Source organism: Panthera tigris, chromosome A2, assembly GCF_018350195.1.
Source record: "Panthera tigris isolate Pti1 chromosome A2, P.tigris_Pti1_mat1.1, whole genome shotgun sequence".
Taxonomy (NCBI): Eukaryota; Metazoa; Chordata; class Mammalia; order Carnivora; family Felidae; genus Panthera; species Panthera tigris.
In genome coordinates this window covers 99156637-99284729 of record NC_056661.1, presented here as the reverse complement: position 1 = coordinate 99284729, position 128093 = coordinate 99156637, and the positions used below count along the sequence as shown (strand labels likewise).

Here is a 128093-nt window from a genome sequence, read left to right as displayed (position 1 = left end):
TATTTAGAGTGGGCACCTGTTGTATTTTTTAAAATCCAACAACATACTTAAAAGTGAAATGACCTTTTTTTTTTTTTAAACAAGGCCCAATAAACCATATGTTGGGGGCGGAGAGGTCAAGAATGATGCTATACATTCATATAAACCTTACCCAATCAAAATATACAATCTTGCCACCCAGGATCCCTGAAGACCTCACGTATCCATTCCCAATCCTAACTTTTCTGCTCCCCTAGACATAACCATCCTCCTAATTTTTGTAACTATTATTTTCTTGATTTTCTTTATAGTTTTACCACTAATATCAGCATTCCTTATAATATTGTTTCACTTTGCCTAGTTTTGAACTTGGTGCCAATGGATTCATACTGCCCATGTTTGGATTTGACTTATTTCTTTCCATTGGTATTATAGTTATGAAGAACTATAGTTCACTCAGTTTCTTTGCTGTATGATTATACGATACCTTTTTATACATTCTACAGTTTGAGGGACATTGGGATTGTTTCTGGTTTGGGGCTGCTAAAATAATTCTTATATGAGCAGTCTTGTATAGAAACCCAATCTACAAACGCACAAGATTACCTAATGTACATACATTGGAGCATTTTGTGGGTTGTAAAATAATATTACTAACAGTAATAGCAATAACAATGATAAAAAACACTTTATATTATTTATTACATTCCAGATACTGTTCTGAGCATTTCAGATAGATTAACTCATGTAATCCTCACAAAATAAATCCCATGAGGGCAAAATTTAGCTCTTGGGGCAGGAGTTAAGGGTAAGACAGAAAAACATCTTACTCTTTTTATTTGTGAAGTTGTATACTCCAGGTCATAGAAGTAAAAAGATGGGATTCCAATCCATGTACTTGGCAGCACTACGTCATAATGCAATAATATACAGTAGAAACATCTTCAAAGTTGTTAGAGAAGGTCAAACTGTTTTCCAAAGAAGTTATACTAAGTAACACTCTCATTAGCAGAATGAGAGAGTTTCCATTACTTCCCATCTTTTGCAACACCTGTTATTGTCAGCTTCCTTATGTTAGTCAATCTGAAACTTGTGTGATGCAACCTCACTGTGATTTATACTTGCATTTCTCTCTTACAAATGAAGCAAAGGATCTTTTAGTTTTGTTTACTGACCATGTGAATTTCCTTATTTGTGAATTTCTCGTTCAGGTTTTCCCCCATTTTCTATTGTATTTTACATCTTTCTTATTGCTATATGGAGTTCTTTGGATGTTCTGTATACTATTTTTTTGAGCATTGTCCGTGATGGAACTGTCTCTTCATACTCTGAGGTTTGCATTTGCACTCTTTATTGCTTTTGATGGAAAAAGTAACTTGTTAATGTATTTAGATATATTCACAGTTTTCCTTTATAGCCAGAGCTGGTTGTGTCTTTAAAAAATCATCTCCAATATTTTGAAGATATTCTTTATATTGTGTTCTTATAGTGCTATAATTTTGTCTTCAACATTTTGATCTTGAAGAAACATACAACCAATTCTAGGTACCCAAGATTCTTTTCCCGCTAAATGTCCCAGAGCCATTTGTTGAAAAGCAGTCCTTTCTGCCCTGTAGGATGGTACCACCATTGTCATAAGCTAATGTATATAAGCCATGTAATAAAATGCTGCATTATCTTCATAACTGTAGTTATAATGTATTTCAATATTTGGCAGGCAGGGTGAGTTCTATTACATTCTTCTTAGTGCATTAGCTATTGTTTGCACTTCCATATAAATTTTAAAATATGCTTTTCAATTAAAAAACCATTTCAGGGTATCTGGGTGGCTTAGTCAGTTAAGCATCCGACTCTTGGTTTTGGCTCAGGTCACGATCTCATGGTTGGTGGGATCGTGACCCACGTGGGGCTTTGTTCTGCCAATGTGGACCCTGCTTAGGATTCTTTCTCTCCTTCTCTCTCTGTCCCTCCCCCATTCTCGCTCACTTTCTCTCTCTCTCTGAAAATAAGTAAACCTTAAAAAAAAATTTGGAATTTGGATGAAGATTGCATTGAAACTATAAAGCATTTGGGAATAATTATGATACAATTCAAAAATCTGCCAATCTTTGAGCATGGAGTCCCACTTTTTTAATAGTTCTTTATTCATAAACATGATACAAGTTTACAAAATTTACTGTATATTTCTAAATCTGCAATGAGAAATTTTAAAAGAAGTAATGAAGTATGCCGATGTGAAGATGTTGATATGCTACCCATCAGGATATTTATTAATGAATTCAATAATGTATTCAAGATTTAGCCTTAGGAAAAGGAACTTCAATGTTTTAAAGAATTCTGCCTTGGGGCGCCTGGGTGGCGCAGTCGGTTAAGCGTCCGACTTCAGCCAGGTCACGATCTCGCGGTCCGTGAGTTCGAGCCCCGCGTCAGGTTCTGGGCTGATGGCTCGGAGCCTGGAGCCTGTTTCCGATTCTGTGTCTCTCTCTCTGCCCCTCCCCCGTTCATGCTCTGTCTCTCTCTCTGTCCCAAAAATAAATAAAAAACGTTGAAAAAAAAAATTAAAAAAAAGAATTCTGCCTTGTCACTTGTTACCTGAGAACCTGGCAATCGGAACTTTATACAAATATAACCAAGTGAACAAGAGAATACCACAAGAGAGGTCCACATCTTCAGTGTCTTTAAGTTAAATTTCAGAATTTTCTCTAGAGAGTTTTGAACATCTTCTGTGAAATGGCTTTGTAAATGTTTAATATTTGTTGGTATTATTTTGATAATATTTTCATAATTTTTCACATTCTGTTGCCGCTATATAGAAATGCAATTGATTTTTGAATAGCAATTTTGGCATCCAACAAACTTGTTAAACTCTTACTCATTTTAATTATTTGTAGTTTCTTTTGGATGTTCAACATATACATTAATATTATCTCAGACTAAGTTTTGACTTGAAAAGCAGTGATGACAGACATTCTTGTCTTTTTCCTAATCTCAAAGAGAAAGCTTTCAAGGATTCATCATTTATGTTTGCTGCAGATGTTTGGTAGAAACCCTTTAATTAGATTGATAAAGTGCCCTTCATATCTAGTTTGTTAAGAGCATCTTTATCATGAATAGATGTTGAATGCTTGGCAAATGCTGTTTTTTTTTTTTTTTTAAGTTTATTTATTTTGAGAGAGAGAGAGAGGGAGGGAACAGAGAAAGGGCCGAGAGGGGGAAAGAATCCCAGACAGACTCTGCACTTCAGCCTAGAGCCCGATGCAGGGCTTGAACTTCCAGACTGCAAAAAAATGACCTGAGCCAAAATCAAGAATTGGACGCTTAACTGACAGAGCCATCCAGGCACCCTGCAAATTTTTTTTATACATCTAATGAGATGATCACAATAAAATCTCCTTAAATTTAATTATGTAGTGGATCATAGTAATTGATTTTTTAATGTAAAAAAAACTTTGTATTTCTAAGATAAATCTGACCAAATCATGCTGCGTCATCCTTTGCTGTATTTGTTTTACTAATACTTAGCTTAGAATTGTGCATCTGTATCATAAATGAAAGTGGCCTGTAATTCCCTTTCTCATGCCATCATCTGGTGTCAGATATTTGCTGGTCTCATGAATTACAAGCTATCCCTCTCTTTCTCTTCTCTGGAAAAGCTTGTTTAGGTCCTTGAATATTTGGCAGTACTCACCAAAGAATTATTTATTTCTCAAATATTTGTCTATACTCACCAAAGAAGGTGTTCCGGGCTGGAATTTTCTTTCAATGAATATTGATACAATTAATTTAAGAGCTATAGAACCACTTTTTTTTTTTTTGTCTATTTTGGTAACGATATATTTCTAAAAATTAACCCATTTCTTCTATGTTACTAATTTATTTGCTTTGGGTTGTTCAGAATGCCACATCTATTTAATGTCACAAAAGAAATGGTTATGTCCTCTTTTACACACCTGGTATCACTCCTCTTTCTTTCTCGATCCACTTTGCCAGAGACCTGTCACTGAAGAAAGTTTTTCTCAAAGAATAAACTTGATTTTTTTTATTACTTTCCACTCTGATCTTTATATCCTTTGAGATTATTTTGTGCTATTTTTCTAACTTCCTAAAATAGATGCTAGATGCTTCTCATTAATATTCAGTCTTTCTTTCTGCTAGACACATTTAAAGCTATCACTTTCCTCCAGCCACTGTTTCTACTACAGACTATAGTTTTATCAAGTATTTCACTAGTGTTCAGTTCCACATATATTTTAAGATCCATTAGAATTTCTTTTATTTATTTATTTATTTATTTATTTATTTAAATTGTAGTTAGTTAACATACGGTGCAATATTGGTTTCAGGAGTAGACTTCAGGGAGTCATCACTTCCATTCAACACCCGGTGCTCATCATAACAAGTGCCCTCCTTAATGCCCATCACCCATCTACCTCATCCCCCACCAGCATCCCTCTGTAAACCTTCAGTTTGTTCTCTATTGTTAGGAGACTCTTATGTTTTGTTTCCCTCTTTTCTCTGTTTCCCCCCCTTCCCATATGTTGATCTGTTTTGTTTCTCAAATTTCACGTATGAGTGAAATCATACGGTATTTGTCTTTCTCTGGTTGACTTATTTCACTTAACATAATACATTCTAGCTCCATCCACTTCATTGCAAATGGCAAAATTTCATTCTTTTTATGACTGAGTAATATTCCATTATATATATTTATATTATTTGTTCTAGTTCTGTGAAAAATACTATTGATATGTTGATAGGGATTACATTGAATCTGTAGATTACTTTGGGTAGTATGTATCTTTCCATTTATTTCATTTATTTGTGTTGTTTTTAGTTTATTTAGTCAATGTCTTATAGTTTTCAGAGTACAGGTCTTTCATCTCCTTGGTTAAATTTATTTCTAGGTATTTTGTTTTTTCTCACATGATTGTAAATGGGATCGGTTTCTTAATTTCACTTTCTGCCAGCTCAATTTTAGTTTATAAAAATGCAAGAGATTTCTGTCTGTAAATTTTGTATACTGCAACTTTACTGAATTCATTTATTGGTTCTAATAGTTTTTGTTGGCCTCTTTAGGGTTTTGTGTATATAAAATTAAGTCATCTGCAAATAGAGATGGTTTTGCTTCCTCATTATCACTTTGGATGCCTTTTCTTATTTTTTTTCTTGCCTGAAAAGTCCCGTCTGGGACTTTTAGTTCTGTGTTAAATAAAAGTGGTGAGAATAGACATCCTTATTTTGATCCTGCTCTCAGAAAAAACAACTTTCAGCTTTTTTTTTTTTTTTTTTGACCATTGTGTATGCTATTAGCTATGGGTTTTTTATACATGGCCTTTATTATGTTGAGGTAGGTTCCCTCTCAACCCACTTAGTTGAGAATTTTATCATGAATAAACATTGGATTTTGTCACATGCTTTTTCTGCATCTATTGAAATGATCATATGATTTTTATCCTTCCTTTTGTCCAAGTGATATATTATGTTGATTGATTTACAGATATTCAACCATCCTGTATTCCTGAAATAAATCTCACTTCATCATGGTGAATGATTCTCTTAATATATTTTTAAATTTGGTTTGCTAACATTTTGTTGAAGATTATTGCAGCTGTGTTCATCTGGGATATTAGTCTGTAATTCTTTTTCTTTTTTTTTTTTTTTTTTTTTTTGGTAGTATTTTTATCTGGCTTTGGTGTCAGGGTAATCCTGACCTCTTAGAATGATTTGGAAGCATTCCTATCACTTCTATTTTCGGAATAAGTTGAGGATAGTATTAACTCTTCTTTAAGGTAACATTCAGCAGTAATGCTTTTAGGTCCTGGACTTTTGTTTGTTGGGAGTTGATTGATTCCATTTTGTTATCAGTAATTGATCTATTAGGGTTTGTTATTTTTTCCTGATTCATTTTTGGAAGACTGTATGTTTTTAGAAATTTGTCCATTTCTTCAAAATTGTTCAATTTGTTGGCATATTGTTTTTGTTTGTTTGTTTGCTTTGTAGTAGTAGTCTCTTATACTCATTTGTATTTTTGTGGTTTCTGTTGTAACCTCCATTTCATTTTGATTTTCTTTGAGTCTTCTCTTTTTTCCTAATGAGTCTAGTGAAAGGTTTATCAATTTTGTTGATCTTTTCAAAAAATCAGCTCTTCATTTTGTTGATCCTTTCTGTTGATTTTTTTTTTTAATTTTTTTTTTAACGTTTATTTATTTTTGAGACAGAGAGAGACAGAGCATGAACGGGGGAGGGGCAGAGAGAGAGGGAGACACAGAATTGGAAACAGGCTCCAGGCTCTGAGCCATCAGCCCAGAGCCTGACGCGGGGCTCAAACTCACAGACTGCGAGATGGTGACCTGAGCCGAAGTCGGACGCTTAACCGACTGAGCCACCCAGGCGCCCCTGTTGATTTTTTTTTAGTCTCATATTGATAACCACTACAATCTTTATAATTTCCTAACTTCTAACTTTGGGCTTTGATTTTCTTTTTCTAGTTCCTTTAGATGTAAGGTTACATTGTTTATTTGAGATTTTTCTTTCTTGAGGTAGGCCCATTACTATAAACTTCCCTCTAAAAACACTTTTGTTGTGTCCAAAACATTTTGGACTATTGTGTTTCCATTTCCGTTTGTCTACAGTTATTTTTTATATTCTCCTTGTTTTCTTCATTGACCATTGGTTGTTTTATAGCATGCTGTTTAGCCTCCATGTATTTGTGGTTTTTGCAGTTTCCTTCTTGAAATTTATTTTTAGTTATATACCAGGGTGATTGGAAAAAAATGCATATGATTTTAGTCTTCTAAAATTTGTTGAGACTTGTTTTGTGGCCTAACATGTGCTGTATCCTGCAAAATGTTCCATGGGCCCTTGAAAAACTGTATTCTGCTGGCTTAGGGGTGGAATGTTCTGTGTATATTGGTTAAGTCCATCTAGTGTAATGTGTCATTCAAAGCCATTGTTTTCTTAATGACTTCTGTCTGGATGACCTATTCGTTGACGTAAGTACAGTGTTAAAGTCCTCTACTGTAATTGTATTATTCTCAATTTGTCCCTTGATGTCTTTCAATATTTGCTTTATGTATTTAGGTGCTCTTATTTTGTGTGCATATTTATGATGGTTAGATCCTGTTGTTGGATGATTGTTGTATCATTATGTGGTGCCCTTGTCTCTTGTTACAGCCTCAGCTTTAAAGTCTATTTCGTCTAATATAATTATTGCTACCCCAGACTTTTGTTTTTGTTTGCTTTTGTGTGGAATATCTTTTTTTATCCTTTCACTTTCAGTCCTTATGTGTCTTCAGCTCTGAAGTGAGTCTTTTTTAGGCAGCATATAGACAGGTCTTGTTTTTTTAACCATTCAATCATCCTATGTCTTTTGGTGCATTTAGACCATTTACATTTTAATTTCTAACAGGTGTTTGCCATTTTGTTAACAGTTTTCTGGTTGTTTTTGTAGTTTTTCTCTCTTCTTCTTTTGCTCTCTTCCCTTGTGATTCGATGATTTTATTTAGTGTTATGCTTGTCTTCCTTTCTCTTTGTTTTTTGTGTATCAATTATAGATTTTTAGTCTGTTACCAGAAAGTTTATGTAAAACCTCCCACATATATAGCAGTCTATATTAAGTTGATGGTGCTTAAGTTGGAACACATTCTGAAAGCACTACATTTTTACTCCCCCCTCTACTTTTTATGCATATGATGTCATGTATTACATCTTTTTATTTTGTATATTCCTTGACTGATTTTTATAGATGAAATGGGTTTTCTATTTTTGTGTTTTAACTTTCAGACTAACTTTATAAGTGATTGATCTACTACATTTACTGTAAGTTTAATTATACAGTAAAAACTTTTTCCTTTTTTTAATTTTCTTCTCGTTACGGCCTTTTATTTTCCCCTTAAAGAGGGTGCTTTAACATTTCTTGTAAAGCCAGTTTAGTGGTGATGAACTTCTTAAACTTTTGCTTGTCTGGGAAACTCTCTCTCTTTTTCAATTCTTAATGTTAATCTTACTGGGTGGAGTATTCTTTATTACAGGCTTTTTTCTTTCAGCCCTTCTGGTCTGCAAAGTTTCTACTGAAAAATGGGGTTCCCCTTGTATTTAACTGTTTGCTTTTCTCTTGCTGCTTTTAAGATTCTCTCTCTGTATTTTTAATTTTGCCATTTTAATTGTTATGTGTCTTGGTGTGGACCACCATGGGCTCATCTAGCTTGCGACTCTCTTTGCTCCCTACACGTAAATTATCTATTTCCTTTCTCAGGTTAGGGAAGCTTTTTTGACTATTATTTCTTCAAATAAGTTTTCTGTCCCTTTCTCTCTCTCTTCTCCTTCTGCAGTGCCTGTAATGCAAATGTTATTACAATTGATGTTATTGTAGAGGTTCCTTAACCTACCCTCATTTGTATGTATGTATGTGTGTGTGTATGTATGTATGTAAGTGTCATTTAGTTACTTACTTACTTGTTATTTTGCTGCTCAGTTTGGTTGCTTTGCACTATCTTGTTTTACAGATGAGTGATCAATGCTTCGTCCTCTAATTTGCTGTTGATTCCCTCTAGCATCTTCTTTATTTCAGTTATTGTATTTTTTTTATTTTTAGTTTTTTTAATGTTTATTTACTTTTGAGAGAGAGAGAGAGAGAGAGCATAAGCAAGTGGGGGAGGGGCAGAGAGAGAGGGAGACACAGAATCCAAAGGAGTCTCCAGGCTCTGAGCTGTCAGCACAGAGCCCAACACAAGGCTCAAACTCCCAAGCTGTGAGATCATGACCTGAGCTGAAGCCAGACGTTTAACCAACTGAGCCACCCAGGCACCCCAGTTATTGTATATTTAAACTCTGACTTGGTCATTTTAATATGTTCTCTCTGTTGAAGTTCTCATAGAGTTCATCTACTCTTAAGTTCAATGAGTATCTTTATGACCATTCCTTTGAACTCTTAATCAGGTAGACTTATTTCCATTTCATTAGCTCTCTTTCTAGAGTTTTGTCTTGCTATTTTGTTTGGGTTACATTCCTCTTTATGCTAATTGTGTCTGACTTTCTGCGTTTGTCACTACGTTTTAGGTAGGTCAGCCGCATCTCCTGGTCTTGAAATCAGTAATCTTATGTAGAAACCATCCTGTGGTGTCCAGGATTGCAGTCTCACCCTGTTCACTAGAACCAAGCATTCCGGGGGTGTCCTCTGCATAGGCTGTATGTGCCTTCCTGTTGTGGCTGGGCCTAGGCTGCTGCAGGTGGTCAGTGGGCAAGGCTGGCCTTCAGCCCAGCTGTTAGTAACAAGCTATGACTACTGCTGGTATACTTGTGGGCAGGGCTTGCCCTGGCATGGCTGCCTGAGAGGCTCAACTGCAGCAACTTCAGGCTTGCTGGTGGGGGTTAGGCTCACTCCTGGCACAGCTCAGTGAGAGGTCCAGTTATACCTACTGCATGTGCAGATTGTGGGGCTAGCTCTCCCCTCCCTGGAGCAGGAGTCGCTTTAGAGCAGTGCTTATCCCAAATGGGGCTGCCTGCCAGGTGTGGCAGCATGGCAGTTGCTCTGGGAGAACACTGCAGGCTGCCCACTGCGTGTGGCAGGAGAGGTAACTGCCAGGCCTGGTGGGTTGGGTGTGGTGGACCCTCAGTGAATTGCTGGTGTGGGGCAAGTGGTGCTAACAAGGTAGATAGACAGTATTAGAATTGGGTTCCACAAACATGTGGCTAGCTAGCCAAAGGAGGGCAAGGAATATGGTGCCAGCTAACACCTTCATTCCTGGAGAAAGCTCTTAAAGGTCCCTACCTCTCCAGCACATGCCCTAAAATTAGTCAATAAATCTTCATGTATACCCCAGGTGCTTTTCAAATTGCTGCTTTAATGCTAGGTTTCAGGCCAAGTGATATACTCCTGTGGCCCTCTGATTCTCCCAGAGTTAAGCCCCACTGCGTTTCAAAGTCAGACATTATGGGGGCTCATCTTCTTGGTGCAGGTCCCCAGGGCCAGGGGTGTCCAATTTAAAGCTTGACCCCTTCACTCATCTACACCTATGATATTCCTCTCTTTCATGGGTCACCGCTGCACCAGAAGTTTGGTTCCATACCTTGTGTTTTCCCTGCCTGCTCTTCCTGATGTACCTCTCTCTTTATGCCTTTAGCTGTGGAAGATCTGTTCTGCTAGTGTCAGGTCATTTTCAAGGAGTTGAATTACATGTAGTTGCCTCAGTGTGCCTGTGGGAAGATGTGAGCTCAGGATCCTCCTCTCTGCCATCTTCCCCTCTCTCCATCAGACCACCCACACTTAGAGCACATATAGCAATCACTAACCTACCAACTTATTCTTGGGTATTTTAAATCTCTCATTTTTTTAATCCTATGAAAGATCACTATTGTGATGTGAATTCATATTTACAACCATCTTGTTTTTTCTTATACTCTCTTTTATCACTTTCCTACTATATAAAGCACACCCTTAGAATTTCCTTTAGTAAAAACCTGCAGGTGGGAACCTTGCTCACATTCTGTTGCCTGAAACTGTCTTTATTCCACCATGATTTTTGAAACATATTTGCTGAGTATAGAATTTTAAGTTGGAAGTTATTTTCTCTCACACATCAGTGATAGTCATTCAACAGGTTTCTGACTTCCGTTATTAATGTTGAGAAATCAGCTAAAGAAAAGTCTAGGTTAACTGTGACTTTTGTTTTGGCTGCTTTGATACATTTCCGTCTTTAGTAGTCCATGGCTTCACGATGGTTTATCCAAATAAGGATTTTATATTATCCTGCTAGGGATAAATCTGTAGACTGGTATTTTTCATTGATTTGAAAAAAATCTCAGCAAATTTCACTTCAAATATTCTTCTGCTCTGTTATCTATTTGAAACTATTATTAGCTATACATTAGATCATTCTGGTTGATCCTCCACTCTTTCATATTTTCAAGCTCCTTTTCTATGCTACATTCTGAATTGTTATTCTGTCCTATTTTGCAGTCATTCTCTTTTCAGGCCCATCCTATCTTCTGTTAAGCCTCCCACTGATTTTTAATTTTAGTCATCCTATTCTCCATTTCTAGAACTTCTTTTTCAAATACACTAGTGAGTTTTTTTATGTTGCCATGTTTTCTGTAGATATCTTCAAACTTTTAATTTTAAAAAACTAATATAAACATAGATGTCTGATATTATACATGTACTAATTCCAAAGTTGTTTTCTGATGGTCTTTGTTGACTTTCATTCACAGTGTTAGTCTTACTGGTGGAGTTCGTTTATTTAAGCTTGAGATGTTCAAGGAAAAAAATTTGTGACTGTAGCATTCCCCAAAGATTTTACATCAACCAGGCATTCATTCTGGAGCTACTAAATTCACTTGTATTCACTTATGTGTTTTACCACTCAGATGGCTTGAATTTGGGGTAGCCTGCAACTTTGCACCAATATTGGGGCAGGTTTGTTTCTGGCTCACTCTTACTCTAAGACTATAATTCTTAAGGGCTAGCTTTCTTCACTTCAGGTGGGCTCTCTGCTTTGTTTGCTGCACACTGGGTTCCAAAGGACCATTAAAACCAGAGCTGAAATTCACCCACAGGCCAAAGAGTCTTCAGCAATTTCACTTAGTTATTAACCTTGGAATTATTTAATCTCATAGGACATTGCCAATTTCTAGATGCTTCTCAAAAATTTTTTGTTTTGTATTCTAAGTTTTTGTTTTCAGTGACAGAATTGCTCAGATTAATATACTATCCCACATTACCGAAAAGGCAATCTAACATCTTTGTAAAAGTGTTGGTATATTGTGTAGCATTGTTTTCTCAGTTATCAATATCAGGACATTTCTCATGTCATTAAAAATTCTTTGTAAACCTAAATTTAAATTTCTGAGCTATACATATTATCACAAATCACTTTAATCTTTCTGATGTTTATGGAATTTTTCTGTTCTTAAGTTTTCACTCTTAAAAACCAATTCTAATAACATGTTTATATCAAAAATTTTGCCCACATTTCTGAAATTTTTTTGATAGAATCCTAGAAATAGAGATAATGGGTCCAAAAGGTATAATTTTTAAAGTTCTTAATACATGCCAAAGACATGACACATATAGGAAGGAAACTGCACATAGGTTACTACAGGGGCAATAAAAAATTCTAAGTGTAAAATATCAGACTAATAAGTGGAGAAAAAGGAATGGTTTTGGGTAGAGTGTATCACCTTTAATTATACAACAAGCCACCAAAAAACATAATGATTTTAAAGAACTACCATTTGTTTAGATAATCACTGACAATTTGGGCTGGAATTTGCTGGGCAGTTTTTTCTGGTTTTTGGCTAGACTTATTCATGTATCTGCAGTTGGCTAAGAGCTGGCTAATATAGGATTGCTTCAGTTAGAGTGGTTCACCTCCTCCACTTGATCTCTCAATCTCTAGCAGGCCAATCCAAGCTTATTCACATGGTAGATGGGTAGATTACCAATAATGCAGGTAGAGTGTACAGGGCTCTGAGTCCCAGACTGTAAGATGTCACTATCCACACTCTTTTGAGCAAATCAAGAAATAAAGCCAGTCCAGGTTTGAAGCATTGGAAAGTAGATGGAAATCTTAATGGGAGGAACTGCAAAGTCACATTGCAAAGGGCATGGGTACCAGGCAGTAGAGAACTATGGCCATTTTGCAATCCACTATATGAAGCTGTCAGAAATGCTGTATAATGAGAAGGAGGTCACTAGAGAAATGGTGAAATCTAGTCTGAATTACAGAATTTTGAAGTGGTAAACTTTTTATTAATATTCATTTACTGATAAGGGAAGGAAGTTTGTTTTCTTTTAAATTTTTATTTATTTTTGAGAGAGCATGTGAGCAGGGAAAGGACGGGGGCAGATTGGGAGGGGTTGGGCAGAAATCCCAAGCAGGCTCTGCACTGTCAGTACAGAGTCCAATGTGGGGCTCTGCACTGTCAGTACAGAGTCCAATGAGTCCATGTGAGATCATGACCCGAGCTGAAACCAAGAGCTGGACACTAAACCTACTGAGCCACCCAGACTTCCTGAAAGTAAGTTCGTCTTTAAATGAGTTGGAAATGCCAAATAGAATTTCAAATACAGATCTGAAGTTCAAAAATGAGATTTAGGTTGGTGTTATAGATTTAAGAGTACAGCTAGTATTTGTAGCAATGGATGTGTGAAGAGTCCTAAAGATGAAATCTCAGAGAACATCATTATTAGAAAAGAAAAAATGAAAGAAAAATTACAACCATAAAGGAGAGTTAGGCAGTATACAAACCAAGCAGTAGTAGCTTATTAAGTTTTTACATTTCAGTATAGTTAACATGTAATGTTATTAGTTTCAGGTGTACAATATAGTGATTCAACAACTCTATACATTACTCTGTGCTCATCATAAGTGTACTCTTTAATCCCCATCATTTATTTTACCCATCCCCACACCCACTTCTCCTCTAGTAACAGTTTGTTTTCCATAGTTAAGAGTCTGGTTTGTCTTTTCTTTGCTCTTTTGTTTTCTTTCTTAAATTCCACAAATGAGTGAAATCATATGGGTATTTGTCTTCCTTGACTTACTTTTGTGTAGCACTGTACTCTCTGATGAGGTTTTTGGGGGGTGGTGACAGTGGGGTTTGTGAGGTCCAGAGTCAATGACCAACAAAGAATTCTTGAAGACGTCTTTGGTGCAAAAAGGTGATTTTATTGAAGCACGGGGACAGGACCCGTGGGTAGGAAGAGGTGCCTGGAGACCATGAGGAAAGACTGGTTTTATACTGTGGTGTTGGGGGGAGGTAAAGTCCAGGGGAAGTTTCCAGTGAGACTTTCATATACTAAAGACTCACAGGATACTGGAGGCCTAGCTATTGTCAAGCTAGCATTGTTTTTTCCTCTAGCAAAGCATTAGTATTAAGACATTAGGGAGTTCCTGGAGAAACGTTTTACTCTGCCAGCCTCAAATGTTTGTCAATAGGCGGCAAGTTATAAGGAAATTTAGTTCTGCCATTTCCTTCTGCCTTTGTTTCCCACATCACTATGGAGAGATGATAGAGAGGTCCTGCAGGACTATGAACTCTATCAGTTAACCATTTGTTTTTCCCCTTTTCTTTGTTCTTGGGCAGCCAGGAGTGTCTGAGGAATATCACACATATCCCACCTGGTGGGGGGTGGGGGGAGCTGTAACCTGCCAGCTTGTCTTATGCTCCCTCATCACTCTCTAGCTCCATCTATGTTGTTGCAAGAGGCAAGATTTCATTCCTTTTTATGGCTGAATAATATTCCTGTGTGTGTATTAACAACCACATCTTTATCCATTCATCTATCAATAGGCACTTTGGCTGCTTCCACTTTGGCTGTTGTAAACAGTGCTGCAATAAACATAGGGGTACGTGTATCCCTTTGAATTAGTGTTTTTGTATTGGGGTGGGGGGATACTCAGTAGTGGGATTACTGTATCGTAGGATAGTTCTATTTTTGACTTTTTGAGGAAACTCCATACTGTTTTCCACAGTGGCTGGACTACTTTACATTCCCACCAACAGTGCAAGAACATTCCTTTTACTCCACATCCTTGCCAATACTTGTTGGTTTTTGCATTTTTTATTTTAGTCATTCTGACAGGTGTGAGGATCATATCTCATTGTAGTTCTGATTTTCCTGATGACGAGTGATGTTAAGCATCTTTTCATGTGTCTGTTGGCCATCTGGATGTCATCTTTGAAGGAATGTCTGTTCATGTCTTCTGTCCATTTTATAATTGGATTATTCATTTTGGGGGTGTTGAGTTTTATCAGTTCTTTATAGATTTTAGATACTAGCTCTTTATCAGATGTCATTTGCAAATATCTTCCCCCATTCAGTAGGTTGCTTTTTAGTTTTGTTATTTCCTTCACTGTGCAGCTTTTTTTTTTTTTTAAGGTAGTCTGAATTGTTTATTTTTGCCTTTGCTTCCCTTACCTCAAGAGTCACATCTAGGAAAATGTTGCTATAGCCAATGCCAGAGAAATTACTGCCTGTGCTCTCCTTAAGGATTTTTATGGTTTCAGGTCTTACATTTAGGTCTTCAATCCACTTTGTTTATTGTTGTGTATGGAGTAAGAAAGTGGTCCAGTTTCACATATCTGTCTTTTGCATGTAGCTGTAGTTTCTCCCCACCATTTGTTGAAGAGATTATCTTTTTTCCATTGAATATTCTTTACTCCTTTGTTATATATTAATTGCCCATATGATCATGGGTTTTTTTCTGGGTTTTCTGTTCCATTGATCTGTGTCTATTTTTGTGCCAGTACCATACTGTTTTGATTGTATAATTACATAATACAACTTGAATTCTAGAATTGTGGTACCTATAGTTTTGTTTTTCAAGATTGCTTTGACTATTCAGGGTCTTCTATGTTACCATACCAATTTTAGGATATTTTTAGTTCTACAAAAAATGCTGTTCATATTTTGACAGAGATTGCATTCAATCTATAGCTTGCTTTGAGTAGTATGAACATTTTAACAATATTCCTCCAATCCAAGCATGGAGTGTCTTTGCATGTCTTTGTGTCATCTTCAATTTCTTTTATCAGTATTTTATAGTTTTCAGAGTACACATCTTTCACCTCTTTGTTTAGGTTTATTCCTAAGTATTTTATCATTTTTGGTGTAGCTGTAAGTGGGATTGCTTTCTTTTTTTAATAATTTATTTTTTAATTTACATCCAAGTTAGCATATAGTGCAACAATAATTTCAGGAGTAGATTCCTTAATGCCCCTTACCCATTCAGCCCATCCCCCCTCCTACAACCCCTCCAGCAACCCTCTGTTCTCTATACTTAAGAGTCTCTTATGTTTTGTCCGCCTCCCTGTTTTTAAATTATTTTTGCTTCTCTTTCCTTATGTTCATCTGTTTTGTAGCTTAAATTCCTCATGAGTGAAGTCACATGATACTTGTCTTTAATTTCGCTTAGAATACCCTCTAGTTCCATCCACATAGTGCCATCCACTTGCAAATGGCAAGATTTCATCCTTTTTGGTTGCCAAGTAATACTTGTGTACACACACACACACACACACACACCCCACATATTCTTTATCCATTCATCTGTTGATGGACATTTGTGCCCTTTCCATAGTTTGGCTATTATCAATAGTGCAGCTATAAACATTGGGGTGAATATGCCCCTTCAAAACAGCACACCTGTATCCCTTGGATAAATACCTAGTAGTGCAATTGCTGGGTCGTAAGATAGTTCTATTTTTAATTTTTTGAGGAACCTCCATCCTTTTTTCCAGAGTGGCTGCACCAGTTTGCATTACCACTAGCAGTGCAAAAGAGATCCTCTTTCTCTGCATCCTTGCCAACATCTGTTGTTGCCTGAGTTGTTAATGTTAGCCATTCTGACAGGTGTGAGGTTGTATCTCATTGTGGTTTTGATTTGTATTTCCCTGATGATGAGTGAGTGATCTTGAGCATTTTTTCATGTGTTGGTTGGCCATCTGGATGTCTTCTTTGGAGAAGTATCTATTCATGTCTTTTGCCTATTTCTTCACTGGATTGTTTTTTGGATGTTGCATTTGGTAAGTTCTTTATAGATTTTGGATACTAACCCTTACCTGATATGTCGTTTGCACATATCTTCTCCCATTCTGTCGGTTGCCTTTTAGTTTTGCTGATTGTTTCCTTTGCTGTGCAACAGATTTTTATTTTGATGAGATTCTAATAGTTCATTTTTGCTTTTGTTTCCCTTGCCTCTGGAGACGTGTTAAGTAAGAAGTTGCTGTGGCTGAGGTCAAAGAGTTTTTGCCTGCTTTCTCCTCTAGGAGTTTGATGGCTTCCTGTCTTATGTTTAGGTCTTTCATCCATTTTATTTCTGCATATGGTGTAAGAAAGTAGTCCAGGTTCATTTTTCTGCATGTCACTGTCCAGTTTTCCCAGCACCATTTGCTGAAGAGACTGTCTTTATTCCACTGGATATTCTTTCCTGCTTTGTCAAAGATGAGTTGGCCATACCTTTGTGGTTCCATTTCTGGGTTCTCTATTCTGTTCCATTGATCTGTCTGTTTTTGTGCCAGTACCATGCTTTCTTGATGATTTCAGCTTCACAACACAGCTTGAAGTTTGGGATTGTGATGCCTCCAGCTTTGGTTTTCTTTTTCAAGATTGCTTTGGCTGTTCAGGGTCTTTTCTGCCTCCATACAAATTTTAGGATTGTTTGTTCTAGCTCTGTGAAAAATGCTGGTGTTATTTTGATAGGGATTGCTTAATTTCTCTTTCTACTGCTTCATTATTAGAATATAGAAATGCAACAGATTTCTGTACATTGATTTTATACTCTGCAACTTTACTGAATTCACTTATCAGCTCTAATAGTTTTTTGGTAGAGTCTTTAGTGTTTTCTGTATACAGTATCATGTCATCCAAGCAGGAGTGATTTAAAAGCAGTAGGGAATAGTTAACACTATCAAGACTCAGGATAATACATCTGTCTTGTACTGATTAGTATCCTATTGATTTTAGCAAGTGAGTGGTTACATTGGTGAGAGCAGTAGATGAGGTTAAAGAAAAAGGAGACAATGACATTGAGGGTACTGCTAAATGGTTGAAGGAAGTGAAAGATCACAGAAACGAGGTCAGACTGAGATAGAAATGAAGTAAAAGAACATTGAACAAATTGAATGGTCAAAACACTAATGAGTTCACAGTTAACACTGCTTTTTGCACCACTTCCCAGACTTTCTCAATTTACACACTCTTAGTGTTTTAGTATTTACACAGCATACATACAGCAAAAACTAACAGAAACAAACAAAAAACACTGCAGTTTCATTTATTACATAGTCCAAACAACTTAGGTTTTATGCCCTAAAAATTTAGCACCTACTAGACAATTTGTGTGATGGCCAATAAATATGGCTGTGATTTCCCAAAAATTTTTTATGGGTGGTGAATAATGAATCATCAGAGACCAATTAGGTACTAGATATGTCAGCCATACGGATTATAGTGTTAAGGTCACCAAAATGATAGCAAAACTTGAGATGGAGAAGTATGAGCCAGTTGCCAAAGAAAATGAATAGGGAAGTATAACCAGAAAGAAAACACTACAAATGAAAAAGAATTCTTATGTGAGGGTAGCCCAGTGATGGGTTGAAAGAGACATTAGGAGGGGATTATACATTACAGTGAATGTAAAATGACCCATAACCCCCACTTCACAAAACACAGAGAAGCAGTGTCCTTATGGGTATTAGATTCTATAAGCTAGGAAGACAAAAAAAGATTGAAAGAGTTTGAGGATGTGATATATTTGTTCATGATGAAATGGTTCCTAAGCTGTGGTTCTAGCACAGCTAGATTTTAAACTCCTGGAGGGCAAGAGCTTTTATCTTATTCATTTCTTATTCCTAGAGCCTACAATGTAGAGCCTAGATTCATTACTGATTGACCACCTATCTTTCAATGAAAAAAGACAAGCATCAACCTCCAGACTGATTCAATGAGGAATATTAAAAAGGACTGAGTAGTCTGGCAGCCATACACAAAGAAAAAGCCTAATCCAGCAAAAGAGAGTAAGTATGAGTCAATTTTTAAATAGTTGAATAAATGCAATAGCATCTGAAAAATGATCATTTCAGAATCTCAAAGGAGACATACAAAACTAAAGTTACAAGTGTGTAATTTTTATTTACTTTTTAAAACACTTATTTATGAGAGACAGAGAGTGTGAGCAAGGGGTGGGGGGGGGGGGGCAGAGAAAGAGGGAGACACAATCCAGGCTCCGAGCTGTCAGCACAGAGTGTGACACAGGGCCCGAACCCATGAACCGTGAAATCATAACCTGAGCCAAAGTTGGACACTTAACTGACTGACCCACCCAGGCGCCCCACAAGTGTGTAATTTTTAAAAAATTAAACATTTTAAACACATGAATGGGATTACCACTTGATTATTTCAGTTTATAACTTACGACAAATTTATGAAAGTGTTTTTATCTCCCCAATGATGAGGCAATAAATGAGATTCTCAAGGTAACTATAAATTACATAATTTAAGGGGTCATTTGTTACTACCAAACACTGTACAGACATTATACTATCATTTGCATGATAGATTATACAGTGTATAATACTGACTCTTTAAGCTTCTTTTTAATCTTTCATTGTATATAGTGACTCAGGGAGAAGGCATATTTACATGAATAATCATACCTGTATTATTAAAAGAGAAAGGAAGAAACTTTCAGGATGACAATCCATGTATGTAAATAATAACCTTGTTGGAACTCCACATCTGTCATTATCATAACATACTTGTCTGTTGAAGCTAAAGCCATGAGGCTAATGGTTGAACAAGAACAGCATTAAATTTACATACAAAAAAACCTTTTGGCAAAATTCCACAGCTTTGTCCATTTTAAAGTCATTCCTTCTTATGTACTTAAAAAATCAAATCCCATCCAGCAAGTACTGTTACTTCAATCATATAAAGCTTTGTTTACTAGCCATATTGATCTACATATTGTAGACGACATTAATAACAATCCCAAATTAAAGAATATTTCATGAACACCAGGCATTCACAAAGCCTAAAAGCTGAAGAAATACATTTTTAGAAACCCAGTAAGGGGTTCTGAACTTAAAATGTGTAAGCTTTATTGTGTAGACTAAAATTCTGGTTTCCTAGATTCAGGAATACTAAATTGTCTGTTAGGTTTAGTAGCTTCTTGCATCAGCTCCTGCAACTGTCCAATCTGTTCATCACGAAAGTCATTAAGTTTTTCTTCTGGTAGGGCAACTCCAAAACACACTCTTTCTGTTGAATTTTGTCTGTTTTCATTAGTTTGTTGCCATAGCACCGATGCATACACCTAACAGAAGACAAAGAAAAATGAAGGTTATAAAGTTAAGATACATATTCACTCCTTCAATGTTAGAGGACTTGAAAAATTCTAATTCCAAGTCACCTATTTTTCTCCATCACTGAAGATGCAAACAATATAGATGTGTCTTTACTACTCAGCAATAATTTCAAATGTATCTTATTTTTAGCACTTTAAGAGTTTTCATAGATTTTTAGCAAAGTTCTTAACCTGGAAATCTGGGGACTGGGAGTGGCCCGCAGATAGACTTCAAGAACATGCATAAACCACCCAAAAGTCAGATACTAAATTGTATGCACACAAGCATTGCAGATAGTTCTTGGGCTATAGTTTTTCAGAGTTATAGCTTTCAAATCTGGGACTATCAAATTTTCAAAGGTGGGTCTTATAGACTTAAATTTAAAAATGTTTACTTATTTTTGAGAGGGGGTAGTGACAGGAAGAGGGAGAGAGAATCCCATGCAGTCTCCAGCACCATCAATGTGGAGCCTGATGCAAGGCTCAGACTCACAAACCATGAGATTATGACCTGAGACAAAATCAATAGTCAGATGCTGAACCTGCTGAACTACCCAGGCATCCCAAAATATTAATTTAAATTTTTTTTTCAATGTTTTTTATTTATTTTTGGGACAGAGAGAGACAGAGCATGAACGGGGGAGGGTCAGAGAGAGAGGGAGACACAGAATCAGAAACAGGCTCCAGGCTCCGAGCCATCGGCCCAGAGCCTGACGCGGGGCTCGAACTCACGGACCGCGAGATCGTGACCTGGCTGAAGTCGGATGCTTAACCGACTGCGCCCCCCAGGCGCCCCCCAAAATATTAATTTAAATCACACTAGAGGTAGGGGTACCTGGGTGGCTCAGCCGGCTGAGTGTCCAACTTCTGCTTGGGTCATGATCTCATGGTTGGTGAGTTCGAGCCCTGCGTTGGGCTCTGTGCTGACAGCTTGGAGCCTGGAGCCTGCTTTCGATTCTGTCTCCCTCTCTCTCTGCAACGCACCCCCACCCCACCCCGCTCACACTCTGTCTCCCTCAAAAATAAACATTAAAAAAATTTAAATCACACTAGAGAGAAAGCTTTCAAACCTTTAACTTCTCTGTACTTAATAATAATCTCTGTCAGGAAAAAATTCTACATTTTTCATGCTCTAATTTTTCTCTCATTCAATTAGCATCTTCAGCCTAAATAGTCCAGCTACTATTGTCTTGCACAAATGATACTTTTTTAAAGCAGACTCTCACTCCGTAATCTTTTAATCAGACAGTAAGTAACAATGTATTTTAGTTCATGAAGTTAAAAGATTATATGCACCTTCTGGGTAAGTAGATAAATTAGTTAACTCTATATAATGCCACTAACTCTATCTGGTTTAAGATAATTAAATTGATTACAATTGCTGGATTGCCATCATCACCACAGAAACTTCAATACACTCCAAAACTTAACCTGTATTAAAAATATTTTCTTCATGTTTTACACAACTCTATTTCATGTAACTGAAAAAAACTTGCACATACCCCAAGCTTTATCAATCCCACCTTTAAGTATATGCCCCAGAACAGTGTTTCTCAACCCTCACAGTATTAACAAATTGGACAATTTGGACAATACTTTGTAGTGGGGTGAATGGAAGTCTGTTCTTGCATTGTAGGTAGGATGTTTTAGCAGTATCTCTAGTCTCTACCCACTAGTTTCCAGTAGCATACCTCTTCTCAGTCTTTATAATCAAAAATGTCTCCAAACATTACCAAATGTTCCCTGGAAGGCAAAACTGACCCAGGTTGAGAACTATGGTCCTAAAGAAACTTTCAAACATGTGAATGAGTAGCACAAGAAGTGTGGTATTACTTGTTAAAGCAAAAATTGGAAACAATCTCATTGTACTTTTCAGTAAGAGAAAAGACAAATACACTAAGGTTTGTTCAAGATACTTATCTTTTCAAGAACCAGCTCTTGGTTTCATCTTTTCCATTGTTTTTTTAAGCCTCTATTTGATCTATTTCTGCTCTATTTCCTTCCTTCTACTAGATTTGGGCTTTGTTCTTTTTCTTGCTTCTATAGGCATAAGGTTAGGTTCCTTTAGATTTTTCTGGTTTTTTGAGGTAGGCCTGTATGACTATAAATTTCCCTCTTAAATTGCTTTTACTGCATCTCAAAGATTTTGGACTGTTGTGCTCTCATTTTCATTTGTCTCCATGTATTTTTTAAAAATTCCTCTTGATTTCTTTGTTGACTCACTGGTTGTTTAGTAGCATGTTTTGTCTCTACGTGTTTGTGTTTCTTCCAGTTTTTTCTTGTGATTTATAGTTTTATGCCCTTATGGTCAGAAAAGATGCATGATATGATTTCAATCTTCTGAAATTTTTTGACACGTTTTATGGCCTAACATGTAAACTATCCTGGAGAATATTCCATGTCCACTTGAAAAGAACATACATTCTTCTGGATAGAATGTTGAATATAAAAGGCCCTCTGGTCTTGAATGCAAAGCTACTGTTTCCTTATTAATTTTTTGCCTGAATGATCCATCCATTGATATAAGTGGGGTGCTAAAGTCCCCTACTATTATTGTATTACTCTCAATTTCTCTCTTTGTATCTGTTATTATTTGCTTTATTGTATTTAGGTCTCCAATGTTGAGTGTATATTTATAACTGCTATATTCTTTCATGGATGATCCTTCTATCATTACATGGGCCCTTCTTTGTCTCTTGTTATAGTCTTTGTTTTAAAATCTATTTTATCTGAGTATTGCTACCCCAGTTTGTTTTGTTTTTTGTCCCTTTTACATGGAATTGTCTTTTTCCATTCTTTCATGTTCATCCTATGTGTGTCTTCAGCTCTGAAGTGAGTCTCTTGTAGACAGCATATAAATGGGTCTTGTTTTTTTATCCATTCAGTCATCTAGTGTCTTTTAATTGGAGCATTTAGACCATTCACATTTGAAGTAATGATTGATAGGTATGTACTTATCGTCATTTTGTTAAACTGTTTTCTGGTTGCTTTTGTAGTTCTCTGTTCATTTCCTCTCTTGCTCTTTTCCCTTGCGATTGGTGACTTTCTGTGGTGTTATGCTTGGCTTCTTTTATTTTCTATGTATATCTCTTATCAATTTTTAGTTTGTGGTTCCCATGAGGTTACATATAACATCCCAATTATAAAGCAATCTATATTAAAATGGTGGCCACTTAGGTTCAAAAAAATTCTAAAAGAATTTTTTTACTCCCACCTCCCCAGGTCATGTAAATGTTGTTATATTTTACATCTTTTTATTCATAAAACTTCCCTACTTGCAATTAGGGCCTTTTTTTTTTTTCCACTTAAAGTAGCCCCTTTAACATTTAAGGTTGGTTTAGTTTTAACTTTTCTTTGGGAAACTCTCTCTCTCCTTGCCAGATAGAATATTCTTGCTTATAGGATTTTTTCCTTTCAGCTCTTTGCAGACCCAAAGGGCATGACATTATACATTCAAAGTTTCTGCTGAAAAATAAGCAGAGGCTTTATGGGGTTTCACTTGTATATACTTTTTGCTTCTCTATTGCTGCTTTATAATTCTCTATCTTTAACCCTTGACATTTCAGTTATTATGTGTCAAGTATGTGGACCTCTCTGGGTTCATCTTTGGAATTCTCTGTGATTGCTCAATCTGGATGTCTATTTTCTTCCCCTCTCTCCTTCCCTTCTGGGATCTCTATAATGTGAATGTCCACTTGATATTGTCCAAGACATCCTTTGATCTCATTTTTTAAAGTTCTTTTTGCTGTTCAGCTTGGGTGCTTTCCATTACCTTATCTTCTGCATCAGTTCTTCTGCATCCATTAATCTGTTGATTCCCTCTAGTGTATTTTTCATTTCAGTTATTGTATTCAACTCTGATTGGTTCTTTTTGGTATTTTCTATCTCTTTGTTGAAGTTCTTACTGAGTTATTCTACTCTTTCCTCCAGTCCATCTTTATGATCATTACTTTAAACTCTATCAGACATATGGCTTATCTCCATTTGGAGCATATTCTTCTGTCTCATTTTGCTTAACATTTGTTGTTTGCTTATATGAATTAGAATTCTCCTAAACTTGAAGGAAAGGTCTTGTGTATGGTCATCCCAACTGGAAGCTATGTATGCCTGGTGACTTTGGCTGGCTGGAGCTACAGCTGTCGTGGGCTGGCAGTCCCAAAGCTCTCTGTGCACAGGGCACCCTGGCAGGACAGCTAAAGGTAAAGTGAGGGAAAACTGGGGTGTCCTGGGGTACTAAATGCAGAGGGTGCCCTGGTGGGGTAGGAGATGGCCATGTAGTGGGTGGCTGGAGCCAAGGTGGGGCACACACTGGGAGGGTCCCAGGGTGCTCAGTGCAGGTAGGACCTGGGAGTTCCAGAAGCACTCTCAGCTATAGGTGCCCTAGCAAGCCCTCTGGAACCAAAGTGGTATAGGCCTAGAGTGTTCCAGGGTGCTTTCCACCTGTGTCACCTTGGTGCAATGTCTGTAACTGCAGTAAGTACTGACCATGAGCATCCTGGGTTATGTCGCTCTGAGGCTGCATTGATGGGATGGCGAGGGCTGGTGTAGGCTAGGGTCCTGGGGCTCACTAGGGTGACAGGTCAGCTAGGGTACCCAGACCTTTCTCCTGTCCATGGTATCAAGGTGGAAGGAAAACATAACCATAGCTCTTGCCAGCCCCTCCCAGCAGTTCCCTTCTTGTTTGGATCCTTTATATTATAGTTTTTCCATCATGATAAGTGTACTCTTTAATCTTCTTCATCTATTTCACCATTCTCCTACCTACCTCCCTTCTGGTAACCATCAGTTCTCTATGGTTGAGTCTATTTCCTGGTTTGTCTGTGTTCCCTCCATTTGCTCATTTGTTTTGTTTCTTAAATTCCAAACATGAGTGAAATAATATGGTATTTGTCTTTAACTTATTTCACACAGCATTATCTTCTCTAGTTCTATCCACATTGTTGCAAAAGGAGAGATTTTCCCTTTTTTGGCTGAGTAATATTCCATCGTATAAACATACCATACTCTATCCATTCATATATCAAAGGACCCTTGGGTTGCTTCCATAGTTTGGCTATTATAAATAATGTTTCAATAAATACAGGGGTGCATATATTCCTTTGAATTAGTGTTTTTGTATTTCTGGGGCAAATACTCAATAGTGGGACTGCAGGGTAGTTCTATTTTTAACTTTTTGAGAAAACTCCATACTGTTTTGCACAATAGATACACCAGTTTGCATTCCTACCAACAGTGTAAGAGTGTTCCTTTTTCTTCAGATACTTGCCAACACTTGTTATTTCTTGTGTTTTTTATTTTAGCTATTCTGACAGGCGTGACTTGATATCTCATTGTAGTTTTGATATGCATTTCCCTGATGATGAGTGATGTTGAGCATCTGTTCATGTGTCTATTGGCCATCTGGATGTCCTCCTTGGAGGAATGTCTGTTCATGTGTTCTGCCCATTTTTTGATTATTTGGGAGTTGAGTTTTATCAGTTCTTTATATATTTTGGATACAAGTCTTTTATCAGGTATATTATTTGCAATATCTTCTTCTATTCAGTAGGTTGCTTTTTTGTTTTGTGGATTGTTTCCTTTACTGTGTAAAAGCTTTTTACTTTGCTATAGTCCCAATAGTTTATTTTTTCTTTTATTTCCTTTGCCTCAGGAGACGTATCTAGAAAAATGTTGCTACCACCACTGTTAGAGAAATTACTGTGTTATCTTCAAGGAGTCTTATGGTTTCAGATCCTATATTTAGGTCTTTAATACATCTTCAGTTCATTTTTGTGTATGGTGAAAGAAAGTGGTCCAAGTTCCATTCTTTTGCATGTGGCTATCCAGTTTTCCTGATGCCATGTGAAGAAATTTTCCTATCGCATACTCATTCCTCCTTTGTCAACAATTAATTAACCATATAATCATGAGTTAATTTCTGGGTTTCCTGTTCCATTGATCTATGTTTCTATTTTTATATCAATACCATATTGCTTTAATTACTCCCACTTTGTAATATAATTTGAAGTCTGGAATTGTGATATCTCCAGTTTTGGTTTTCTTCTAGTTGCTCTTTTAAATGGCAGCCTTTTTTACTGTGCCTCAGGGCAGCTGGCACTGGGGTATGCTAGATGGCTTGCAGCCCCTTGAGGCAGCAGTCCTGTCAGGGTACCCAGCCTCTGATCTGTACTTTCAAAATGTAGAGGAAGCATAAAGTCTGGTGCTCACCAACAACTCTGCTGCCATTTGGCAGAGTTCTAGGGCTCATTCCTTTACAATCTAGTTCCTCTTTTATTTTATTTATTTTTAATCATCTTAATGTTTATTTCTGAGAGAGAGGGAGATAGAATCTGAAGCAGGCTCCAGGCTCTGAGCTGTCAGCACAGAGCCCAATGCGGGGCTCGAACTGGTGAACTGCAAGATCATGACCTGAGTAGACGCCAGACGCTCAACTGACTGAGCCACCCAAGTGCCCCTCTAGTTGCCCTTTTAAACCACAACTTTTTTTTCTGGGGCCTAGAGAAAGCATATCTGCTTACTGTCCCTCAGTACTATACCTCCCCAGTATAGTTTGCAGTGGCTGGAGGCAGGGGTTCCCTTTGCTACCACATAGAGAACAGCAAGAGAGATGGAAATTGTACAGAAACTGTTCAGTCATCCCTCTTTCTTTTTTTTTTTTTTTTTTTCCAGGAGGAATTGGTCTATAAATAGTTGTAGATTTGGTATGTCTATGTTGGAGGCAAGGTCTTAGTGTCTCACCATCTTGGACTGGAATTTCAGATACTACTTTATAACCCATTAACAGTAAATGAACTAAATGTATATGTATCAGCATGAATGGATGTCCACAACAGAATCTTAAAAGTGGATTTTAGAAAGTTATTCATTTGTAGAAATAGGAAAACTGACACTCAAATTCACATGGAAATGTTAGAGGCCATGAACAGCCAAAACAATCATAAAAAAAATAAATTTGGAGCATTCACAGCATTCAGCTTCAAAACTGACAAAGCTACATTAAATAATCAAAACAGTGTGATACTGGGTTTAGGATAAACATAAACCAAAAGAAGAGAAGTGAGAGTGCAGGAATAAGCCTTAGACATACGGCCAACTCATTTTCAACAAGGGTGTCAAGTTCAATGGAGGGAAAGAATAGTCTTTTTAAGAGATACTTCTGGGGGCACCTGGGTGGCTCAGTTAAGTGTCTGACTTCAGCTCAGGTAATGATTTCACAGTCCATGAGTTCGAGCCCTGCGTCAGGCTCTGTGCTGACAGCTCAGAGCCTGGACCCTGCTTTGGATTCTGTATCTCACTCTCTCTCTGCCCCTACCCTGTTCGCGCTGTCTCTCTCTGTCTCAAAAAGAAATAAAACATTAAAAAAAAAAAAAAAGATACTTCTGGGAAAACTAGATTTGTACCCTTCCATCATATACAAAAATTAACACAAAATCCATGAAATTTCAGACCTAAAAATAAATTTTTTTTATTTTTATTTTTGAGAGATAGAGACCATGATCAGGCGAGGACAGAGAGAGACACACAGAATCTGAAGCAGGCTCTAGGCTCTGAGCTGTCAGCACAGAGCCCAACATGGGGCCCAAACCCACAAAGTGGGATCATGACCTGAGCCGAAGTTGGAAGATTAACCAACTGAGCCACCCAGGTGCCCTGGAAATGGACTTTTAAATATGACCCCTAAACATAAGCAACAAAAGAAAAAATAAACTGGGCTTCTACAAAATTAAAAGCTTCTGTGCACCAGAAAATATTAAGAAAGTGAAAAACTATAGAATAGGAAAAAATATTCACAAACTATATAGTTGATAAAAATGTCAAGACTGTATAAAAAATTCATACAACTCAACAACAAAAAGACAACAACCCAATTTAAAAAGTGGGCAAAGACTTAAGCAGACATTTCTCCAATGATGATATATAAATGGTCAACAAGCACATTCAAAGATACTAAACATCATTAGGGAAATGCAAATCAAAGCCCTGTTGTGTTGGCAAGAACCTAAAGAAAATGGAACCCTTGGACATTGCTAATGGGAACACAAAATGGTGTAGCCACTGTGGAAAACAATACGACAGATCCTCACAAGGTTAAATAATTACCACATGATCCAGCAATTCAACTCATACATATATACTCAAAATAAATAAAAGCATGAATTCAGATACTTCTACACCTCTGTTGATAGTAGCATTATTCACAATAGGTAATATGTGGAAACCACCCAAGTGTCAATTATGAGATGAATGGATAAACAAAACCTGATCTAGATATACAATGAAATAATATTTATCCTAAAAAGGAATGAAGTTGTGGTAATTCTATAACATGGACAAACCTTGAAAACATTACGGTAAGTGAAATAAGCAAGATACAAAAGAATATTATAGGATTCCACTTACACGAAATATGTAGTATAAGCAAATAGAGAGACAGAAAACAGAATAGAGGTTACCATGGGTTGGGAAAATGGGATTTATTGCTTAACATGCATAATGTTTCTGCTTGGGTAAAAAAGGTTTTGGGTACAGATAGTGGTAAACGATGCACAATACTGTAAATGCAATTAATGTTCATGAATTATATGTGCAAAAAAGGTTGAAATGGCAAATTTTATGTTCTATATTTTTTATCACATTTAAAAAAAGGTTATGCAAGAAGTTCTGCTTCAATTAATGGTGAGGTAGCGTCTATCAAAACAACCCCACAAGATAAACTTGTAAACTCTGGACAAATATATTCAAACAACAAACCCAAGACACTGGAGAACAACCAAAGCCACACAGAAAATAAGAAAGAGTTGACTCCAGAAAATGACAAAGAATACTGGATTAGGCTCCCATTTTTATGACTTTTTGTCTAAGATCCCAGTTGGTACTGAGAGGTAACTGAACAATCAGAGGACACTGTGGGATAAGCACAGCAATTGGAAAATTATAAGGGGAAATCTCAGGAAAAAAGAGCTACTGAAAGGGAACCCTGTAAATAAACTGCCAAAATCTCTGGCTAATCCCTTAACCATGAATGCTCAAGACAAGACTCAAACAGCCCAGTTAAGGCATAAAAAGAAAGGAATAGAAATTTCAGCAGCTTCTTGTCAAAGAAGACACAGAGCTTAGAATCTGAGTTCTGCCAGGTAACTGCTTAATAAAATCAATACACTTTTGAAAAAAATAGTGGAATAATGTCTCTACAATGTATCTGTCATTCAGTGTCCAGAAAAAAAAAAAATCCAAGATTACTAGAACCATGAAGAAACAGAAAAATGTGATCCATAATTGAGAGAAAAGACAATGTCTGAAATGATTCAGACATTATTGGAAAAGGATTTTTTTTTCTCCACACCCAATGTGGGGCTCCAACTCACAACACTAACATCAAGAGTTGCATGCTCTACTGATTGAGCCAGCTAGGTACACCCAGTGGAAAAGGATTTTAAAGCAGCTATTATGACTATGTGCAAGTAAGTAAAAATTTTGTCATAACAAATGCATAGATGAGAAATCTCAAAACAAAATGAGGAATGAGTAGAACCAAATGAAAGCTCTAGAACTCAAAAATGCAATATCTGAAATGTCAAAAACCTCACTGAATGGGCTTAATAGCATAAGGTTTTCCATATTGGAGTTGAAAGAAGAAAGATTCAATGAACTTAAAAACATCAGAAGTTATCCAATCTGAAAGAAAAAAAAACATTAAATAAATTTAAGATCAATGTTATGTGGGATAATGTCAAAACTTTTACATATTTAGGGATGCCTGGGTGGCTCGGTTGAGTGTCTGACTTCGGCTCAGGTCTCTATCTCACAGTCCATGGGTTCAAGCCCCACAAAAGGCTCTGTGCTGACAGCTCAGAGCCTAGAGCCTGCTTCAGATTCTGTTATCTCCTTCTCTCTCTGTCCCTTCTCTGCTTGGCATTGTCTCTCTCAAAAATAAAAAAACATTAAAAAAAATCAAAATATAAATTCAAAAAATCTCTTGAGAAAAAGGAAATACAACACACCAAAACTTACGGGATGCAGAAAGGCCAGTTTTAAGAGGGAAGTTCACAATGATAAACAACTATATTAAGAAACACCTCAAATAAAAAAAAAAATAAACCTAACTTTACACCTGAAGGAACCAAAGAAAATACTAGGCCCAAAGTTCATAGAAAGAGGGAAATAAAGATCAGAGCAGAAATAAATGAAGTAGAGACCAAAAAAAGACAATAGAAAAGTTCAACATAACTAAGAGCTGCATTTTTTTAAAGATAAACAAAACAAACATTTAGCTAGATTTGCCAAGAAAAAAAAATACATTACAACCAATACCACAGAAAATACAAAAGATAAAAGAGACTACTATGAACACTTATATGCCAACAGATTGGGACAACCTACAAGATATGGATAATATTTTAGAAACATACAACTTACGAAGACTGAATCATGAATAGAAAATGTGAACAGACCAATTACTAGTAAGAAACAGAATCAGTAAAGTCCAGGACCCAATGGCCTCACTGGTAAATTCAACCAAACATTTAAAAACACCAATCTAACTCAAACTCTTCTAAAAAATAGAAGAGAGAATATTTCCTGTTTTACTCATTTTACAAAACAGCATTACCCTGATACCAAAACCAGACAAAGACACTGCACCACCAGAAAATTAGAAGTCAATATTGCTGATGAACACAGCTGCAAAAATCCTCAACAAAATATTACAAAGCCCAATTCAACAATACATTAAAAGGATCATACACCATAATCAAGTGGGATCTATCCCTGGGACACAGTATGGTTCAATATCCACAAATCAGTGTGACAAATCACATTAACAAGGGATAAAAATCATATCATCTCAGTAGATACAGAAAAAGCATTTGACAAAATTCAATATCCATTTATGATAAAAACTCTCAAACTGAGCATAGAAGGAATGTACCTCACCCTAATAAAGCCCATAAAGAACAAACCCACAGCTAACATCAGACTCATTGATAAAAACCTGAAATCTTTTCCACTAAGAACAAGAAACAAAACAAGGATGCCCATTCTCACCACTTTTATTCAACACTACTGACAGTCCTAGACAGAGCAATCAGGCAGGAAAAATAAAAGGCATCTAAATAGGAAAAAAAGAAGTAAAACTGTCTCTACTGGCAGGTAACATAACATTATAATAAATATAATGAAGACTCCAGCAGAAACTGTTAGTACTAATACAGTAAAATTGCAAGATACAAAATCAATATACAAAAATTAGTTGTATTTCTATACACTAATAATGAACTATCAGAAAGAGAAAGTAAGAAGACAATCCTATTTACAAATGCATCAAAAGGAATAAAATTCTCAGGAATAAATTTAACCAAAGATGTGAAAGACCTGTATACTGACAACAATAAGACCCTGATGATAGAAACCAAAGACACAAATAAACGGAAAGGTATTCCATGCTCATGGACAAGAATTAATATTGCTAACATGTTCATACTACCCAAAGAAATCTACATTTTTCAATGCAATCCCTATCAAAATTTCTGTGGTACTTTCAGAGAAGATGTGTACAGAACCACAAAGTATCCCAAATAGCTCAAATAAACTTGAGAAAAAACAACAAAGCAGGAGGCATTACACTTCCTGATTTCAAACTATACTGCAGAGCTATAGTAATCAAAACAGTACAGTGTTTAAAAAAAAAAAGACACATAGATCAAAAGAACAAAATAGAGAGCCCAGAAATAAAACCATGCCTTTATGGTCAACTTACAACAAGGGAGCCAAGACCATACAATGGAGCAAGGACAGTCTCTTCAATAAGTGGCACTGAAAAAACCGTACCCCTACCTTACTCCATACACACAAAAATCAACTCAAAATGGATTAAAGACTTGAATGTAAGATCAGAAACCATAAAACTCCTAGAAGAAAACAGGGGATAACTCCTTGACATCAGTCATGGCAATGATTTTTTGAATTTGATACCAAAAGCAAAGGCAACAAAAGCAAAAATACACAAGTGGGACTGTAGCAAAACAAGAATCTTCTGCATAGTAAAGGGAACCATCAACCAAACAAAAAGGCCACCTATGGAAAAAGAAAATATTTACAAATCATATCTGCTCAGGGGTTAATATCCAAAATCCTTTATCCAATATAAAGGAATACAACTCAATAAAAAAAAAAAATCTGATTAAAAATGGGCAGAGGGCCTAAATAGACATTGTTCCAAATAAGACATACAAGTGATCAACCGGTTCATGAAAAGGTACTCAGCATCACTAATCATCAGGGAAATGCAAAACAAAACTACAGTGAGATATTCACCTCATACCTGATAGAACAGCTGACAATGAAAAGATCAGTGTCGGGGAGGATGTAGAGAGAAAAGGGAACTCTACTGCACTGTTGGTGGGAATGTAAAGTGGTGCAGCCACTGTGGAAAACAGTATCAAGTTTCTTCAAAAAATTAAAAATAGAACTACCATATGATCCAGCCATTTCACTACTCGATGTTTATTCAAAGGTCAAGAAAACACTAACTTGAAAAGATATCTGTACTCCCAAGTGCATTGAAACACTATTTACAGTAGTCAAGACATGGAAATAACCTATTTGTCAATGGAAAGATAAATGGATAAAGAAAAAGTACTACGTATTCAAATCTGTTGTACATATAAAACTAACACAATATTATATGTCAATATCTCCTTTTTTAAAAAATCTGATGACTCAAACTCATGTTTGTTTAGTGAAATGAAAAAAAAAAAAAAAAACAAAAAACCTGGGGAATGATCAACACACATTTTGGGTGGAAAGACTATCATAAACAGAAAAAAGAACACCCCTTCTCCCAGCATTGCTTACTAGTCTGCCCCATGTATTTTCAACATTCCTTTACTGGCAGGATACAAGAAGAAAGTAAAAAATATGCAGATATAGACATATCAACTTTGGGACCATAATATGGGGTATCCAGATACAGGAAGAAGAAGCAATAAAATAAGAATTTTCTAACTAGGTCCCCTGCCAAGGAAATCTACCTCCAGGGAGGGAAGAAACTCAATAGAAAAATACACCACATGAGCTACAGCATTCCTTGGTTTCAAGTTTGGTCATGCTAGCCTCTAAAAATAAAGCTATCCCAGAATTTTCCTTAAATTAGAAGATTTATGGTCTGTCGATGAAAGAAAAGAGGAAAAGGAATGAAAAGAAAAGAAAAAGGAAAGAAAAAAAATGCACTGTGTTTCCTCAGGGTGTTAAGCCATCATGTTGTGCTGTTACAGCAGCCCCAGGAAACTAATACAGCAGTAAACTACTGAAACACGTTGGGAAAAGTCTTCTACAGAAAAAAACTACCCTTCATGCTATGATAACAACTTAGGGTATAACCAAAAGGAAAATTCGGTGCAGTTTGCTAATTCCATTTCTCACTAGAGTTTCTGAAAAAGCAAAGGACCTACAGTACCAGTTTATCAGTGATAAAATTTTCTGAGACTAGTTCTGCTTTCACTATACTTTCTACCTCTCTACCTGTGTATTAGACATGAATCCAGCTGATACCACTAAATACTGGCAACAAAGTGAATAGAATCTGTTAGATTATGACTTTAATGTATATAAAAGATAAAAACACATTGTCAGTTTAATACAATTATCTCTAAAGTATTAGTAAACTGACTTCTATTGCACAGGGTTTTTTGTTTTTTTTGTTTTAAAGAATAAAAGTGAAATGTATGAGATTTTTTATCAGCTTTGGAAATTAATAAAACTAAAAGGATAACCTAAGAAGAGAAACCACAAGATGTACCCCTTAATGGAAATACTTATCACCTATACCAAAAATCAACCTATACCTAATAAGCCTATACATCTAACCCAACTTACAGAATAATGTGTTAAACATCACTATGGAAATTCAATCAGCAAAATCCAAACAACAAAAAACTACAAAATGCACCCGAATCTAAGAGCTAATAAAGGGAAATTAATTTTAAAGAGAGAAACCAAGAAGACACCACCTTAATCAAATGATCAAGGTTAACATCACCAGTAATATGTGATATTGACAGCTTGGTACCACCTGATAATACTGCCCTGAGAAGGGTATACCACCCTCTGTAGTATTTCTCCTATTAACGTACAACCTCAATATAATCGTAAGAAAGCATCAGACAAAGCACAATTAAGGGACTTGTCACAAAATACCGGTAGTTTTCAAACGTTTTAATGTCATGAAGGCAAAGACTAAAAACTGTCATAGACCAGAGGAAACCATGGCAACATGATAGCCAAATGCACTGTGGAGTACTGGATTAGGCCCAGGAATAGGAAAAAAAAAAAAAAAAAATTAGTATAAAAACTGGTGAAGCAGAATATACTAAGTAGTTAATGATATTGTACCAATATTAATTTCTTAGTTCTTATAATTACACTATAATTATGCCAGATGTTAACATGTAGGGAAGCTGTACTATTTTTGCCACTCCCAAGTCTCCCAAGTTAACTCCAAAAGTTAAGTTTTTTTTTAATTTCAAAAAAAGGGAGATTTAACAGATATATCAATTACAATGTATCAATTTATTTGGATTCTTATTCAAATAAAAACACTAACAGAGATGACTAGGAAATTTTAACACCTGATTGGATGTTTGAGGATATTAAGAATTACTGCTAATTTTGGAGGTATAATAATGGTATTATCACAATTTTAGAGTTTCTTTTAGAGATAAATGTTAAAATACTTGTGAATAAAATTATATGCTTGTGATTTGCTTTAAAATAATCTGAGGATGAGGGAAGAAAGTCGATGAAGGTACAAATGAAACAAGATTGGCCATAGTTGATAAATGCTGAAAGACACATGGTAGTTTGTTATATCCTCTCTACATGTGTATGTTTGAAATTTTTTCCATTAACTAAAAAAAAGTGTGTATATATATATATACATATATACATATAACTTAAAATAAAATCAGAGGCAAATTTAAATAAACAGAATTAGCCATATATAAATACCATTCAACTAAAACTATTTAAATCACTCCTAAATTTCAATTATGCATTTGAAGTTCAACTTGGCTACAAAGCTTCCCAAGCACTGGAAAGCTACCTTCAGCCTAATCTAAGCACAAGCCTGTGACTCTAGAGTCTCCTCTCATATTGCTTTAACTTCTCTACCCAAAAACCATAGCTCACAATTCTTTTTCTTTCAATGAATGAGGGACATTGTGTCTTTAATGCCAAATTTAAATTAATTTCAATATTATCTGTTCTTTGCCATGTCAACTTCTAAAATAAACTTTTTTTTTCCTCATAAGAGTCATCAGCATTCAAAGAAGAAAACTAGTTTGCTTTGACACTGTCCTTTCCTAATCCTGAGATCTTTATTTCTAATGAGGTCATGATGATTGCCTAGGTAACAAAGTTTTCTCCCTTTTAGTTCCTATTGTTAATTCATGTTGTTTTATCCTCACTCTCTCCTATTGCCAATTAACCATTTCTTTAAGTTTCTCCTTCCTCACTAGTAAGTGTTCATTAGAGAACACACTAAGGTTCTTTAATGAAAAAAAAAAAAAAAAAGCCTACATTTATCAGTTTTTCTTCTATTTCTGGAAATATTTCTTAAATACCTTACCATTACAATAATTTTTAAGCCATACATATTTTTTTAAATCTAAGCATAACATACCAAAATAATTTTTAAATAGGTTTCACAGTTTCCTTACCAAAAGAATAGGATTTCATCTTGATACTTTAGCATGTGCTAGTGAACCCTGATTAAATTCACTTAGTGTACCATTAAATTACGACTTGTATTCATAATGTGAATCACTGGATTTGCACCACCTGCCCCACAAACTAGCATCAAAGTGGAATACGATTCCTTTTACACCTGGCATAAAAAAATTAAGACTGGTTGGTTCTTATGAACAAACCTGGGCCACAATTTTTTAAGATGCCAATAACAAACACTGTTAGTAAGAGAGTAACATTTGAACACAGGACAGTGATAGAGTCACAGAAAGCCAGGAATCAAGTACAAAAATCTATGGACTGTTGACAGCAGAGACTATTGTGAGTGATAGGAATACCAGGACAGAAGAGCTATTAGACCCATTCATATCTTTAAAAAGTCTTATATGTATATAGAGAGATATAAGGGTTGGTCAAATTAAATATGCTACACCTGTACTATAGCAAGCAACAGTTTAAAAAAAGCCCCCCAAGGAGCACCTGGGTGGCTCAGCTGGTTAGGAGTCTGACTCTTGGTATGGGTTAAGATCATGATCTCACTGTTCCTGGGACTGAGCCCCACGCTGGGCTCTATGCTGACAGCATGGAGCCCACTTGGGATTCTCTCTCTCCTCTCTGTTCCTCCCCTGCACACGTGCTCTCTCTCTCTAACTCAACAACAACAACAAAAAAGCTCCCCAAAACATGTGAAAAAAGCAACTTGCAGAATATTATGTAAATGTCATTTGTGTATGTTTTTAAATATGTACAAATTTATATATGTAATAGAATATTTATATATTTATACATGAAAATGAAACTGAAAGGATGCCCACAAAAGTTTGAGGGGTGGTCTTTCATATTTTGTTCTGAACATTTCACCTCTGTAATGTTTTGATCTTTAAATATTATTTAATATATATTATAAAACAATTAAATGGAAGGAAAACAAAACAGAAGCTTTATAGGAGACATTCTGGAGTGGAGGAAGTTACAGCTCTGGTTTTTCATGATTTGCCCTAACAGCAGAAACCAAATCAATTTGCCATAAACATTAACGAAAACTCAAATTCTCACATTTTGTTTAATCACAGATTTACTACTTGGCCCTTGTTGTTTAAAACAAAATTGCAACTGAACAACCCAAAAGACAGTCAGAAATGTTTTAATTCTGTAAGAAATCATAATATGATAATCCAAATTGTCAAACTCTAAATTAAAAAAAAATAACTGTTTCACAGAACAGTTTTAGAAAAGCTAAATTTAGAAAAGCATTTTTCATAGGCCCCTTCTAAAAGTGATAACAAGTGGTTTAAGAAGCCTATCTTTCTTTTGAACTACATATTATATATATTATTAATTCCCCTTATAAGGTAGGCATATATGGTGTTGCCATGCCCACAATTTCCTGGAAAGCTAAAATAAGTAATTTTTCAGAGTTTTGCTAAATTAAATTATTTGTACTCCTTCAATGTAAACTCCAAAAGAGAAAGACACCTACTAGATCCCTCCCAAAAATTATTTAATTACTGTAAAGCTTTATTCAGCAACATCAAACCAAAAAAGTTTAGAACATTTAGTCAAGCTTTCCCCGGAGAACTGATTAAAAATGCCATACCTCCTGAAGGAACAAAAACAACAAAAACACCCCCCCCCATAAGAACCTGAAAGTTACCTGAATTACAATAATTCAAAGACACCTTAGAGATTTGAAGCACAGCTGCCCAAGTCATTAATACAGAATATTTAATATTACAGAAAAAAGGAATCTATGTTGTCAGTAATAAATTTGATTTTTTGGTTCTCTGACAGATTTTATTATTTTCATGTCAGTGATGACAGATCATTTTTATGGCACAAAACATATGAAATACCACCTGTGTTATTTCCTAACACCCAAATAGTTATAATCATCACACTGATTCACAGAATGCAAACAACAAGAAAAGAAAGTAGCATCAGTGTCATGAATAACTATTTCTCAGGTGTCCATGAAGCTGGGCCCCTCTGGAATCAAGTTCCCCAGGTTCCTCTGCCCAGTGAAGGGAAATAAACTCAGGATTCACTTGTGACTCCAGGGATTAGCAAAAAAAAAAAAAAAAAAAAAAAAAAAAAAGGTGGTAGCTGCTACTCACAGCACAGCAAAAAGAGAGAGAGAGACACTAAACACATTAACATGGAAGGTTCCTTCCTGGCTAAGGATGTAGTAAGGAAACGTAGAGAAGGTCTGGTTCACAAATGTTCTTTATACTTGTTTACGATGAATTCTGTATGTCTTTGACATTAGACACATACAAATCAAATATTTCACAATAGCAGAAATGAGAAGTCAGTAAAAACTAAATACATTTCTGTTTATGTTTCATTCAAAAGTTCCTGGAAGCTTAATACTAGCATCGTACTTAAGATGAATATTTTTACACAAGGTACCTTACTTAAAAGGCAACTCTTTACTGCCTAAAAACATACACATAATATTTCAAAAAATATATTACCCTGATCATTTTTTAAAACTATGAAGGTAAGGGGCTCAGTTGATTGAGCATCTAACTCTGGACTTAGGCTCAGGTTATGATCTCATGGTTTGTGAGATCAACCTCCATGTTAAAAGAAAATTTGAGGAAAAAAAAACTATGAAGGTAAAAGTATTGTTTGTACCTTTTATGCTTTATTTAGGAACTTTATTCTTTCATACCATGATTTGCTTTGGTAAGTTTTATAATACTTTATTATGTTCTAGATATAGAATTAAATGTATAATACTATGATCCATTAACACAGGAAATTTTAAAATGATAAAAACTATTATCAAGCTAATAACCTGGACATCTCTATTAATCAGAAGTACCAAATATGTATAGTACAGGATTATTGTGAGAATTAAATGATTAACAGTTAATATTTTTAAAAGGCATTTGTATTCAGTGTATAAAATACTGCAGAATTCTCTTTGTTGGTTACGTGTCTTTGTGAACACTCTTGCCTAGAATGTTCTCACAGCCAGCTTCTTACCCTCAAGTCACACCATAAATGTCTCTTCCTCAGAAAGGCCTTCCTGACCCCTTCCTATATAACCCTGGCACTCTTTTCCTTGGTACCCTACATTTCCTGCTCAGTACTGATCCTAATCTGATCTTTTCATTTCCCCCACTAGAATGAGAAGTCCATGAAAACAGGGACACACTTATTTTTTCACTATATTCCCTTCATCTAACACGGTGCCTATATCAAAGAAAGTGCTCAGTCATTACCATATTAATGATAAATAATGAATGTTGTCCAAATATCTACCAGAAACTGCTCTTTCAGGGTATTAGAGATACAAAGTTAATGCCTAGTCTTCAAATACACCTACTTTATCTAGTTTTTCTTAAAGATTCATAACTTAAGATTTGATATCTTCAGTGTATGGAAACATCCATACACACCCCAATATCTTATTTCTCACTGATGACATTTTCAAAGGTTATCTTTGCTCAATGGTTGTTAAACATTTTGGTCTCAGAACTTTATACTCTTAAATACAAGGTAAAAGTTTTTGCTTAAGTAGATTATATCTACCAATATTCACCATACTAGAAATTAAAACATTTTTAAATTATTCATTAAAACGTATTATCAATAAACTCAATGTAACAGCACATTTTTATGAAAAATAACTTTTCAAAAACAAAACCTCTTAGAAGAGTGATGCTGGGGCGCCTGGGTGGCTCAGTCGGTTGAGCGTCTGACTTCGGCTCAGGCCATGATCTCGCGGTCTGTGGGTTCGTGCCCCGCGTCGGGCTCTGTGCTGACAGCTCAGAGCCTGGAGCCTGTTTCGGATTCTGTGTCTCCCTCTTTCTCTGACCCTCCCCTGTTCATGCTCTCTCTCTGTCTCAAAAATAAATAAATATTAAAAAAAAAAAAAAAAAAAGAAGAGTGATGCTGTTTTATATTTCTGCAAATCTGATGACTGGTTTACTCAAAAGGCAGCTACAGTCTCTTTTCTGTTGTACTATGTAATTTGGACTGAAGTATATGAAGAAAATCTAACCTCACATTGATTAATAGTTGGAAAAAGGATCCATTTTTAGTACTTTTTCTGATAATTGTGGATAATATTGAGACTACACCAAAACTAAACAAATGGTAGTTTCTGAAAGGTTGTAATATACCATATATCAATGAATTTTTCCTACTCTATTACATTAAAATTCATCATTCCATTTCACCCTTTGAATGAAGTTTTTATCCCAACGTGATTCTGTAATACCATGCACTGGTCATTTGTAAAATAGTGCTAAGTTATGCCAATCTCCCAAATGCTGACATTTTACTACACAATATTTTTAAATTACATTTATTAATATCACCACTGATAAAATGAGAAAAATCTTTGTCTTGGGAACTGTCAAGCTTACAGTGCTAGATACAAGTTTTCCAAAATCCTAATTTTTTACCTAAAAGGTCAAATTTTATCTTTGGCAATCAATATCAGTAATTTTCCATGAAGTAATAGGCCCACTCCACTAACTTTTGAAAAAATGTCTGCAAATACCCAAGTCCAAATAATGATTACCTGCCAGTTCTTTTAGGTAAAAATTATATACAATTTAAAAAATGAGTAATTTAACTTGCAACTCAAATATCTTTATCAGTGCTTTGACTCAAGACAATCATTATACTTTGGTATGAAGCCAAACTGTTTCATGAGTACTTCCTGTTTCTTCACACAGAATATTAAAAGGACATGTACTCAAAGGTAAAGGTTTAATAAAGTAACATTTACTGTTTCGTTAGGCACATTCTTAAACAAAATTCGCTTTTAAAAAAATGCAAAGGATTTCAGGGAAGATCCAGAAGAGGATCCTGAGCTCCCTTCATCCCAGACGCAACAAGATATCAGCTACATGTACACAGCTAGCTCTGAAAATGACCTGAAGACTAGCAGAAGAGACCTTCTGCAAGTAATCAGAGATAGGAGCCCACACTGAAAAGATAGGAGGGGTGGAGACTCCAGCAAGACTAAATATAAATGGGAGGACACCCCAAGCACAGAAAAGTCAGAAGATCAGACACACACTGGCAATGGTGACCACATTGAGAAGATCAGTCCCCATAACACCTGGCTTTGAAAACAAGTGAGGCTTAACTTCAGGAGCTTTTCAAATAAGTGGGACTTAATTCCAGGCACTTTAGAATTCATTGGGCTTAATACCACGGGAAGTCAACATTGATAGGAAACTGAGTCCCTGACCTTAAAGAGTCAGCATGATAATAAACTGGGCTGGAGACACAGCACAGAAGCAGCACTTTGAAAAGTGCCTAGGAAATATGTGAATGAAGTTTATTTACTAATCTCAGAACCTGTGCTGAAAGGGCAGGGATCTTCAGGAAGTTTCTCCAAAAACAAAGTGGTAGCAGGTCCCAACCTAGATAGCCAGACATTTGTGGAAGCCAGCACTAACAGCATCTACCTTGCTAGTACCATATGCCTGGCCCCTACATTTCCCTGAGGACCCACCCATCCAGCCTGCCTGCCTTGGCTGACTTCTGTCCAAAGCAGCTCCAGCCCCACCACACCCTGCAAGCAGCCTCAGCAGGGACCATCGCTCCAAAGTGACTACTGCTCTGAGGAGAGGGGTAGGTAACCATACACACCAGCATGCCCGCAGTTCTTGTGTAGCTGGGCCTCTCAGCTGGTCTGGTTGCACAGGGAGAAAGCCCTGCCTTTCAATGCACCTGCAAGTGTGGCTGAGGGGTTAACTGCAGGTACCTAGTCTGACTGCTGGCCCCACCCACCTGCAGGCTTGTGGTAGCCCAGAGAAGCCTCTCAATAGCACAGGGACCAAACCTGGCCAGGTACACCCATAGCAAGCTAAGCAGGTCATTGCAGGTGGCTGGGATGAAACCAAACACAGTCACAACAGTAGGGTGCATGCAGTCCACATAGAAGATACCCTGGAGCACCTGGTTCTGATGACCAAAGGGGACTGGGCTCCAGGGCACCACAGGATCTTCTGTACACAAAGCCTCTACTGTCAAGACCAGGAGATGGAACCGACTTCTCTAATACATAGGAACAAACACAAGAGTTAGACAAAATCAGGAGACAGAGGAATATGTCCTAAATGAAAAAAGAGGACAAAATGACAAAAAAAAAAAATGGATGAAATAAAATGGAGACAAGCAAAATGTCTGATAAATAATGCAAAGTAATAATCATAGATACCCACTGGACTTGAGAAAGGAGTGTTAAGAACTGAGAACTCAGAGAATATAAAAAATCCATAGAGCTGAATAATTCAAGAAATGAAAAAAATACACTAGAGGAAATCCACAGATTAGAGGATGCAGAAGAATGGATCAGCAATTTGGAAGATAGGATAATGGAAAGCAACTAAGATGAACAGCAAAAAGAAAAAAATAGTAATAAAAAATAAGAATAGGTTAAGGGAATTCAGTGCCACTATCAAGTGTAATAATATTTGTATTATAGGGATTCCTAAAAGAGAACTGAGAAAGAAGGGGACAGAAATGTGTTTGAAGAAATAATAGCTGAAAACTTCCCCAATTTGGGGAAGAAAACAGACAACCAGATTCAGGAAGCACAGAAATCCCCTAAACCAAGATTAACCCCAGGAGGTCCACACCAAGACATATAATAATTGAGATGGCAAAAAGTAATGATAAAAAATTCTAAAAGCAGCAAGAGAAAATAAAAGAGGTATATAGAAGAGTTACAAAGAAACTTCATAAGATTATCATAAGACTGTCAGCTGATTTATCAGCAGAAACTTTGCTGGTATATTCAAATTCCTAACAGGAAAAAAACCTGCAACAAAGAATACTCTACCCAGCAAAGTTATCACTAAGAATAGAATGAAAAATAAAGAGTTTCCCAGACAAACAAGAGTTAAAGGAGTTCATCACCACTAAACCAGCCTAAGAAATGTTAGAGGGGCTTAAAGTGAAAAGTCTAAAACCAAAAGGAAATTATAAAAGCAAATACATAGTAAAGGAAATGTAGTAGATTAATCACTTATAAAGCTGGTATGGAGATTAAAATACAAAAGTAGTAAAATGAATTATGTCGATAAAATTAGTCAAGAGACACTAAATAAAAAGATGTAAAATATGCAATCATATACACAAAATATGGAGGGGAGGTAAAAATGGAGCACTTTTAGAATGTATTTGAACTTAAGTGACCATCAACTTAATATAGACAGATATACACATGTATACCACTCCAATGTAACAACAAATAAAAAACCTATTATACACACAAACAAAGCCATCAAACACAGGCAAAGAGAGCAAAAAAAGAGGAACCAAAAGAACTATAAAAACAACCAGAAAACAGTTAACAAAATGGCAATAAGTACATACCTAACAAAAATTACTTTAAGTGTAAATGGACTAAATGCTCCACTAATAAGACATATGCGACTGAATAGATTTAAAAAAAAAAAAAAAAAAAAAGATCCATCTATATGCTGTCTATAAGAGACTTGCTTCAGACCTGAAGATACATACAGGTTAAAAGGGGGAAAAAAATGGAAAACATAGATCATGCAAATGAAAAAAAAAAAAAAAAAAAACAAAACTTGGTAGCAATAATTATATCAGACAAAATACATTTTATTTTATTATTTTTTTAATGTTTATTTATTTTTGAGAGAGAGAGAGAGAGCTCAAGTGGGGAAGGGGCAAAGAGGGAGACAGAGAATCTGAAGCAGGCTCCAGGCTCCGAGCTGTCAGCACAGAGCCCAACGTGGGGCTCAAACTCATGAACCACGAGATTATGACCTGAGCTGAAGTCAGACGCTTAACCAACTGAGCCACCCAGGCACCCCAGACAAAACAGATTTTAAAACAGACTATAAAAAGTCGACAAAGTGTACTATGCAATAGAGGGAACTATCAAACAAAAAGACATAACAAGTGTCAATAAGCACCCAACATTGCAACATGTAGATAGATAAAGCAACCATTAACATAGAGGGAGAAATTGACAACAATATAACAATAGTAGGGAATTTTAACATCCACTTACATCAATAAATAGATCAGACAGAAAGTCAAAAGGAAACAATGGCTCTGAACAACACAACAGACCAGATGAACCAGATATATAGAACATTCCATCCCAAAACAGCAGAATATACATTATTTTCAAGTGCAAATGGACTATTCTCCAGGATAGAACATATGTTAGGCCACAAAATAACTCTCAATAAATTACTCAAGAGACACAAAAAGATATAAAATACGAAGTCATATACATAAAACGTAGAGGGGAAAGTAGAGTTAAGAAGATTGAAATGTCATGCATCTTTTCCAACCACAATGATATAAAATTAGAAGTTTAAAAAAATCTAGAAAGGACACAAATGCATAGAGGGTAAGCAACATGCTACTAAATAATGAATGGGTTAACCAAGAAAGCAAGGAAGAAATAAAAAAAATACATGGAGACAAGTAAAAATGAAAACACACAATCCAAAATTTTTGGGACACAGCAAAAACAGTTCATAGCAATACAGACCACCTCAACAAAATAAAAAATCTTAAAGAAAAAGAATAAAACAAAGACTAAACTAGTAGAAGAAAGGAAATTATAAAAGAGATTAAAGCATAAATAAATGAAAGAGACTAATACACAACACACACACACACACACACACACACACACACACACACACACACACGAAAAGATTAATGAAACCAAGAGCTGGTTCTCTGAAAAGATAAAATTGATAAACCTTTAGCCAGACTCATCAAGAAAAAGAGGACTCAAAATCAGAAATGAAGAAAGAGAAATAATAATTGACACCATAGAAATACAAAGAACTATAAGAAAATATTATGAAAATGAATATGCCAACAAATTGGACAATTTAGGAGAAATGGGTAAATTCCTAGAAATATACATCCTTCAAAAACTAAATGAGGAAAAAAATAAAATCTGAACAAATCAATTGCTAGTAACAAAACTGAATCACAAATCACGAAACTCCAAACAAAAGTCCAGGACCAGATGACTTCACGGATGAATTCTACCAAATATTTAAAGAAGAGTTAATACCTACTCTTCTCAAACTATTCCAAAAAATAAAAAGGGGCACCTGGGTGGTTCAGTCAATTAAGTGTCCAACTTTGGTTCAGGTCATGATCTCACAGTTCGTGAGTTTGAGCCTCATGTCGGGCTCTGTGCTGACAGCTCGGAACCTGGAGCCCACTTCAGATACTGTGTTCCCTCTCTCTCTTCCCCCTCCTGCTTACAATCTCTCTCTCTCTCTCTCTCTCTCTCTCAAAAATAAATAAAAACATTAAAAATTTTTTAAATAGAAAAATAAAAAAGAAAAAGGAAAAGGAAAACTTCTACAAGACCAGCATTACCCTGTACCAAAACCCAACAAAGACACTATAAAAAGAAAACCGTAGGCCAATACCCCTGGTGTGTGTAGATGCAGAAATCCTCAACTAAACAAACCAAATTCAAAAACACATTTAAAATACCATTCACTATGATCAAGTAGGATTTATTCCAGGGATGCAAGGGTGGTTTAATATTCACAATCAGTGTGATACACCAAAATCACAAGTATAAAACCATACGATCATCTCAATAGATGCAGAAAAAGCATGTGACAACAGAAAAAGCACAACCATCCATTCATGATAAAAGCCCTGAGCAAAGTGGATTTAAAGGGAACATACCTCAACATAATAAAAGTCATATATGAATAACTCACAGCTAACATCATACTCAATGATGAAAAACAGAAAGCTTTTCCTCTAAGATCAGAAACAAGGCAAGGATGTCCACTCTCACCACTTCTATTTAACATAGTACTGGAAGTCCTGGCTATAGCAATCAGCAAATAAGAAAAAGAAATAAAAGGCATCCAAATTGGTTAGGAAGGAGCAAAACTGTCACTATTTGCAGATGACATACTATATAGTTATTAGAATGAATGAATTCAGTAAAGTTGCAAGATACAAAATTAACATACAGAAACCAGTTGCATTTCTATAAAGTAATAATGAAGTAGCAGAAAGAGAAAATAAAAAAAAAAACAAAACAATCCTAATTACAACTGCACCAAAAAGAACATAACTAGAAATAAATTTAACTGAGGAGGTTAAAGACCTATACTCTGAAATTTGCAAGACATTTATAAAAGAAATTGAAGATGACAAAAGGAAATGTATACCATGTTCATAGACTGGAGGAATATTGTTAAAATGTCCAAACTACCCAAAGCAATCTACACATTCAATGTAATCCCTATAAAAATACCAATGTTTTCAAAATACCAATGTTCTTCACAGAACTGGATCAAATAATACTAAAACTTGTATGGAACCACAGAAGACCCTGAATAGCCACAGTAATTTTGAAAGAGGAAAACAAAACTGGGGATATAACAACGCAAGATTTCATGATATACTACAAACTACAGTAATCAAAACAGTATGTTACTGACAAAAAAAAAAAAAGACATATAGGTCAACAGAGCAGTAGAGAGAGCCCAGAAATAAATCCATGGCTATATCATCAATTAATCTATGACAAAAGAGTCAAGACTATACAGTGGAAAAAAGATATTTTTTTAACATTTATTCATTTTTTGAGAGGGAGAGAGCACAAGTGGGGGAGAGGCAGAGAGAGAGGGAGACACAGAATCTGAGGCAGGCTCCAGGCTTTGAACTGACAGCACAGAGACTGACATGGGGCTCGAACCTATGGACTGTGAGATCATGACCCAAGCCGAAGTCGGACACTTAGCTGACTGAACCACCCATGCGCCCCAACAGTATTTTCAATAAATGGTGCTGGGAAAACTGGACAGCTATATGGAAAAAACAATGAAACCAAACCCCTTTCTTATACCATATACAAAAATAAACTCAAAATTGATTAAAAACCTAAATGTGAAACCTGAAATCCTAAAACTCCTAAAGAAAACATAGGCAGTAATCTCTTGGACATTACCCCTAACAATGTATTTATGGAGAGGTCTCCTTGGGCAAGGGAAATAAAGCAAAAAATAAGCCACTGGAACTACACCACAATAAAATGTTCTTGCACAGGAAAGGAAACCATCAACAAAGCAAAAAAGCAATCCAGTGAATGGAAGAAGTCATATTTGCAAATGATATACCTGATTAGGGTCTAATATCCAAAATATATTAAAAAACCCCTACAACTCAACACTAAACAAATAAACAAACAAACAATCCAATTCAAAAATGGGCAGAGGACCTGAACAGACATTTCTCCAAAGAAGACATACAGATGGCCATCAGGCACATGAAAAACTGCTCAACATCACTAATCATCAGGGAAATGCAAACCAAAATCATAGTGAAATATCACCTCACATCAGTCAGAATGGCTAGTAGCAAAAAAAAAAAAAAAAAAAAAAAAAAAAAATGTTGGTAAAGACGTGGAGAAAGGGAATACTTATGCACTGTTGGTGGGAATGTAAACTGGTGCAACCAGTGTGCAAAACAGTATGGAGGTTCCTAAAAAAATTAAAAATAGAAATACCATGTGATCCAGTAATTCCACTACTGGGTATTTATGCAAAGAAAACAAAAACTTTAATTCAAAAACATACATAACCCAATATTTACAACACCCAAGGTACAAAAGCAACTCAAGTGTCCACTGATAGATGAAAGAATGGAGACAGGATACACATACACACACGCAAATGTAAACACACACACACACACATACATATACACACACAATGTAATATTTCTGGGCCCCGAAAAATGAGGTCTTGCCATTTTCAACTACATGAATGGACAGAGGGGGTATTACGCTAAGTGAAATAAGTCATATGGGGAAAGACAAATCCCATATGATTTCACTTTTATTTGGAATCTAGAGAACAAAATGAACAAAGGGAAAAAAAACTTCTTAAATACAAAGAACTTATAGTTGCCAAATGGGAGATTGGGGTAGGGTGGGGAGGGATAGAAATGGGTGAACTGATCAAGGGGATTAAGAGGTACAAACTTAGTTATGAAATAAGTAAGTCATGGAGATTAAAAGTACAGCATAGGGAATATAGTCAATAATATTGTAATAATGTTGCACGGTGACAGATGGTGACTACACTATTGTGGTAAGCACTAAGTAATGTATATAACTGTCAAATCAGTGCTGTACACTGGAAACCAATATGACATTATTAACTATATACTTCAATAAAAAAAGAAAACTGCAGGGGACCCTGTGTGGCTCAGTCGGTTAAGTGTCCGACTTTGGCTCAGGTCATGATGTCACGGTTCATGGGTTCGAGCCCTGCATCGGGATCTGTGCTGACAGCTCAGAGCCTGGACCCTGCTTTGTGTCTCCCTCTCTCTCTGCTCCTCCCTCACCATGCTCTCTCTCTCTCTGAAAAATAAATAAACATTTTTTAAAAATTAAAAAAAAAACCCTGCAGGGCGCCTGGGTGGCTTAGTGGGTTAAGTGTCCCACTCTTGATTTCAGCTCAGGTCATGATCTCATTGTTTGGTTCTTAAGCTCAAGCCCTGTGTCAGGCTCTTCTTTGACAGTGCAGAGACTGTCTGGGATTCTCTCTCTCTCCCTCCCTCTCTGTCCCTCCCCTGCTTGCTTGCTTGCTCTCTCTCTCAGAATAATTTTTTTTTTTTAAGTGAGGAAAAGAAAACTGCAAGTGCAAAGCCTTTTACCTGTGCCCTGGCCTCAATTTGTGCCCAAGTGCCATTAATTTTACCCATCACTAGTTCTGAACCATTAGTTGCACTTTTATTTTTTTAATTTTTTCTAATGTTTATTTTTGAAAGAGAGAGGGAGAGGGTGAGCAGGAGAGGGGCAGAGAGAGAGGGATACACAGAATCTGAAGCAGGTTCCAGGCTCTGAGCTGTCAGCACAGAGTCTGATGTGGGGCTCAAACTCACGAACCATGAGATCATGACCTGAGCTGAAGTCAGATACTCAACCAACTGAGCCACCCAAGCACCCCTAAACATTATTCTAATGAACCAAGTAAGAAAGTGTAGCATTATCATTGTCACAATGATATTATATGAACTACCCAGAAACCACTTATCTATAACCAAAAAAAAACCCAAAAAACAAATAATCACTAAAAGAGACTGTATGATTAAGTGTATAAAATGAACTTAGGGGGCGCCTGGGTGGCTCAGTTGGTTGAGCATCCATCCGACTTTGGCTCAGGTCATGATCTCGCGGTTCATGAGTTCAAGCCCTGCATCGGGCTCTGTGCTGACAGCTCAGAGCCTGGAGCCTGTTTCAGATTCTGTGTCTCCCTCTCTTTCTCTGACCCTCCCCCGTTCATGCTCTGTCTCTGTCTCAAAAATAAATAAATGTTAAAAAAATAAATTAAAAAAAATGAACTTAGGATATTTACTGGTAGGTTCAAAAAGAAATAACAGGAAAAGAAAACAAAAATTTGTTTATAAAACAACACAATAAAAAACTAAAAGGCATGAGGAAAACACAAAGCTGAAGTGTACAACCATCCTTAACACTCCTCTTTAAATGCCTTGTCATGAAAAACAGCACTACATTTTATAAAATGTTATCAAGCATTTTCAAGTGACAGAGTAACTGGATCAAATGAGTATTTTGATCCCCTAAGTGTGACGTTATGGTGGAGAAAGTTCTACCATTACAAAAACTTAGTTATAAAAGCCCATATACGTCACTCAGTATGTGTAATTATTTTTGGACTTGCCATTTCTTCAAATTCCAAGGATGGTGACTATTATTTCTACTATTCTACAAGATCCTTCATCATCTGGCCCCCGCTTATGTCACCAGCCTCATTACAAACTCCCTATAGTTCCCAAATACATCCCATTCTCATTCCTGCATCAACAGCAGGCATATATTGCCTCTATTTGGAATGTCCTTACTCATTTGGCATAAGACTTCAAGATTCAGCTCATGTGTCACTTTCTTCTCCATTACATCTGTACCCATACCCCATTTGCCTCTGGTGCTCCCCTGACACTCTGCATACATTCTTTAGAGCACACATCTTACAGCAGGTTATTTATGTTATGTTCTTCATGTAAGACTTCGAAGGCAAAGACCTGGAGGCAAAGGAGCAGGCCTAGACACTCACGCCTCCAGAGTCCAGCATTACAAAGTTTTAATATATGTTTATTAAAGAAAACAAGCAGGGAAAAGGAATAAAATGTGCTGGCCAACTAAAACCCACGTTCTCAATTCACCTGACAAATTTTGTCTCACAAGGGAAATCACTAATTTAGCATTACAGTCTGTATATTACCTCTTACATTTCACAAAACACACAACTTGACAAATTTGAATGGATGAACTTGCAAATCTTAGTACCAGAATTCAGATCCTGATTTGTCCCAATGAAATGAAGATACTCAGTATTAATAAAAATGTGATTATCTGGGGGTGGTTTTCATTTCTCCTTTATTGTGTTTCACAAAATCTCCTCTAAGATTTTTTGTAGTTTTTTTAATTAAAAAAAAAATAGTAAAAGGCAGGAAAGTCTCTTTAATCCTATATTTGAGTCAAATGTTAATTTTTAAGTAAACAAAATACTTTAAAAACCATATAAAGAAATACTAAATAGTAACAAAAATGAAGAAAAGCAACAAAACAAAAACAGGAAAATTTATTTCAGATATGCTAATCTTAAGTCAAGAAATTTATTTTACCAGTATATAAATACAAGTATAACCTGGTTTCTTAAAACTAAACTTCAAAGCAGTTCCAAGGATGTCTATGCCTTCCTCTCTTCCCTCCTCCATGTAAAACCTACATCACTAAACATAATAGTATCAGTAAATACTCAGATAATACTCAGTAAATACTCAGTAAATACTTTAGCTTTTAATTTTTATTTAAAGGCTAAAATGTAGCCATTATATATGTATAAACTTTCTCAAATGATGATAGATTTTAAACCTGCTTAACAAAAAACAGTTTTCAGAGGATGATTCTCATTGAGATACCATCTCTTTGCTTTTCAAACAGCTACAGTTTAATCTTTTAAAAAGTGAGTTACTCCTTCACTGATCAAAGAACTCCAAGCTACTGTTTTCCATTAGAGCTTCCTCATAGCCAATGTAACATTTCAACTATGTTCCTAATATATTTATTTTGCCACTCTTATTGTAGTTTAAGTTCACTACACAATTGCTTTATATGACAATAGTATATGGCTTCAGTGTGCAGAAATTATGAGAAATTATGTTAGTCTGTCCTCCCTCCATCCCCAAACTGGTAGACTGGTTTTACTCCAAAACTTCACTCTTAGTTAATTCAAACAATTCATCAAAAGGACTACCAGCATAACTGTCACAGCTATATAAAAGAACCATGAATCAGCACACCTTTAGTTTGGGGATAATTATCACCTTGCCACTATACATTCAGAAACAATGACATTAAATACAGTCATTCTCTTACATTAGAAACCACATTGGTGTCCTATTTCTCACTGGATCAAATTTAAATTCTATCAACCAACCAAATTATTTTCAACTTAAATAGGTACTCCCTACTCCTAGTAGGTATATCCTACTGTGTATGTATATGTGCCTATCTATCTATACACACATATATATATCTCCAACTCTACACCGGCATGTACCAGTTTTTTAAATTTCTTATTTATATATCTATCACAGCCACTAGATCTAAAGCTATTTGGAACGAAGATGTTTTATTCTATAAGAGACAATGAAAGATGAATTAAGAAAATAAATATCAAATCACCTTTCTCATTAGATCCATTTCTAAGTCCACTTTTTCCTGCTTCTAAACTTCTACTACAGCTATTCTTACCATTTGAAATGCCCTCCCTTTTCTCATTTATCAGTTTAAAACCTTGCACAGGGAAAATAGGTAGACCAACATTGAAACTATAGCTATAGAAGCTCTTTATAGCTTAAGATTTGCATAAAAAAAAATTACAGCAGACTGAGTAAAGTCAGTATCAATGATATTTTACATATCAATATAATTTACTCAATTCTACTTATTTGCACATTAGAAATGTTTATGCTTTCCCTTTTCTGTACTTTAAGTAGATGCATATAAATTTGTCTTGTATAGGTAAAATGCATACACTAAAAAGGCATGTTTGTGTGAGATCAGTTGCACATCAAATCACGTGACTTAAGAATAAGTGATTGCCCTGGGGCACCTGGGTGGCTCAGTCCATTAAGCATCCAACTCTTGATTTTGGCTCAGATCACCATCTCACGATAGTGAGATCAAGCCCCACATCAGCTCTGGGCTCCACTCTGACAGCATGGAGCCTGCTTGGGATTCTCTCTCCCTCTTTCTCTGCCCCTACCCTCCCCCTCCAAAAAAAAAAAAAAAAAATCACCTGTAGGAAGCAAAAAAAAAAGCAAGAATGGGGAGAAATGGGATAGGGCAGTAATGTTTTTATTATAAATGTTTTGGTGCTACTTGAATTTTGAAACTGTGTAAACTTACAGCTTTGAAAAAATAAAAAGAATGATGATTATGTTCTTTTGGCAGGTGATGTAGGTGTTGCTTAACTAGATCCAGTTTTTCCATGACCCTATACCCTAATTGCTTCTTAGATTTCCAACCTGCCTTCATTTCCTAAAGCGAAGTCTTTCTTCTGATTTTTCGGTCAGCCTCATTTGTCTTAAATCTCTAAAACAGAAAGAGTCAGCATTAGCATCATCTGAAACTTGTTAAATATGTAAATTTCTAGTCTCATCCTAGATCTACAGAATTAGAAACTTCAAGTAGGATCCAACAATCTGTGTTTTAAGAAGCCCTCCAGATGATTCTTATGTACCCTGAAGTTTGAGAACCACTACTATTAATGGTTTAACATTCTCTTTTCCTGACTCCTTCCTTAACAAAGTCTTCATCCTATCAATTTCCATACAAATATATACATATATACATATATATGTATATACACACATATATGTATATATATATGTATACACACACACACACACACACACACACAGCCCATGCAAAAAATTGGTTCTACTTAACATAAACATCCAGGGAATAGGGAACAATTATCATAAACACTGCTTTTTATTTGGCCCTCTAATATCCAGAAGCTGATATGATAGATGTTTAATAACAAATTTGAAATGTTTTAAGTGTTAATGAAAGGAAATAGTATGGAAGAGATGCCCTGAAGACCTTTTCACCAAATAAAAGTCTCTTTCTTAACTATAAATTACAACAAAATAAATACTATAACATTAAAAAAAGAAAGATGTATTGGGTGGCTCAGTCAGCTGAACATCTGACTCTTGACTTTGGCTCAGGTCATGATCTCACAGTTGATAATATCAAGCCCCAGTGGGGCTCTGCGCTGACAGCATGGAGCTGGCTTGGGATTCTCTCTCTCCATCTCTGCCCCTTCCCCACTCATGCTCTCCCTCTCTCTCTCCCTTCCTCCCTCTCAAAATAAGTAACTTTAAAAAAAAAGGTACTTTACAATATCACACTTTTTACCACTTTGACTCATCCTCTCTTAATTCTTAATCAAAACCACAGAATGTGTTCTATAGCACATGTCCATAAATGCTAATAAACCAAACAAAGCTTCTAAGGACTATTTTTAAATTAAATTTTGAACAATTTTTAGTAGCCAGGAAGACAGCTTAAGATTTAATAAAGGATTCAAATAAAAGTACTAGTATTTTGTAATGTTATATAGTGTGTTCAATTCTTCATAGCAATATATAAATCGCAATTGTTATTGTGATTCTAATGATGAAAAGCTAACATGGACCCTAGAACAAAACTGAAATCAACTGAATGTCTGTTAGAGAACAAAGTAATATGGTTAAATGGAGCTTAGCTTAGTACCAAAGTAAATTTCAAAGGAAGCAATCATAATTTGTAGCTAGTTTTAGTTTCTGTAAAAATTAATCAGTATTAAAATTAAAGTGACTATAAAGGTCAGAGTCTTAGCAAGATTTTTTGTTATTTTATTCTACTTTGGTATATCTTAAACTTCAAGCACTTTTAAATAAACACAAATAATATATGCAGGTTGTATGAGCCTGGAGGAGGGTTACTTTCCTCAATAAAACCTTTATTCATTATATTAAAATGGAAATTTACTGTATTCAATTTGATCTCAGGATGAAAATAACAGACCTACAATTGATTAACTTAAGAAAATATTATGCAAAAAAAAAAAAAAAAAACAGTTTTATACATATCACATAGTTAGCAAAGTAAAGTTTCTGGGAAATTTCATCTACCTAAACATGTTAATCCTGTATTTACCAGAGACAAGAGATCCATATTGTGTTACATATGGCAAATAATTTCGCCTTAAGTAAGAATTCTAGACTTTAATCAAAATAAAGAAAACTTAGACACATTTCTATGATGGCCAATCCCTAAAATGACTCAAAATGCAAACTATGAAGATATAATTTCTGATCACTTATAATGCATCTGGCTACATAGTATGTCCAACTCTAAGCTCTGGCATATTTCTCTTATATATTATACCTATTGTAGTAAGTCCAACTGTAAACTCTGGTTTATTTCTCAATGTTACACCATACTATAGTAGAATCACCTTAAGAAAAATAATTCTCTTTTACAAAACAAATTTATCATTTCAAATACAATCTTACCCACTCTTTTTAAATAAAATAACTCCTCAAACAGAAATAGGAGTCAATTTTTAAAAGGCTCTTAAATACAACCACAAAATCAATAAAACGAAAACAATTATTAATTCCCATAACAAATAGTCTTAACAGTCATAAGAGTGAAGAGATAAAATAATGAAGATAATACAAGTCACACATGGTTAAATTTGATGTATACTCCACTCAGCTGAACTGGACTTTAGACAATTTTTCCAAAAACACTGTGACCTGCCTGACTATAGTTTTAAACAAGCGGGTATCAGACACTGCAGTTACTAAGAACCTTAATCACTGCAGGTTTCCAGGAATGAGACAGTGACTGAGTACGTTGGACCCTTCTCCCACACTGCCTACTGAGTAAAGGGGAACTCGGCCAGCATGCTCTACTTCTCACCTTTCTCGATTCCCAGTCTGGTAAGGTCATATTCAAACAGTCAGAAAATGCAAAGAAATGGAGATGCTGCACTCCATGGGATTTATGCTCCTATCTCTCTTAACAAGTTTCCTCATTTCACAGAGCTAGGCCCTGGCCTTATAATGAGACCAGCTTCCAAAGCGTGTACATAATCTCCAATGTACAAAAATAAGTTTTTACGCTAAATTCATACAATGATAGAACAAGAATATTTTAAAGAATACATTTTCACAAAATTGAACATTCAACCCTAAACAGAATCTCCTAAAAATCTCTACATTTCAATGGTAGATACACAAATTGTTATCTAAACCATTATGCTAGGGAAAATGCTTTTGATGTTTCTACTTTCTTTTTTTTTTAATTTTTTTTTTTAACGTTTATTTATTTTTGAGACAGAGAGAGACAGAGCATGAACGGGGGAGGGCCAGAGAGAGGAAGACACAGAATCTGAAACAGGCTCCAGGCTCTGAACTGTCAGCACAGAGCCCAACACGGGGCTTGAACTCACAGACCGCGAGATCATGACCTGAGCTGAAGTTGGCCGCTTAACCGACTGAGCCACCCAGGCGCCCCGATGTTTCTACTTTCAATAACACAGTCTATAGTATACTGTCCTCCTTTCCCAATTAAAAAAAAAAAAAAATGTTACTACTTTGGTAAAATACACTAAGGGAGCAATTAAAACTTTCATGATAGATTCTTCCCTTTCCAGTCTAATTATGGATTGATTTTTAAAAGACAAATAACCTACAAGTCACTAGAGAGAAATTATTTTGAAATTCCCAAGAGGCTATGATTCAGTCAATATTATATTTATGAACTACACTTTTGAAATTTAATGGGTTTTTTTTTTTGGCAGCTCCAAATAATTAAAACCTCTGGTATTTATTCCACCCTGGAAATTGGCAAAGTATATTGGAATTTTTGACAGATTTCGTCTCATTGCCTTTTCTTAAATGCCTGCAGGCTTGTAACAGTGTTAAATATGAGAAAAGGGGAGGGAGAAGAAAAAAACAGGGTAAGATCAGTTTGATTACTTGAAAGACAGGATGGTAGAAAGTATTTGTTAAATTGGTTGTTCAAAGTAGATTCAGCAGAGATTTAAAAGCCCTTGTATCAATAGTAACTAGAAATAAGCTACCTGAATTTTGGAAGGAAGAAGGGATTTGGCAAAGTGAAAAAAAGGTAACAAAAATAAAGGCACTATTTAGGTCTTTCTTATTTAGTACAAATTAGTGATCCTCTGATTAAAAACTAAGCAGAGAAACACTGCTATTGTAATCATTCCTTCTTCCAATCCCAACCAACAGCAGCTAATTATTAACTGGAGACCACACTCTAGTTATTCTTTTAAGAGATGACAAAGGCCCTACATTCACTGCAGCATTGTTTACAGTAGCCAAGAGGTGGAAGCAGCTTAAGTGTCCAATGACAGACAAATGGATAAAGAAGTGGGGGGAGGGGGGATGATAATGAAATATTACTCAGCCATTAAAAAATAATGAAATCCTGCCATTTATGACAACATGAATCCACCTAGAGAGTACCGTGCTAAGTGAAATAAGTCAGACAAAAACACGTTATATGATTTCACTTTGATGTGGAATCTAAAAAAAAACCAACCAAACAAAATAGAAACATACTCCAAGATCCAGGAGACAAACTATTGGTTACCAGAGCAGGGAGAGGTTGGGAGGGTTAAATCAGTTGAAGGGGCTTAAAGAGATAAACTTCCAGTTATAAAATAAATAAGTCATGGGGATGTAATGTAAAGCATAGGAAATACAGTCAATAATATTGTAATAACTATGTATGGTTACAGATGGTAACTATACTTATTGTGGGGATTTCATAATGTATAAACATATTGAATCATTGGGATGTTAAACCTGAAACTAATAGGATAATGAATAAATGGTATTTCAATAAATAAATAAATTTCAAAAATAAATAATAAAGATGACAAACGGTGTTAGTTTATACCAAATTCCAAAAATAATTTTCCCATTCAAAAAAAAGTTCTACTATACCAGTTACACAGGTTTCCTTTTATACAATGACTGTGTACAGTTCTCCAAAACAAAAGCCTCAGCAGCCCTTGGCTATTTTTTCTACAAATTCACTTCTGAATTCCAGAGGTTCAACATTACCAAATCCAAAATCTAATCTCAAATCTTGACACCTCTGCCTTTCACTATAATCCTGTATTTACAACTGCCTAGAGCTCATCTCCATTTGATACTTTTCCATCAGCATTCAGTGGGTAACATGTCCTTGTCTTTCCCAACGTCCTCAGAATCGAACCATTCACAAACATTATAAATCATACAAAGAGATCTCACCAAACATGGCAGAGTAGGAAACTCCAACAGTTCATCCCCCCACAAAAGCAATCAATTTCCTAGCAAAAATGGTCAAAACCAACTTTTTCAGAACTCTGGAAATTAATGGAAAGCTTGTAGCAATCAAGTAAATGGTTAGCCAAGAAAAACAGTCAAATCTTGGTCAGAGAGCTCTGTGGTATCTTAACTCATACTGGCCCTGTCCCATGTTCTCCAACTGGGCAGTGGTTGAGGACAAAAGTTCATGTTCCCAATACAGGTATCCAGTATCAGAGGGAACAGAACAGACCTTATTCTGAAACAATTGGGATTTTTTGTTGTTGTTGTTGAGATCTGTTTGGTGACTCCTTACAGGAGCAGCTCAAAGGCCTTGCTTTAATTCCTCCTCTCAGAATGCCCCCAGTGCTAGGGGACCACCCAGGGACATTTGTCAAAAACCTGTAAGGCAGGTTATTGATGCCTGGGGCAAGAGATAACAGTTAAAACAAACAACAGACTAACCGAAAAACCTGGAATAAAGGCTAATGAATGAGATGCTTTGCAAAGTAAAGGTTTTAAAAAGCACCCACATATTTCTGGGAATTTAAAAGGTCACATGCAGGGCCATATATCTAAAATGTTGAAGAAGTTTAGATTCTGTGCCACTGCTTAGAGGAGAGCCCTGGGGGAGGGCTGCCTGAACAGGTACATCCACACACACTTTTCAAGAGCAAGACATAAATTTTTATCGTAAGCCACTGAGACTTTGGGATTATTTGTTACAGAAATTGGCATTAATTATATGAATAATACAGACCTAGAATCTAAGGAACCCAGAAGACATGTGTGTTATTTTGCTGTAAAGTGAAGAATTTGCTTAAAGAAAAGTGAGTGACTTTTTATACTATGTTCTGTTCACTTTGGCTCTCAACAAATATATTTTCTTTATATTGCTGAATTACTAACAAAAACATTAACAAGAAAAACGTAAAAACAGGCTGCTTTCCTATGTGTATATAGGCGTATTCTTCTGTAAGCGCATGGCAGCTACCCCCCCACCATATCTTAAATTACATAAAACATATTGTTATGTAAATGGAATTACATACACTCAAATTTAACTTTGCTAGAATACATCTATCTTATAAGGTGAGTTTCATCACATTCAGAGAATTTTAGCATTAACATCTGGGACCAAGAACTGAAAATAACAACTACGAACTACTTTCAAGCTAAAAATGAAAAGTAATAGAGTCAATACAAATCTATTCAAATTGTATTCAAATCAATGCAATTATTCTTCTGAATAATGCTTCAGATGAGAAATATATGACAAAGAATAGCTGTGAATAATAAGAGAATCACTTGAAGCTGTGGACGGCAAAGAAACAAATGAAAAACATGCAATTGTGCACGGTTTACCTGGAATGACCAAAGCCCCAAACCTGTATTCATCTTGAATTCATATTTTTAACAAAAAAATTAACAATAGTTTTATAAAATGCTCCAAAAATACACAGAAAAAATTTCAGAAACTGCATCTCAAAAAATATCATATACACATAAAATACTAACTTCCTTGAGCATGTTGCCATATGCCATATTTAAAACTATCATGAATTTCTTTTCCTTATTTGGAAAATATCTTATTTGCTATTTGGATGTGTTAGCTTGGTAAGCCAATTAAATAGGTTTTCCATTTATATTATCAAGTTTAATTAAACTCATCCATAAAATGGACAGGTGGCTTTAAAAGATGCCTATAAAGAATCTTCTGGTTGAACACAGTATTAATAACACACGCACCAGCAAAGAAAATAACAGAGAAGAGACACTTTTCCTCCTGCTATACCATATACCAAACATATACTCCAAACACCATACACCAGCAGCAGATGTAGAGGTTATAGGGAAGTACTGGAGAACTAACCTCATTTACTGAGTGAATCCTACAAGATCCTGTCACACAGTTAGGAGGATGCCAGTGACGACCTGTAATTTAAATACCAACAGAACAAAATGTCCCTTATTTTTTCAATGAGAACCTTATAGAAATTCTATCTTCTTGCCTTACCCTGGGGGATTGCCGTGCTGTAATCATGCCAGTACATCATGCAAATAGTACATCTCGACCAGATTAATGAAGTAAAAATTATGGTAAAAATGTACCCTTGGTATGTGATGAGAATCGAATTTGCTTCTGTGGTCTTCCTCCCCAAAACTGATAACCCCAGTTTATTCATGAGGAAAACATCAGACAAGTCCAAGTTGGAAGACATTCTACAAAATATGCAACTTGCACCCCTCAAAACTGTTAAGGTCATCAAAAACTGAGAAAATCGGAGAAACTTTCCTAGCCTAGAAGAGGCTAAGGAAACATGACAACTAAATGCAATGTGGTCTCCTAGGTGGAATCTTGAAACAGAAAAAGGTCATTAGGTAAAAATTAGGCAAATATGAATACAGGATGAACTTTGTTAGTAACAGTGTAACAATACTGGTTCTTTGGGTGTGACAAATACGCCATACATTTTGAAAAATGGCAATATAATCAAGTCTAAAAAACTCAGCCCAAAATTTTCAAAAGCAACAAGACTACTTGAAATACAAATTTACACTCACTACTGTTAATGATGAACACTTTGCCTTAAATGCATATTGTGATTTAAATGTTAGCTAATGGTAAGACATACTCAGAATTTATAAAACAGTAAGTATATATAAATCTCTGCCCCAAAAGCATAAAAACCACAATTCTAGAAAATTATGAGTAGATTAATTAGATGTGATACAACGGTTAATCCATCACCAATTATTTATTGAGTACACATTAAACATCAGGTGCTAGAGATACAAGGATAATCATACAATTTGATTCAAAGCAGCTTATAATTTAGTGATCAAACAGACAAGTGAAAAGGTAATTAGCACACAATGTAATAATAAAAAACAGTAAGAAAACACCTGCCAAAAATAGAAATGAATACAGAGTTCAATGGGAGCACTTGGGCTGCGAAATGAGACATGAAGCAGAGAATGTGCCTGGAACAAGGTGCCATCTAAGCTGACACTCAAGGGATAAGAAGGTGGTCAGCTAAATAGGAGGAAGTTGTCCCAGAAAGAGGGACGAGCATGTACAGAAGTCTAGAGCTATGTTGTCCAAGAGTATAGCCATAAGCCAACATGAGTATTGAACGCTTGAAATAGGACTACTGAGAACCTGAATTCTTAATTTTATTTCATTTAAGACTGAAGCAGTTCAACATAGTAAAGAGATCAATTCTCCAAGTTTAACACAATTCCTATCAAAATCCCAGAAATGCTTTTTGTAGGCATAGACAAGCTTATCCTAAAATGTATATATGGAAAAAAGGGTCTTAGAATAGTTAAAACAATTTTGGAAAAGAAAAATAAAATGGGAGGAGTCACCCTTCTTGGTGTTAGGACTTACTATATTGCTACAGCAAACAAGACAGTGTGATGGAGGGACAGCCATACAGATCAATGGAACAAATTAGAGAACCAGAGGAACCGAGGAACCAAGGAACCAAGGAACCAATTAGAAAACCAAGGAACAGACTCACCCAAACATGCCTAAATGATTTTTTAACAAGGTGCAAAAGCAATTCAATGGAAGAGAAATAGTCTTTTCAACAAATGGTGCTGAAGCAATTGGACATCCATAGGCCAAAAAAAATATGAACCCTGAGCTAAACTTTGCAGTGCATGTATAATTCAAGATGGATCACTGGCTTAAATGTTAAACATAACTATAAAACTTCCAGAAAACAAACAAACAAACAAACAAACAAACATAGGAGCAAATCTTCAGGACCTAGGAGTAGGTGAAGACTTTTTGACTTGACTCGAAAAATACAGTCCATAAAAGGAAAAAATGATAAACTAGACTTCAAAATTTAAAACCTCTGCTCTGGGGGCACCTGGATGGCTCAGTTAGTTAAGCGGCCAACTCTTGACTTCGGCTGAGGTCATGATCTCACAGGTTTGTGAGTTTGAGCCCCACATCTGGCTCTGTGCTTACAGCTCCAGGGCCTGCTTCAGATCGTTTGTCTCCCTCTCTCCTCCCCTCCCTAACTCACATGCACGCATACTGTCTCTCTCTCTCTCTCTCTCTCAAAAATAAATGTTATAAAAAATTAAAAAACAAAAAACAATCTCTGCTCTGAAAAAGACTGTTACAAGAATGAACAACAAATTACAGACTAGAGGAAATTTTTGCAAACCACATATCTGACAAAAGACTGGTATCTAGAATACATATAAAGAATTCTCAAAACATAACACAAAAAAAATCCAATTAGAAAATGGGCAAAAGGCATGCACAGACATTTCAAGGACAACATACAGGTGGCAAATAAGCCCTTGAAAAGATGTTCACCATCGTAAGTCACTAGAAAAATGCAAATTAAAACACAATGAGAGATCACTACACAACTATCAAAATGGCCACACACACAAACTAGCCAATTATACATTACAGGTAGGTATATAAAATGGTACAGTCACTCTGGAATATAGTTTGACAATTCCTTTCGAATGGGTTTGCACTGTAAGTCCAGCAACTGCTCTCTTGGGGATTCCTCCCAGAAAAATTACAACATTTTCATACAGGAGCTTATATGCAAACGTTCACAACAGTTTTATTCGTAATAGCCAAGAAATGCAAATTATGCAAATGTCCTTCAATGGACAATGGTTTCACAATGGTTAAGCCATCTGTGGAACCATGTGTACCACAGAATACTACTCAGCAATTAAAAAGAACAAACTATTGATACACAAAGCAATTTGGATGAACCTCAAGGGAATTATGCTATGTGAAAAAGCAAATCTCAAAAAGTTCCACACTTTATGATTATTTATACGATGTTCCTGAATAGCAAAATTACACAGGTGGAGAAGAGATTAGTCCCCAGGGATTAGGGATGGGGCGAGTGTGGCTACAAAGGGGTGGCCCAAGCCTTGTGATGATAGTACAGATCTGTATCATCATTGTGGTGGTGCTTACACAAACTTCCCATATAAAATTGCATAGATCAACATACACAGCCACAAGTGCATTTATAACTGCAGAAATAAAAATAAACCATCTGGGGTATAAACAATGTCAATTAGATCTGATAATGTACTACAGTTACACAAATGTTAACACTGGGCAAAGGTAGCTTAACACCCCCCCCCCCACGTATCTTTGCAACTTCTTATAAATCTATAACGAATTCAAAATAAAGTTAAAAAAAAAAAAACCTTAACCAGCATAAAATATTTTCCCAGTAAACACAAACTTCTTGTTTTGATAGGAAACATTTTACTTTAACAACTGCATTGTGTAAGATATTACTGTGTTGTACTAGGGGAGGAAAGTGCAAGCATTACTTGTAGCACTACACACAGGCACACAGCTAATCTAGTTAGTGTCCACAGACCGATTCAGTTCAAGTGATCTCTAATGCCATGCACATTAGAATACTTGATGCAAGACAGCATGACTTACAGTATAACTATCGATTGGTAATTAAGTCAAAATACCTCTTTTAAAAATTATATATAATTACATTTGTTTCAGCTTAAAACTCTAGTATGGACAACTTTAAATTTAAAAGAAAGACATATTAATGCAGAATTATACAGAATTGAATAGATCCAAAAGCCAGAAGAACTGGAAGAAGCTATTACAAATTTCATGATGAATGGAAAATGTAATTTACTAGAGCAGAGCAAAATGAGAAAGCTGTTTGGTTTTGTGCCAATTATTAATTTATAGCCGCTCTGCTCCAAATTCACCAAAAGCCTACTTTGTGAAATGGACCTGGGCCCTTTAAATACTTTCCTTCTGCCTGCTGGCGCAGTGCTACACTTTGTCAGTAGAGGGCACAGGGGAGACACTGCCTGGGTAAAGGGCTCTGCCTCCTGGCGCTTGATCTAGCAGGGCGCCTCCAGAACTCTCAGCTCACACAGTGCCTGGTGGCCAAACCACCAGTAGCCAACAGCTCCCCTCTTCAGTGAGGCATCTCCCTGTATACAGCTTGGGTGCTAATTTCCGGCAAGTTCCAAATGACAGATTTCTAGCAAGGTCTGCCAGCACGGCACCACGGCAACTTCTCTGTCATCCAGTGAGTTATAGCTGTGCCCCCTCCAGCAAGGTCTGGATCTAAGCTGTTACTTAAGCTTAGTGGAACATTTTCATTGGTATTTCTTAGGAGTGCTGTTGGCAGCCTTAACTTTTCACGTTATGTGGCCAATAATTCTTTTAGGTTTAGATTTATTTCTATAAGATCCAAATATCTTGCCAGGTCTAATTTGTACTTTCTAGCAAAATGGGTCTAAAGCAAATAGTCTTTTTATTTGGAAGACGGAGAAAGTAAAGAATAAACTATGAAACATAACAAAGGTGATATAGCAAATCAGTGGACAGAGTCCAAAACTAAAAAATCTTGACTAAATTCAGTACTTTATTCATAAAACTACAGTATACCACTTCCCTACCAAAACTATCACCTGATAAACTTTAAGTGGATAAAAGTATAACAACCACACATTCTGGTTGGTTAGAGGATCATCCTGGTTTATTACCACTGTTCTCACATTTCATCCAGTTTAAAATGTGTCCTGAATTTTGTCACTTTTTACCAAAATATTAGCAGTTGCATTAAGACAGCTGGGGTGTTATTGGCATACCTCCATTTTGTACTTCCGACGTCAGCCAGTCGAGTCTAGTAGTGACAGAGATGCAACAAAGACAAGCTCTCAGTTTAAGTGGTTAAATCTGGAAGACGACTATTAATAATTCACAACTCTTGCCTAACCCTTTCCTGATGCAGTATAAGTAACATATTCTTTTTGAAGACGGCATGCAAGGCCTGACTGATAAGCAAGTGCACTCAGACACAAACGCTCCAGATTCATAACTTCCTGGTCCAGAGTAGACCGAAATTCACTCTCTTGGAGGTAAAATATCTGACATTATTGTCAGTGCTATTCAAATTCTGTTAAAAAGCTCAACATCATTTTTACAGTGATAATACAAATATGTTTTGGTGTAGTGCCAAAGAAACAGAGATTATTAAATTTAGAGACTCTCAGAGAAGGAATGTACGGTATTTGTAATTAGTTGTGGTGCGTATGTAATTTATAACTGTGCCCAAACTGTGATATTCTAATCAGAACAGTACCTGTTGTTAAAACTAACACTTCTTACAAATCTGTGGTTTCACAGTAAAGTAATCCACAAAATTCTGTAACAAGGCTGACACTGAATGCAATGCTTCAGCACAGTTGTATCAACTTTCTGTTTGTGCTGCCTATTATCTACAGATGTAAAGGCGTGCCTGGGTGGCACAGTCGGTTAAGCGTCCGACTTCAGCTCGGTCATGATCTCGGGGTCCCTGAGTTTGAGCCCCGCGTCGGGCTCTGTGCTGACAACTCAGAGCCTGGAGTGTGCTTTGGATTCTGTCTCCCTCTCTCTCTGCCCCTCCCCTGCTCACACTCTGTCTCTCTCAGAAATAAACATTAAAAATTTTAAAAATATTGGAGCTCTAAAAAAACTAACTTGTACATCAACCTAAGAGTTCTACAATAATATTGAACATTTTTGTAAACAAGTTTTTAAATTCTGGTTGCATTTTGTTCAAATCAGTAGGAATTCTTTATGAGACAAAGAAGCAAAAAGTTTAAGCTTTTAACTTACAACAAATGGCATTTTTTTTTAATTTTTTTTTTTTAACGTTTATTTATTTTTGAGACAGAGAGAGACAGAGCGTGAACAGGGGAGGGGCAGAGAGAGAGGGAGACACAGAATCTGAAACAGGCTCCAGGCTCTGAGCTGTCAGCACAGAGCCTGACGCGGGGCTCGAACTCACAGACCATGAGATCATGACCTGAGCCGAAGTCGGATGCTTAACCGACTAAGCCACCCAGGCGCCCCCAAATGGCATTTTTAAAAAACAAAGTTTATAAACAAGAAGACTGAAATTTGTTGCTACTAAAAGAAACACTAAATTTTAAAAGCACAAACAGCATATAAGATTTAATTCTGAAATTCCATCATTACATATCTATTACAACTTTTGACAGCCATCTTTTAAAGGAGCTATTTATAAATGGATATATTTATACTCACACTAAAATGGATAAAAATTGAAAAGGCCTATGATTTTCGAGCATCTAAATTTGGCAAAACATTCAAAATAATCATAAAGACAACTTATCTGACAAGGTCTGTCTTGTAAAAATATTTGTCAAAGAAAGTTACTCTAAATGGAGATTAAAAGATAGTACCTGTTAAAATATTTGGGCTTAAATAGTGATACCTTAAAGTACAAAAAAAAAAAAAAAAAAAAAAAAAAAGGTTAATTTGAGAAATCCTCCACTGAGCAGAATTACCTTTAGCTCCTTTGATATCTCAGTACCTACAGAAAGATGTTTTTCTCAAAGAAGTCAACAATTCAAAGCTGTTAATGATAAAATGTAACTTTGAAAAGGCTTGCAGGCAATTTTAAGGAAAAATTTTAAATAACAAAACAATATTGCCAAAGTTGTGTTCTTCAGGAAAAAAGTGACACAGTATTATAGACAGAAACAGCTAAAAAGAAAGGATATTACTATATCCCACGAGTTATTATCCTATTTATGTTCTTTTTGTATTGTTCATATAATCACTATACGGGGGGGAGGTGCCTTAAAGTAAACAGATACATATAATTTTTATATTTTGAAAATTTATTTTTGGAAAGTTTTCATAAAGAACTATTGTATAGGTCTATCAATAAAAGCCAAATTTGTAGGTCAATAAATATACCTTTTATATATGTGTATGTGTGTTGTACAATTTTACTTTAATGCTTTACACCCAGGTGTCCCACTTTTGACAAATTATACAATACAAAAAAAACACTTGCACATTGAAAAAGGCCATAATGTTTCTAGCCACAGGTAAAAAATGCCATGCCATTCCCTTTTTTCAAACTAGATAATCATCTAATGTTCAAAACAAAATTTCCACAAAATTTCCAAATTTTTACTTTTATCTTTTTCAGGTCATCATTTGAATAATTCATAATTTTACAATTAATCTGCTGTACCTATGTAAAAATTGCATGGTCTTTAAATTTTTATTAAAAGTATACTGTTTTAGTAAGAATCACAAATATTAACTCAAAAACAATAATGTATTTTGGTAGCTATCTGCCTTGAAAGATTGTCAACTCTAGAAAACAAAGATTATACCTGGTGAAATTTTTTATGATTATGAATTATCAGTGTCTACAGTGGTATATGAAACATGACAAGCATTAATATTTACAGAATGAAATGAATTTCTTAAATTAAGACAAGGGCACTTTCACAGAAGATCTGACAATGATAGCGAAAACAGTAAACAGAGCAGGAAGCCTGAGACAGCCAATCAAAATTCTAAGCAAGTTAACATAAAAGAATGTATGTTGCATCAATTCCTTAATTTCTAAAATAAAGTCAAATAAAAGTCCACATACTGGGTTTGATACATTTATAAATAGTAAACAACCAAACTAAATTTCCCCTAAACTGATTAATCAAGAAAAAATACACTTACCAAAACAATTAAACACTATTCAAGGGAAACCCATGAAACCTTCAAAAATGGATTAAACCTGTATACAAGAAAATAGAAAAAAAGTTCTACTTTAAAATTAGTGAAACCATTTAAAATACTTTAAATGGCAAGAACATTTGATATAGATATACATATTTATATGAGACAATACAAACAGGAAAACTACTAGCTGCAACATGAAAAGACAAAACACTATTTCAGATAAATTTTTTTTTTTTTAGTTTTTTTAATATATATTTTTTTAACGTTTATTCACTTTTTGAGAGACAGAGACAGTGTGTGAGCAGGGCAGGGGCAGAGAGAGAGGGAGACACAGAATCCGAAGCAGGCTCCCGGCTCTGAGCTGTCAGCACAGAACCCGACACGGCCCCAACACACCGACACGGCCCCAACACACCGACACGGCCCCAACACACCGACACGGCCCCAACACACCGACACGGGGCTTGAACTCAGGAGCCATGAGATCATGACCTGAGCCCAAGTCGGATGCTTAACTGACTGAGCCACCCAGGCGCCCCTATTTCTGATAAAATTGAAACAAACTTTTCTGAAATTCATTCAACAGCCTTTCCAGATATAAGGATCTTCTGCCATCATGTGGAAACTTCTGAAATTACACTTCACAAAAAATACCAGTATCTCTTCTGATACTGGAAAATTCCAGTGTCTCGGTAGAGGATTTGTTTCCCAATATTAGAATCCAGTTATAAACAAGATACATATTCTTAGAAGAATTTAGTGAAAATGATTATGCACAGTTGCTCTTAGCTCCTCTCTTTTTCCTGAGAGAAGATGGTGTTGACTGCAGCTTAAGGAAACCGCATGATGGACAACCTCTTTTTTGTTTCCAAGATTCTTAGCAATTATGGCTATCCTAGGTCTCTTGCAGTTCATGATCTTAAATTCCTTAAATATTTGTTCCTCACACTTTAGGAGGAACACTTTAGGCACTTTAAAAACTATCTTCCCCACTTTAGGCACTTTAAAAACTATCTTCAATGGAAAAGGAAACAGGAATATAAAACTACTTTAACTTGTCCTGAGTAATTAAGAACCACAGATGTTGGTTATAAATTTTTTAAAAACCAGGGGCGCCTGGGTGGCTCAGTCGGTTAAGCGTCCGACTTCAGCTCAGGTCACGATCTCACGGTCCGTGAGTTCGAGCCCCTCGTCGGGCTCTGGGCTGATGGCTCAGAGCCTGGAGCCTGCTTCAGATTCTGTGTCTCCCTCTCTCTCTGCCCCTCCCCCATTCATGCTCTGTCTCTCTGTCTCAAAAATAAATAAACGTTAAAAATAAATAAATAAATAAATAAATAAAAATAAATAAATAAATAAATAAATTTTATAAAGACCAAAAGCTTAGGAACAGCTACACAGCAACAACAACACAATTATAAACTGTACCTACATTCATATGCCTAGTGACTTATCAATATATCTAGACAAAAACGTGAATTAAACTGCTTGGACTAAGCCTAGTACCCTATGAAATTTAACACTGAATTCTTGTGTATTTATGAAATACAATTTAAGAATTCTCGTATCAGGGTAAAAGACTTTGCATAACTCTTAATCTTTATAAAGGCTACACACATTCAACTGATTAATTTTTTAATCTAACTATGGCTATTAGTATGTTTGGTCTTCATCTGAAATATAATCACACAAATTTTCTTTTGGGAAAAAAAGACAAGATTTACTGAACATCTTTTATAAGCAAAACAGTCCCAGGAGCTTTAAAGTACACAAAGATAGGTAAAACAGAATTTTTGTCCTCAAGGGATTTACCATCTACTAGTGCCAAAAGAACGTGCATAAACAACTATACTACAATGTTGAAACATTATCAAAACAAAAATGCCAAAAAAAGAATGTGTTAGGAAATTAGAAGATAGAGTTTTGCTATATACTGAAGAATTAATCAAGAAAGAGTAGATTATGAAAGTACTGAAGCTGTTGCAAAAGGTATTTTAGGATTTGGCCATATGGCAAAAGGAAAACATTTAGACCAAACGAATAGTGAAAGTCAAAACAACTTCAAGTCACATTTAGAGAACAACACTCAGTCAAATGTGACTGGATCGTAGGCTACGTGGTAGAGAATATTGAGATGGAAGGAAAAATATATTCAAGCCAGATTTTGCAGAGTTTCAAACTCTAGGTTAAAGAGAGGCCAATGGGAAAACAATGATGATTTCTGACAAAAGCAATGATATGGTCAAAGTTGTGTTTTATAAGCTGACAATTAAAAGAGATGAGGCACGATTATTTATGATACTGCTATAAACATCTAGAGGGAATGAGAATGCAAATAGGTCAGGGTTCTGATATGGTAATAGGAAACAAAATCAACAGAATTTAGCAACTAATTGGATATAGAAGATAAGAGAGAAAGAAGAATTAAGAAAAATGAAATCACAAAATTTGTTTTTAGCACCGTCAACAAATCTTGCCTCCTTCCTACCCCACACCAGAGGTTAAGTAGCTAGCATTTATTGAGAACTAATTATGGCTCAAGGCAACCATTGTGAATATATTATCTTACTGACTCCTTAACCTCAGAGGTAACTACTGCTGGTATTCCCATTTTACTGATGAGGAAACAGGCTTGGAGTGGTTAATCAAATTATCCAAGGTCACAGGGTATGTGACTGGACTAGTCAATGTCAGATAATCATTAAAGTGTTACTGATAACAGTTTACAATGGAATCTCCCACAGAGAGATTTTTAATGTTTGTGAGAGAGAGACAGAGCGAGCAGGGGAAGGGCAGAGAGAGGGAGACACAGAACCCAAAGCAGACATCAGGCTCTGAACTGTCAGCACAGAGACCAACACAGGGCTCCAACTCACGGACCACCAGATTGTGACCTGAGCAAAGTCAGACACTTAACCTACTGAACCACCCAGGTGCCCCGGGGTAAAAGAAACTCAAAGATAAAAAGATCTTTAGAATACAACAGAATGGATCCCTATAAAGGAACATCAAGAGACAAGGTAGATACACTGCGTAGAAAACTGCCTAATCATTGATGCAATTGGCTGAAGGAGTTTTCCTCCTGTACTCATACAGGTTTTTGCCCTACTGCCCGAAGACCAACGTTTCCAGCTGCTATTCTTTAAGGTACAATGTGTCTCATACTATCTTACACAGTCTTGTAGCCAACTTAATAAAGTCCCTAAAGATACTGACCATGTATTAATCTCTGAATCCCCTGAAAATGAGTAGGCATTGGATGAATGAGTGAACCAATAAACTCGGATGGGCTGCTTCCATCTAGTCCTCCCTGACATTGTGTGACCAACATCCTCACGCAATTCAAGGCCCATATTTGGAACAATTTCTGATTCTTTACTTCCCTTCCAGTTTTTGACCTTAATAATGTCCTCTGGACTATCCCTCAATACACTCAATTTGTAAAGACCATAGAAAAACAAATGTTTGGCTCTATTTTTGTACAAAAGGCTTTTTCTCCTAAATCCCAGGACATTTCCAAAGGTTCCCTAACCGACTGACTACTCCTCCAGTTGTCAAGGAAAGGCTTTACTTTCCAAGGGACCCAACAGTACCCATGTTCAATCGAGAGGATTTTCCTTTGACTGACTATCCAGTAGGCTGTGCAAAGGATCTAAAAGATACAGCCAAGTTCCCAACGCTCTCAGCTTTGATTTGTGTATAACTTTCCCAGAGAAACAATGTAACAAATAGTGGTTAGGCTCCCAGACAGCCTTGCAGAAAAAGTCTATTTAACCACAGAGCAGTTAGAATATTACACAACAGCAAACACATTTTATGTTTTCACTATAAATATACCATGTTTATGCTGTATTATGGACTAAAGAGATGTTTATGGCTAATTCTGGTTAACACCATTTTAAAATCCACAAAAGGAGGACACATTATCATTAGTATCTTCCAAGTATTAAGCAGAGCAATAAACTACTGGGAATCAAACTACAGAGAGTAGAAAGCTAACAAACATAACTAAAAAGCAACGTATACATCTACTTCTATGACTACAAAGATAAAACAAAAAGAAAAACAAAACATTAAGATTTGGGATACAGTTTGCTTTTAAGATAGAAAAAAACTAAACAACTTTTTAAACTTTGGATAACTTCACACTAGCCCAGTGAATATTTAAGAAAATATAGCTTAAAAATGTACTGTAGTTCAATCTTACTATATGAACACTGCCACCTCCTTAATTCAGGGTGTAGAGCACATTTTGATAGCATTTAGTTGAAAAGAATAGAACTAAAATAATCTGGTGTGTCTCACTCATCAAAAGTGCCAAATCTGAATTTGTTCTTCACATCAAACAGAAATTAAATTTTATTCTTTTTAGACACACGCCATCGACATGTGTAGACACACCCTATTTAAAACAAATTTGATGTATGCAAATGCAGGTTTACACAAAGAAACAAATTATGGGCTGATTATTCACCACAAAAGGATTCACAAAGAATTCCCTTACTTAATAGTAAGTTTGCCAGTATGTTTAAAGTATAGTTACATTTAAAAAAAAAATCAATTTATCAACAACTTTTCAAAAATATAGTATAAAAGTAGTTACAAAAGTATCAAGCTTCAGAAACTTCTATCACTACAATCTTTGTCCCCAAAGCTTGACATATCTAGAAGGCAAAACTGATAGATTAAATACAATAGCTGTAAATGGCATAGAAATATATATTTTTAAATAGTTCTTAATTATATACTTTTGTAACTATCCTAATAATAATCATTAAACTACCAGATTCTTCTTTAAAACTATATGCAGAGGCTGGCATAGTTAATATGGCTAAAGGTGGCCCAGAGCAAACAGTCCAGCTGCCTTCTTTATGCAGGTAAAGCGGCATCTGTACAAAAGAAGAAAAATCCAGAGATCCCAATAAGCATCGTAGTTTTTGCTTTGTTTTCCTTTGCAGTGTTCTAAGTGCCCTGAGATATAGAAGACAATATCTAGGGAAAGGAAATCCAAATTTGATGATCCAAAAATGGAGCATTTTGGACCAACTTGGGGAAGCAGGAAAGATCCTAACGCCCCCAAATGGCCATTACTGGCTAATTTCTTCTGTTCTGTTCAGAGTGCACCCTAAGATCAAAGCCAAAAACCCTAGCATCTCCACTGAAGACCAAACAGATGTGGAGTAATCTGACAGCAAAACAAAACAAAACAAAAAACAAAAAACAACAACAACAAAAAAAACAGCCTCACAATAAGGTAGTGAGGCTAAAAAAAAAGAAAAAGAATTTAGCCAGTAGGGAAAACTTGATGGTACAAAGGAGATAGCTTGTTGCCTAAAAAAGAAAAAAAGAGGAAGAGGAAGATAGTGAAGAGGATGACAGGAGGAGGGGAGATGGAGGGGTTTGAGGATGAGCGGAGGATAGAGAAAACTGAGTATCTCCACATGAATTCCAGAGTGAAGAAAACGTGGTATAGACGTCTCTGTCTCTACCCTCATTAGATTTAATTACAAAATTAGTACAGAATCATACTGCACTTTCTAAAAGCATCCTGGAAGTATTAAGTGATTTACATGAATGAAGCAGCCAAGGGTTTTAGAGCACTCAGACACTATTATCAAAGTTATACGTTTCCAAATTTTTTAAAATAAGTTTTTCTCACTCTGCACATCTTACTCTTAGCTTTGTAAAGGCATTTAAAGACGTTCATGGTATTTTTTATAAGCAATATTAACTGGGGTCATTGGCTAGGAATCCTGAGCTATCAATGTATGTATCCATTGCTTATGAAATGGCTAAGTAACATACACAAACTATCACGGCCCATGCTGGGAAGTGTGAGGCAGTGAACAAGATGCCTTTTGGAGGAGTCATGGTTTAGAATGTGTGCTATGAAACTAGGCCCACCGATGCTACATGCTGATGTTGTTGTGGTTGTTTGGGGGTAAATGTATATACGTATTTGCCATGCCATCTACTGCCAGTCTTAGTTTGGAAGGGGGAAAGTCTCTATGAGAAGTGTATGTATTTTTTATTCAATGGGATAGTTTTTAAACAAGCTGTAGGTCTCCTCACCTTCAGCCAAATGAAGAGTCACTGCATCAAAGTCCAGAAACCTTTGCTACTTAAACATACAGTATGTAATACTCTATTTTTATTTGTTTATAATAATGAAATCTTTTTGAAGGAAAATAAAACATTTATGTGTGTATTTAAATTCTATTCAAATAAAGCATAAATACTTATTTTTTGAGAGCACAGAAGTCAAAATGCAGTTTATTTTGGAAATGCTTCCAAGCTCTAGTGATTTACAAGTTGAGAAGAGCAAAAACTTGTAAATAAGATAAATATGATCCTCCCTTGGGAATCAAGCTAATTAAATCAACACACAACGGGAAATATCTGAATTCTCTCAGGCCCAGATGACAAATTAGGTAGCTGAATCTATTAGCACATTAATAGCAATAATAATAATAAAGCTTTGACAGAAATAAAGTGCTTACAATGAAAATAATAAAATAACAAACTATTCAGAGGGGGCAAACTTGCGTTTGATATGCGTTCAGCACTATCCAGGAAAAAAAAAAGCAGTGAAGCAATAGAACCCACGATGTTTTCTGCTGCAGAAAACAGCAGAGGCCTGATGAAAAATCTCTCATGCCTACCCACTTCCCATTATTTTAATTCCATGTTTACCAGGCAACCTTCTAAATACTAATTCAGTTTCCCAGAAAGCTTAATAGAGGTCCACAATCCCGCACTTACAATTCTGATGTCAAAAAAGTTTCAAAAAAACAAAAGCTTTTTCAGAACTTATCTGGCAACAAATCTTAACCTAAATGGACATGAGCCCTTTATTTATTCTATTTAATATTAACTGTCAAATATTTTACTACAGAAATATTAACATATTTGATTACAGGTACGATCCCAGATTCCACTCGAGTATTTCATAAAATTCAGTCATACTCCTTATTACCTTTCTAAAAATCTAAAAAATTCTGAATTCTGAGATCTCTGTAAAAGAGATCCCTGGGTCTAAATATAAATATTCTGACTCCTGGAAAAGAAGAGCCCCTTTCACCAGTCCCCATTCCCCCGCCCACAGAAATGAATATTCTGGTTTATACTTCAATCATCATTCTGATTCATACTTCAATATTTATAAATTTAGTTAGTATGAGTCTGATGCCAACATCTCTGATCGTCTCTGGGTATATTGGTATGTTGGTACATAAAGTCCAATTCCAGACCTACAAGATCAATCACCAGGAATTATAATCACAATCTTGGGGGGCACATTCCTACCTGGAATCTCTGTCCTAAACCTACTGGCTTCCAAGCCACCAAGTTAGCCCACTCACCAGTCTTCATCCTCTCTGACTGACCTACTAGCAGACAAACCAACAGTTAACCAATCTCTCCTCTCAGTCCTGTCAGCCTGGTACAACTTCTACAATACTTGGAAAAAAGAAAATGTGAACAATTAAAATACAATAGATTTTTAACAGTTATCAAGTAGCAACTGAATTTTGATCAAATTAAGTTACTGGAGAATCAACGAATAGTTAAGTATGATAGCTAGGAAATTAAGCAGAAGATTCTTCATGTTGTTTTAAAAAAAAAAACTTTATGCCAGAAAATGGCCCTGATGATTCTTTTCTGATCTCAGTTTAGAGCACTAACAATTCTAAAATAGGTCTTCTAGTGGTTAGTAACTAGATAAAGTTTAATTTTGAGCCTACACATTTTTTTTTTTTACAATACTTGATAGTTTTCAGTGTACAGGTTTGTATATCCTTTGTCTGAATTATCTCTGAGTATTTAATATTTTTTATGGTAAGCAGTATTTTTAAATCTTAATTTCCAAGTTTGCATTGCTAGTATATAAAAATACAGTTAATTTTTGTGTATTGATCGTGTTATCATACAACCTTGTTAAACTGACTTACTAATTCTAGAATTTTTTGCAGATTCCATCAGACTTTCTACATAATCATATTGTCTGTGAATAAACACAGTTTTCTTCCTTTTTTCCAATCCAGATACCTTTTATTTCTTCTATCTTATTTCATTGGCCATTTACAATGTTGAATAGTTTTTTTCATTGCATTTACAAAACTGGATCTGGAATCTGGAAAATATGAGGTTCAAGGAAGAAAAGTATAATCATCCTTAACCATGACACCAAAAGATAAACACTGTTTCTGTTTAATTATATCATGAACAGGTTTCCATGCCGTTAATGCTTCTGAAATGCTATTGCTAGCTGCATACTAACCCATCCATCATATGGCTATGCTATCATTTCATTCTTCCTCCATCATTGAATATCTACACTGCTTTAGATTTTTCATTATTACCATATACATGCAGCACAATTAACATCCTTGTATATAAATCATAGAATGATCTCATATTAGAGTCCCTTTTACCCATTATTTTATTAAAGCTGTTAGTGTTTTCACTATCCAAGCTAATAAGTGTTTTATATTAATGCTGTTAATCATATATCACATTAATTCAAAATATATTCCATTTGCCTTTTTAACTTTCTAAAATTGAGAAGTTCTTAATTTTATATTAATTTTAACTGTATTACAAAAACAAAATGTGCCATTTGCAACTACATGGATGGAACTAGAGGGTATTATGCTAAACAAAATTAGTCAGAGAAAGACAAGTATCATATGACTTCACTCATCTGAGGAATTTAAGATACAAAACAGATGAACATAAGGGAAGGGAAGCAAAAATAATATAAAAACAGGGAGGAGGACAAAACATAAGAGACTCTTAAATATAGGGAACAAACAGAAGATTGCTGGAGGGGTTGGAGGAGGGGGGATGGGCTAAATGGGTAAGGAGCATTAAGGAATCTACTCCTGAAATCACTGTTGCACTATATGTTAACTAACTTGGATGTAAATTAAAAAATAATTTTAAAAAATTAAAAACATTAAATCTTAAAAAAAACAAATACAATGTTTTTGTTTTGTTTTTTTCTTACCCATTCTATTACTATAAAAACATATTACCCTAAAACCAACAGAAAAGATTAGACAGAAAAATCAGTATTACCATAAAAGTGTAAATAAGGTAAGCCAATTTGATACAGTTTTAACTCACCTAATATAAGCATATCTTAGAGGTAAAGAAATGTATTGGTCCATCCCTATCTTCAAGGATAAAATACTATTCTTACTGAGACCACTGAGGCCTAAATAAACCTTCCAAAAATTACAGAAAAATGTATGTGCCCAACTTTAACAACAGTTTAACAGATGTATCGTAGCAACTTCCATTCTCATTTCATTACTGAAAAAAATTTTGAGAAAGAAATGTGTGGCAACTAGCATCTTGGGCTAATAAACTTAAAAATAAATCATTATGTAAATAATAATTAAACTTTTATTTATTATGCTAGAGGTGTAGAAGATAAAAATATGATTAAGAAGCTTCTCTTTCCCTTAGGAAAAATACAAAAACTGGAGGAAGAATCAAATATACAAATAAACTGTTGCAAGCAAACAAGCAAAATTCAAAGGAAAAACACCAATAAACATTTTATATTGCAAAAGTTTAATATTTTTTCGAAACATTAATTTCATGAGGTAAGAGCACAAAATTTTTTTCCTATCTAGCTGTGTGATACCAAATAGGTCATTTTACTTCTGTAAGCCTTAGTTACTTTATCTTTAAAAATGAAAGAATAGAAGAAGTTCCAGTTTAAGATGGCAGACTGGAGAAATCCTAGCAGCAGCAGCAGCAGCTTATTTCTTATTTCCTCCCCTTCAAAACCTCCTTAACCTGATAGTAAAGAATTTCTAGAAGCAATAATCCATAATGACTAAAGAACAATGGAGCCATTACCAGCCAAGAGATTTCAATACATTTCTCATGACAGAAAGCAGGTAGCAGAGTATAGCTCATAAAACAGTGCAGATACAGGGAGCCAAAGCTTAGAATACAGAACAGAGAATATAGCTGAAGATGAAGCCAAACCACCAGAACCAACTGAACACAAATACAGGTAGGTAAAGAAACTAGGAGTGAGAAGCAAATCTAAGGGAGATTAATTGAAACTCTAACCCTGAAAGTAAGTTTCCAATCAACAAGCCTATCTGTATGCAGAATTCTGTTTCTTACTGCTTTATTTGTAAATAAAGACAGATGACCAAAATTCACAAGGTATTTGAGACATAATAATGAAATAAAATGAAAAACGTTCAATTACAGAGATAAATAAGTAATAAAAAATATTGCTTTTTATTATAACCGTACTATACTAATTTTTAACCATGTGCGTACATTACCTTGACTTTTTTTAAGTGCATTAACTGAAAATAAAAAATGAATTTATTTTACCAATCCCAAGCTCCCTTTCAGTCAATTCTAATACTCTCTATGTAAAATTTCAGACATTTATTCTTCTTAAGCAACTGTAAAATATATTTCAAAAAAAATAGTATGTTAAACCAGTAAACCTATGCATATGCAATCCTTTATCTTCTTAAATTCTGTGCAAACATTTATTTCAAATTTTTAAGACTGTGTGTTATGTATACACACACACATACAGACCTATTTTCTTTTCTTTATTTTTTTAGGGTGCCTGACTGGCTCACCCAGTAAAACACCTGACTCTTGATCTTGGGGTCGTGAGCTCAAGCTCCACATTGGGTGTAGAGATGTATTTTAGAACCATAACCACTAGCATATTAATATTATTATACTACCATCATTATTTTAAGCCTGAAAAATCAAATAAATTTTAAATAATTTAAATAAAAGAAATATACCTCCATGTTTCAGTAATGTGAATGCATGCAATATTGATCAAATTGGGATTTTTAAAATACCTTTAGCTATTTATAACACAATCATTGTTATAACACATCTCATGACATCAATAAAAGTTAAATATTCCTAAATAAAAACAACATCTTAAAAGCATCACTACAAAGCCAAATACCTCAGAAAGGGGAAAAAATTTTATGTTCCAAAGATAGACAGTTTCATATCCTCTCCTTTATCCCCTGTTCCATATTAGATAAGGATCGCAATATGGCTAAAAATTTTTAAAAGGTAAAGCTTAATGAAGAAAACATATATCACCGTTCAATAAACCATCACCATCCAATAAACCATCACAAAAACACTATATTGAGGAACTTGCTGAATAAACAGCACAACTGAGAAGTTCACAAATGACTCCCTCCTACTTTGTAGATGCATCCCCCAACATCTACGATCCATCTATGGAACAGAGGATTCCTTTTCTTCTGCAAGCTCAAACACAAACCACAAATTGGGTGTTAATAAGCGACAAAATGAGGTCCCCAAATCAGGTAAGAAAGGCATACAATTATAAAAACTGCAAAATACCCATTCAAGCCTAATTATCCTAAGTTAGGGAAACTCTAAATATAGGTGACATGCAACTTAATCATACATTTTTTATCTGATGATCTACTTCAAAGTCTTAAGACAAGGATATTGTGAGTTACAAATGGATGGTTACATGAACTCTGAAGCACATCCTCTTCTCAAATACAACAAAATAAAACAAAAAAGCAAATGTTACATAATATCTAGACCATCACACAAATCTACACAATTAAACATAAGGACAAAAGTACATTCCTGTGCAGAAGAGGCCAGAACCAACCAACTGCAGAAGAAAAGAACTAAACAGTTCCAGCACTATACTACTACCTTCTTTCTCTTAACTCCTAAATGTTAGTGGTCTATTTCTGCCAACCTTTGCCCAGGTTTTACCCAACCTGGGCACTTTCAACCATACCTTTGAACGACCAGCTAACTACAGATAATGAATTCCAATTCTCTATCTCCAGCCACAACCTGTCTCCTAAGTATGAGACTTATACCTCAGAACATTTCCACCTGACTGTCCCACCAAAATGCTTAACACAAAATGTACCATACTGTACTCATTCTTCATCTGCCCCTTCTACAGACCTACTCTGGTTACTGGTACCATGTTCGAAAACCTGAGAGTTATCCATTCTATTTCCTCTTCTTTCATTAATCCTCCATCAGTCACCAAGTCAAGTCCCATTCTACATTATAAAGGATAACACTTAAATCCATACTCCCCATTCTCAACACCTGTCTTTGTTCAGGCACATATATATTTGGGATTACAAAATCTCTCCTAATAATACTCCCTACCTTCAATCTGACTCATCCTTCATCATTCCTTTATATTGCTGCTAAAGTGATCTTTCTAGAATACAATTCGAATCATTTCACCACTGCTTAAAATCTTTCAGGAATTCCAAATAATCCTAAAATTCAGGGATTCCTAAAATCCTTAGGAGAATATCCTGGCTCTTGCTACCTCTCTAACTTTATCTCTTCCTAATCTCTCATATACGACACTAAATTCTAAATACATCGCTGCAAATCCTAGAAAAAGTCATACTGTTTCTTACCTCAATACCTCTGTATATGTTATTCCCACTTTTGAGAAAATCTTTTTCTTGACATGGTAACTTTGACTTGCTCAAGACTCAACTAGACATTATATGTGGCCCTCAACCGTCTCCACTCCCTACTTGCTCCCATCGCATTTAACAGACACTTTCATACTGTATTAGAATTTTTTTAATGTTTATTTATTTTTGAGAGACAGAGTGAGCAGGGGAGGGGCAGAGAAGGGGGAGACAGAGGATCTGAAGCGCATTCTGTGCTTACAGCAGTGAGCCTGATGCAGGGCTCGAACTCATGAACCAAACCATGAAATTGTGACCTGAGCTAAAGTCAGATGCTCAACCGACTGAGCCACTGAGGCGCCCCTCTACTGTATTACAATTGTCTAATATATGCTACTAAATTTTGGACACCATGAAAATAAAAGACAATTATTATTCATTTTTGTGTGCCACAATGCCTAGCACTTTGCCTGGCAATAATAAGATCGATATTGTGATCGATAATGTGATCGATAACTACTTATAGAATGTGTAAGCAAAAAGAAACAACTTCTTTCCAGAAATAACCTCTACTATAAACATATCCCAACAGACTCAGAGCAAAACAGCTACTTAGGAAAAACAAAGAAACCTGACAAGAAAACAATGGACATAAACAAATGGGGCAGAAAAGGAAAAATTAAACACACAGAGTCTGTTCAGAGTGAGTCCTGACAGCTGTTTATCACTCTTCATCTCACATTCTGTAACAACCATGTTTTACTTGCTATTTAATCTTCAACGTTTATTCTGATTTCCCAGAAAATTAGTGGCGAATAGTCCTTCTCGCCACAACAGGGCAGACAGAGAGAGGGGAAAAAAAGGAAAGTATTACCTAAATCAGTTATTCTTCAAAACTGAGCAGTTAGAACTTTAAAAATGCAGTAATAAGACCCCTCATCTACCCAGCCCCAATTCCACTGCTAAGAGTTGCCTCCTAAAAGATCTGAGTTAAGATTACAACACACATTCTCCCTAACAGATTCCCAACAACTCTTCCTGAACCTACATTTTTTTTTCTCTTATGGTAAGATATTATATAAATTCACTATTTTCTCTGTATGTAAGCATATACATTTTTATCCTTAGAAAACATGAAATACTTTCCTCCTACCTTCCCCTAAGTGGTCCTTGAACAGAAAGTTCCCCAGCTGAATTCGCTCTATCATTTGCCAGTTTTCCATGATTACAAACGAAAGGAACAGAGAACTTTCCTCCTAATGCTGGGACCTCTAATATGCCTGATCCTTCCTTTCTCTTTTCCCCAGTGGTACCCATACCCAAATTTACCCTTTAAAGTAAAGCAAATTCAGAATACATTCAAGTTCTTAAGTAATTTTGGAAATATATGAGAGAATATCAAAATCCAAGGTCCACAAAGAACAGTAAGTCTACAACTGTGTTACTCTTAATTAGCTTGACATAAACATAAGCATCAAGCTAGTAATACTTATGCGTGCCAAATATGTAATCATCATTAACCAAAATAACAGAAACCCATGCCATAAATAGTAGCATCATATATAACATAAGCATAAATCAGATATTTTGAAGAACACATAGGAGAGAAAAAAAGCCCAGAAGGCTGAAGGATATCACTTGTTGGTATCACTGTGCTAGCCAAGTTCTATTCCCCTCCAAGTCATTAGAATCTTCTCTAGTCTTCATGCTTGGAATAGAAAAACTAGCTCTCTTGGCAGAATCCACCCTACCCCCCTTCTAACTCCCAGACTTGAGAAAGACTGAGCTGCCTTGAAACTGTGAGAATTATTACTTTACCCAAATAGTTAGATCACTAGGTTTAAACTAATCTTTACCCAGCTGCGAACTCATTAATTACAGGGCCCTAGCCACATTAAAATACACTTTTCTTCATTCCAAAAAAATAAATGAAAATGCTAGATCAATAATGGGGAAGAAGGCACAAGGCTTACCCACAGAAACATTCCAAGAAATAAATTCAGAGGGAATTTATTCAGAGGGCAATAGAAAATCACAACGAGAACTCAACGGCAAGATCCATCGATGAATGCTAAACTAACTGGCAAACTTTAAGGAGAAACAAAATATTTGTATATCTTCAGAGTATCCCCCAATAGATACAGTAATTTCAAAAGGGAAAATAATAACTTTACAGTGGAGAAACTTGGCAGATAATCACTTTAACCAAGCGACCACAGTTAACATCACAAACAATAAGTCATGTTGGTATGACGTGCCCTCTGATATGAGGTGTTGAGGAAAACTCATCACTCTTACGGTATCACCCTCCCACTAACGTACAACATCAGTCTAATCATGAGGGGGAAAAAAATCGGGCAAACCCAGACTGAGAGATATTCTACAAAACAACTTACCAACATTTTTCAAAAAAGTGTCAAACACATGAAAGATAAAAGATTGAAGAACTGTCACAGACGAGAGAAAATTAAGGAGACAGGATGACTAAATGCAATGTGGGATCCTGGATTGGATCCTGCAACAGAACAAGAGCATTAGGGGATATACTGGCAAAATGTGAATAAGGCCTGTAGTTAACATCACTGTGGCAATGTTAATTTCCTTATTTTTTTAACGTTACATTCTTATTTTTGATAACTGCACCATGGTTATGTACAATGTTAATTTAATGTAAGGGGAAGCTGGATATAGAATATATGGGAACTCAGTACTGTCTCTGAAACTCTTCTGTAAGCCTAAGATTATTTCGACAGGTTTTTTTTTTTTTTTTTTTTTTTTTTTAAAAAGGCTGAATTCCTGATACCAAGCCTCCTAGGTTGATCAACACATTTTTTATTTACCTGGTTGTTTCTATTTTTATGCCTCTCTCCTCCAGCCTATTATCAATTTATTCTGAGTTTTTACTCTTGCTAAAAAACTTCCAAGTTCTTACACTTTAGGACCTCTCAAAGTGCCCTTATATCTTCTCAGCACAGTGCTAGATTCTCCTTTCTGTCCTGTCACAAACTGACTTAGCTTTAAAAATGTCACTTAAACACCCTAATTTCTTACAGATTCACTGCAATTAGCAATTTAAAAAGTGCTTATAAATAAATTTACAGACATTAATTTAGAGGCGCATAAATACTGTTATTATTTTACAGATAAGAAAATAAGACTAGGAAAAATTAAGCGATGTGAAATTTAATAAATTCCAGAACCTGAATCTGAATCCAGTTCTGGCTCCAAGACCAAGTTACCATATTAAAAGAAAGCAATTTGCATTTAAGATTCAACTTCCCTGGCTCCATACAGTCTAATTACCTCCAACACACATGATTTTTATAAAAGTTCTAAATTTCACCATTGTCTAAATAACCATCTTGCAAACTACAATCAAGAATTTTGAGATTCAGTGAAAACCTTCTGTGTTCACTCAAACCATAATCTTTATAATTAAAAAAAAACAACAACCCGACATCAATTTGGCCATCAACTTTTTAAGCTTTCAAAGAATCACTTACCTCTGTTCTTTTACTAACACTGTTTCATGCTTTCAAATACCTGAGATGACGCTCTAACTCCCAATCCATTCATTTATTGATATTTGCAAATCATAACTAAGGCAATTATGCTAGGCCCCTAACCCCACGAAATATTTTAAATAGCCTCACTCTAAAAAAGGGATGGGAAGTCAAAGGGCTAATCCCCAATGCACGTGTCTGAGATTTAATGCAATGGTACAGTACAGCATGCAACAAAGTAACGAAACTTGAAATTCCAGAGAAATCAACTTTCACCTGACTTAACTCTGAGCATTTTTCTCCTCCACTGCTTGCAGTTGTATCCGGTATCTATTATCAGTCAACTGAGAACATTATTAAGACCCGAGAAAGGGCACGGACATTTAGAAAACAGTATGGAAACAAGCCTCTAAGTCTGAAAACTACGTTACGAGAAAACCATTAATTTATTAATAGGCGCTTGCTACGTGCAAGGTACTGGAGAGGCAATAAGCTGCTTGACGGTGATTTATTCAATTTTGTAACCTCCCATCCTCATTCCTCCAGAGCCTGGCATGGGAATGAGCTCAAGACGAATTGTTTTGGAGACGCTGATGTAAGGGGATCTGCTCCTGCCAGACACCGGTGGCAGAAATAGACCCGCAGGGGATGTAACTTTGGGAAGTACTGTTTGAACAGCTTTGCGCTGTTTAATTCAAACGCAACAGGCTGCCGCTGTTCGATCCTGCGTGGAGCCCGCGGGAAACCAGTAGGGATAGGAGGTCTCTCACGGGGACAAACCGGGACACCTTTGAGGGTCTGGGGCAAAGAAAAGGTGGCATTCACTTGCCTCCCATTCCTGCAAGAAACGCTGGGCCTCGTCAGAACCAACGGTCTTATGCCTTCTAAACTCGTCCTTCACGTACTGGTCACCAAGGGCTTTAAGGTCTGGGGGCAGACCCCGGTGCAGCAGCAAGATGCGCCGATACAAGGCGCGGACCCGCGAGACATGCCCTGCCGGCATAGAGGCGAGCGTGGACCTCACACCGCGCGCCTGCGCAAAAGGACGATGCGTACCACCCCACTTAGAAGAGGGGTCTTTGTGAACCGGCACACGGGCGGAAGAGGGCGCGCGACCTTCATCCGGTTTGGTCCGCTCTAAAATCAGGACCTTCCGGAAACCTGAGCCGCAGTGGCGGACGGGGAAATGGGCGGGTCCTTGCCTGGAGGAGGCGTGGCCTTAGTGGAGATACACCTTTGGCGCGGTTACTGAAGCCCAATTTGTTCCCGGGAGAATGGCAGCCGACCAGAGTTCTGGCGTGGGCCTTTTGTTACCCCTCAGTCACGCCACACTCTCTTTTCTAGTCTTCTTATCCTCGGATACAGGCCTGGGAAAGCTTTTTTCAAAGTCGGGCCCCTCCAGGAAGCCTTCCGTGGTTGGATCGACCCACTTCAGGTGTCTTCGAGTGTTGAGTGTTTCTCTTCGAGAGGGATCAGAGAGGGACTAGGATTAATATGTACATTCACAAGACCACCTACCCACATACTTTGCACAGCAATGTACTCGCAATTTGTGCCCTGAATGTAGCCTTTTTCAAGTGAGCCCTAAACCAGCAGGTTTCATTAGCTCCAGTCAAATTGGCTGAAAAATCACAGAAAAACATTTAAGTGTATTATTTCCAGGGCCACGATCCTGGAGATGCTGAATAGATAGTCTGAGATGAAAACATAAAATCAGGACGTTTAAAAATCTCCACCTTTTGCAAAGATGATACTGAGAGTGTGACTGGTTTCCAAAGCTGGCAGCAAGTTGGCCTCATTCAGACCCATCACACCTTTGATTCTTCAGCAAATCCTGGTAATTCCACCAACAAAATGTATGCCAAATTCGACCATTTCTCACAATACTCTCCATGACAACCGTCTCTCTCTCTCCAGTCAATACCTCCTGATATTGTGGTAGCTTCTTGTATTCCTGCTTCTGGCCATTATCAAACTTTGGTCATGATCCACCTAAACTGTAAATTAGATCATGTTACTCCTCTGCTCAACAAAATACTCCAGAAAAACCCAAAGTCTCTCCACTTCTTAGCTCTCTAAATTTTCTCCTACTGCTCTCTCCCTAGTTGGCCAGTTCCAGCCATACTGGTCATTTACCTCCTAGTTCATCTTTGAACAGGCCAGGCACATGCCTAACTGAGGGCCTTGGCACTTGGTGTTTCCTGTGCCAGAAATGCTCTCCCCTATAGATGTCTTCTTGTCTAACATCTTCATTTCACTCAGCTCATTACTTCAGGTCCCCTTCTAAGACCCTCCCTGGCATCTGTATTTGAAATCGCAACATCACCATGCCAAGAACTCCCTAAGCCACCTCTCTGTAAGAAAATCCAGGCACAGAGTGGTTGTGTGACTTGCTTAAAAACACACAGGAAATGGGGCGCCTGGGTGGCTCAGTTGGTTGAGCGGCCGACTTCGGCTCAGGTCATGATCTCGCGGTCCGTGAGTTCGAGCCCCGTGTCGGGCTTTGTGCTGACAGCCTGGAGCCTGTTTCAGATTCTGTGTCTCCCTCCCTCTGACCCTCCCCCGTTCATGCTGTCTCTCTCTGTCTCAAAAATAAATAAACGTTTAAAAAAATAATAAAAAAAAAAAACACACAGGAAAAAGAAACACATGGAGAAAGGATAAAGGAAAGGCCTAAAACACAAATTTTGCTTATTCGCTTATTGTCTTTTCCCCCCTACACATACCCCAGAATACAAATTCCATGAGGGCAGGCATTTTCTGATTTTGAGGGTGTCAAGGGACTCATATGACCTAGTGATGAAGGGGCAGTGTAGGAATTTGTATGATTCCCTCACAGACTTTCTTCTGTGCAAAGACGTTTTGAAAGACAAAGAAGACACACACAGGCTAACAAGGGCAAGGACTTACTCATTTTAGAATCCTTTTCAGGGCCGACCACAGTGCCTGACGAATAGTAAGTACTCTAATATTGATTACCTTGAATGGACGTTTTCCTTCTGCTTAAAATTTAGAAAAAAATATTTGTTTAAAAGAGCACAGAACATTTTGAAAAAATGGATTTAATTTGGTATTATGACAAACCACATTAATGGCAAGGATTGAATGGCAGTGTGGTTATTTTACTTCAGGAATTTTTTTTAACCATACTTCATCTGTTAATATCCCTATAAATTGAAAATTAATTTCTTGTTCCAGTTTGCTTTTTTTCTGGTTTCCTTTGGGGCTAAATTACATGTATAATAAATACTTCTTTCAGAGCCAAAGCTCTTATTAAAGTGTGGAAAAAACATTCTGCCAATGAATTAATAAAAAATAACAATAAAAGATTTAATTCAGCCTAAAGGGAACGGAAAAGGTCCACAGAACATTGGGCAATCAATACTCAGAAATGGCAAATGATGGGTGAAAAAGAAGCCAAGACATAGTGGTTAGGCCTTGGGAAGAGGAATCAAGCAATAACATCTATAATGATAGAGGACCTTTTTTTTATTATTATTTTTTTTCTACAAAGAGCTGGACAGTGAGGTATGTTTTGAGGACAAAACTTTCTCTGTTTCCTTGACCTTCCAATTTAGGCTGACCAGTTTTCCTCTTGTGGTCAAAATAGCCATGAATTGAAAGTAAGATCTGAGTTGTATTCCTGGTCACTAATCCAGATCAGAACACATGCAGGCCTTTCCTTTATCCTTTCTCCATGTGTTTCTTTTTCCTGTGTGTTTTTTTTTTTAATTTTTTTTAACGTTTATTTATTTTTGAGACAGAGACAGAGCATGAACGGGGGAGGGTCAGAGAGAGGGAGACACAGAATCCGAAACAGGCTCCAGGCTGTCAGCACAGAGCCCGACACGGGGCTCGAACTCACGGACCGCGAGATCGTGACCTGAGCCACCCAGGCGCCCCATTTCCTGTGTGTTTTTAAGCAAGTCACACAACCACTCTGTGCCTGGATTTTCTTACATGTCAAATGCTGGGTTAGGCAATTTTCAGTACTTTCCAAATCTATGACCTAATCATGATTTCTCCCGGATTCCCTTCAAAATTTTTTTGTGCAGGTAGAAGCAGACACATATCCATTCTGGAATAATTGCTTTGAAAAGACTTTTAAGAGAAAGGGGAAACTCCTCAAAACTCTATGTGGAACACATCCCCTAAGCCTTCCAGGGTACACAGACTATAACAACCACAGTATACCCAGCAATTGAAGTATGCAGTGTGGAATTTGTACAGAACTCCCACACAAAAAAAGATAGAAGAAGCTGCTAGAGAAGTTTTTTGACAAACAGACAACTGTGAGGACAAAGGAGGTAAGGAAAAATCAATGAATAAGAAAAAATTAACTGAAAGAAGGAGAAAGAAAACACCTGTGAGGAGCATACTGCATTATTACTTTGTAGTGTGCCCCAGTCTTTACCTTGACATGTTGAAAATAATTCTTACTTGCAAATAATGTTAAACCCTTTTCCTCTACAGCAGAATGAGAAAGGGTTGGTGAATCGGAGAGGCTGGTGAGAAAAGATTTGGAAACTGCTTTATGCCATTAGGTATGGAAACACGACCTCAGGCTTGGATTTGGTTGCACATGTGGCTCAGTTTTTAATTTATGGCTACTAAATGCCAAATTTTCAATCTTCAAAAATAATGAAAAGTTAAATGCCTGGAACAAGATATATCTTTGATCCAAACAACTTTCATATGCCTAGAGGCCTGGAGAGACGAACAAGCTAGATTTAACAGTGGTGATTACCTATAGTCCCCCAAACAACATCAGAAATGTTCTCTCATTTTCTACTTTACCTTCGAGTCCCTAATAGGAACATCACTACATGGAGGAGAAAATGTAAGAGGAAAGACTTCTTTAAACATTTTTACTTGGTAGCTGAGTATCTCTAACTACTGAAATGCAATGGTAATGAAGCAGATCATCTTGAAAGCCAAACTTTCAAACTTAAACATAACAGTTCAGGAATGAGAGAAGCAAATAAATTCATGGAAAGTCTATTCTTTGAAAGTCACTTTGGAAAACATATTAGTCTTCATTTGGTATATTTCTAAGTTTCTGAAATATGTTGCACAAGAAATATCAAAGAGGAACTAAATGTGTTTATACCTGGAGAGAAAGATCTAACTATAAGGAATGTTTTAAATGTTTACAATTATTGATAAATAAGGATGGAAAATCAACCAAAGTTGAGATAAATTGTCATGTATAATAATTTAAGGTACTAACGATACTAATTTTTTCTAAGGAGAAAAAAACTGACCATTGCCACAGAAGCTGGAAAAAACTGGAAAATATTTGACAAATTCAACACCCATTTCTGATTTTAAAATAATAATAAAAAAAGAAATCAATGGATTTCTCAACACAAAATCCAATACCTTAGCTAATAGGAAAACATCTGACACAGTAGGCAAGATTTTTGCATAAAAGAGAATGGAAAAAGAACATATATAATATTTCCCTCATTGTGCAAAAAGATAAACCAAAGACTGATTTTTTTTTTTTTTAAGTTACCTACAGGGATGAGTTTGGGTGAGGAGCAGGCAGAGAGATAGGAATGGAAGTGACATGTTCCTAAGTTTATACTTTGCTATCGTTTTGAGCAGTGAAAATATCTTACACAGAAAAAAAATAATAAACTTTTTATTTTTTTTAATGTTTATTTACTTTTGAGTAAACTTTTGAGTTTATTTACTTTTGAGAGAGACACAGAGCATGAGCAAGGAAGGGGCAGAGAGAGAGGGAAACACAGAATCCAAAGCAGGCCCCAGGCTCTGAGCTGCCAGCACAGAGCCTCATGCAGGGCTTGAACCCACAAACTGTGAGACCATGACCTCCGCCGAAGTCGGACGCTTAACCAACTAAGCCACCCAGGTGCCCCACATGAAAATTTTTAAAAGCTAATGCTAATATAGAAAGCAAACCTTAAGAATTATTGCTGCTTTGGCCATACATTGTGAGTTTCATATGCAATAGTTCATCACTTACACATATTTCCTCCTTTCCCAAAAGTTATTTAGTTGATGTAAAAATTGATTTTTGCCTCTCTTTCATAACTGTTGTCTAATTTTACTGCATTATAGTCAATGAATCAGTTGTAATTTATCAACTTATAGAGAAAAGGAATTTCTTCAAATTTCCTGGGGGCCTTCCACACAATTTTTTGAGGTTCTGAGTATGCTTAAAACAATATGTTGTTTTCACAAGAAATAATAAGTGTTGGTGAGGATGTGGAGATAAAGAACTCTCATGCACTGTTGGTGGGAATGCAAACTGATGCAGCCACTGTGGAAAACAGTATGGAGGTTCCTCAAAAAGTTAAAAATCGATCTACCCTATAATTCAGTAGTCCCACTACTGGGTATCTACCCAAAGAATACAAAAACACTAATTCAAAGGGATATGCACAGCCCTGTTTATTGCAGTCTTGTTTAACAAGAGCCAAATTATGGAAGCAGCCCCAGTGTCTATCAATAGATTAATAAAGAAGATGTGGTACACACACACACACTGGAATATTACCTAGCCATTAAAAAAGAATGAAATCTTGGGGCACCCGAATGGCTCAGTCAATTGAATGTCCAGCTCTTGGTTTTGTTCAAGTCATGATCTCACAGTTCGTGAGTTCAAGCCTGGCATCAGGTTCTGCACTGACAGTGAATTCTCTCTCTTTCTCTTTCTCTCTTTCACTCTCTCAAAATAAATAAATAAACTTAAAAAAAAAAAAGAATGAAACTTTGCAACAACACAGATGAACCTGGAGAGTAAAATTCAAAGCAAAATAAGACAATCAGAGAAAGACAAATACCATATGATTTCACTCATATGTGGAATTTAAGAAAAAAAATGAGCAAAGGAAAAGAAGAGAGAGACAAACCAAGAGACAGACTCTTAACTAAAGAGAATAAACGGGTGGTTACCAGAAGTGGGAGCGGAGTGTGGGATGAGTGAAATAGGTGAAGAGAACTAAAGAGTACACTTATCATGATGAGCACTGAGAAATATACAGAATCGCTGAATCACTATATTGTACTCCTGAACCTGATATAACACTGTATGTTAACTATACTGGAAGTAAAATTAAAAACTTAATAAAAAAATAAAAAGTAAATTGAAAAAAGAATATGTTGTTTCTATTTTGCAGGTACAAAATGTATATGTGAAATATATTTCAGAACAAGCTTAATTACATTATTTGAATTCTCTATTTTTTAAGTTTTTGCCTACTTTATCTTTCAGTTTCAAAAAGCAGAGCATCAGAGTTGCCCAGTATGATTGTGGATTTGTTGGTTTGTCTATCTGGTTATATCTGTTTTTGCTTTCTATATTTTAAATGTTAGATTACATATAACAGTTAGTTTGAGGGGCACCTGGGTGGCTCAGTTGATTAACTGTCCAACTCTTGATTTCGACTCAGGTCACGATCTCAGGGTTCATGGGATCGTGCCCCGTGTTGGACTCTGCACTGGCAGCACAGAGCCTGCTTGGGATTCACTCTCTCCCTCTCTCTCTCTGCCACTCCCCTGTCCTTGCTCTCTCTCAAAATAAACAAATAAACTTTTAAAAAAAGTTAGTTTTAAAGTCAGTTATGTCTGACATACTAAGATTTATGATTGTTATATCTTCTTGTACCTTTTAGAAATGAGTTCCTCTGGACCCTTTAAATATTTTTGTCTTAATTCTATTTTGTCTGATATTAATGTATAGTTACAATTGCTTTCCTTTTGTTACCATTTGCTTCAGGTACCTTTTTATTGTCAACCATCATCTGTCATTTTCTTTTGTCCCCTCTTCATTATTTGTAGCTAGATTTTACGTTTATAAGCCACTCTCAGTAGATGAGTTTAGCCTATTCATATTGATTGTGTTTAATGGTCCTTTTTGAACTAGTCCCTGCTGTCATATTTTTTTTCTACTTACCACAATTTCCAGATTATTTCTACTGTGTTTCCTTTTATTGAACTACTAACTGGAAAGATTTACATTCTATATCTGTGTTTCTGGTTATAACTCTTGCATTTTTAACCCATACCCATAATGTTACATTGTTCCAACAATATGTAAAGTTAATCAGTAGCTATGTCCTCCTCTAAATAAGATCAGAACATCGGCACGATTCTATTTCTCTCCCTGGCTACCTTCTGCAAAGTCCTCTGTTGTTATCAGCTGGAATTGTGGGTTCAATTAAAAGTACTCTTAAAAGTACTTTTTCTTAACAATCAATACATATTTAAATTTAACATTAATTTTTATTAGTTTCTTGCCTCACCACCACTTTTGTACTTCATTTCTTCTTCCTCAGTTCCTTTCAGGATCTGGGAATAAGCTTTTGGTAGTTTGGGTTTATTTGATTTGCTTTGGTTTAATTTTGATTCATTTCAAAATGAGGGCACATGACTTTTTTTAACTCTGGGACAGTCTACACTATTGTTTTTCTTTAAAATTTACCTCCCCTCTCTTATCTCCACTATTGCCTTCTGGAATTTATACTGGATGGATGCCAAAATGTTACTTATCTCTACTTTCCATATTTATAGCCCCTGGTTCTCTGTTCTAGAAGAATTTCTTGACTTTCCCGATGTGTTCATCTGCCTTCAGCTCTTTCATTAAGTTTTTTGTCCCATTCACTATTCTTGGTTAATGATGCACTATCCTCTCTTCTCTTCTTGAATACTCCTATCCAAAAGTCTACTTATTCTAAAGCTCTGTTCTGCTTGTCTGTTAACTGTTTCCTGAGGTGTAGGTCCTTCAGTTAAAGTTCATTATCTTTCCTGATGTTGGTTCTCCTCAAATGTGGATGATTCTGACTGGGGATTTACTTTAATATTCAGGTGCCTTATTAGTGTTTCTATTCCTTCTGCTTTATTCAAGGGAAAAGCCAGATAAGCTACTAAGTAGTGAATGCCCACCTATTTTCGGTAGGAGTAGGCGCGTGGAAAGGATGTGCCACTAGGCTGTCATGCCAGTTTGTGTATCTCAGTGGGCAGTCTTCAACTTGTAGAAATTCCTTTCTCCTCGGGTCCTTGTCAAGCCACAGAAGGGCACTCACCTCTCTCTGTGATCCAAGCTCTTATACTCACTGCCCTCACCTGCAGATAGACACCTGGCTGTTCCTGCTGTAGCACCCTAACTAATCACCCTCTTAGCTGCTGGGACCCTCCCTGCATGCCTTGTATCTCCCCAGGAGTGGCCGTTCTTGGAATCACTCTCATCTGTTGCTGGCACTACTCTTCTGCATACCTTTTGGGCTGAATTTTCTTTTTAAAGGAGATTCCAGCTACTCTCCTTTTCTCAGGGATTCCTCACAGTTTCTAGACCATCATGCATCCCTTTATTTTTCTAATCCAGTTGCAGATTTTTAAAAAAAATATGAAATTTTTTGTCAAATTGGTTTCCATACAACACCCAGTGCTCATTCCAACAGGTGCCCTCCTCAATGCCCATCACCCACCCTCCCCTCGAAGCTTTTTAAAATATATCTTTTATCACATTTCTAAGGTTTAACAGGAACAAATGACTATACTGTTTTTCTGGTCTTTATCTTAACATTTGAAGTACAAAGCATTATTTATAATTGTAAAAAAACGGAATCAAATCTAAATGTCCGACATCAGGAAACTGATTAAGTAAATTATGATATATTTACACAATGGAATGTTTAATATGCTTTTAAAAACAGTGCCCATGATGATATTTAGTGTGAGAAAGTACATCTTAATTGTTGTTAGGAATCAAAAGCAGGAGACTAGATTGATGGGTAGATACATATATAGATAAGATAGTAATTTTTTTAGCTAAAAGGAAACCTAGAAATTAATATTTAAAATATTAACAGTGCTGTTGTTTCTGGTAGGATTATTGATGTACTTTCCAATTTTGAACAAGCTCTATCTCTTTTATATAAAAAATACATTTTACATTACTGTTTTAAAAGCTGTTGAGAGGCACCTGAGTGGCTTGGTCATTTGAACGTCTGACTCTTGATTTTGGCTCAGGTGGTTTGATCTCGTGGTTGTGGAATAGAGCCCCACATCAGGCTCTGCACTGACAGTGCAGACTCTGCTTGGGATTCTCTCTCTCCCTTTCTGTCTTTCTGCCCCCTCCCCCGTGTGTGCACTCACTCTCTCGCTCTGCTAAACTTTAAAAAAATAATAATAAATAATAAAAGCAGTTGAAAAGAGAGTTTATATTATTTTCAAGTTTGCATGAAATCTCTACAAAAACTGATCAAAAACTAGATCATATCATAAAGAAAATCTCCAAAGAATTTTTTAAACAGCAGGAAATTCACAGACCTTATTCTCTGACCACACCACACATGAAATTAGAAAATCATAACAAAAGTTTACATGAGAAAAATACAACCATTTGGAAGTTTCAAAATATTCTCTCATGTAAATGTTAGAGCAAAGAAAAGGAACGTAACAGAGTATTTAAAAAATATCAAGAAGAGGCACTGAAGGACTGGGAAGGACATGAAACAACATGCATTTCATTTTGCATGTATCATTTTCATGATGCATATACTCAGTTGCTCTTCTAAGAAGAGATTATAGATGAGTGGAATTTAAGCTGGGCCTGGAATGACAGATACAATATGGAAGGGTTAAGGAAAGATGGAGTGCTCTTTGAAAGAGAAAAACAACATGAGAAGCAGCATTGAACTTGTGTCATAAAAACAGTGAAGAAACCAAGCTGATTAGAATTGTGAATTATCTGGATGGTAGAAGAAAATTGTCTTAAAAAATAAAACATGTGGAGTTTAAAGAATATCCATATGTTTTAATATATACCTATAATACCTGTATTTTATACATATATTTTATACATAATTATAATTATATATATAGTTATACATATGTATTTCTTAATGTCTCATTTTAAACAATTGGTGAAACTGGGACCAAAGAAGTGACTCTGCAATTGAATAGATTTAGAATACAGAGAGGGACCCCTGGCTCATTGATTGAGCGTCCAACTTCAGCTTAGGTCATGATCTCATGGCTGTGACCTGGAGCCCCACATCGGGCTCTGTGCTGACAGCTCAGAGCCTGGAGCCTGCCTCGGATTCTGTGTCTCCCTCTCTCTCTGCCCCTCCCCCACTCACGCTCTGTCTCTCCTTCAAAAATAAGTAAAGTTAAAAAAATTAAAAAAAATAAAATAAAATGATTAGAATATGGATAGCCTTAAAAGGCATACAACACATGCACCATTTTTTTAAAGTAAGCTCAGTGTCCAAAGTGGGGCTTGAACCCCAAACCTGAGATCAAGAGTCAAGTGCTCTACCAACTGAGCCAGCCAGTTGCCCCCACAGTTCACCATTTAGAGGCTAAGAAATAAAAAGTTACTAGAAATTTTGAGCCAGGAGGACATGGTGAGAGCAGTGCTTAAAAAAGGAAAAGCTGGCAGCCATGTGCAAAATAGTCTGCTAAAATAATAAATGAGGGGTGCCCAGGTGGCTCAGTTGGTTAAGCGTCTGACTCTTCATTTCAGCCCAGGTCATGATCTCACAGTTCATGGGATGGAGCCCTGCGTCAGGGTCTGTGCTGATAGCAGGGAGCCTTCTTGGGACTCTCTCTCTCTGTCCTTCCTCTGCTCATGCATGCTTGCTCTCTTTCTCTCAAAATAAGCAAATGTCTAAAGAGAAAGAAAGAAAGAAAGAAAGAAAGAAAGAAAGAAAGAAAGAAAGAAAAAAGGAAGGAAGGAAGGAAGGAAGGAAGGAAGGGAAGGAAAGAAAGAAAGAAAGAAAGAAAGAAAGAAAGAAAGAAAGAAAGAAAGAAAGAGTTTCATTCAGATGAAAAAAAAAGGCCTTGTATTGAACCCATGACTACAATGTGCCACTTACAGAAGAATATGATGAACTCAACTGTCTACACATGAGTCTGTGCTTGAGATTGCCAGGAGTTGATGGCCTGAGGTAGGAGTAGGAGTAGTCATGGGACTCTGAATGACACTTGATTTAGGGGCAAACCAGATGGGGGAAATGGGACAATTGCCTGAATGAAAGAGTATCCCTGATTTCCCTTCGGTAATACAACTGATAAAGACAGAAAAGTCAGGAGGGAAAACTACTTTTGGAAATACACTGTACTTTAGTCACGTTGAGTTTGAAGGGACAGCCTATGCTACAGGATGCACTGAAAAGATGCTAATAGTATCAGTAGAATTTACTATTGGTCTGTGTCAATGGTTCTCAGCTTTGGCTGTATATTACAATTACTTGGGAAACCAGTATAAAAAAGATACTAATAATCAAGCCCACTCCAAACCACCTGAATCAGAATCTCTGAGAGTGGGATGAGGCATTGATATTGCTTAAAACCTCCTCCATTGATTCTAATGTGCAGGCAGGCTTAAGAACCAATGGTCTAAATTTCCAACTTGGAGACACTTAAGTTCTGGGAAAAGTGCCTAAGATATTAAGACACTGTTAAAAACTGGTTACTAAATATCCTGTACTTCAATACTAAGGTGTTTCTGCAATCATGGGAATAGAGACTTTATATAGCTAACAATATTCTAAACCATGAAAGCAAAAATTGTCTTTGAGGAAGAGGATGTAAGAGTGAAAGGAGAGTGATATAACTCTAGGTTGCATCCACAATTATACAGCAGGAGGTGATTTATAACCTCAGGGCTGCCCAAAGAGCTCATTCCAGAATTGTCCCCCTTCCCATTTGCCACATCCACGATACCAGAGTGTTTCTCTCAGGACATGGTGTAAGCTTTCCAAGCAACTAATGAACATTCAGAACACAACTTACTTGGGGCACCGTGGCTCAGTCAGTTAAATGTCTGACTCTTGATCTCGGCTCAGGTCATGATCTCAGAGTTTGTGAGTTCAAGCCCAGAGTCAGGCTCTATGCTGGCAGCTTAGAGTCTGCTTGGGATTCTGTCTCTCCCTTTCTCTGCCCTTCTCCTGCTGCCACATGTGCAGGTGTGCTATAAATAAACAAATAAATAAATAAACTTAAAAAAAGAAAGAAAAAGAACACAGCTTACTTATACAAAGTTGGCACTGTTAATAAAGATCCACAAAATCTCCATTAACTGTATCTTCTTCCTTCCTACTCTCCTCCAACCCAAGACTTCCACCAGTATTCTTGACTATATCCTAATCCTTCTGAGATGTGGCTTCATAATTATCCACTCATTCTTTCTCTCACTGACATCTTCAATTATTCTCTTCATGAGATTGTCCCATTCAGCTCATAAACATTTACAAGAATACTTCACATTAAAAAAAGAAGAAGAAGAAAATAAACCTCCCCATCTATTCTACCTCACCCTCAAATTACCATCCTATCACTCTGCTTCCTTCATTGGCAAACTTGAAAAAAATTACATATTTCTCTGTCTCCATTCCTATCCCCCACTTAATCCCTTTTAATCTATTCCTGGCTCCATTACTCTTCTAAGATCACTTTCTTCAAAGTCACTAGTCATTTGCCTTCAGTTTTTATAGCTACTCTCTCTTGACCTTCTAGAAATCTTTCTCAAAATCAAATCTTTTGACTGCCATACATTTGTACCGTCCAGGTGATCCCACCTCTAGGGCCCTATTTCCTGTGCGTCCTTAACTACCTGCAGTTCTTCTTCCCATCCCCAAATGTGAACACACCCAAAGGCTCAGTCAAACATCACCTTTACTTGAGTGCCCTTGTTATGTCCAGCTGTCTCCAGCAATTGGTGATGCTCTGCTGCCCCCACCTGGCCAAGCCCATTGTACCACTCTGGAAGCTCTCGCTGTACCCTTACCTGGAAAAGTGCCAGGATACCTTATCAAATCACACACATCTGTGACCTCTCTATAGCTTCAGCCCTCCTATCTAACCATGGGTTAAGTTCAAATTAGATCTCCCTTCATCTCCTTAGAGTCTATGTCCCAAACTAAACTCAACATTTTTCTCCAAAGACCTCTTTCTCTACCATTCTTCAGTTTACCTAGACTCAAGAGACACCCATAACATCTTTCACTCTCCTCATCTATCTTGTAATTGAGGAATTTTTGTTGAGACTTCTTTTGTAAATCAATAACTTTTCCCCCTACATTATTGACCCACCTGCCTAGACTCTTACCCTCATTTAAATGATTACACAATTGGATCTAACTGGATTTCCTTCCTTCAAAGCCTTCAAACCTTTCCCATTGTCTTCAAGGTAAAAGTCTGTGCCTGCAGAATATAAAAGTAGATTAAAAAATCACACTGAGGGGCACCTGGGTGGCTCAGTCACTTAAGGGTCCTACTTCAGCTCCGGTCATGATTTCACGGTTTGTGAGTTCGAGCCCCGAGTCGGGCTCTGTGCTGACAGCTCAAAGCCTGGAGCCTACTTTGGATTCTGTGTCTCCCTCTCTCTCTTCCCCTTCCCTGCTTACACTCTGTCTCTCTCACTCTCTCAAAAATAAATAAAATTTTAAATCACACTGAACATTAAAAAAAATTTTAAATCACACTGAAACCAAAGGCAAACTTGCAGCTGAGCTATTATTAATCTACTTTCTCATTATATACGTATAAAAGTATTTTTATGATAATATAAAATATATTTTTTATTATATTAAACATTATAATGTACAATTATATATTGTACAATTTTCTTAAAATTGAAGGGGAAAATTCTAAATGATAAATTCAAATATTTCCATTTCCATTATGCTTTTAACCTACAGAAAGCAAAATAATTAAGTATATAAACAAATGCAAAAAATAATTGTCTGAAAAGGGAAGTCATTTCTTTTCCCTCAGCCACCACATTAGAGTAAGTTCACAATATGTGTTCTTCATCCTCACAAATTCAAGGTGACTAAATCATGTTTATATTTAGCTTAGATTCCTGCTCTGCCATTTGTTAATTACATGATCCTGGACTAACGTTGAAGCTCTCTGGGTCTCAGTTTTCTCCTCTAAAGATGAGAGTGATATTTTGTACCTCAAAGCCTCTTGCATGTTTTAATGATTTAATATGTAAAAAGGATCTCAGCGCATAGGAAGTGCTGATTAGTGTTAGCACTGATGATGGTGATGTAAATTGATAGCCAATAGAAGCTGCACTTCTTATTTTAAGAAGTCTTTTTTAACTTTTCCCACTTTAGACATAACATCTTAGATGTATAAAACTTAAATTAACTGAAATAAGATAATGCAATGTAGGTGATGACCTAAATTCTTAAACCAGAGTTTACACGTGAGCGCCTACCATACGCAAGGTTATTTCCCAATGACCTTCCATTGAGAAACAAGGATGGTTGCTCTTGAAGAGATAATCTCTTATAAATCTGCACTGAGTTTACTGATTCAAGATAAATACTGCAATATCTAACAGACTCTCAGCATCAATGATAGGAAGAGAACGTTTTAGTCTTGGACTTGTGTTGTGAATTCACTTGAATTGCTACTATTCATGCTGGCTGAGAATGACAAATTAGGTGAAAATTAGTGGTTAGTCTCTACCTACCATTCTATAGTCATGATGATGGAGGATCATTTATCTACAGAATGAAGAGTAGGGGCTGGATAATTCTGGAGATTACATTATTCTGAACCAGTAACTTCTTAGAAATTCTTTTCAAGGTTTCATTAAGAGTGCTTAAGCAAAGTAACATTTGTTCTTCCTTCACAAAATAAGACTTTGGCAGTGAATGTTTACAGGATTTCTTTAAAAATATAATAGCAAATATCACAGATGTCTAAGAATTAGGCTCAACTGTAGAACAAATCATAATTTGTTTTATTGCTTTATTTAATTGGACCTCAACTGGCCTTTTGGATAGTACAATAATATTCTTAAGCAGAGGAGATTATTTTAAAATAGATATATCATGGAATTATAGCCTTTCTCAAGAATGTCACAACATATGCAACCGGTTATGAAACACACATTTCAAAGTTAGATCGAATAGGGTCATTATTAACAAAATTTTTAAAAAGAACCTAAGTTCAATCTTCTTTTATGGATATATGATGGAATTACAGACTTTCTCAAGCAGAGAAGAAACATTTTACAGAGAACTTATTTTGCCATGTATAGGTGCATGATATTAAAGAAAATTTGGGGAGGGCACCTGGCTGATTCAGTCAGTAGAGTATAGAACTCTTGATCTCGGGACTGTACGTTCAAGTCCCACACTGGGTGTAGAGATTACTTAAAACTACAATCTTTGAAAAGAAATTTAAAAAAATAAAGAAAAATTTAAAAATAAAGAAAAAATTTTGTTCAAAAGTACCCAATTTAAATGTGTTCACAAATGTAAAACAAATCAGTTTTTAAAATAATTATAGTCCAACACCATTAAAAATTAAATTCAGACATAATTAAAGGGGAGGCTTAAAATCTTATGCAGTAATTTTTCATTTTTACTCTACTTAACAGACTCCTCATGGGTCCATAAAAGGCCACTCAAGATGGCCTAAGGATGACTCTGACCTGAGCACACACAACGTTTTCCAAAGTCCTCCTACTGGAGAAAACTATATAATGTCTCAAGAAGATGAGCCTGAGGGAAGAATGAATTGTCCAGAAAGAACATTTATCCTACACTGGTGCTTCTCACTAATCATCTGGGTATCTTGCTGAGAAGCAGATTCTGATCCAGTTGGTCTGGTGAGGGCCCTGAGAGTCTGTAGCTCTAACAAGCTCCCAGGTGATGTTGATGTTGCTGGACCATGAGCCACGCTTGAAGAAATGAGGTGCTAACACATAATCTGTATCATCAGCTAATAGAGAATGACATTTTACTTCCCCAAACTGCATCTTCTTACTCAGATATGTATATGTGGATATTTTGGATAACTTGCAACTATCTACAATTTTTCCAAATTGAAGTCCAATCTAAAGTATTTTCATTGCTTAAAAAAATAAGTGGTATGATATGTAAAAAGAGTCAAATATCATCTGAAAGGATAGCATAAATAATCAAGAACAGAGAAGAGCAAAAATAAGGCTCAAGTATAATAATCTTTGAATTAATAAGGCCATGGCAGGAGAGAAAGGATACTATGAAGGTGAAGGTGAATGAGTCCAAACGGGGAAGTACTATCTTCAGGTTTGGGGCTTGCCCAGCCTCAGTAGATAGCTTTTGTATGGGGTATGGGAGGGATTAGGTCTTAAGTACTCAAGGCTAAAAGTATTCACGAAGGCCTACAGTTGCCTAATCAAATTGCTTTTATGCCTTTGGATCAGCGTTACATTAACCCACAGGGAATTTAAACACAAACATAAACATGTATTTAAATGAACTTAGAAGAAAGCTTGTTGTCTCGTCTCCTGTTTTAATTAGATATGTCTTATATAAGAAACATATAAATGCAGGCTCTGCGGTTTCCCTGGCAAGGCTACAGCACTCAGTAAATCCACTATAGTATTATTTTGTTTGCTTTTTTTCCCTTAATTAACTTTTTAAAGTTTCCTTAGCTCTCTGTGTGGCTGCTTCAGCTTAGGCAGCCGGGTTTGTGGTAAAGGTTTGGGAGAGCACATACCAGCCTCTCCTTGCCCCTCCCAGGCGCCTAATCGTACCTCCTGTGCAGCTAAATACGAAAGCAGAAGAAAAAAGGAGGGGAAAACATCCCAACTGCACAATAAATGCCTTCCATAGAAGCCCCCTTCTACTCTACTTAAGAAAAGCCCATTATTTTCTGGCATACTGATACAGTAGAGGATACTCAAAACATTAAACTTCAAGTATGTGGATAGCCTTTCAGGGCTTATGGAAAACAAGGATAGTATCCAATTATATAATACCAATATATTAAAATATTTCCCTGGCCTAAGTGCTATCTTCACCATAGATCTCTTGACTGGAGGCTCCTCTAGAAGCCAGTTTTAGAGGCTGCAATCATGTCTTGGCAAAATAACCAATATGGGGGCAATCATAAATATGCCTCTAACTTCTCTTTTCCTTTTGTTAACGGCTCAGCAAAGAAGGTAAGTTCTGACTAATGGACACACACAGCTGAGTGACTTCAAAACCTTTCAAATTTTGGTCTATTTTTTAAATTTTGTTTTCTTTTAGTTTAATATCAATTAGACCTCAGTTGAATGCTGCTAAAAATCTAGAGCAAAAAGGAACATATGCATAATATGAAGTATGTGTATTAAATACAGCAGGCTCCAAACATGTGTGATTAAGCTAATGGTGACACACATGGCTTTGGAGCACTTGAAATGTGGCAGGTCTGAATTAAGTGTAAAATACAGTTGACCCTTGAACAACACAGGAGTGGGGGTGCCAAACCCCTGCACAGTCAAAAATTCATGTATAACTTTTGCCCCCCACAAAGTTAACTACTTGTAGCCTACTGTTGACCATCCCAATAAAATAGTTGGTTAACACCTATTCTGCATGTTATATGTATTGTATCTGTATTCTTACAGTAAAGTAAAGCTAGAGAAAAGAAAATGTTCTAAAGAAAATCATAAGGAAGAGAAAACATGTTTACAGTTCTGGACTGTGTTCATCAAAAAGAATCTGTGTTTAAGTGGATCCACACAGTTCAAACCCATGTTGTTCAAGGGTCAGCTGTACACATCAGATAGCCAAGATTTAACACAATAAAATTAAAAAGGGTATAAGGATCTCAATCATTGTTTTAATATTAATTAATGTTTAAGTGATTTGCTGATATGTTAAGTAAGATTTGTTTCACAAAAAAAAAAACCAATGATGACTCATATAAGATATAGGTATATATCTGCATATCTTTTTCATGTCTTACAACAGCAGAGAAAAAAACCTAAGTACACATAGTATTCTTTAATCTATGCTTCTGTTTTCCAGGTTATGTACTTGGTTTAAATAAACTAAATTTTATATATGAACAAAGACATACAAAGAAAGAATAATGTAAGAAATACACCTAAATGTTAAAGTGATTATCTTGGTAAAGTGAAACGAGAAGTGATTTTTCATTATTTTCTTTGTGCTTTACTTCTCCTTCCCCCCATAATTTCTGAGCCTTTTAAAACAAAACAAACAAAAAGGCTATCCTACAAGCAGATGCATAATTAACAATTTTTCTTGTTGGTACTTGTTCCACAACTATTTTACATGATTACTTAATTCCATCATTCAACATAACTGATTAAAAATCTCCTAGGTACCAGGCACTGTGCTTGGCATTGGGAATGTGCTAACATACATACATTATGTGTTTTCATCAAACAAAGATCTAACCAAATGCTCTCCACTGTCCTATGGAAGGGTGCTAGAAATGCAGGCTCCTCTACTAAATTTCTCTTTATTTTCATTTCCTTATTGTCAGTGAGAGTAAAATTACTCCAAGCAAGCTTTTTTATCACTTTGTTTTGATCTTTACAGTGATGTCACCTGATGTTACAGGAGTACCTGCCTTCAGCCATGAAAGCACAAATATATAGTCTCACGTCCATCTTTTCATGGCTGTGTGCCAAGAACCAGTAATGATACTGAAGCCTTCATACTCCTCTGAGGGACAGGCAAACCTGGAGAGGCCTCAGTGAACCCCTGCTCCTCTCCCTCCTGAAGACACTCATATTTAGGAAGCCCCAAAGGAGGCTGTCTGAGACCAGGCTCATTAAACACAATAAACAAAAACTGATTAAACACCCGAAGACCAAAGTCTGTAAAAGATGCTTAGCTAGTTAAATATAGATCTCCAAAATGGAACTTTTGTGTTTGCCCCAGGTTCCAGAAGAAACCACTGTGATTAGCAACTTCCAGCTAACATTTAAATTCTAATGTAGCTAAGTCATGTTCCTTCACTGTCTAGGTGTAGCGTGTTATTTAAAAACATCTGCTGCCAAGCCCACCCTGTTGCTTTCCACAAAAGACAGCACATTAAAAAGATTTCTTGACTAGGCATTTAAAGTCCTTCATAAACTGATCCCAGCTCCAGTTCCTCCCCAATCTGTTTCTGTACCTTCCACTCTAGGCAATTGGCACAACTAGATAGTTCCAGAACATGCCTCACACTTTTTAATTTTTGTCTCTTTATCCCCAAACCTCCCTTTCTTTTCTCCATTTTATCCATTCCCAATGAAAGATGACATTTACTTCTTCAGGAAATTCCCTAAGAGGACTTTAACCCCCAGAATGCCCTTTATCCTTGGACTCCATTGTGCTTCTCTCTATAGAACTCACTAGGCCATGAGTGGACATAAGGGGCTAGGTGGTTTGGAGTGAGTGGGACTGTCAGTCCCCAGTCCACACACTCTTAGAGTATCTTCTCTCTATAGCTCCTTACAATTCAGTACTGTTGTTGTTTTTGCTTTGCTTGTCTCCTGCCTTCATAAGACAGCCTACCTAATAGAGAAGTTAGATGGATCTTCAATGGGCCATAGGGTCCTTTTGGGTTATAGAACACACAATGAGTATTCAAATAAATATTAAACCATTATTTTATGATCTCATTGCTCTTCAACTTTTCAAGACTGTGTCTACCCAAGTAGACGTTGTGCTCTGTAGAGGCAAGGATCATCTCATACTCCTTTTATCTAACAGAGCTCCCAAAACAACACTTTGCACATAGTAGGTGCTCCACAGATATCTGTTTCTTGGTTTCTTATTCCACACTATCAGTGACAAAGTGGCTCCATAGAAATGCCACAAGTAAAAAACTTGCTTTGTAATCTGGAGCTGATCAGTTCTCTGGCTCCATTCCTTTTGGACCCTCAGCCAGATCCCTCTTACAGACTGAGTATTCTCCAGCAGTACTCAAACTAGATATGGTTGCAGTGGCTCAGATGAATAAAGTGAGAATAAAGAGAGAATAATGTCTTCAGCATAACTATCTTTTCTACCAGCAGTTCCATGCAGGCTCTATAATTCCATGAGAATTTTGTGGCAAAGACTGTTCACTGCCCCCTGTTACTATCCTTACTACTCCCTTCTCAAGACGGAAAGCTCACATTTTAACTGAACACATGGCTGCCAAGCTGACATCATATTGTCCAGTCTTCCTTGTGTCTAGGCAAAGGCATAGGACTAAATGCCACCTGGTGGGGTGTGAACAAAAGTAATGTGTGAATTCTTTTCTATCTAATTTATCACTCCTTCCCCTTGTCCAGGCTCAAGTGCACAGCATAAAGCTAATGAGCCAAGTTTGAAGATAACAACACCTAAAGGATGGCATAACAACAAGAGAGAAGGAACCCTGAGTCCCTGAATTGCTTCATGAAACAGAACCACCTACATACCCTAAGTTGCCAATTAATTCTGGACTGATATATAAAGGAAATAGAACATTCTATCTCATTTGAACCATGGCATTTTCAAATCTCTTTATAAGAATCACTTAGCCTTTACCCTAATTAATATGGATATTTTCCAGATAAATAAGGCTTGTTAAGATCAACCTCTGTCCCTTGATTATGCCATATACTTTACTTTCCAGAAGCTTATGCACAGGCTCCATGCTTCTGTCTGGATTTATTTCAATATACAAAGCCATTTAAGGATGTCATAATAATATAGACATGGCGCATCACCTTCACCAGCTATTGCTTTATTTGAGTTACAGAGTGTGGTTTCTATAGGATGAGTCCACCAAATTTTGGCCTTTTCTCATTTTGTCTTTCTTTTGCCAAACACAGACTTAAGTATCACTTTTTGCTACATGAATGCACACATTTGATTTTTTCACTAATGCCCTAGTAGTTCAAGGAAGAACTCTACCATATAGCATATTCTGTAGGAACACATAATGTCTTAAAAACTGGGGTCCAATTTGTAGCAGCACTATCAACAATAGCCAAATTATGGAAAGAGCCCAAATGTCCATCGATGGATGAATGGATAAAGAAGATGTGGTATATATATACATATACATATATATATATGTATACACACACACACACATATATATATATATATATACACATACATACAATGGAGTATTACTCAGCAATCAAGAAGAATGAAATCTTGCCATCTGTAACTACATGGATGGAACTAGAGGGTATTATGCTAAGCAAAGTTAGTCAGTCGAAGAAAGACAAATATCATATGACTTCACTCATATGAGGACTTTAAGATACAAAACAGATGAACATAAGGGAAGGAAAGCAAAAATAATATAAAAGCATGGAGGGGGACAAAAACATAAGAGACTCAAATATGGAGAACAAACAAAGAGTTACTGGAAGGGTTGTGGAAGGGGGGATGGGCTAAATGGGTAAGGGGCATTAGGGAATCTACTCCTGAAATCATTGTTGTACTATATGCTAACTAACTTGGATGTAAATTTAAAAAATGAATTAAATAAAAATTTTAAAAAATGAAAAAAAAATTTGGGTCCAAGAAGGAGAGTTCCAATCACAGAAGCCTGCATATCTGCATATGCATAGCTGCTTATCTCTTCACTCTCAATCGCAGATATAATTCCACCCAGTTTGCTGAAGCACTTGTGCTAGAGCCCTGAGATCCCATGTTAAGAAGTCCTACTCTGAGGCTGCCATGTTGTGAGAAAGCCCAAACTAAAGCTACACAGAGAGTCCATGGGGAGAGGCCTCAGATACGATATAAAGAGAGAGATGACTGGCTAGGTTTCAGATGTTCTGGCCATCTGCTATTCCAGCTCCAACTACTGTCTGACAACAATCAGATGAGCAATTCTGAGCCAGAACTACCCAGCTGAGCCCTTCTTAAATTGCTATCCCATAAAAAAGATGACTATTATAAAATATGTCGGTGTTTTAAGCCACTAGTTTTGGGATAGTTTGTTACACAGCATCAATAACTACAATAGTCACCAAAAGTATAGAACTCACGACCCAATTTTTCTGCAGCTGTGAGGAAAAAACAGTATTGCTGACCAGAACCCTTGCAGCCTGAGATTTTTGGCATAGAGACCACACAGTTTGGATTCAAGAGTCTTGGTCTTTATTCTTTGCTCCCACTTGCTTATAAACAATAACTAAGTAATTCACTTGAGTTTTTCAGATTCCACATCTACCAAGAGCCTATGTGGCTCTTAGGAAGAGTATAAGGGTCAACAGGAGACCATAGGAACAATCCTCCCAAGGAAAGCATTCAAGAAATGTTACCTGGGGTTTGATTTCCTCCTGCCCATTCATCTTCATGAAAGTCTTATAAGAAGCCAAAGCTGGATGAAATCGGCAACAATTTGGTGGATAGACTTTCCTCCTCTGCAACTCTAACAGACTCAATAGAGTCAACTGGCTCAAATTAAATGTCAGTTACCTTCTGGTAACTGTTGTTATATTACAGAATAAAGACACTAGCCCTTCCATAACGGTAGAGGGGAATGCTGCTTCCAATCCTATATCTCTATTTTACAACTCCACAGGGGCAGGCCCCTTTGCTTTTCAGGTTGGTAGAAGCAGTAGTCTTCTCCTTTTACAAGCTTTGCTCTCTGTGAAATCCCAGGGAACATATGCAATCACAATCATTTCTTCCAACCCCACAGCTCTTTTCAAAATTCCTCGCTTGGCAGCCAGCAGTCTTTCATAATCTTCTTTGGAAATACCTTTTCCCTGAGAATAACCGCCCTGGCAATGAGGCAGGGAAGAACATATAACTGTGTCCCAGGAAAGCCTTGTCTGAGGCCATTATTTAATGCCAGTCCTAGCACAGTATAGTGACTACTGGAGGAAAATATTGCTCTGATGCAAAAATCAGGCTCTGCGGCTGCTCAGCATGGGTGGCCCACAACCAGGCAGGAAGGAATTACAGGGACAGTTCTTAACCTAGGTTACTTCTAATGTTCAATAGTTAAAGGAAAATAATGAAAGTTAATTATTTCACTGTGTATTCAGATATTGGTCCCGCCTCTAAACAAACAAAACCAGAACCTGAAATAGCTGCTACCCTAAAAGCTAAAATTGAGATTGTGTTCTGGAAAAAAAATTATGTCTATACTTTTACATATATGCAATATGAATTGCTCAATCATAGTAATTTTTGAGCGAAAATCTTGAGCATGCTAGTCATTCATAGTAATAAGATCATTAATCTTAAAAAAGAAAGATGAGCACATATCATTGATATTACAGTTATTAGAATTTTGGAAGTATAATTAGTTAATATTGAATTCAGTGAAATTGATTTTGATTGCATCAGAATAACTGATGACATCCTATAGGAGATATAAACGTAGAAAAATAGGCTATACTTTAGGAGATATTTTCCTCGTCTTCCAATCTGTTTCCATAACCCTATTTTTTGCCAGAGTAGAAACACAAAGAAATTTTGTTGCTAGCTTCAATTTTTAAGAATCTAATGTGAAGCTAAACTCAATTCTAAAGGCTACCTGGCCTCTTAATTTTAAAACTATTAAAACTACTAATTGGTAGACATATGAAAAGAGATATTTGTAAAAGGTCAGTAAATTCACACTATTAGCAATTTTTAATTTGGCTTTTTTTCTACTGTTATAATTTTTAAGTGTTGCAGGCCTTTTAGTGGAAGCTTTCAGAGCTGTATCCTGAGTGATTTAATTTCTGTTAAAAGATCTGTCCTGGATTCTTATTGGCATTTATTCCTATGCCACCCACGTAGAACTCCAAATGTGGATCCAAGGGCTGCTGAGCTGTGAACACTCTATTTGTGTAATTCTGCCAGTGACCACCCTTAAACCTCAGAAGAATCAAAGGAAAGCAAAGATATGCTGAAATGTTAAGAAAAAAAAAAGCCAACCTTGAGGACACTTACAAGAATGTGAGTTCTATACTGCACCCTGTCAAACTAGGGTCTTAAGGGTCAGGACCACCAATGTACAGTTTTTAACTGTCAGGACTTCTGGGCATGATCTGTGGCAAAGTTGTATATGCGTATGTACCAGTCTGCCCAATGCTTCACACAGAAATCAAGACTAACCACAGCTGAAAGAGGAAACCCCCCTTTGGCGCAAAGAATAGGTGAATTGTAAGCCCTGAGCCAAAATACCTTCTTTCACCTTCCTTTGCACTTCAATAAGATGTGTGTGTGTGTGTGTGTGTGTGTGTGTGTGTGTACACACGCACGCTTTGAACCTTAAAATAAAAAGACAAGACACAGTAGGGCTTTCCCACCAGCAACTCTGAATTAGGCAAAAGCTAAACAAAAAGAATATAGCCATTTAAACCTTCACTACTGCCTTCCTTGCCAACATCACCAACACTAAAAAGCTTTGTTTCATTTTGATTTCAATTTGTAACTTCAGTTTTATTCAGTACTCTGAATTAAAGTGAGGGTAACATCAGTTAATTATAAGTTAATTTTGGCATAATCTGGAATAAATTACGTGATTGCTAGTTCACATAAATATATTGTAATCATAAATTGGGATTTTAGACTTCGAAGGGAGCTTTGAAATTATTTCCCATCTAAACCTCTCATTTTAGAGATGAAACAACAAAAATGGAGATCCAGTGTGATTAAGTGACCTGCCCAAAGTCACACAGCTAATTAAAAGCTGAGTAAGAACTAGATTCAAGGCCTCCAGCTTCCCCATCTGGTGTTTGTTTTTTCTAATACACCTCAACTTTTGATTAGTCATAATAACAGGTAGCAGCGACTTGGATTAAACAAAATAGCAAAGAAAACTGGTGTCTCCCTTCCTTGTTTCTGAGCTCCTTGAAGATAGGATCGGTTTGTTTTATTGTTTATTTAATTACCTTTATAACCTCTGCAGTTCTCTAACACAGCATAGACTTTCAGCAAAAATGTGTTGAGTTAAATGCACTGAATAATTGCAGGAAATCAACTGATGTGTCTTTTGAGGAACAGCAGATTAAGGTTAATATTGGTGCTGTGTACAGTGAAGAAAGGCTGTGAGCCAAGTGCAGAATGATTGGGGAGCTGGTCTGGAGTTTGTATTTTCCATTTCTCCACCACAAAGTTGGTGGTAGAGAATAAATAAACTACGTGGAGGCAATAGAGACCTAACAGGAAAATACAAACAGTAGAATTTTTTAAATCATGTGAATAAGCTGTTCCTTTTTTCTCATCATTCTTCTCAAGTTGAGAATGAGAATTATTCTCACAATTCTCACAATTTGTTCTTATTGTCAGATACAAGCCATCTCTCCATTGTGTGTAATGCAGTGGGCTCCCAGTATTCAATTTTTTTTAATGTTTATTTATTTTTCAGAGAGAGAGAGAGAGAGAATGAGTGAGGGAGGGGAAGGGAAACAGAGGGAGACCCAGATTCCAAAGCAGGCTCCAGGCTCCGAGCTGTCAGCACAGAGTCCGACGTAGGGCTCAAACTCACGAACTGTGAGATCATGACCTGAACCGGTCATTGGTTAAGATCAGAGGCTTAACCAATGGAGCCACCCAGGCACCCCATCGGTATTCAAATATGTTGCTTATGGGGCGCCTGGGTGGCTCCATGGGTTGAGCCTCTGACTTCGGCTTAAGTCATGATTTCATGGTTTGTGATCACTTGTGCTCTCTCTCTCTCTCAAAAATAAAACAAACATTTAAAAAATGTATGTTGCTAATTAAAATTTTAGCAGGAGTACCATGTATTACAAAAAGCATTTGAACTGAAAAATTGGTGACGTGGTTTCTAGTCCCAGGTTTGTCAGTAATGAGCTGTGTGACTTTAGACCAGGAGTGCAAGCCCACTGGTGAACGCCTTCTTCCTTCCAGCTTTAAGATCAGATGATTCAATATGCTTTCTTAATGAATTTGCAAACACTTATAGAACAGTACCTAGGACTAGGCACGTGTTTATTTTCTAAACAAGGTAATTACTTCATTTGGAGAGAGCAAACTTAACACGCCAAGTTATCACCATCATAAATAGAAGACTCAAGTTGCATGTTAGGCAATGAGGGGGTGATGATGGTGGGCAAAGGGATTCAAGAGGTACAAACAGGGTCTCTGCCCTCTAGGGTTTTCACAAATCATCTGGGGAGACAGAACCCTCATGTAAGAAAATAAGTAAGGTTCACACCAGTCTTGTCACACTAAGGGATTAATTAGTGTCCAGTGGTTTTATTTGGGTAATTTTTTTTTAAATAAGCACTGAATTCAGTTACATAATCTTAAGCTCAATAAGCACACACAGAGAAAGAAATGTGACCTAGACTGGAGTCACATATCCTGAAACTGGGAGACGACAGCAAGTCTAGGTGTGTCCTTCATATAGGGCTGTGAGGTGAGACCAGGGCAGTCACATGGGGCCAGGTGCTCAGAAGGGCCCCGTACTGGGGTTTTGTGCTCTGTGGTCACTGTCCTGAAATTCTTAATAATGTTATGTTTGGATTTGAATTTTGTGAGTGAAGTCCAATGGGACGATGGAGCATGCACCAGGATCTTGGAGCCTCAGCTTGGTGAGATCCCGCCTCCTCCCATCTCCCCACAGGATGCATGGGCTCTCAGTGGCTTGCTTCTCTACTCCTAGGCACGGCACACAAGCCATTCTCCCTCTCCTTTGCCCCATGACAGCTTCCATCTTCCACTGCTGGCAGAAGCATGGGTGTAAGCAGAGGGAAGGGATGAGTGGTGGTCAGCACCCAGCCTGGGCTGAAAGCACCACACACATCTGCTGGGCAGCCAGCCAAGAGGCTGCGTCTGGGCAGAGGCATGCCTCTTCCCTTTTCCCATCCAGATTGTCAGCATATCTGGCCCTGAGGTTTAAAGAACCTTGGGGATCAGCCATCTACTGTGGACTTACCTAGATCTCCCCCGGTGCCCCAATGCTGAGGCTCCTTGCCTGGGTTCAGTATTGGCAGGAGCAGAAGTTGGTAACCATCAGGCCCATGCACATGAGCACCCATGCCCTTGGACAGTTGTGAGGGTCTGCACTCACCCCAAAAGCATGTCCTGCTCCTGCCTGGGGTGGGGGGATCCTCTCTTACTTCTTCCACCCTGCCTGATTAGGGCTTATATTTCTCTACTGGATCCCTGGAGGCAGAACATTTCCCTTTCATTTTTATATTGTGTTCTGATATTTTCATTTAAAATTGGCATTGCATCATATAAAAATAAATGGGAAATTTCAAAATTTTCTTTACTTAGAATGACATTAAATAACAAAGAAAAAAACATTGATAATCAGGCCGAGACAGAGACCCCAGCAAAAAGGGAAAAGCTTTATGTGTACCTTTAACAGCACTTTTCCCCTTGCTTTTTATTCATTTTTCCCCTGCCTTTTAAACAAAGGCTCCACATTTTTATTTTGCACTGAGACTTACAAATTACATAGGCAGAAAGAGTTTTTATTATGTTGAGTATTATGTATGTATTATGTAGAGTTTTTATTATGTTTTTCTTATGTGTTGTAAATTTTGTAGTAAGAAAGAATTGTTTTCCCACAAAGAAAAAGAGGAATTCTGTCCTGAAAAAGTTTGCTGACTGGCAGTGATGTTCATACGTTTTCAGAAAGTTGAAGGATTTCCACCAATCGCTAATCTCCTGATCCTCTTTATTTACTTTATTTATTTTTTTATTTCCTCTGCCATTTCCTTGAGACTCCTCAAACTTCCAGTAATGTTGAGTTTTAACATCTGATGCTTGGAAATGGTTATTCCACTACTACTTGCATGCATTGTGTCAACCGTTTTGAGGCAAAACTATTCACGAAGTACAAAGTATATGAAGAGAAACCCTAGAAGAATCAATAGCACCCGCTGCATGATACACTCAGTGTGGAAGAGGTGAGGCTAGTGGCATTTGGCCTAAGAGACTTCACTAGGTCTTACCAGCTGAGAGAATACAATAGTACTTGGAGCAGAGGGGGAAAGATATTAAAAGTGCTCAATAATGATTGGTTAATATACATATTTTAAAGGGAAATATCATAGAGACAAAACATATTATATATAACAAATCAATTATAATTATATTATAGATGGTGTTAAAAGACTATGAACCTACAATTTTGTACTCTGCTTGATTCACTTGACCTTAAGATACCCCAAGTATATCTGCTATAATTTACTTACCATTTTCCTACCTTTAGATATTAAGTGGCTTCATATTGATACACATTCAAATTGCTTCTAAAAAAATCACAGAAATTTCTACCCCTACAACCTTTAGCATTTACAGTATCCCTTCTTACACTTTGATTTATCATCTAATTAGTCAATGAATCACCCTCCAATTCAAAAAGTAAATCATGCCTAATCGTTGTTTTAATTTCCATTGCTTTGATTACTAATAAGACCAATACTACTCACCTTTACTACCTTTTTAGCAAATTGTCTTTATGTCTTCCTATGAGAATGAAGAAGCTATGATGGCAACAATGGCCAGATAGCTCTGGGTTTACATCCTACCAACATAGCAGTGCCAAAATAACTTCTCTTTCCCAAATTATCACTGGCCTGGACAGGATAAGACACATGATCCTGAACCCGTCACTGTAGGCAAGGGATAGAGTAGGACTTTCATTTGTGAGGCCCAGGTCACGTGCCAACCACGACGCCAGGGGATGGAGCCAGCCCAGTTGAGCTGGGAGCAACAGATACCACTGCCCAGCACAAGCCCCTGAGTCAGACCAGGGAAAACTACACAGTCCCTAACTTTAGACATATCACGGCATACGGTGTTAGCGTATCACCATGCTTCAACTGGGTGTAAATTCTCCTGGGCTAAAGTGAATTGAAGAATAAATAATCACAAAGTGATCATTTGTAAAAGGCAGAATGTACTTGCAGATAATCAATTATCAAGTACTTAACTTCCCACAGACAAAACTAATGCTCCCTTTTAGAACTAGGCATCTGCTAAAAGCAAGAATTGGGCTAGATCTACTGTACACAGTATATTATGAAAACATCAAGTTGTATCCTTAATGCACATCTAAACAAACCTTCCCTTGACACATCAGTCATTATTATCTTTTCCTCTGAGTGAAATCTGTCTAGAGTGAAATAGAACAATAAAAACCTTTGTAAAAAATAATAATGGAAAAGTATATCTTTTTAGAGATACATTTTCAGCTTGTCAGGTTCAAATAGATACAAAACATGAGAAGCTGATTGAAATGAATTTTGAAATCTAGAATTTCAACGATGCAGGGAAGTATACAATGAAAGACTTCTGTGAATACAAAATACCTAGGAATAAAGTTAACTAACCAAGAAGGTTAAAGACCTGTACTCTGAAAACTGTAAGACATTGATGAAAAAAATTGAAGACCCAAATTAAAAAAATATATATATTCATGGATTGGAAGAATTAATATTGTTAAAATGTCCATACTACCCAAAGTAATCTACAGATTTAATGCAATCCCTATCAAAATTCCAATGGCATTTTTCATAAAATTAGAACAAATAATTCTAAAATTTATATGGAACCACAAAAGATTCCAAATAGCCAAAATAATTCTGAGAAAGACAGAACAAAGCTGATGGTATCATACTCCCTGGTTTCACACTATCTACAAAGATATAGTAATCAAAAAAGTATGGTATTGGTATAAAAAGAGACACATAAATCAATGGGACAGAATAGAGAGACCAGAAATAAACCCAAGTGTATATGGTCCATTAATTTACAACAAAGGATACAAGGATATACAATAGAGAAAGGACCGTCTCTTCAATAAATGTGCTGGGAACACTGGACAGCTACACGCAAAAGAATGAAACTGGACCAGGGCACCTGGCTGGCTCAGTCATCACGTGACTCTTGATCTCAGGCTAGTGAGGTCAAGCCCCACCCAAGTTGGGTGTAAAAATTATTAATAATAATTAAAAATAAATAAATAAATAAACTTTAAAAAATAAAACTAAACCAGTTTCTTATACTGTACACAAAAATCAACTCAAAATTGATTAAAGACCTAAATGTGAGACCTGAAACTATAAAAATCCTAGAAGAAAACATAGGCGATAAGCTCCTTAATATTAGCCTTAGTGATATTTTTTTGGATCTGACTCCAAAGGCAAGGGAAACAAAAGCAAAAATAAACTATTGGGACTACACCAAAATTAAAAGTTTCTGAAAAATGAATGAAACCATCAACAAAAGGAAAAGGCAATCTACTGAATGAGAGAGGGCAAATCATATATCCTATAAGAGGAATATAAAAAATATTCAAGAACTCATACAATTAAATAACCAGGAAACAAACAATCCAATTTAAAAAATGGGCAGTGGTTCTGAATAGACATTTTCCCAAAGAAGACATACAGGTGGCCAACAGGCATATGAAAGGATGCTCAACATCACACATCAACAGGAAAATGCAAATCAAAACCACAGTGAGATATCACCTTAAACCTGTCAGAATGGCAACTATCAAAATGACAAGAAATAACAAATGTTGGTAAGGATATGAAGAAAAGAGAACCCTACTGCACTGTTGGTGGGAATGTACTTTGGTGCAGCCACTCTGGGAAAGAGCATGGAAGTTCCTCAAAAAATTAATAACAGAGCTATCAGAGGATCCAGTAGCTCCACTTTTGAGTATCTATCTGAAGAAAACAAAAATACTAATGTGAAAAGATATATGCACCCCTATTTTCATTACAGCATTATTTACAATACCCAAGAGATAGAAACAACCACAGTGTCCATCAGTGGATGAATGTATAAAGAAGATGTGATACACACACACACACACACACACACACACACACACACACACAGAGACACTATAGACAAAGGAATACTACTCAGCCATAAAAAATCTTGCCTTTTGCACCAACATAGATGGACCTTGGGGGTATTATGCTAAATGAAATAAGTCTGACAGAGAAAGACATAGAAAGTGAATGATTTAACTTATATGTGGACTCTAGAAGAACAGTACAAAACAAAATCCAGACTCATAGACACAGAGAACAGATTGGTGGTTGCCAGAGTGGAGGGGGGTTGAGGGAGGGAGCAAAATGGTGAAGGGCTCAAGAAGTACAAACTTTAAGTTATAAAAGAAGTAAGTCATGGGGATGTAGTCACTAGCATTGTATCAACTTTGTATGGAAACAGATGGTAACGAGACTTATTGTGGTGCCCATTTTTCCCAAGGTATATAATGTCAAATCACTGTGTTGTACACCTGAACTTTTAATATTGTGTGTCAAAATAAAAACAAAACAGATTCTCTGAAAGTGTAAACAAAAGAACCCTATTACATAGATTACTTCTTACTTATTTGGTCTTTTTTTTTAAGTTTATTTATTTATTTTGAGAGCGAAAGAGAGCACGAGAGAGCAGGGGGAGGGGCAGGGAGAGAGGAGAGAGACTCCCAAGCAAGCTCCACGCTGTCAGTGCCGAGTCTGATGTGGGGCTCGATCTCACCAACCGTGAGATCATGACTTGAGCTGATATCAAGAATCAAATACTTAACCAACTGGGCCAACCAGGTGCCCTAGATCTTCTTAATCATACTCTTTTCCACTCACATTTTGATCACAAAGAGACCAAGTATCATAAAGCATGAGTTCAGATTTACTTATGTTGGCCCTGAAGTGTCTTCACCTCTATGTTTCACTGCTCCTTTCATTGCTGGGGGGGTGGGGAGTGGAAGGCGCAGGGCAGGGGAGGCAGGATGCACAAAGAAGCTGAGGAGCTGGTCTGAAGTCACACAGAGACAATCACGAGCAGAGCCAGAAACCAGAATCCTGTTTCCTCCAGTCTAATCCCTAAATCCTTCCAACAAGCATCATAACCTCAGCAACTGGATTTTTCTGGGTGTGCATTCCAATGGCTAGAAACCAGGCAAACTGTAAATGCAGCCAGTAAGTGCTAAATATGAACTAGTGAGCACCCAGAGCTGACCCCAAATCCCTACTCTAAACACTCTGGAGTCAATCCGTTTTTCACATATTCTCCTGAGCTCTCCTGGATATTATTATAGCTCTGCAAAGTGAGTTGGTTGGAAAACTTGGCATGAACTGCGCAAATAAAATGAAATGAATAAGTTTTTCTTCTTAGAGAGTTTATTTCTTCAAAACATCAGTTCAGAAGCTGTGGAAGCAGCCGTATTTAATTAAACAAATGCTAAGAAACCTCATGTTTTCAGTGGAGCAGACATGGTTTTTGCCATCTGTCTTTTTGCAATTGTACAGTCTCCACATAGTAGATGTGGCAAAAAGAAATCATGATTGGTTTCTTCCCTAACAAACATTCTTCATGGAAATTGTCATCATCTTAACTACTGTCAGAGTGAACAAAATATGACAAAATAGATATAAAAGGAGTAGAATTTCCAAGTAGGTTTTTGAAAAGGTCCTGATTTCTGTGATATGTTGTCCGTTTCCTTATTCAAAACACACACACAGTTGTCATCCATTCCAAAATGAACAACATTAAAAAATGGGGCCTTTTAGACAGATAGAAGATATCTTGATTTGGAAGATATCGAGGTACCTGGAAGTGCCTTGAAAACCTATAGTTAAGAAAAATGAGATGCCACATATGCCATAATGTGATATAAAACAAGTTGGGAATCAACAAAGTGACAGGATTCATTTTTCATCTTGGATAAATCACTAAACATGTGCAGGTCTTCTTTTTGTATTTGTAGAGTTGGAATGATAATAATGTCACTTTCCGAGGGACGTTTTGTGGTTACCAAGGAAGAGGACTTGAAAAGCAAACAGCAGTAGTATTACAGTCATTTCAGACTCTCACTTCTGAAAGTACTTATGTGTAGAATCATACAAATCGACTTCCAAAGTATCTCTTGAGTCCACATATTTGTCTTCATTTCCATCATCGTTACCGTAATCTAAAAAGACATGTTCTCATATCAAGACTGCCTCTGCCCTCCCCTCCTTTCTTCTGAAGCCTGACCCCAAGTTCCAAAAAGATGACTGTTTCCTCTTTTAGCCCTATATGTAACTTGACTACAACTGGGATTTATCTTTTAAAAAAGATTTTAGCATGTGACTCAAGAAAACTGTTGGCTTATTTTGGTTTTCAAGGTAGGCATATGACTTGCATTTATATAAGACTATTGTTTGATACAGAAGTGCCTTTGTCTTTGGTGTCTGCATTCTAGGCCATATTAATTAGAATCTAGAACTAGGTTCTGATGCATTAAAAAGGAAAGCCATAAAGATCATAGCTTCACGTTCATGAATCTTAATCAAAATCTCAAGCTCAAGAATCACTGTGCACGGTACAACGGAAATGCTACTTATGTGGCATTTTATATTTTTGTAAAAGAAAATGCTTTTGAGAAGCACACATCTGTGGTTTTTGCCAGCTCAGCAGCCACTAACTGTTCTTCTTTGGGATACCAAGCCTCATCCATTGGATATGTCTTGACAGGACTTACATCAAAACAATGAGCATGTGGGGGCACCTGGGTGGCTCAGTCGGTTAAGCGGCCGACTTCGGCTCAGGTCACGATCTCGCGGTCCGTGAGTTCAAGCCCCGCGTCAGGCTCTGTGCTGACATCTCAGAGCCTGGAGCCTGTTTCAGATTCTGTGTCTCCCTCTCTCTCTGCCCCTCCCCTGTTCATGCTCTGTCTCTCTCTGTCTCAAAAATAAATAAATGTTAAAAAAAAAAAAAAACCCAAAAAACAATGAGCATGTGATCCAAGCTAGCCCAATCTGAAACTCTCTTGCTGGAATCTGAATCCTGAGCAAATCACAAAGACAAAAATAAATTCAAGTTGTTCACCCTATGGCAGGGACCTTGAGAACTGTCCACTGATCCTTGCTACATATATTCCAACTCCCATCCTTTTGGAGGCCATGGCTTTTTAGTTCTGGCATCAATATCCTTTTACTAATTTCCTTTTCTGTTTAAATTATCCAGAGTAGGTTTTTGTTTGCTACTTGCATACTTACTCTATGAGCCTTCACATTTTTACTAGAATTTGATGAAAATCAAACAAATTACAGATCAGCACCAAATAATAAATAACATTCAATGGAATTTTATAAAACTTAAATATTCTTCCCCAACCCAGCCTCAGAGAATTTCCCAAAGTTAGTTTTTTCTTCCTGGGCTCCACACTCCACCATATTTTGGAGTATTTCTCTTTGATGCATACATCTTTTTCCACTTTCTTCCTCTTTCGGGCCTAAGAGGGCAGATCCTCTCTCCCAAGTTCTTATCTGTAACCTAAACTCAATATTTCTAATATATATTATGCAGAATAATCTCTTAACATCTACTCCAGAACAGGCTCACAAAATACTATTTCAAATTAAAAAAAACAAAGCCACTTATTTACTTCCAAATAATTATGACATGGTGGGGGGTAGGGGGACTGGGGTGCATAGATAAAACAGATTAGACATGTTGATACTCACTGAAACTAGGTGATGAATTCATAACAGCAATCTTTCTACATGTATCGATGTAATATAATAATAAAAAGCTTGTAAAAAAAACAAGTAGATAACACTTATGGGGTGCATGTAGCTATGAATAGGTTTTTTTCTGTAGATGTAGATCTCTCTCCTGTGGAAGTCTGTGTCTCTGGGGCAAGTGTTACAAATGGTAAGGGGCTGTGTGGAAACACTGTCCAATCCCATTTTTTATTTTTATTTTATGTTTTTAAGTTTATTTATTTATTTTGAGAGAGAGGGAGAACACATGGGGTGGCTGGGGAAAGGGGAGGGGCAGAGAGAGAGAGGGAGACAGAGAATCCTAAACAGGATCCACATGGTCAACTCAGAGCCCAAGGCAGGGCTTGATCTCCCGAACCATAAGATCGTGACTTGAGCAGAAATCAAGAGTCACACACTTAACCAACTGAGCCCCTAGGCACCCCTGTCCAATCCCACTTTAAAAATTTTTTTAAGTGTTTATTTTTGAGAGAGAGAGAGAGAGAGAGAGCATGTGTGTGAAAGTGAGCACACAAGCAGGGGAGGGTCACAGAGAGGGGGAGAGGGGGAGAGGGAGAGAATACCAAGCAGGATCCACAGTCAGCACAGAGCCTGATGAGGGGCTTGAACTTACAAACCGTGAGATCATGACCTGAGCTGAAATCAATAGTTGGACACTTAACTGAATGAATCACCCAGGTGCCCCAAATCCTGCTTTTTAAAAAAAGGCCTGTTAAGGTAGTTTCCTAAAACATGTAAATTCATAAACACAACTGCTCTCTTATTCTCCTCTCTGAAATTTGGCACACGTTATTCCCTCTACCTGGAATATCTGCCTCATCTCCTCCCCCCACATGTACCTGCTAACTTTTATTTGTATTTCAGATGTCACTTCCTTTGGAAGGCAGTTTTCCCTACACTAGCTTAGATTCCCCAGCTATTTGCCCCACAGTACTCTCTACTTCCCTTCTCAACACACATCACACATTCAGTGTGTGTGTCTGTGTCAACACTGTGTGCTCCGTGAAGGCAGGAACAAACTATGTCCTGTCTTCAGCTGTAGCCAGAGTGTTTATCATAGTGCCCAGGATATGGAAGGCATTTAACAAATATTTGTTAAATAAACAATTGAGAGAGTGATTGAGTGAAACTGGCTAAAAGCGCTAACCTAGTTCCTGGTCAAATAGTGGGTAACAATACATACATGTTGAGAAAAGGAAGGAATGGAGAAATGGAGGTTTAGAACTAGAATTGTGCAGAAAGGAAATGGATCTAGACGCAAATGGCATAGAATAGAATGCACATAAAGCACTCAAGTTTGATAACTCTGACCTTCTAAGTGAAGTAGGAGGTTAAGAAAATAGTGAGTAAATAGCAAGCAATAAAAATAAATCACATACAAATTTTGATTATTTTCATATATATTATATTTTCTTCCAATCTGTCATCATTGCATTCACGCTGGACTTATCTGTACCTAAAGGTCTATCAGTCCTGTTGTCACTTAATACAATTATCATATTTAACCCAGGAACAAAGGGCATTGACAGTTTTAGTTTTATTATTTTAAGGGAAAACTTATTTTTTGGGTTAATGCTGTGAAAGAATGAGCCAAGATGGTATAGAAATGGGTAATTGTCTTTCCTCCTTTGTATTTATGTTTCTGTGCATCTTTGTAAGACGTTTGGTGAAAACCATTCCTTCATTGGGCTGGTGTGGTGGACATTAATGTAAATCTGAAATGTAATATCAAAATTCCCTCTTTTTTTTTCCTCTTAGAATTGAGTTGTCAAGGTTTTCTCTGGTAATTTTCTGATATTTCCCTACTGTCAGAGCAGGACTGATTTCTTTATCCCTAACTCAGAAAAAGCATTAGGCCCAGCCTTGAAATGAAGGTTTCCATAATATTTAATCTTTTTTTCTTCTTTTGCTGTAGCTTAAGTCCCATTACTCCTGGTCCTGTTCTTGTTGACTAATGAGGATAATTGGTCCCTTTCCTCCTGAAAACATCCTTTTATGTATTTTGGAGAGTTATTATGGCCCTTTTCAGCCCTCTCTTCTCTAGGCAGAACAGGCCTGATTCTCTTAACCTTTCCTCACAGGGCTGATTTTCCAAACCTTTGATCATTTTTGTTCTTCCCCTCTGAACTCTCTCCAATTTGTCTGTCTCTTTCAAAACGTGGTGCCCAGGAGAGAATTCAATCCTTCAGTTGAATCTTAACCAATATGGTATTAACCTGGCCAATGCTTAGTAGATGTGTAATAGAATCTTAAATATTATTTATCCAGATTCTGGTACGGAATGTTCTTTTATTTAAAAAATAATAGAAACTAGGGATCTTCATTTGACATTCAAAGTTCTTTAATAGTCCACATGATAGTATATCACAGGTATTTGAAAAGTAGCGAGATGTCAAACAATAGTGAACAGAGCTTGAGTTGGAGATACAAGATAACATTTTTAGAGTAGATGAGCTTCCAAAAGGAAAATAGAGCTTTTAAACAGTGAGAAAGATTTCCACAGTATTCTAAGTCTTTTTTCTCTGTTGTATAGGATCTGATACTTGCAAAAGAATTTATTCTATGTTTATGTTGCCTTGAGAATCTCCTGGGAATAAACTTTCACAACAATTCAAGTTGATCTAAGGCTTATTTTATTGATTTGCATCACAGCTTAATGTTATACTAGTAGTTACCAAAAACTATAATCCATGAGCTTATTGGACAAAAGGAAACAGAGTTCTTCCACTGAAATGTGAGAAAAAAAAATAAGGAATGGTTTAGAAGAAGATGCGCTTTGGGGTACCTGGGTGTCTCAGTTGGTTAAGTGTCCAACTTAGGCTCAGGTCATGGTCTTACAGTTTGTGAGTTCAAGCCCTACATTGGGCTCTGCGCTGAGGGCACCAAGCCTGCTTTGGATCCTCTGTCTCCCTCTCTCTCTCTGCCCTCCCCCCCACCTCATGCTCTCTCTTCTCTTTTTCAAAAATACATAAATAAACATTAAAAAAATAAGAAGATGTGCTTTGCATGTTTTATAGCATTAAAGAACTAAGATTGTACCAAAACATCAGCTTAAGTTCTTTCGTCTGTACTGTCATTCAAATAATTTGCTACCCTCCTCCCTACCCCCAAAGACCCTAAGGAAAATATAAAAAACACATACAAGAAAACTGTGAGTAAATGGCAAACCTTGCTTTTGCGTGGTTTAAACGCTAAAAGATGAGACAAGACAAAGAAGCATGAAACACTCAAAAAGCAGTTTAATGCTTCACTGTGTGGTACTAAGTATAAGTAAAATGATAATTTGGAGGATGGAGAGATCAGCATAGATTTAAAGAATAAAGAATAGGGGCGCCTGGGTGGCTCAGTCGGCTAAGCGGCCGACTTCGGCTCAGGTCATGATCTCACGGTCCGTGAGTTTGAGCCCCGCGTCGGGCTCTGTGCTGACAGCTCAGAGCTCAGAGCCCGGAGCCTGTTTCAGATTCTGTGTCTCCCTCTCTCTGACCCTCCCCCATTCATGCTCTGTCTCTCTCTGTCTCAAGGATAAATAAATGTTAAAAAAGATTTTTTTTTTTAAGAATAAAGAATAGAATGGCTTCAGGGAAGAGATGGGCTTACAATGAGCCTTGAAAAATAGGCAGCAAAGAAGAAAGGGAGAGAGAAGAGGAGAAGCAAAGGCAGGAAAGGAGAAATTACCATGATGGGTTCAGAGGACAGAGAAGAAACTCACTTGGCTGGGATGGAGGAATGAGCAGAGGAACAATGAGAAACTATTAAAGTGGACTATTTTTACGGGCCGTTTGAAAGTCAAGCAGGCACGTATGAATTCAATGTGGTGGGCAACTGAGGATTGATGAAAGTTACTATTTGGGAAGATTAGTCTGGTGGCAGCCTTCTGTGTGGATGGGACGAAGTGGGCGGGACAGTGCTAAAGCAAATGCAGCACCTGTGAGCGTTCTATCCATCATTAAGCGCTTTGGGCTGTCAAACTTGTCCTTTTAAATATTTGAGCCCAATTATTCTCCCTTTGCTATACGCTAGGTGACTTTCATACAAGTCAAAGAAACAGTCAAAGTGAAACATTTCAGTCTTAATCCATCAACACATGTATTTGAAGCACCTTAGAGACCCAGAAAGACCATTTAAGTGTGGATATTAATAGAGAATTCAACTTGAAGTGCTGAACACTTTCTTTTGGGGGGTGGGGGCACATGAGATGGAGACAGAGATAAAGAGAAGAGACAGAGAGGGAGAGAGAAGAGGAATCAATATGACCACTAGATGTCACTGTTGCCAGCCTACCTCAAGGTTAGAAGTACAGTATTCAGTGGGCTTAAAATTAAGTTTTCAAGGCAAGAGAAAAAATTTTAAATCCATAATATTTACAGTCAAAATGTTTCCTAACTTAGCTCTCCCTCACAACCAATCTCTTCCCAAGAGGCAAATTCTGACTACCTGTCTGAGAGCGGATTATAATTTCTAAAATAAACTGGCTCCAGTTCTTGCATTCTTATTTTTAATACAGCTCCCTTCTTTAGCACTGGGCATTCAGCAGTGCTGCATATAGGGCCGGCTGTTACTTCTTAAGCAGTGTACCGGCCAGATTGACTTAGTGGTTTAGTTCTTTTTCAAGTGATTTTAAAACATTTTATTCACCCAATATCTGACTTGGAGTGTTCAACTTACTTACATGGGTCAGAGGTCTATTGCTACAGCAGAACCCCAGAGTTCCTTGTGTCATAATGGAGTTTTTAATACAGTGACAGTTTGGAAGCTCAAAGTGCACTGTCTCATGTGTAAACACAGTCCTCATTACTGAGCCAATGAAGATATTTTAGATATTCTAATTATTCAAGATGTTTAGCTATAGCTTATGTTCTGAACAGAGCATCCTATAACAATATCCTTTGTGTTCCCAATAAAGGCTTTTAAGTAGCTATGTATGTACTTTTTGTAAATAGGTACTACATAAAATGACTTCTGAAATATTTAATGACCATTTCCTATGGTAACTGAATTGTATTTAACTCAAATTCTTGGGTTTTTTTTCTTGCTCCCCCAAAATACTATTTAAATTAAGGTGATGGGAAGCCAGACATGCACTAAAGTGGAAGCAAAGATTTCATACGCCTGACACGTTAAGCATCTGGACTTTTTTCCCACCTCATTTTCTTGGGCAAAACAAAAGCATGTGACTCTAGCTCCTGTTTCTATCTCTGATAATTACTCCATAAAAGGGTTGAAGATAGGGTTATCACAAAATGTCATTTTGTTGGATTAAGGTTATTAAAGACAAAAATGCATAATTGTTCTTCAAATTCATGAGAGTGAATATAGATTTTTTTTAATTGGAAAGTTTTGTGTTTTTTTACATTTTTGATGCTTCCAAACCTGAATCTTTTTCAGGAATTTTTGGAGGCATATGCAGTCAAATCTCTATGACTTGTAGGAAAAAATTACCTTTTATCTGCCCCCTCTCTCCCAGGCCTCTCCATCTCTGGAGAACTGCTTGGTCACTTCCACAGCTGGACCCCCAGGAGAACAAAATCAAAGAGACTCATCTTACAATGCATTCTACTTCATCTCACACGATGATTTCAGCCCACCAGACATTCCAGATTCAGGGCAATGTAGAGAATTCTGAACGTTCTGGTAGCAAGGCCCTTCAAGGTCCCAGCACATCCCACGATGTGCTGGTCCAGCAGTGTGCAAGCAGCCAGCTTTCCCAGGGTGCTGCATTTACAAAGAAAGATGTTCTTTCTCCTCCCCCACCCCTTCCAAAGAAAACTTTCTTCTCTTTCCACTTAATCTAACTCACCACAAAGGACAGATTCGGGCTGACAAATTCCTTGGGCAGCATCTATGCAATGCGGAATTGAATAACAAGAAAACTACCTCTCTTTATGTACCAAGAAAATGTGAAAAAGTACATCAATCCTTATGTTAAATGCCCCACAGAAACATACTTCTTTTTTTTTTTTAATGTTTATTCATCTTTGAGAGAGAGAGAGAGAGACAGAGCGCAAGAGGGAGAGGGGCGGAGAGAGAGGGAGACACAGAACTGGAAGCAGGCTCCAAGCTGTCAACATGGAGCCCAATGCAGGGCTCGAACCCGCAAACCACGAGATCATGACCTGAGCTGTACTTGGACGCTTAACCGACTGAACAACCCAAGCGCCCTAGAAACATACTTCTTTAAAACACTATAAACTGTGATGAGTTCTTGTGTTGCTATATTCAGATTTTCACACATTGGTTAACACATATTCTTTTTGCAGGCAAAAACTGAGATATAAAATACAAGAAACATTTCAAATAAAATGAAGCATTGAAACAATATGGATAACTTTTAAAAAAAATCTTTTGATACTGAAGGAAAAATAGGATTGCTCTGTTTATCATGAAGTATATATAAATCAGATATCTGTAAACCTCAAATTAAGCTCACAGTTACCTTCATTAAATTTTCTGTAGCAATAATCCAGAAATCTTAATCAATCTGGAAAAGAAAACGTATATTGTGGAATCTATATTTTATAAGGTAAAATATTTACCCAAAAAATAAGTTTACATATTTTCCATTAGGAATCATGGTAATAATACTTTGGGGAGTATGTTAATTCATTTGTAGGCCACTTGAAGCAACCAAAGGGAAACTACTGGTATTCCTCTATTCCACCAGAAGCCATGAAAATTTTTCCTAATTTATATGATGCAATAACATTTGCAACATAGTTGGTTATTTCCATTTGAGGTCAACTGTGGTAACAATAGAAAATCAGACATTTGGCAGAAATAGTAGGTTTAAGCTTAAAGAAACAGAAAAAACTTTTTCATCACTGGTAACTTGAAAAATAAGTTTGTGTTTGGTTATGTTAAAATGTCTTTGCAAATTAACAATCTGTTATCAGTAGTGACATTGATGGAATGTTTTAATCTGAATTAAAATTTAATAGTTTAGATGGAAAGCCCAGAACAGAGGGGCGGGGGGAGCGGCGGAATGTAATTAAAACTCTGGGCAAAGTGTCCCAGGAGAGATGTGTTCTACATGGTGACTTGTCTGGAGCTCTCTTTGGAAATGCTTTCACTCCGGATGCTCCCACACTCCAGGGCTGGACCTGTGCCAGTTGCACACCACATCCAAGCAAAGAGAAGGGATGTGAAATCAAGAGTTTGGCTTGGCTTTCCCAATCCCAAACCCTGCACAGTCAGTAAGAGAGAAGGAGGAGTTTGTGGCTACACAAGGCATTTCATAAACTGTTTCAGAGCATTTAAAATATATTTATATATTTTAATTTCTGCATTTACATCCATTTATCCTTTCAGGTGTTGCTGCTTCAGGGTGTGCGGTTAGCTCCGTCCAGAAAGACAAGGGTGCTCAGCTGAGAAAAGGCTGAGCACTGGCCAGGGCTACAGGACCTGAAGGAAGGTCCCCTGGCTTTAATTCACACAAGGCACTGCAGGGCTGTCAACTTCCTAACTGGCCTCACCCATTTCAAGAGAAGAGGCAACCTTGTATATTTCCTTGTGTCAAGGGCTCATTTCCCTTGACAACGCGTTAATAAGTTAATAAGTGAACAACAATGAGATTTAGAGAAATCGGCACATTTTGAAGAAGTATTTTCAGTCTCTGTCCTCACCTGTAAATGCAGGAAACAAACACCAAGGTAATAATCACATAGGCAAAAAAGAGCTGAGCTGTTTAGGAACTCTGGGACTGGAGGAGGAGAACTTCTCCATGATGCTCTGCTTTGAAGAATCTGAAATACTAGCTTAGCCACCCACACTGCCTTGCTGCAGAACATTAAGAGTCCATGTCTTCTTGGGCTAAGGCATACATTCTCAATGGTAGGATATCACCCCCAAGAAGGAGAAAACGATCTTATTCTTTATGTATGGATACACAGATATTTCATAAAGGGACATACTGTTTATCTGTGGTGTTAAAATATCAGGGGGAAGGAGATTAGGAAAACATGTCTGTAAAGGCTCCTGGAGAGAGTAGGGTATAATCACGAAAAACAGGTTGAGAAACATTGGATTCAGGCATTTTCCTCAGAAAAGCTCTGTCATGATTATGTTAGCAGGAACAACACAGAATCAAATGACTGACCTACAATTATTGAGCAACAATATACACAGTGTTCTACTTTAGCTATTGTAAGAGAACCGAAGAGATACAAAATTTTATTCCTTTTTTAAAAGGTGTGTATAGATTAGGTGGATGAGACTCTAGCACACGGTAAACAGACACTGATGTGAACATGAATATTTGAATATGCCAAGAACTAACTAGAATGTTTTTAATAATGTGAAACAGTTTATGAAAAGGGATAATAACTGTACACACAATAAGGTCAAGGGGAGCTCAAGGAAGATCAGAGCAGTGGTCAGGGAGGATTTCATACAGCTAATGGGATTTGACCTGGACCCTAGGATGGGAGGGGTTTGACTCAACAGAGAGGAGATGGGAAAGTATCCAAACAAGAAAATGGCTTTGGGGCTGAGGAACTGCATCAGAACACAGTAAGACTTTCAAGCCCAGAAGGAAAATAAAGTCTCAAGGGATCTGGAAAGAGCTTGGAGACTATGCCAAGTTTTGGCCAGTTTGAAAGTTGCACAGGGACCTTCTTTTTTTTTTTTCTTCTTCTTCACTAAAAAAGAAAAAGCAGGATAGCCATCTTAGCGCACACAAAGTGGTATCTCACTGTGTGGTTTTTTCATTTTAGGATTTTTATTTAGTAAAGTATACATATCATAAACTTTACCATTTTACGCATTTTCAGGTGTAGAGTTAAGTGGTATTACATACATCCACATTGTTATGTGACCATCACTACTATCCATCTCCAGAGCCATGCCACACTGAAACTCTATACCCATCAGAGAATAACCTTCCACCCCCTCTTCTCCTGACCCTTGATAAACACTGTTCTACATTCTGTCTTTATGCATTTGATTGTTCTGGGTACTTCATATAAATGGAATCACACAATTTTTGTTCTTCTGTGTCTGGCCTAATTCATTCAGTGTAATGTCTTCAGGGTTCATCCATGTTGTAGCCAGTGTCAGAATTTCATTCTTTTTTAAAGCTGAAAAATATTCCATTGTGCCCAGCCTTTCCTTCTCCTTCCAGCTTTCTTGGTAATTAAAGCTAAAAGACTAAAAGTGTAGGCCTCCTTTCAAAGGCTTTAGAGTAGCAGCTATGGGGAGGACAGATGACTCCAGGTTGCACTGTGATCATTGAAAAGACACTCCAACTAAGGGCAGAGATAAACACTGTCAAGAAAACTCCCTCCAGAGACAGGACTAGGGGGACTGGGACAGAGCAGAGCACACAGAGGAGGTCACCCCAGCAACCCACATCCCTGGCCTCAGCTGGGGAAGCTACTCTCAGAAGAGCTGCAGGGTGGCAGCTACCACAGTGACTGAGGAGGGCTAAGAAGTACTGAGGGTTGCAGCAAGGCAATGGAATTTTATCCCTGAAAATAAAATCAGGGAATTATTTGGTGTCAAATACCACTGATTTTGATCCCCAGGACTGAAGGGTAAAGAAAGAGGCATGCAGTTACAAGATGGTTAAAGAAGGAAAGAGCCGAACAGTAAGACAATAAGGTTATTGTGATACAGTGACAAAAAGAAAAGATACAATAGGGCATATTATTTTTTCTATAGGTGTATCAGTTATCTCCTGCTGCATAACAAAACACCCCAAAATTTAGTGGCTTAAAATCACTGTATTATTTCTTGCGTATCTATGAGTTGGCTGGAGGAATCTTCTCACCTGGGTCAAGTAAGGCAAGTGAGGTATAGTCACTAAGTCAGTAAGTTTTAGTTAGTAGCAGTTTCAGGTTGATAGCACTATAGAGGTAACTAGTGTGCCAATCAATGAAAAAGATGGCAAATGAAAAAGCTCTAGAGTATAGGGCAATTCCCCAGACAGGCAAAGCCTATGGGAAACCTTAGGTAACCTGGAAATCCAAAGGAAAGAAAAATAGGGGCACTTAAAGACAGGCGGTCAGTTAGATAAGTTGCACCTATTTTGCAAATTTTTTTCTCAAGGTTAGAAATTGCAAAACAACAACAACAACACAACTCTGTACCCTCCAATCTTATGCTACGTGTTATTTCTGCTATTTGCAATTATTTTCTGGCAGAAAAAAAAATGCAAAAAAGGAAAAGCCTCAGTAACTAAGGTTATATCTTATGCATGGGAATTATCAATAATTTTAAAAGTATAAAAGTTGGGAGGTGTGATTCATTTACAATTCCATCTTGAAGTATAATGTTTCGATATCATAAAAAAACTCTATAACTTATCTGTATAATCTTAGAAATGTACTTAGTTTCTCTGGGCCTCGGTAAAAAAAAAAAAAAAAAAAAGTTTTACTCACTTTTAAACCCAGATATAATTCGTTTCCTACTTACAAACAA

At 36.7% G+C, this 128093-nt stretch overlaps 1 protein-coding gene and 1 long non-coding RNA gene across 2 annotated transcripts; both read right to left on the bottom strand.

The window, feature by feature from the left end:
- Positions 1 to 18791: 18791 nt before the first annotated feature.
- On the bottom strand, positions 18792 to 83610 carry SDHAF3 (succinate dehydrogenase complex assembly factor 3). The gene is made up of 2 exons (XM_007076687.3): positions 83319 to 83610; positions 18792 to 19796 (listed from the first exon to the last, which is right to left on the bottom strand). The coding sequence occupies exons 1-2, from the start codon at positions 83490 to 83492 to the stop codon at positions 19593 to 19595; spliced, it is 378 nt and encodes a 125-aa protein (XP_007076749.2). The 5' UTR covers positions 83493 to 83610; the 3' UTR covers positions 18792 to 19592.
- Positions 52030 to 66589, bottom strand: LOC122233621. The gene is made up of 5 exons (XR_006211261.1): positions 66532 to 66589; positions 65343 to 65410; positions 63639 to 63673; positions 58870 to 58931; positions 52030 to 52209 (listed from the first exon to the last, which is right to left on the bottom strand). It is a non-coding gene; the product is annotated as an uncharacterized LOC122233621 (long non-coding RNA).
- Positions 83611 to 128093: the final 44483 nt, after the last annotated feature.

What these genes read in the sequence shown, in the direction of transcription:
- SDHAF3 (XM_007076687.3), bottom strand. Translation starts at nt 83,492, where the DNA reads ATGCCGGCAGGGCATGTCTCGCGGGTCCGCGCCTTGTATCGGCGCATC. An exon ending in GTTTCTTGCAGGAATGGGAG is followed by an intron (nt 19,797 to 83,318) that starts GCAAGTGAATGC and finishes GTCTTCTGTTAG; the next exon opens with GTGTATGCATCGGTGCTATG.